At 41.2% G+C, this 144,179-nt stretch overlaps 3 protein-coding genes across 5 annotated transcripts; 1 reads left to right on the top strand and 2 right to left on the bottom strand.

The window, feature by feature from the left end:
• Window positions 1-34,879: 34,879 nt before the first annotated feature.
• On the bottom strand, window positions 34,880-41,723 carry dact2 (dishevelled-binding antagonist of beta-catenin 2). Its single transcript, XM_060925313.1, has 4 exons — window positions 41,240-41,723; window positions 38,178-38,310; window positions 37,736-38,032; window positions 34,880-37,542 (listed from the first exon to the last, which is right to left on the bottom strand). Exons 1-4 carry the CDS (start codon window positions 41,705-41,707, stop codon window positions 35,690-35,692), a joined length of 2,751 nt encoding a protein of 916 aa, XP_060781296.1. The 5' UTR covers window positions 41,708-41,723; the 3' UTR covers window positions 34,880-35,689.
• A 9,213-nt stretch (window positions 41,724-50,936) lies between these two features.
• Window positions 50,937-61,622, bottom strand: eif3s6ip (eukaryotic translation initiation factor 3, subunit 6 interacting protein). 2 transcript variants are annotated; one of them, XM_060925311.1, is made up of 15 exons: window positions 61,484-61,622; window positions 58,969-59,008; window positions 58,532-58,745; window positions 58,270-58,349; window positions 58,049-58,110; window positions 57,880-57,949; window positions 57,717-57,790; window positions 57,273-57,444; window positions 56,725-56,894; window positions 54,971-55,141; window positions 54,718-54,851; window positions 54,405-54,578; window positions 51,796-51,985; window positions 51,604-51,684; window positions 50,937-51,234 (listed from the first exon to the last, which is right to left on the bottom strand). In XM_060925311.1, the coding sequence occupies exons 1-15, from the start codon at window positions 61,508-61,510 to the stop codon at window positions 51,163-51,165; spliced, it is 1,731 nt and encodes a 576-aa protein (XP_060781294.1). In that variant the 5' UTR covers window positions 61,511-61,622; the 3' UTR covers window positions 50,937-51,162. The 2 variants fall into 2 exon arrangements, with proteins under 2 accessions (XP_060781294.1, XP_060781295.1); XM_060925312.1 differs by having other exon boundaries at window positions 56,725-56,879.
• An 8,923-nt stretch (window positions 61,623-70,545) lies between these two features.
• smoc2 (SPARC related modular calcium binding 2) lies at window positions 70,546-127,312 on the top strand. 2 transcript variants are annotated; one of them, XM_060925310.1, is made up of 13 exons: window positions 70,546-70,814; window positions 96,652-96,814; window positions 104,136-104,242; window positions 104,794-104,893; window positions 108,816-108,860; window positions 111,539-111,589; window positions 112,727-112,798; window positions 115,276-115,462; window positions 118,001-118,083; window positions 124,324-124,423; window positions 124,814-125,061; window positions 125,281-125,318; window positions 126,753-127,312. In XM_060925310.1, the coding sequence occupies exons 1-13, from the start codon at window positions 70,728-70,730 to the stop codon at window positions 126,774-126,776; spliced, it is 1,305 nt and encodes a 434-aa protein (XP_060781293.1). In that variant the 5' UTR covers window positions 70,546-70,727; the 3' UTR covers window positions 126,777-127,312. The 2 variants fall into 2 exon arrangements, with proteins under 2 accessions (XP_060781293.1, XP_060781292.1); XM_060925309.1 differs by having other exon boundaries at window positions 111,506-111,589.
• Window positions 127,313-144,179: the final 16,867 nt, after the last annotated feature.

Below are 144,179 nucleotides of genomic sequence, written 5' to 3'. Positions count from 1 at the left end.
GACAATTGTTTTGCATAATCTGACAGCTCATAATGCCGGTCTATGGGCAGCGCCATTGTTCCTGGGTCCAGGCTGCGCGCGCATCCTGGCAACGGTCGGTTTGTTTACAAACATGCGAAGGGGTCTATAGAAGAAGAAGTAGGACGCATGCGCATGTAACGGGTTTATTTTTTCTACTTGCCATTGTGTGTAGTGGTGGGGAAATTCTGTGCTGGCCCTTTAAGAGCGCAGGTAGTTATGGGAACGAGGCGCTGGCCTCTTTCAGTTCGTTTTGGAAATGTAAGCGCCAATGCCAATGGACGTTTGCAGCCCGTCCTCAGCAGTGTATTTGTGTCTCATTTCTTCAGAATAAAAAGACTGGTGAACAACACAACGCAACGTCTGTTACACGCATAAACCCCTTCTTCTATCCAGCGTGAAGTACTCACAGGAACAAACACACAACAACAAGAAGATGGCTGCTACTACGTGAGGAAATCGTGCCTTCTGTGTGTACAAATTAGTTTTATTAGTCTGCATAGTTTTATATAACTTAATTTTCTTATTGTGTGTGAACATTTTGAAAAGCATTTTTATATAATTTATATAACTTTTTATATTGTGTGTGAACATTTTGAAACGCAGTCTTATCCAATAAAAAAAAGAAATTCAAGAAATGGTTCAGTTACTTGTTTATTTAAAAGAAAAGCTGTATACAAAAGTGAATGCAAAAACAATCTGTTGAAGGGTCTTCTGACCCTTTTCCCCTCTGCCTCCATTATAGACCCTTTTCAGTCACGTGACCTTAGTAAACGCGACCACAATTTTGGACATGTAGCGGACTTCGGCTCGAATTGGTTTGAATGCAAGGAAGGTGACAAACGGAGAACATACAAGAAAAAGGAGCGAGATGCAGAAAACACCTTCGCTATCCAGCGACGTAGGGCATTTACAGGGCGAGCAGAGGGAGAGGTATTTTCAAAAATTGAGGTTAGCAGGCTTAGAGAGCGACGTTTATCTGCTTCCGCCTGGATTGTTTACAGACGTACGGAAGTACCCGAAGCCACGAAGACTGCAACAATAATACCTAACACACATTTAAGTATCCGTCGTAAAGACGTGAAACTCGTCGAGTGACGAGTGTGTTCATTGATAAGCTAACACAATCTAAAAGTAGACATACCATCACATTGCCCTGGCGCTGTGTACAGTTTACCTTCTATGGTTTGTGCACTCACTATTTGCCATTACTTTCTCCAACTGTTGTTACAGATTACAGGGAACGGCCTGGATTTAAGAGACAAATACATGTTCCTCTTGTTTTGAACACTTATTTGTAGGCAGTGCTTAATTTGTAAAGTGGGAGGTCCTGGAGCGCAGAGGATGAGCGGCTCCAGTGCGGAAAAAAGAGGGGGAGAGGGGGGCACGGCGCTGCGCTTCTGGGCATGTTTTGTAATAACACTGCAAATTAAGTTCATCTGCAGATATTTTGTGGATGTCGTTTCATGAGAGAAATCACCAACAAGACAGATATCAAAATCAGACATTAACACTAAATAAACTTGCATTTTTTTATTTAATTATTTGTTGTTTTTTTTTGTTACATAGTCAAAAGAGGTGTCGGATCACCGGATCCAGTGTAAATAGCTGCCGGAGCCAACGCCCGAGGTTCCGGAGCGCGCTCCGGCTTGCTCCCCCTCAAATTAAGCGCTGTTTGTAGGACACTGCCTCTGATCTGTCCTACAGTCTACCAACAGCAAAGGAACACAACGCTAGCTAATGTCGTTAGCTAATAGCTACTACAGAAGAACAAAGAGGTTATAATGGGTTATTTTAGCCTATTTGGTTACACACTCGCCACCACAGAATGTTAACAGCAATGTAATGCCTTTCCTGGCTAATTTTATTCGTCTTACCTCCAACAAAGTGGTCACTGCACAAGCGCTGGTATGCCGAGGGCTGCCAATCTTTCCTGTTTATGGCCGCTATCCATCTTCTCCGTCGGTCAGCATCTACCGGGATCCGATAAAATGATAACCCTTGCCTTGTTTGTTGATGGTTACTACATCCAGGTGCACAACAATATAGTGGCATGATGGAAGTCTTGCTGAAAATAAACACTTTCTTTGCTGCCGTTCCTCAATGCTGGCTGTGGTAAACTACTGGTAGTACGTGTCCAAAATGGCGGCCACGTTTGTCGTGATGTCACGTGAAAAGGGTCTATAGTCAGGTAACTCTTGCTTTGTGTGGAAGGCTGTACTTTCTGTTCATCAAAGCAGGTGTAAATTGTCTGTCTGGCAGGTCAGTCAGGTTAATGTGTAAACAATTTAAATTTCTGTTGTTACGAATGATGCGCGTGAGAGTGCTGCTTATTCTAGTCATGTGGTTGTGACGTCATCGTAAACAAATCCGTTCTACTCATCCAGACAACTTCGCAATGGCTCCGTTGCCAGATTTTTTCACTCTCGAACCTGTTCTCAAAAGATTTCGTTTTGGGGCACCCAAAACGCCGGTGCCGTGTGGACGCCAGGCCGAAGCGATAAAAAATTTTATCAGATTCACCTGAATCCGTTGCCGTGTGGACAGGGCCTAATACTGTGGGGTTTTTTGTTTTGTTTTTTTAAAGAATGGATTTCTGAAATTGTTATAAAACCATGCTTTAGGACACAGTGTTGTTTTTGGAGTCCCTTCCCTAGATAACAGGAACCGTCTGGAATGTTAGTGATTCCCACAGGGTACTGGTCACTTCATGTGAAAATCCACAACAAACCAATAAAACCAGCATGGCTCCAGGGATCTCGAAGAAGTATGGAGCACAGTGGAACTGATGAAACAGACACACTCGCACAAAGAGACTATACGTGTGTGTGTGTGTGTGTGTGTGTGTACACTTGTAATGTCACATGGCCTATAAGGTCTTTATTAGAAGTGCTTGAACCAAGAGCTGCTCATAACAATATTTTATTTTTCACCAATGTCAAAGAAAATGTTAATGTTTTTGTTATTAAATATTGTATGCAGTATTATACATAAATCTCGCCAACGGTCATTGGCATTCATTAAGAGATGAAAATAATTATCATCGACTTTTACAACTGATGATGTGTCAGATAGATAAATAAAGAGTATATGTAGGGTTTTTTTTTCTCGTGAGGATCTTATATATGACATACGTCTTAATACTGATGCAGGCAAAACATCGGTCCTGGTATTACTGGACCTCAGTGCAGCTTTTGATACTGTTGATCACAACATACTGCTATATCGACTTGAACACTGGGTTGGATTGACTGGTAAAGTTATCAATTGGTTAAATTCATACTTAAAAGATAGAAGCTTCTTTGTTACCATGGGAAATTGTTCCTCAACGTCAATGTCCTTGACCTGTGGTGTCCCCCAGGGGTCGATTCTTGGACCATTACTATTCAACCTTTATATGCTCCCACTTGGGCAAATTATCAATAACAATTCAATTTTGTATCACTGCTATGCAGATGACACCCAAATTTATTTTGCTTTATCACCTAATGATTATGCCCCCCTTGAATGTCTCTACCAGTGTATCGATCAAATCAACAACTGGATGTCACAAAATTTTCTTCAGCTGAACACAGATAAAACAGAAGTAATTCTATTTGGAAAAAAAGATGAAAGACTCAGGATTACCACTATTCTTGACACAAAAGGGATTAAAACTAAAGAAATGGTTAAAAATCTTGGTGTTTTCATTGACAGCGAGCTAAACTTTGACAGTCACATGAAAGCAATCACTAAAACAGCATTTTATCACCTAAAAAACATTTCCAAACTAAGAGGACTTATGTCAAAAAATTATCTGGAAAAACTTATACATGCCTTCATCTCTAGTAGGGTTGATTACTGCAATGGCCTTTTCACAGGCCTGCCAAAAAAGACCATCAAACGACTTCAGCTGGTTCAAAATGCAGCGGCTAGGGTTCTCACACGAACAAAAAGAACAGAGCACATTACTCCAATTCTAAGGTCCCTTCACTGGCTTCCAGTAAGCTACAGAATTGACTTTAAAGCATTGCTGCTGGTGTACAAATCTCTAAATGGTACAGGGCCCAATTACCTCTCTGATATGTTGCAGCGGCCTAACCCAATCAGATCTACCAGATCGCAACAGAAAAATTTACTATTAAAACCTGTTGTTAAAACAAAGTATGGTGAAGCAGCTTTTAGCTACTATGCAGTGCAGCTATGGAACCAACTGCCAGAGGACATTAAAAATGCTCCTGCTGTTGGCAGCTTCAAATCTAGGTTAAAGACCAAGCTGTTTTCAGATGCTTTCTGTTAAATAATTAATATTGTCTTCTTGGCGGCACGGTGGTGTAGTGGTTAGCGCTGTCGCCTCACAGCAAGAAGGTCCTGGGTTCGAGCCCCGGGGCCGGCGAGGGCCTTTCTGTGTGGAGTTTGCATGTTCTCCCCGTGTCCGCGTGGGTTTCCTCCAGGTGCTCCGGTTTCCCCCACAGTCCAAAGACATGCAGGTTAGGTTAACTGGTGACTCTAATGCCGCTTTTCCACTACAAACGCGGCTGAGCCGTGCCGTGCCGAGTCGAGCTGAGTCGAGCTGAGCGGGGCTGTTGGAGTTGCATTTCGACTACAACCGCGCTGAACCGTGCTGGCTGGAAGTGGGTGGACACATTGGGTGGAGTTAGCGAAAGTGGGTGGACGTCATGTGATGCCGTTAAGCAGCGCAAACAGTGACATCAGTGACAGTGGCGGAACAAGTCAGAGCCGGGCCGGGGGCGGGGCAAATGACCGGGCCCTTTATTAAAGCTTATCATAACATCATTTTAGGCTACAAAATGTCCGCAACTGCGGTGTTTACCAATTTCAACACTACCGGGTGCAACTATGTTATTTAGTACATCAAGTCCTTCAAACGAACATGTAACTCAGAAACAAAAAACATTAGGATACTGTACATGGCTCATAATAAAACATCAATAGCCTATACTGCGCACATTATTTGAAGGGCATACGAATGAGCGCTCAGAGGTTGCAACGCTGACAGGAAGAGTCAGAAATAAAAGGAGGGCGGTGCAAACCTCACTGAATGCACTGTGTTTACCAATTTCAACACTCCGGGGTGCAACTATGTTATTTTGTACATTAAGTCCTTCAAACGAACATGTAACTCAGAAACAAAAAAACATTAGGCGACATACTGTACATGGCTCATAATAAAACATCAATAGCCTACTGCGCGCATTATTTGAAGGGCATACGGCGAGCCTTGCGCTCCGCGAACTCGTCCACGATGCTCTGTATGTCACTGATTCAGTGAGCTTTTAAGCGGTAGTCTCACGACCCGGATAGTAAACAATAAACATGGAGGACATGGAGTCGTTAGTGTTGCTGGTCTCGGTGCTGTGGCTTGTTGTCACCGACAACGCGGACAGATACTGGCAAGAGCGTATAGATGAGGCGAGGCGCATAAGGCTTCAGAAATTCTCGTAATTCGTAATTATTCTTCTTCCGGGTTTGCGGTGTTTACAGATCCCAGCGCGCTCGCGGGGCGTGTGTGGGCATGTGAGGACACTCCTCCTCACCAATCAGTGCACAGGGGAGTGTCTGCTCACGCCCCCAACCTCAGTCGGCACGGTTTGGCTCGCTTCAGCCCCACTCCAAAACGGTGCGAGTTTTAGGGGCTAAGCAGGGCTGAAACGAGCTGAGTCGTGCTGGTTTTTGGTAGTCGAAACGCGAGCCGTGTCGGGCTGAAGTGAGCTGAAGCGAGCTGAAGTGAGCTGAAAAAGGGTAGTGGAAAAGGGCCATAAATTGACCGTAGGTGTGAATGGTTGTCTGTGTCTATGTGTCAGCCCTGTGATGACCTGGCGACTTGTCCAGGGTGTACCCCGCCTTTCGCCCGTAGTCAGCTGGGATAGGCTCCAGCTTGCCTGCGACCCTGTAGAAGGATAAAGCGGCTAGAGATAATGAGATGAGATATTGTCTTCTTTACATGTTTTATAATCTTTACTTTTACAGTCTCTGCATGTTTCAAATTTTACTTAACTTTTATTCTATTTTATTCTGCTGTGTTTTCCCCCTATTTGAACTTCTACTTCATTTTATTATCTTATTTCTACTATTTTTTAATTCTTATTATATTTTTTCCCATTTATTTTATGTAATTTTATTCACTATTGTTTACTGTTTTGCTTTTACTTCTGTAAAGCACATTGAACTGCCACTGTGTATGAAATGTGCTATATAAATAAACTTGCCTTGCCTTGCCTTTCAAGTCAAGAATGCTTTATATTTTTGTCTAAATTTGAATAAAGAACCAAATATTTGGGGGGATTTATAATATTTCAACTTATTTCTTTCAGACAATTTGACAAGTAACTAAAGTTTACCTTTTTTTAATGTACAATTTGAAATTGAAAACATGCCGCAAACATAAAAAGTAGAGTTTAAGATAATTTCTATACATGCAAATATTCAAAATGTTGTTAATTAGGTCATTTTATCACAGGCAGATGGTATCTTTTCCGTAAACAGTGAAATTGCAACAGTTGTTGTGGTCAAGCTTCTTTTCCTTCACAATGTCATGTTTCCTTTGACCTGTGCCCTTTTATCAGCATGGCCATAAATTCTGGACCACTTTAGCATATAAGAGCAGAGATTATATCATGGTAATGTTGGGGGGTAGGGCAGAGGAGATTAAGGGAGATTGGCCTGTGTGTTTTTGTTAAGGCCTATGAAGAAATTCTGGAGACAAGTCTTTTACATGTATCAGCAACATCGAGGGAAGCTCAGTTCTTATCAACCATGAGAAGTATGTGAATTGTGTTTCCCATTCTCTCTCTCTCTCTCTCTCTCTCTCTCTCTCTCAATTTTCTCATTTCACTTTCTCCTCTCTCAGCCCAACTGCTGCTTTATGCTCTACTTTTAAAGCCTCATCCATCAATGTCGCATGCTTCTTGTCAGCACTACACTAATTGCAAAGCCTTACGAGATTTATGACAAGGGTAAAGTATTCAGAAAATTTTATCTTTTTTTTTTTTAGAATTTATGGCTCAGTAATGAAAGGGTGGCACTGAGGAGATAATGACTAAATACAGTATATCTATTCAAACACATACATAGATTTATAGTCCTGATGACACTGTGTACTCTGTTAATAGGTTTCAGATTGAATAAAGGATAAAAATAAAATCCAGTTTCAATAATGCAACAACATAAATAATGAATAAAATACGTCATGTCCCAAAGTTGATTATTTTTCTATAACAGCACGTCTTGAAATGATTATCCAATTTAGAGTTCCATTTAGTGTCTAGAGATAGTCTACAGTTATCACTGCCCATTGATATTATCACTTACATTTCCTCTCCAGCCTTTTTTCTCTTTCATGAAGTTTAGAAGATTTTTTTTTAAAATGCCCCCTGTCATGGTACAGAGAAAGTGGAAATTTCCACCCATGCATAATTGTCAGTAAACCTGCTGAAACTGTCCAAACTACAAACATGGACACCATGGACTACACTCCCCAAAACTCACAGCACTCTCTGTCTCCAGACTATTGAGGTTTTTCACCCACATGACCAAGTCATGTGATGCATCGTTAGGCTGCCATTTTGGACGTCACGGCTCGAATCAGTTTGAATGCGAGGAAGGCGACAAGCGAAAAACATAAAAGAAAAAGGAGCGAGATGCAGAAAACACCTTCACTATCCAGCGACGTAGGGCATTTACAGGGCGAGCAGAGGGAGAGGTATTTTCAAAAATTGAGGTTAGCAGGCTTAGAGAACGACGTTTACCTGCTTCCACCAGGATTGTTCACTGACGTACGGAAGTACACGAAGCCCTCGTCTTTACCTGACTTCGGCCCACATGATCTGTATACCTATGTCGTTAAAAACCCATCGCCATACACAGGTATTGATCTGAAAGCATATAAGAGTTTGGATGCCTTTTGTGTCAGGCTGGGTAACATGCCTACATCAGTGGGTCGTCCCTGGAGCCGGTGGTCGCCATCTTATTACAGCTAAGGTTTGTTCACATTTTCATTTACTTTCGGTCCTCAGGATAAACAAAATGTTATTAAATGTCATTGAAATAACTTTTTAGTCTGTTGAGACATGGCCCATTATAAATTTGCTGTTACCAGGCAATGACCAAGAACTGTATTATTAGGGTCGGTGTCTGTGTTGTAGCAGTGTACTAGCAGCTAGCTGTTAGCACTAGCTAATGTCAACAACAGTAGCTAGTATGTTACTGTAGCAATGTTTACGTTCAGTCATTTGGATGACTGTTAAAACCTTTCAGTCTCAAGTTTTTCCTTTACTGTATTTACTAGTTTACTGTAATTATGATCCGGCAGCTATTTACACCGGATCCAGTGTAAATAGCTGCCGGAGCGCGGTCCAGCTTGCTCCCCCCCAAATTAAGCAGCGCGCTCCGGCTTGCTCCCGGAGCGCGCTGCTTAATTTGAGGGGGAGCAAGCCGGAGCGCGCTCCGGAACCTCAGCCAGAGCACTCCGGGAGCAAGCCGGAGCTTGCTGCTTAATTTGAGGGGGAGCAAGCCGGAGCACGCTCCGGAACCTTGGCCGGAGCACTCCGGGAGCAAGTCGGAGCGCGCTGCTTAATTTGAGGGGGAGCAAGCCGGAGCGCACTCCGGAACCTTGGCCGGAGCACTCCGGGAGCAAGCCGGAGCGCGCTGCTTAATTTGAGGGGGAGCAAGCCGGAGCGCGCTCCGGCAGCTATTTACACTGGATCCGGTGTCTGTAACACATTTTTTTTTTCAAGCTGGTTCTCCCTCTCTGTTTGCAGCGTTAGTATGTAGCTTGACCTTCAAAATGGCGGACACCGGGGCGTCACGTGACCCTGTGACGTCAGGTGAAAAACCTCAGTTGAAGTCAGCTGTCACTCATCATCCTTATTAGTCCCCCTGCCTATATAAACCTCTTTCTCACACTACTCCAATGCGAAGTATTGTTCTGCTCTCATCAGTTCATACCAAGCCTTGTTGTTTCTGGCTGACTCTCGTTATTCTGACTCTTGCTTCTCCCTTTCCAATTTACGCTCTTTGTCTTTCCCCCTTAACATTGTTTACTAATTGCCCAACCCTCACTTGTTCTACGACTCTGATTCTCATCTCACATTTTGGCTCCATCACTGTTTGCTCCTCGTTAGTCTTCTGTGCATACATCTGCAAGTGCCTGCACCGTTATATCAGAATAATCGTACTATGTAATATCACAAATAAACCTTATATTGGTGTATTTTATCTTTATATATAAAGATTTCTTTACACCAGTGGCTGCTGTTCAAGGAAATCTTTTTTTGACCCATCATTTACTGTAAGTGAAAGTCGATCTGATATGGTTTGCATTTTTAATATTTTTTATGTGTTCACGGAGCCAAAAAATACACACGAGTTTGAGAAAGTGAGGGAGCGAGAGACAGACTTTGGAATTTGTTTGTGTTTTAAACACACATGAACTCGGTTGCCATGTTTGTTATTCCAGTCTCAGATCCATTCCATTGCTTTGCATCTCACCAGATGGAAATGTTCAGTGTACCGGCCCTAAATAAACACATTGAGAGAGTAAAATTTCCTTCAGACCATATCCAAGTCACTCATCGCCTGTTGGTACAATCCTTCAGCACTTTTACTTCTGGATTGAGTTACATGGTGGATTCTCAGAGGCTTCATGTGACTGACAATTCAGCTAGAGATTGTCCTCATATATATTTTTGTCTTTTGACTGACACATTTCTCCAGTGTTTCTTTCTAATATCTTCATTTCTCATATTTAAAAATCCCCTAACAAGCCCACCTACTCACTCTCTCTCTCTCTCTCTCTCTCTCTCTCTCTCTCTCTCTCTCTCTCTCTCTCTCTCTGTCTTGTTCTCTCTCGCACTCTCTTTGTCTCTTTCTGTGTCTCCTTCTAATCCTAGACTGTCCTCTCGTTCTCCTTCCATCAGCTGTACTATTTTGTATGAGATATCTAGCCACCACATATGCAAGTCAGGACCTGCCCGAGATTGGAAGAGGGGGCAGGAACTCTGTATTAATGCTTCCTGTGAGACTCATCACTACTAGTCTTCTGACCCCAAGGATTAGGATCCTTTCTAACACAAGAAACAGGCCTACCTCACAGGTTTCTTGATTTAATTGGCTCAAATTTAATTCGATGTTCACTCATTGAGTGCCATTTTTTACAAAGGAGGCTCCTGAAATCACCAAAGATCCCCCTTTTCTACAGACAAAGTGCTGGCTCTCTTTTTCAGGGCTCCAGAGGATGTTTGCAACTCTGGTTGATTGAGAACCATCCAAATGATGTCTTAGCAAGTAAAAGCATTCTAAATATCAGCAAATATGTCTAATATTTCTCATGTCTAATATGTCTAATATTTTACGCCCCAGCACTGTTGAATTCTCGAATCTGACTGGTCAGTGTTGATTAACAGCAGCTCAGACAGTAATTTAAACTACAAGTTTGTTCTTGCGCTTGTTGTACGTTATAGATTCTGTAGTAACAGTAAATACTAAGAATAAACAAATGTTAAAAATGTGTAGTTATTTAACAACATATTGATTTGGTAAAGTATCATGTAAGGAGGTGTTTTATTTAACCTTAAAATGAAAGAGTCTCTTGTGTCAGCACTTTGTAAAAGTCAGCAAGTCTTCCATCATGGGAAAGTCTTCAGGACAGAGGAGTTTATCTTTCCAGTTTCTTGATAACATGACAAACTGCATTTATTTTGGCTTATTAACTTCATGAAGAGAAAACAAGGAATCTGGTAATGGATTGACTGATTATAGCTGCTATAATATCAGTGATAACAGGATATAGCTTGTTTTATTAAGATAAACACTGTTGTGTTTGTGTAGTTCTTTACAATACCTCCCACACTGTTCACAATTTTTAAATCCCAGTCACTAAATTAACTCTAGTTACTTGTTAGAGGAGAGTTCCTGAATGCATCGTATAAACTAGAAGGATAGTCAGAGTGCGCAGACCAGTACCAACGGCAAATGCCATATCTTGCAATATTAGCAAAAGAGAAACTAAATTCATGGAGCCACCCCATGACTCAGATCCACTTCAAAATTTAATGGGATCTTCCTTGGCCCATGCTACACCTTTCCACCAAGTTTTATCGAAATCGGTTTGGTTGGTTTTGCACAATCCTGCTTACAGACAGACAACACAGAAAACATAACCTCCCTGGCAGAGGTAAAAAATAATAACTATGGAGGTTATATTTGCCATTGAGGACATAGTTAATACTCCACAGTCAAATTCTTCATCGTCTATAAACAACACATTTGACTGTTTTGAAAAGATGCACGTTTGTATTGTTTTGAGTGTGGTGCAACCCTACCATTAGCCTTAGTAATGTTGCAGCAGTTCGTAAAATGGTTGTTGCTTCTTCATCCCACTGACTGATGATTGCAAAATGAGTCTTTAAAATTCCCTGCAATGTTTCTGGCTGATGGTATTAATAGTTAAGAAAATAGTTGTCATGACAATGTAATGATGGAAACCCTAAATTCCTGATATCATCAGTTCTGGGTTTGAGAGCAACTAGTTTTAAAAGGTGAGAATCAGATCAACTTGAGGGTTTGTTTGTTTATTTTTGTCTGTTTAGCAGCTTTACAGAAATTTGGATGTACATTTAAATCGCTGAAAAGCAGGTCAGCGGTGACAGTGGCATGAAAAAAACACTTGAGACTACAGTGGTGCTTGAAAGTTTGTGAACCCTTTAGAATTTTCTACATTTCTGCATAAATATGACCTAAAACATCATCAGATTTTCACACAAGTCCTAAAAGTAGATAAAGAGAACCCGGTTAAACAAATCAGACAAAAATATTATACTTGGTCATTTATTTATTGAGGAAAATGATCCAGTATTACATATCTGTGAGTGGCAAAAGTATGTGAACCTTTGCTTTCAGTATCTGGTGTGACCCACTTGTGCAGCAATAACTGCAACTAAATGTTTCCGGTAACTGTTGATCAGTCCTGCACACCGGCTTGGAGGAATTTCTCTGTACAGAACAGCTTCAACTCTGGGATGTTGGTGGGTTTCCTCACATGAACTGCTCACTTCAGGTCCTTCCACAATATTTCAATTGGATTAAGGTCAGGACTTTGACTTGGCCATTCCAAAACATTAACTTTATTCTTCTTGAACCATTCTTTAGTAGAACGACTTGTGTGCTTAGGGTCGTTGTCTTGCTGCATCACCCACCTTCTCTTGAGATTCAGGCCAAGTTTACATTAGACCATATCTGTCTCGTTTTCTTCGCGGATGCACTGTCCGTTTACATTAAAACGCCTGGAAACGCCGGGAAACGGGAATCCGCCAGGGTCCACGTATTCAATCCAAATCGTGTCTGGTCTGGTGCTGTGTAAACATTGAGAATACGCGGATACGCTGTGCTGAGCTCTAGCTGGCGTCGTCATTGGACAACGTCACTGTGACATCCACCTTCCTGATTCGCTGGCGTTGGTCATGTGACGCGACTGCTGAAAAACGGCGCGGACTTCCGGCTTGTATCACCTTTCATTAAAGAGTATAAAAGTATGAAAATACTGCAAATACTGATGCAAATACTGCCCATTGTGTAGTTATGATTGTCTTTAGGCTTGCCATCCTTCCACTTGCAAGTGGTAAGTGACGCGCATGCCCGACATGCACTGAGATCACACACACAGCGGCTCAGTCCCAAATCACTGCTCGTGCGCTATACTCGCGCGCTCTGTGAGCTGTGCAGGGCCAGATTGCGCACCCTCCAGAGGGCACTCGCTGTTCAGGGCGGAGTGATTTGGAGTGCAGGATGCCTGCGGAGCCGAGCGTATCCGTGTATTGGAGTTGCTATGTGCACGCGAATCTTGTATTGGCGTTGCTGTGTGCACACTAATCATTTTAAAAACGTTAATCTGATGATCCGCTGATACGGTCTAATGTAAACCCCACCTCAGTTCATGAACAGATGTCCTGACATTTTCCTTTAGAATTCGCTGGTATAATTCAGAATTCATTGCTCCATCAATGATGGCAAGACATTCTGGCCCAGATGCAGCAAAACAGGCCCCAACCATGATACAACCACCACTATGTTGCACAGATGGGATGAGGTTCTTATGCTGGAATGCAGTGTTTCCCTTTCTCCAAACATAACGCTTCTCATTTAAACCAAAAAGTTCTATTTTGGTCTCATCCGTCCACAAAACATTTTTCCAATAGCCTTCTGGCTTGTCCATGTGAGCTTTAGCAAACTGCAGACAAGCAGCAATGTTCTTTTTGGAGAGCAGTGGCTTTCTCCTTGCAACCCTGCCATGCACACCATTGTTGTTCAGTGTTCTCCTGATGGTGGACTCATGAACATTAACATTAGCCAATGTGAGAGAGGCCTTCAGTTGCTTAGAAGTTACCCTGGGGTCCTTTGTGACCTCGCCAACTATTGGAGTTGGTCTTGGATTGATCTTTGTTGGTCAACCACTCCTGGGGAGGGTAACAATGGTTTTGAATTTCCTTCATTTGTACACAATCTGTCTGTCTGTGGATTGGTGGAGTCCAAACTCTTTATAGATGGTTTTGTAACTTTTTTTTCCAGCCTGATGAGCATCAACAACGCTTTTTCTGAGGTCCTCAGAAATCTCCTTTGTTCGTGCCATGATACACTTCAACAAACATGTGTTGTGAAGATCAAACTTTGATAGATCCCTGTTCTTTAAATAAAACGGGGTGCCCACTCACACCTGATTGTCATCCCATTGATTGAAAACATCTGACTCTAATTTCACCTTCAAATTAACTGCTAATCCTAGAGGTTCATATACTTTTGCCACTCACAGATATGTAATATTGGATCATTTTCCTCAGTAAATAAATGACCAAGTATAATATTTTTGTCTCATTTGTTTAAGTGGGTTCTCTTTATCTACTTTTAGGACTTGTGTGAAAATCTGATGATGTTTGAGGTCATATTTATGCAGAAATATAGAAAATTCTAAAGGGTTCACAAATTTTCAAGCACCACTATACATGAAGAAGAAACACTGAGAGGAACCAGGCTCAAAATGAAACCCATCCTCTTCTAGATGACACCAAATAGTAAGATTGTAATACAATTGTCTCATTTATTGTGGTTCAAAAAAAGTTTGAGATTGGATGCCAATTCTAGAATCAGCACCTTGTATTTGTGTAGACTTTTCTGGACAGAATTGACTCCACTATGACCATTTTCACAGTTTACAGGCTTCAGACTCCATTCTGAAGCTGACTCGACCTTCTTAGATGCCCTAACTGCAATTCAAGTCACTTTATGGCCACATATTAGAGAACATGTGCTCAAATGGAAATTGTGTGATGAAGAAAGGCAGGAAAATGAGATGTCTGATTGGAGTAACTGCGTTGGAAAGATGAAAAGGCATCCCCTGCTGAGACTGAGGGCCATGTTGTTGGTGCAACCTTAAAGTGCTGAAACGTCAATAAACTAAAGGTTGCCCTAGGAAGTGACTGACTTGAAGGTTATAAAAGCCTCAATGAGAGATAGAGAAGTAGTGGATCAGCAACTGCATGGGGAGAATGGCCTAAGCAGAACAATGTGTACAGAAATGCAGTCATTTATAAAGATGGTTTTAAAAGTCATTATTCTGGAATGCATCATTGTGGTTTCTGAATTGCAGCACTGAGACTTAAAAATCCACCAGTTGGATATCCTGTTCAAACATTTAAGGGTGATATCCTGGTGAAATGATTCATCAAACTCCCCCATCCTTCCCAGAAACCTTAATCATCAGCCGTTAACATTTGTCCTGGAAGGATATCCTGGTATAAATCCTCAGGATATCCTGATGATTCTTCCTTTCTGGTTTCTGAAGTTTCTCAAGGAACATCTTTAAACTTTGAACTTTTACTCCCCAGCAGCTCTGACGGATTGTGACGTTCTGGTCATCTGCTCAGCTGTTATCTTACAACCTTTCTGGGTTTTTGATGGAGAGGAAGGACCATCTGTTTCTCAACTCAGCCTTTCATCTGACAAACGTTAGAAACACCTCTTCAATCTCCTCAGACAGTCTCTGTAACTTGCAAAGGGGGGTGAAGATAAAACTGATTTGGGAGCATTCTATAAACCTCAGAAGATTATTATTATTATTATTATTATTATTATTATTATTATTTAGATTTGTCACATATACAGTGTCTTGCAAAAGTATTCATCCCCCTTGGTGTTTGTCCTGTTTTGTCGCATTACAAGCTGTAATTAAAATTAATTTTTGGCGGGTTAGCACCATTTGATTTACACAACATTCCTATCATTTTAAAGGTGAAAATTGTTGTTTTATTGTGACACAAAAAATAATTAAGATGAAAAAACAGAAATCTGGCATGTGCATACAGTAGGTATTCAAAAAAAAAAAGTCAATACTTTGTAGAGCAACCTTTTGCCAACCTTTTGCAATTACAGCTACAAGTCTCTTGGGGTATGTCTCTATTAGGTTAGCACATCTAATCACTGGGATTTTTGCCCATTCCTCAAGGCAAAACTGCTCCAACTCCTTCAAGTTAGATGGGTTGTGTTGGTTGTGTTGCAATCTTCAAGTTATGCTACAGATTCTCAATTGGATTGAGGTCTGGGCTTTGACTAGGCCATTCCAAGACATTTAAATGTTTCCTTTTAAACCACTCCAGTGTATCTTTAACAGTATGCTTAGGATCATTGTCCTGCTGGAATGTGAACCTTTGTCCCAGTCTCAAACCTCTGGCTGACTCAAACAGGTTTTCTTCCAGAATTGCCCTGTATTTAGTGCCATCCATCTTTCCTTCAATCCTGACCAGCTTTCCTGTCCTTGCAGATGAAAACCATCCCCACAGCATGATGCTGCCACCACCATGCTTCACTGTAGGAATGGTGTTCTCAGGGTAATGGGAAGTGTTGGGTTTGAGCCACACATGGAGTTTCCCATGAGGGCCAAAAAGTTAAATTTTAGTCTCATCTGACCAGAGAATCATCTTCCATGTGTTTAGGGAGTCTGTCACATGCTGTTGGGCAAACTCCAAACGTTTTCTTATTTTTTTTTTCTTTAAGCAATGGCTTTTTTCTGGCCACTCTTCCATAAAGCCTCACTCTGTGGAGTGTACGGCTTAAAGTGGTCCTATGGATAGATACTCTCATCTTTGCTGTGGATCTTTGCAGCTCCTTCAGTGTTATCTTTGATGTCTTTGTCACATCTCTGATTAATGTCCTCCTTGCCTGGTATGTGAGTTTTGGTGGGCGCCCTTCTCTTGTTAGGTTTGTAGTGGTGCCATATTCTTTCCATTTTGCTATAATGGATTTAATGGTGCTCTGTTGGATATTCAAAGTTTGGGATATTTTTTTATAACCCAACCCCAATCTATATTTCTCCACAACTTTGTCTCTGACCTGTTTGGAGTGCTCCTTGATTTTCATGTTGCTTGCTTAGTAGTGTTGCAGAGTCAGGGTCCTTCCAGAACAGGTTATTTTATACAGACATCATGTGACAGATCATGTGACACTTTGATTACACACAGGTTCTTAATCAACTAATTATGTGACTTATGAAGTGAATTGGTTGGATCAGCCCTTATTTAGGGGTTTCATATGAAGGGGTGAATACCTATGCATACTCCAGATTTCTGTTTTTTCAACTTAATTATTGTTTGTGTCACAATTAAAAAAAAAAAAACACTTTGCACCTTTAAAATTGTAGGCATGTTGTGTAAATCAAATGGTGCTAACCCCCCAAAATCCATTTTAATTCCATCTTGTAATGCTACAAAACAGGACAAACACTAAGGGGGATGAATACTTTTGCAACACACTGTATAACTACACATAGGTGAGTGGAAAAGGTGCCTTTTGGATTTAGTCAGGAAATGTAACCAATACCAATGATACATTGCTATAAATAAATTCAAAATTCAGAATTACATCATGTTAAATGTTTAATCTCCTGCAGATTGCTTGCAAATTCTTCTTGAGGTATGTTACATCTCTGCAAGCGTCTGACAAATCAGGCATAGAAAACTGTTGATTTTGTCTTGTCCCTATTCATATTTTTTTTTCCAGTTTTTTGAAGATAATTTGTAAAACAAAAGTACCTTTTCCTCTTCTTTCCATTTAAAAATCATGGTGGGCACAAACTTTTGCACTCATCTGGATGACCAGTAGAAGCACAAATTCCTTGGGTTCAGGTATTTTTTCTTTTAGTCAGTTTAATGTGACATTTACTTTTCACATATACCAAAATCAAGTACTGTAAAAGTACAGGTCATATCACTAACTATTACATGATAGGATCTCAGAGACGAGCCACAGATTTAAAAGATTATCTTGGATCCTAATCTTTAATCCTTTGAGATTAACATTGGCATAAGAAATAGCTCAAGCAGGGTGCTTAAGCTATTTCCTGTGGGGTTTGTAATAGGACTGAAAGCAGGTTGAACATCTGCTGACTATTCAGTGCTTCCTGTCCAGCTCAAAGAGCTTTAGGAAACACTTCCTGAACTTCAGACCTGGGTAGAGCTCAACATACCATATGTTGAATGGAACATATGTTCTTTACGGATATACAGGCAAGCAGATGTGTGCAATCACAAGAACTTTTTTACATTCTTAGTGCATCTTTTTTTTTCTTCTGTGCTCAAATCCCATCTTACAGAGAACATTATTAGAATGTTTAGTCAGTTACAGCAGCTCTGACAGTAGTTCCAGCTGCACTGTTTATATTAACGTGGTCCTTCTAGTGCATGTCTAATTGTAGATATGGTGATGATTTCAAGGGGACATTGAGATATTTAGCATTGTTGGAAGGAGTTTCCAGTGTCAGTTCTTTATATCAGCCAGCGGTAAAACATACTATATTTTTCAAATACTGGAGAGTTTTTGGATACTAAAACCTGATAAACCTGTTAATAAACTTCAAGACATCAAGAATAAAGTGGCCGATAAAGAAACAACTATTTATAGCTACTATAACAAAGGATAACAGGAACAAACTTATTTCATGGATGTTCCACAACAAGAAATGTAACAATAAATGAATAAAAAGAATGATGTTCTTTAGTTCACCTAAACATTGGACTCTGGTGCTATTCCAGGGGTTTTATTCTTTATCTATGAAAATGTGCATAATCATTTGTTCAACAACAGCAGGAACATTTTTCAAATATTATCTCAAAAGCAACCAGAAAATATAACCTTCTTTAAACCCAATTATTATCTAGGATAAACCTGAGTCTTTAACTTGTCAGCTGCCTAGGTGTTATTTTTTTACTGGGGAGAAAAAAGCTGCATCAGGTCAAAACAGCTGTGCTTTCATGCTGAATTCATCACCTGGTTCAATGCATGCGATTTCATATCCTTGCCTCCATCTGATTTTCCACCTTGCACCATCTTTGTGATACGCAAGGCTTCAGTTAATCTGTTTGTGTATGCGAGTGCATCTGTGTTTGAGCTGTCTGTGTATTTAGACAACCTGATCACAGCATGGCGTGGTTCTGTGGACAATGTGGTGTAAATAAAGGGTGAAGGAAAGAATTAAGCACCAGCAAACGAAGCAGGACGTACTGAGACGGGTGATGGGCCTTAAGGGCTTCAACATCACTGTCCTACACCAGGGCCGTAGCCAGGATTTTTCAAATACCGAGGTCAAACATGGCTGACAGCACCGAAGCCCCCCGGCACAACTTAAATAAATAAATAAATAAATAAATAAGGATAGATTTGGTGGAGGACACATTTATTTTAACAATTCTAAAACTGTGGCACCATAACTGTGGTGTTTTATCTGACATAAAAGTAGAAAAGTAGTGAACTCTTGAACTGAGTATACATACCTAAAGTACCAGTTACCTAAAGTATTGGCATTATTTACATTGCAGCATACACATGACAGAAAGGGTGTGAACTGCTGAATTGTAAGCTTTAGTATTACACCTTATAATAATAGTGTGAGTGAGTGTGTGTGTGTGTGTGAGAGAGAGCGTGAGAGAGTTTGTGTGTTATTTGTGGGTGTCTGTATGTGTAGAGACATTCTGAGCAGTAATGTAAAGGCATCAGTCTATCTGGCTGTCTTGAATTGAGATCCATTTGCATGCATTCTCTGAAACAGAGTGTTCTCACCATTGCCTGTAATGTAAGTTTGGCTCACAACACATTTACTTTAACAATTCTAAAACTGTGCCATCAGAACTGTGGAGTTTTGTCTGACATAAAAGTCAAAACTGAACTGAGTGTATTGCTCAGCTACCTGAAGTATTGGCATTATTTACATTTCATTATCTTAAATTACATTAGAATGTAGAGCTATTAGTTCTGTGTGAAGACTATGTATTAGAGAGAGTGTGTGAGAGTGTATTATTTGTGTGTGTGTGTGTGTGTGTGTGTGTGTGTGTGTGTGTGTGTGTGTGTGTGTGTGTGTGTGTGTGTGGAAAAGAGTTATGAGAGAAAGAGAGAGAGTGAGTTACTCGAACAAGCCCATTTACTCAGCCCTGCCTTTGACAACGTAGTTTTGAATGTTTCTCGAAATGCTAACTAAAATGTAATAGGCAATGACAATGAAACGTTTCCCCTTGGAAAGTTGGCATGACACCGCTGAACGGTCTGCCACTGCACTGACAATATTTTCTCACCTTCCCTCTTTCTCTTTCTCTGCTCTTCTGTTGGCTGTCCAAACCTTAATTTAGCTTGTTGCAACTTTTTCATTTTGCACTCGGGTAAAGCTATATAATGCTATGTGACTATTAGCCTACGTTAGGTTAGGTAGGCATATGTGATAGAGCGTAGACTACACCCTGCCTGTTTTATCCAAAACCCAACTTCCCTGGCCGACACTAGTATAGACCCTTTTCAGTCACGTGACCTTCGTAAACGCGACCACCATTTTGGACATGTAGCGGACTTCGGCTCGAATTAGTTTGAATGCGAGGAAGGCGACAAACGGAGAACATACAAGAAAAAGGAGCGAGATGCAGAAAACACCTTCGCTATCCAGCGACATAGGGCATTTACAGGGCAAGCAGAGGGAGAAATAACAACAGTAACGACACATTAGCAACGCCGTACAGAAATAACGGTTTATGGCACAGACCCTTTCGGTTCTCGCTCATCTAGCTGCTACAATGACTGCTTAGACTGCAACAATAATACCTAACACACATTTAAGTATCCGTCGTAAAGACGTGAAACTCGTCGAGTGACGAGTGTGTTCACTGATAAGCTGACACAATCTAAAAGTAGACATACCATCACATTGCCCTGGCGCTGTGTACAGTTTACCTTCTATGGCTTGTGCACTCGCTATTTGCCATTACTTTCTCCAACCCAGTGTTACAGATTACAGGGAACGGCCTGGATTTAAGAGACAAATACATGTTCCTCTTGTTTAGAACACTTATTTGTAGGCAGTGCTTAATTTGTAAAGTGGGAGGTCCCAAAGCGCAGAGGATGAGCGGCTCTGGTGCGGAAAAAAAGGGGGCGCGGCGCTGCGCTGCGCTTCTGGGCATGTTTTGTAATAACACTGCAAATTAAGTTCATCTGCAGATATTTTGTGGATGTCGTTTCATGAGAGAAATCACCAACAAGGCAGATATCAAAATCAGACATTAACACTAAATAAACTTGCATTTTTTTATTTAATTATTATTTATTTATTTTTTTGTTACATAGTCAAAAGAGGTGTCGGATCCAGTGTAAATAGCTGCCGGAGCCAACGCCCGAGGTTCCGGAGCGCGCTCCGGCTTGCTCCCCCTCAAATTAAGCGCTGTTTGTAGGACACTGCCTCTGATCTGTCCTACAGTCTACCAACAGCAAAGGAACACAACGCTAGCTAATGTCGTTAGCTAATAGCTACTACAGAAGAACAAAGAGGTTACAATGGGTTATTTTAGCCTATTTGGTTACACACTCGCCGCCACAGAATGTTAACAGCAATGTAATGCCTTTTCTGGCTAATTTTATTTGTCTTACCTCCAACAAAGTGGTCACTACACAAGCGCTGGTATGCCGAGGGCTGCCAATCTGTTAATTTTTTTTAATGGCCGCTATCCATCTTCTCCGTCGGGATCCGATAAAATGATAACCCTTGCCTTGTGTGTTGATGGTTACTACATCCAGGTGCACAACAATATAGTGGCATGATGGAAGTCTTGCTGAAAATAAACACTTTTTTGCTGCCGTTCCTCAATGCTGGCTGTGGTAAACTACTGGTAGTACATGTCCAAAATGGCGGCTGCGTTTGTCGTGACGTCACGTGAAAAGGGTCCATAGGCTACGTCGCGTGATGCTGCGTTAGACACGGCAACAATAAAGATAGAGGCTGAGAGATTTCAGATGGCATTAGACAAATGTGAATTTTATTGGGGGGAAATACAGATGACGTGGATGCGGACGCTGCATTTTACATTGATCACTGCTCGAATTCAGCGTAGTCCAATTTGAAATTTCTGAAAAAAATACAGAGGACATGACCTCAGTGTCCTCAATGGTAGTTACGGGCATGTCCTACACGCAAGGGACCGAAAGTTCATAAAGGACCAAAAAAAATCATGCGAACATTTCCTTTATGAGTTGTTTCTTCTTTTCTTCTTCAAAAGAAGAAAAAGTGAAGCTTATTTTAGAGACCTATTTTAGAGACCTAGCTCCATTCATGAATATTGGGGTTTCACCTGTCTCTATTCACATGTTCAGGAAGCAGAAGGAAGAAGAGTTGCTTCCCTCCCATTCACAAGCTGTCTAATCCTCCATAGAAGCACAATTAGACAGAAAATGCTCTGTAGCTTTGCCTGGTTTCCACCACCCAACTACTGTACTTCTCAAAGCCACCCAAAAACTAGCCATGCACTGGAAAAGGACATGCATTTGCCTGATTTTTCTCAGTCTTTACATTGGCAACAAGTTCACAGTGGTGCACATGCATTTCTGTTGTTGCAATTTGCATTTCATTTCATCACTAGGAACAGCTATTATCCTCTCCATAACCCCTTTTCCCCTTTCCCAGTCTTTACATTATATCTTACAATGTAAACGCTGACTACAGTTTAAGACAAGATGCATGATAAATGCAATCAATCCAAAAACGGCAAACAGTGATTGACGTGACTCAACTTGTCACTTCTACCTGCATTGTCTCATCTTATTGTTGAAAGTTTCAAATATACACAATAATACACATCATTACCCATCACAAAAGGCTGTTGCACAAGAGAAAGCCATCCACTGACGTGTCCCATCACATTCTTTACAACAACGAAAAAGGAAAGTAAGAGGGGGAAAAACACAAAACAAAGCCTTTCAATGAAGTGAGAAGCACTGGAGGTTTGCAAAACCACAATCAACAACAGAAGTGCATTGTCTAAGACGAGTGCACACTGAGCTGAGTTCATCAAGGAAAAGGCCCTGAGATCTTTCTCACCTGTCCTGTTGTGGTTTTATTGTACCCTTTTCTATTGAACCATCTCAAAAAGCTGGATAATGAGGCGCATTTCCACCCCTTGAGTACAGGTGATTTCTACAACGAGGGTGCCATTGGTGTTCCACTGGCAGAGCATTTTAAACAGCAACTTACATGTATGTATCAAATAAATAATTTTTAAAACACTTATTTGAAGAAACAAAACCTCTACAATGTCTAAAAACTATTTTTGCCAAGTACTCTATAACTACACTTTATCTTGAAATGTCAAGTCTATTTGTATAGCGCTTTTAACAATAGACATTGTCGCAAAGCAGCTTTACATTATTTGAATGACTTAAAACATGAGCTAATTTTATCCCTAATCTATCCCCAATGAGCAAGGTGGCAAGGAAAAACTCCCTCAGATGACATGAGGAAGAAACCTCGAGAGGAACCAGACTCAAAAGGGAACCCATCCTCATTTGGGCAACAACAGACAACATGTCTATAACATTAACAGTTTTAACATGAAGTCAGTTTCGTTGATGTTATAACTCTTCATTGATGGAAACTCGAGTGCAAAACTGTTCATGACAACTGCAGTCCTAAAGTTAGCAAGTCAACTGTAGTCCTCAGCCATAAAAGCATTACTGTAAGTGTCCAGAGCGTCTTCCAAGTGTGACTTTCAACTGTCCATATGGGGCCGTCCTCTACAGGAGCATCATCAATAAAATGTTTTTTGCATTAATGTCTGAATCCATTTAACATCTCATGCTTAAAGCATCCTTTTCCATGAGTAATCCGTTATACATTATTTTTTTTAAAAAATGCACATTTTAGTTCCACAATATTCACTCATCCGTATTCCCTAAATGCTTTCACTTCTAATCATGTGTTCAAATGTATGATTGGAATTTCCTGAAGATCATGAGAAGAAGAAAATGAAGTACAGTATTCTCATCTTTTTTTCAATAGTAGTGTTTTGGTTCATCTGAAGAAGAAACCTTTATTCGTCACATGCACACTTCAAGCACAGTGAAATTCATCCTCTGCATTTAACCCATTTGAAGCAATGAACACACACACACACACACACTCAGAGCAGTGGGCAGCCACACCAGAGCGCCCGGGGAGCAGTCAGGGGTCAGGTACCTTGCTCAAGGGCACTCAGCCCAAGGCCGCCCCACGTCAACCTAACTGCATGTCTTTGGATTGTGGGGGAAACTGGAGCACCCGGAGGAAACCCACGCAGACAACATGCAAACTCCACACAGAAAGGCCCTTGCCGGCCGCTGGGTTCAAACCCGGAACCTTCTTGCTGTGAGGCAACCGTGCTAACCACTACACCACCGTACTGCCCTTGTGTTAAGAAAATCCTGTTTTTTTTTTAAAGCACGTCTGTGTAAAAAAGCTTTTCTCATTAGGGTGATGAGGATGTTCTTGGCATCAGGTTAAAGCCATGTCTCCCTTTATGCTCTCTCTACAGACACTCGACACTCCTTTTGGCTCCTTTAGGTTAAAAAAAAGTATGAGCAAATGTCTCCACATTGGTACATTTGGTCCCCATCAAAATATCAAAACAAGCCCCTCCTCACCCCTCATAATAAACTCTAAGAAGAACGTGTACTGAATGTAACAGAGAGAATTAGAGAAAGACACAGACAGAAAGAAGGTGTTGGTGTAGGGGGCATCCCTGTCTGAGCAATAACTCAGTGATTTGTGACACAGCCGAAAGGGCTGCCATTTGGTTGGGGATTACCTCATTCTAAATGGAAACCCTAGAGCTTTTCCAACCTCCCCTGAGCCCTCTCTTCTTTTCATCAAGCCCACCACTGCTTCAATTAGCACCACTGCTGGGTAGCTGCTGTTGTGCTACTTCCTCCTTCCCTTTCTCCTTCTCCCTTCTGACTATATTACATAGAACAAGAATTAGCCTTGAGAAGATGTGGGAAAGACTTTTTTTTTTTTTTTGCAAATGCACTCCTGATCTTTAATTCTGTCTGCATCCTTCCTCTGAAATCCATTTCACCTACAAGCGTGATGTAATGCTGCATTGTGTATGTACTGACTTTTTTTAATGTCACCACCATACTAAAACAACACATTTTGAAGGATTTTATTCCTCTTACACAGTTGCAATTTGTTTAAAATGACAAATTTTAATTTATTAATAATTGACTTGTCATGCTTTTTATTCATTTATAGTTACATTTCATGTTGTGGAACATCCACCAGACAAGTTTCTTGTAATGACGAGTATTATAGCAGATATAAACAGTTGTTCTTTCACCTCAGTTTCTTTTTTCCCCTTTCTTTAAGTTAATAAGATGAAAAATGCTAATTTGTTTTCTTACTGAACGAAACAGTTTGTGCAGAAATGCACTGAGTCCTCTTTCTGGAGACTTTCCCTTGGTGGAAAACATACAAAGAACCAATAATGGAGACTCCGATAAATATTAAATTAACATTTTCTTAAAGAAAGGTTCTTCACATCAATGATTTTTTTTTTTTTTTGGTAAATTTACTTGCTATCCATAATGATCCAAAATTTGAAAGGAAGCTTGATAATTAATCACAATTAACTTGATAAGTAGCATTAGCTCTCATTCTATTTGTATCCAAACAATATGGTGGTGACCCACATTCTATCAACTTAATAGTTCTGAGTCAAAGGCAAAACAGCGCTGTGCATTTTGTCACATCTTCATGAAGAAAATCAGCTGAACAGATGTATCGACTTTAATTTTTGCTGTCTACGTTCACGCTTTTGGGCTTGACATCTGTATTCCTTAGAAATGTTTTTCAGGTTTGTTGCTTGCATGTCTGTGCATGTACTAATAAGAGTCCACTGTCAGTTGGCATTTACACATGTCCTCTCAAGCCCATTTCAGTGTCTATAGGCTATCCACAGATGATTAATATGGGTGGTGCAACCGTTTTGTGTTGTGTTGACAAATTGACAGCATTAAGATGCAGCACTAAACCTGTATTTAATAAGTATGAATGCTCCAAGATATCTCAACAAATTTTCATTATATGTGGCATGTCTTTGCTTATTTGAATACATCCTGTGGCACGGTGGTGTAAGTGGTTAGCATGGTCACTTCACAGCAAGAAGGTTCTGGATTTGAGCCCAGCGGCCAGTGGGGGCCTTTCTGTGTGGAGTTTGCATGTCCCCGTGTCTGCGTGGGTTTCCTCCGGGTGCTCCAGTTTCCCCCACAGTCCAAAGACATGCGGTTAGGTTAATATTGGATGGACTTGGGCTGAGGTGCCCTTGAGTAAGGCACCTAACTCCCAACTGCTCCCCGGGCGCTGTTAGCATGGCTGCCCATTTCACAAGTGTGTGATGAATAAAGTTGTTGTTCTTCTTCTCCAATCCATTCATGTATCAGTATTGCAGATCACATCTGTCACATCTGCCAAGCATCTGCAGAGGTCTCTCTCTCTCTCTCTCTCTCTCTCTCTCTCTCTAATATATATATATATATATATATATATATATATATATATATATATATATATATAATATACAGCACCCCTCGTTAAGATATGTTCTTAGGCTTCTAATAAATTCATTTTTTTAGTAATATAGGACAACAATGCAAAGAAAGAGAAAAATCCAACCTTTAATTCAAGTGCATTTATTCAGTGGGAAAAAAATCCCACATTAAGAAATAATTCTTTTACATGAAATCATGTGTGCCACAATTATTGGCACCCCTGATGTTAATACTTTGTACAACTCCCTTTTGCCAACAAGACAGCACTTAATATTCTCCTATAACATTTCACAAGATGGGAGAATACAGAGAGATGGATATTCGGCCATTCCTCTTTACACAATTTCTCTAAATCATCCAGAGTCCTGGGTCCTCTCCTATGCACTCTCCTCTTCAGCTCATCCCACAGGTTTTCAATTGGGTTGAGGTCTGGGGACTGAGATGGCCATGGGAGGAGCTTGATTTTGTGTCTGGTGAACCATTTTTATGTAGATTTGGCCACATGTTTAGGGTCATTATCTTGCTGAAAGACCCAGTGACGACCCATCTTCAGCTTTTGGGCAGAGGCCAGCAGATTTTGATTTAAAATGTCCTGGGATTTCAAAGAGTTCATGATGCCATGCACCCTAACAAGGTTCCAGTGGCACCTCCAGAAATATTTCATAGGGGTGGCCAGATGGGGACACTTAAAATCTTGGGGTGGCACACCAAAACTAAAAGCCATAATTTCAGGATATCATTATACTGTTGTAGTAAACCAGCCAGTAGAAAACTATCAGAAAGACTTAAGGAAATGCCTACTGATATACTTTGGTTTATTGTGTTATATTTAATGTTACTAATGATCTAATGTGCACAGACTAATAACAGTACAGTTAACATTTTGAGTTCCACAATAATTATGTTTCATTGTGTAATGAATATATAAGGCATAAGGTGTACATTTATTGTAAACAAAACAACTACTGGAGACAGAAACAATAATATATTTGCTTTATTTAACAGGAATTTCCCAACAGGGATCAATAGTCTCTGATTCTGATTAGGCAATACAGTATGCTTCAGAACAGTTTTATTCGCCTGTTGCTGTGGTTTTTGGCAAATACATTCACAAAGTCATCAAGGTTTATGGCCTTAGCCCTTCTTGATTCTACACTAAGCACCCCCAAATTGCTTAAACGCTCATCGGTCATTGTACTTCTCAAGGCAGTTTTGATTAACTTTAGCATAGAAAAACTGCGCTCACAGGATGCAGTGCTCACAGGTAACGCGAGAGCAATTTTGCACAGTTTAAACATCTGATGGAAGACTTACTTATATGACTCCAGAAATGTGGCGAGCTCTATTAATGCCTTTGGTGTTTCCTGACCACTACTTTGCTTCCTCTCAAGAATGCGCTTAAGCTGGGGGATCTCATATTGGAGATCATCAGTACTGCAGTTGTATTATATGTAATATTTTGACTTATTTACTTACTGGTAGTCTTCTCCGTCTTCTCTCTTAACTCCTTTTGAGGTCATTAATTTACCTGTGTAGGTACAAGCAGCGGTCACGCGCACACGCTGAGCCGTTGCTGTAGGAGTGCGCAAAAGCGGCGGGGGGGAGGGGAGGGGCTGCTGTGAGTGAGGGAAGATGATCTTCCCTCACTCACCGAAGATCAAGAGCGTCTTGCCTGGCTGGCTGTGCATTTGGGATGAACTGCATAACTGAGGCTACTACAATCTATACTGGCCAGTGGGGTGGCCAGTAAATTTGTAGGGGTGGCCACAGCCCCCCCCTGGCCACCCCCTGGTGGCGCCACTGCAAGGTTCCCGGGGCCTTTGGAAGCGAAACAGGCCCACAGCATCACCGATCCTCCCCCATACTTCACAGTGGGCATGAGGTGTTTTTCCGCGTACTCATCTTTTGTGATGTATTAGAGTGTTTGTTGCCAAAAAGCTCTATCTTGGTCTCATCTGACCAAAGCACATGGTCCCAGTTGAAGTCTCAGTACTGCTTAGCAAACTCCAGATGTTTACGTTTATGCTTGTAAGTGAGAAAAGGCTTTTTCTGTGCATGCCTCCCAAACAGCTTGTTGGCATGTAGATAGCGCCTGATGGTTGTTATGGAGACTTTGTGACCCCTCTTTGATGCAATTCTCTAACAGTGAGCTTTGGAGAGCTTTTTACTTCTCTTACCATCCTCCTCACTGTGTGTGGTGGCAAGATAAACTTGCATCCTCATCCAGGCTTGTTTGCCACTGTTCCAGTTGTTTTAAACTTCTTGATGATTCCTCTGACTGTAGATATGGGCAGGTGTAAGTGAGTGGCTATTTTCTTGTAGCCATTGCCTGACTTATGAAGGTTGACACACATCTGCCTTACTTGAATGGTGTGTTCTCTTGTCTTTCCCATGTTGAAGAGTGGATAAGAGAAATAGGCCTCTGTGTCACATCATATTTATACCCCAGGGAAACAGGATGTGATGAATTACTAAGTAAAGGTTCCTAGATACTCTGATCAACTTTATAAACTACAGTAGAAATGACAGAAATGCTTCAATTACATTTATTTTCTAGGAATTGTTATGGGTGCCAATAATTGTGGAACGGGTGATTTTATGAAAAATAATTATTTCTTAGTCAGGGATTTAAAAAAAAATCACTTGAGTTAAGGGTTGCATTTTTCTACAACTTTCAGTGTGACATTATGCTTCTGCAATAAAAATTGAATTTATTTTAAGGCTTTTAACACATCTTAACCAGGGGTGCCAATAATTGTGGAGGGCACTCTGTGTGTGTGTGTATATATATATATATATATATATATATATATATATATATATATATATGAGAGAGAGAAGTAGATAGATATAGAAAGGAAACACCTTTCTGTTTTAGCCAGCATTAACTTTTTCACCGGTTTGTGTGCTACAGTAGTTCTTCTGTGGGATTGGACCATATGGGCTAGCCTTCGTGCCCCATGCGAATCAATGAACCTTCGACACCCATGACCCTGTCGCCAGTTAACCGGTTGTCCTTCCTTGGACCACTTTTGGTGGATACTAACCACTGCATACTGGGAACACCCCACAAGATGTGCCATTTTGGAGATGCTCAGACCCAGTCAATCCTTATGCTTGCCCATTTTTCCTGCTTCCAACACATCATCTTCAAGAACTGACTCTTGCTGCCTAATATATCCCACCCCTTGACAGTTGCCAGTGTAACGAGATAATGTTATTCACTTCACCTGTCAGTGGTCATAATGTTATGGCTGATCAGTGTATATCCAACTCAATAATTCCATTCATTACACTGTATTTTGTAATATCATTGTATTTTGGTTTATTTTGAACTGCAGATTTTCATCACATTGGTCAGTACTCACTGAATCAGCTCAAGGAATCATAGAATCATGTAACTGAATCACTCATGTGAACAATGTCTAAAGTCCCTCGAACACCTCTACTCCAGCAGGTCAAAGAAAGCCCAAAGCCAAAATTGCAAGAATAAAAATTCTTATTCTTATGGTTATCCTGAAATATGACCTTATTTTCAGGCTTAAAAATCAGAGGACAAAAAACATAATGGGGTTATTTATAGTAAAATAATCAACTATTATAGTAAAATAATCAACTATGGGGTGGTGTGATGCAGCTCAACAATACTATTACAACCCAAAGTGGATTATTTTCCTTTGGTATGTTAACACCATGTTTTATGTTTTATTCCTCTTATACTCGGTGCAAACCGAGCTTGCTGAGCCACCTACTTTAAAACAACTATCAACTACAACAGAGGCTTGCCGAACATACATCGGACCTTAAACTGAAAAAGGGAACTTTAGATCAACACTGCAAAACCCTCCTAGAGGCTCTCTATGCTTCTGCTAGTGAGACAGTTGGCTTTGCTAAAAGGAATCATCGGGACTGGTTCGATGAGAACAACATCTTCATCACCAACCTTCTCAAGCAAAAACAGGCAGCTTTCCAACAGGTTCTCCAAAATTACACTCCTGCATCCCACCAATGCTACAGAAGAGCAAGAAATTCCTGCCAATGGGAGCTGCGCCGCCTGCAAAATCAGTGGTGGCTGGATCGAGCTCGCGAAATTGAGACCCTTGCTGACAGGCATGATTCTAAAGGTTTCTTTAAGGCAGTGAAACTGATCTCCCAAAGACGCTCGTCTGGTCTTACCCCTATCAACGGCTCTGAGGGCAATAGACTTACTGAAAAGGATACCATACTGGTACGCTGGCAAGAATATTTCTCCACTCTCCTTAACCACCAGGACACAGCAAATCTGTCAGTCCTAGACGACATTCCACAGGAGGAGGTGCAAACCGAGCTTGCTGAGCCACCTACTATGGCAGAAATGGAGAAGGCTTTAAAACAACTATCAAATGACAAAGCCCCTGGTCCAGACGGCATTCCCTGTGAAGTCCTCAAGACTGGCGGGCATCCTCTACTATCTCAACTGCACGAGCTACTTCTGCGTATTTGGCAAGAAGAAAGGGTGCCACAGGAGTTCAAAGACGGTACCATCATCACTCTGTTTAAGAAGAGCTGTCGCTTCATTTGTGGTAATTACAGAGGGATCACTCTACTTTCCATCGTAGGAAAACTCTAAGCCAAACTCATCCTTAACCGGATATGGCCCCATGTCGAACAGTACTACCCAGAGGCACAATGCAGTTTCAGAGCTGGAAGATCCACCAATGACATGATGTTCGCTATGAGACAACTCATCGAAAAATGCTGCGAGCAATATCAGGAACTTCATGTCCTATTTGTAGACCTTGTTAAGGCCTTTGATTCTGTCATTAGATCGCTTATGTGGAAACTCCTGCTCAAGATTGGGATTCCATCAAAAATCGTTAACATCATCGCAAGCTTTCACGAGGGTATGCAAGCTAAGGTGTCTGTGTCAGGAGAGCTTACCGGGGAATTTGGAGTCTCATCCGGCCTCCGTCAAGGTTGTTTTAGCACCTGCCCTATTCATCCTTTTCTTCTTGCACATGCTGAGGAAGGCCCACCAGTCAATGGCATCAACATCCGCCATAAACAAGATGGCAAGCTGTTCAACCTGCATAGACTAAAGACCAAGTCTGCCACAGTATTGCATCTAAGTGATTTCCTATATGCCGACGATGCTGCACTCGTTACCAGCAACCATAGATCTCTGCAAGAGGGTGTAAATGTACTCAACGAGACTTGCAAAGACTTCGGGCTCACAGTTAGCAAGCCAAAAACCGAAGTCATGCATGTGAACTGTGAAGACCCACCTACAACTAAGATCGATGATTCCACTCTGAAGATAGCACAGAAATTTACCTACCTCGGTGGCGATCTAACAGACACTGGTAATCTGGAGCCTGAGATTAAAAAGAGAATCAACAGAGCAGCCAACTCCTTTTGCTCCCTCTCAGCACATTGCTTCAATAGGAAAGGACTATCAATTACCACCAAACTAGTAGTCTATAAGGCCATAATCTTACCAACACTTCTTTATGCCAGCGAGACCTGGACTACACTAGCCCGGCATATGCACTTGTTGGAGTGCTTCCACCAACGCTCACTGTGCCGAATCCTCAGGATCCGATGGTGGCAACATATCACAAATGCAGAAGTGCTAAAGAGAGCCTGTTGCAACTCCACCGAGGCAACCATAAGATCAAACCGTCTGCAATGGCTGGGCCAGATCTGCAGGATGGACAGCATCAGAATTCCAAAGCAGCTCTTGTTCGGGGAGCTAGCCCATGGAAAGCGTTCTCGGGGCAAACCCAAAAAGCGATGGAAAGATTGCGTGAAGGAAGACCTCGACATTTGTAGCTTCCCAGAGGATTGGTACGATCTCTCTGCCGACAGTGACATCTGGCGGCAGTGGGTGCATCATGGCAAAACTGTGATCAATGTGAGACTTAAAGAACGAGCGTCAGCGCGACGCGCCCGCTGCAGGAATAAACAGTCCTGAATATGGCCTCCTATTGTCGCTAGCGACAAGGATGATGATGATGATGAATGTTTTATTCCTCTTATACTGCAGCAATTTGCCAAACAATTACAATGTTTTATCTACTAAAGAATGATGTGATAATTTATCACATCATTCTTTAGTAGATCAAATTTTTAGTGACGTTTCATGATGCAGAATGTCTGTGAATCAACTTATTCCATTATTCCATTGTGTTCTAGCAGTTATAAGCAGTCATTTCTTCACCAGATTCGTTTGTCTTCATCCAAAACACTCTCCAGTGATGGAAGACTTACTGATTATTACAAAGCACTGACACTGAAGACTCCTCCCTTAAAAGTTAAATAAACGTCTCCTTTCAGAAGACGTTGCTAAATTAAACGGGGTTAAAACCAACATTATAGCATTAGATCAAACAATATTCTGTGATACAACACAAATCAAAAGAGGAGTTAAGGTTCAGAGCACATGTTATAATGTTCTGCATGTGAGATGAGCCAGCCACAAGCAAGGTCAAGTCTACTGGCCCTAGCCAAGCTTCAAAGAAACGCAGCTGGATCCTTCCTCCCCTCCTTGCCCTCATTCTCCTTTATTTTTCTCCTCTTGTCCCGACTAGCCTATTTGGTGTTGTTCCTCAGATTCTGTCCATTTCTAATCCCTTTTCTCAACAGGGTCAAGGGTCACTGTAGCCAGACAGGGTGGGTCATGACCGAAACTTCATATGACCAATAAAAACAAGCATGTGACTGTGCGGAGCATGAAAAGCGTCTTTGAAGTCTTGTGCTTGTTGTCGCTGATGCACAAAAGGAGGCTCCATTGTTTTTGGCTTTATTTGAAACCGTAAAATTGGACTGGATAACCATCAGAATTATAATATATAATTATAACTGGCCAAATAAAATTGCACTTAAAAAGAATTTGATTCATGTGTTTCCCAGCATCTGGTTCTGTGGAATTACAAGGACTCATTAGCCGCATATAATAAATTGTTCATATTTCTAAAATGAATTATTTAAAACAAAAATCCCTTTCATAGATTAGGCATCATTGTTGCCTTTCCAAAACATTTCAGCCACCTTCAAACTGACTCATAAATATAAAATAATTCATGAAATCATACATCATTATATCCCACAGCTTTATTTAATTCTTTTTTAAAGCAATTTTAGTATTTACAATGATCCTTTCTGGGTGGGGAGTGGACTTATTGCACTGTCTGTAGCCATGAAGAGAGGATCATGTGAACCTGTAGCTTGTAAGTAAAAGTTGATGAAATTTTGAGACAGTGTGTTACAGACTTCTTAATCCTCTTAAAACCCTGTCTGACAGAGATGAAAAAGGGCCCAAGAGATCATGTGGGCTCCATCTGTATTCGTGTATTTATAGAAAGCGTTCTGATTCGAGTACAGTACTTAAATCCCATTCCAATGTATTAAAAGCACTGTAATTGTGAGCATATTAGTGATTCCCATCCTCCTTATGCTTTTTGTTTTTCTACACACACAGACCGTAACTGACTGAGATGATGTCGGCACTGTTAAAGGTTGCTCTGAATATTCCACTTTTTATAGCTTTCGATAAGTTGGAATCTGTATTCAACAGCTGATTATAGTCAGTTGTATGTTGCTGCCTAATTGATGCCCTAAAAAAGTTACTGAATGTTAATTAAAGTTGCATGAAGTGAAGCTGTATTTCTATTTGAATCAAATGGCAGGAGTGTGTAGATTAAATACATTATCACCGAGAGAGTGCTGTCTAATAACACTGATGCGTTTGAATCATTCATTATACTCAATTTGTGCAGACGTCTTCCCAATTAGACAACAATGCTGTTGCACACATTTTGCAGATAGTGTTCTCTTTGAAACAAGTCACTCGCCCGGGCATGCAGGGTAAGCAGATTTTGTGCCTGGGTGACTAGGTTTTGAACAAGTAAGTTTCAACATCCAGAGAAAGAAAATAAACCCAACTCGGTGACTTTCACAAAAATGCTTAAACCATAGCGTGGATTTCTGAATCCCACCACTACACATTTGCTATTAGCGGAGATGTGATCTGGGTGACAGAAGAATGTGTCTTGCACAATATGTATAAATTGTCACAGATGACAACAGATGACTCACCTATACTATAGACACTCACCAGACTCAAATCCAAATTGTCGCTGATGTGTTTGCCAATAATTAGATGACTTTTTTTCTTGATGTTCTACATCATAGACTATCAAGTACTTGTTCTTTTCCCTTCACCTATATTAACACATTTAACAGCCTCATTCGCTGGCTACATTAGCTAGCACTTTAATAAAAGGGACATGGGACTGAGCAACTCATTAGAGCTTCCACTTCCTTAGTGAGCTTGCTAGTGAATTTATGATTTATCCACCCCTGCTGATACTCTTGTCATTCTGCCAAAGTAAACTTTTACAATGTAGCCTGGTTTGTATGCATTTTGTTTCCCATAGTTGTGCTTCAGTAGTTTTCTAGTAGTGTACTGTAGATAAGGATTGTGCACATGATCATGAAGAGGGCTCTCATCAGTGGTGGATCATATGTGGGTTAACTGTCTGCTTGAGCTGGGTACTATAAATGTAGGGCACTGTTTAATTAAAAAGAAAGAGAGAGATTTTAACTAGCTGCAATTACTATATAAAAAAAATAAAAGCAGGGGGTCAGATGACAAGTGAAATGCCACCATTTCCTCTGAATTCAATAATTCCTCAAATGCCAAGTGTAACTGTGATGCTGCAGGAGAGTGCCAGCAAATCCACAGTTACGCTGGAGTGAATGTGACAGGAAAGAGGCACACCCAAGATGAGCCTTTTTGATTGCTTTCTCTTCACCTTGAACCCCAAAACAAAAGACTGCCTATGGGACATCATGTATTACTAGAGGACGTGGGCAGATGTAATGACTAGACTGCACAATTCTTTCCCTCCCAATGAACAAGAACTTCCAAGTCTGGAGTCATTTCCATATTAAATAGTGTTTATTTTGCAAGGAGATTAAAATACATAGCAAAAATCAGATGTGAAAAAAATAATTACACACAAATGGCTTTTGAGAAACAAAATACAATGCATCTTCTTACTAGTTTACTTTTTTGGTGAATTTGGAAAAAAGAAACAGAATATTAACAATATACATGTTGTAAATATAATTTTAAGAAGAAAGTATGTTTGCTGCTTCATTTTTTGTCTTCAGTGGGTAATAAGAGTAGTCTTTGGTGTATGGGTAGAATCTTAGAAGCAGTTATATCAGCTCATGCATAAACAGCATTTAAACACTTAAAAGTCTAAATAAAAGGTAAATGGGAATTGTCTTATATATGTATGGAGTGGGGGTGGCACGGTGGTGTAGTGGTTAGCGCTGTCACCTCACAGTAAGAAGGTTCGGGTTTGAGCCCTGTGGCCGGTGAGGGCCTTTCTGTGCAGTTTGCATGTTCTCCTCGTGTCCGCGTGGGTTTCCTCCGGGTGCTCCAGTTTCCCCCACAGTCCAAAAGACATGCAGGTTAGGTTAACTGGTGACTCTAAATTGACCGTACGTGTGAATGTGAATGGTTGTCTGTGTCTATGTGTCAGCCCTGTGATGACCTAGCGACTTGTCCAGGGTGTACCCTGCCTTTCACCTGTAGTCAGCTGGGATAGGCTCCAGCTTGCCTGTAGATCCCTGTAGAACAGGATAAAGCGGCTAGAGATAATGAGATGAGATGTATGGAGTGTCTTGCATAAAGATGCATAACATCAGTCTCTTTCCCAAGAACTTGCATGGACACAATGAACTATCCAGTATTTGAACCATCTATGTGACAATACTGTAAACTTCTGACCAGTGGAAGGAAGGTTGAGGACTATACCAGAGTCATGACTTTAAGTGAGGCTGGCTGAAAGCGGCGGATCTTCTTCTTCAGTGCTCTGGATGCTTTTATGCGACATGAAGCTGGTTCAGGATGAAGGTGTTGAACAGAAAGCCCACTAGTTGTGGGACCCACAGTAGCCTCAGCCCACACCAGACCTCCTTCATCCTCATCTTCCTCGTGCAGATCATCTTCATCCACTGATAGGCTGCTGCTTGAGTCAGAACCAGTTTGAGACTCCTGGCTGGACTCACTGTCACCAAATCGGTTGGTGGTGTAGTCACTCAGCTCTCCTTCACTGCTCTCCACAATGGTGGAGTGGAAGAGAGAAGCACACTCGGCAGAGTATTCTGACTCACACTTGGGTAGATAGTGGGTAGACAGAGGAGCAGGGGGGTATTTCAAGTTCAGCTTGCTAAAATAAGAAGAGGACAGAGAGGGCTGGAGTGGACATGGAAGACCACCCCAGTAACCTGAACAAGGTCTCACGCTCAAACTTCGCACCATTCCTGACTTTTGAGAGATTCTGTGAGTAGGTACCTCCCTGGACCTCTGGTATTGGACTGGGGGAGCAAGTGGAAGTTGGATCTCTGAAGCATGGGGCCATTTTTGAGAGCTATTCTTCTTTTGAGATATGTTCTCCAAGTCTGAGAACTGAGCCTTTGGGAGTTTATTGGATTTGGAAGCATGTTTTTGTTGTTGATATGACTGAAGGTGAGAACCACATGGATTACCAGGCCCCAAAAGACTGGACTCTGAGCAAGAATGAAGTTTGGGCTCCATCAGGGGAGCATCGATCCACTCGCTCTCTGCACTAAATTGCTTTGGATTTCTATCTCCACGTGCTTTAGTGCTGCATCCTTTATCCTTTTCATGCCCTCGAGATGACAGATTCAGATGGTGCTTCTTACTTGTCGGTTTCTCATGACCCCTCTTCCTCAGTTTCACTGCTTTTGTCTTCTTGTCTGCCTGATGCACCTTCACCCTCTGAGACCCTGCAGGCACAAACTGGGCACAAACAAACTCAGATTTAACAGTATGAGTACAACCTCCAGCTCTACGTTTATTCTCCTCATTAGGGAAGGTAAAGCTAAGTCTCCTCTCAGGAACCTTTGCAACTGTTGATGCATCCTGAAAGCCATTCCCCTGGTCATACTGATTCCTTGGCTCACTTTCAGCCATTTTCTCTTGACCCATCACTACAGTTGATTTTTGATTTCTTGGACCTTCTGAATTGTGGACAAGACTCATTTGTCTGCATTCTTCCACCCTAATGCTAGTCAGGTTCATTTGCTCTTTGTCAGCAGGTCTTAGTGGCAATTTCTTTCCATCCTTCACAGGATTCTCAGTGGACTGAATTTTTCGCTGGATGATTCCCTGCACTTCGTCATCATTCACTTGCTTCAGTCTGAACCCAAAAAGCCCATGATCCTGAGCAACATTACTTGGAATTGGGCCTTTTCCCACACCCAACTCACTATACAGGCTCATCTTACTTGAGCTGCGTTGGAGCAGTTTGACGATATAACCTTCAGGTTTGGGGTCACTTTGCTCTTGCTTGGGAAGTGTGTCCTTAGAAATTCCCACTTTGGTGTGTTTCTCCTGGGCATCTGTGGCCACAGGCCCTCCCTTATCTCCAATGAGAGAGAAGATAGGGCTCTGGAGGGCTACAGCATGGAGGGGGCTTGGGTAACAGTACACTTCAGTACCATTGCGGGATACAAGGTTGCTCTGATATTTGGGATCCACAGTGGGGTCACTGAACTTACTGGAGAGGGTAATGGAGTTTTTAACATCAACAGGTTTATAGCAGCCAAAACCAGGGTTGATTACTCTGTCAAGATCGCCTGGAAAGACAAAACAAACAAAGACCCAAAAAGTAAGAGTTTAAAAAAAAAAAAAGTCATCTAGCAACCTAAAGGTTCTTTGGTTTGTATCTATGGGGAAATTCTTCAATGGAAGGTTTCCATTTCAGAAAAAAGTTTGACTAAATCCACTTTGGAAATCTACAATGAATAACCATCTAACGTTCATGCTCACCTGTTGAGACTGGCCTTTGTCTGGCTCTCTCAGAACTGATTGAACCTGTGCGTATTCCACTGCTACCCAGACGTACACCTAGGCCTCGTGGAATGTCCGGTTGAGCCGAAGTCTCGTCCGCAGAGCGTCTACGGGAAGCATCAGCTTGCAATTGGGTATTACGGCTGTGGACAGCCGAGAATCCCATGGACTGTGGAAGTAGGCTCGCTTGAGATGAAGTGGAGAGACATTCACTGTAGACAGATGTGCAGGAGTTCGATAGAGAGCCCAAACCACCATCACTGAGCTCAAAAAATCCTAAACGAAGGAAGTATTCATAATTAGACATGCTGAATAAACAAGCATCTCGCATGTTACTTGTTATATGTTGTCATGAATATTTGATGACATGCATGTGAGGGTTAATGAGATAATGTACAAGCTTTCAAGTCTGTCTGCTCACCTGAACTCGGCCGACTGTCGCTCTCCAGGTGTTCAGCAGAAGCTTTACAAGCATCCAGTTTAAGCTCACTGATTTGCTGGTCTAGCTGTTGCAGGTGTGTTTTTAGTCCAACGTCTTGCCTGCGCAGACGGGTCTACAAGTAAAGTATATGCTTGTTAACACAGAGATGACATTTCTTTAAAAATTCAAAACTCAGAACAGCTCCAATTCCAAGTATAGTTATTTAACAGATAATGTACAACACTGCAAATATAAAATCTGTTTGTGTTTCATGTTCAGTCAACATTTTATTCAGGTCTGAGTCATGGTGGTTTTGGACCCCATCCTGGGAATACAGAGTTGGGTGTAGAGTAGGCATACATCCTGAATGGGATGCCAATCCATCACATGCACACAATCACACCTAGAGTTCTACCAGTGTGTTTTTGAGCGGTGGGAGGAAACCAGAGAACCCAGAGGAAACCCATGTAAAACACAAGGAGAACATGGAGAAACTCTGGACAGACAATAACATGATCTCAGGAACGAAATGGAGATACTGTAGTTGTGAGGCAGTTGACCTGTTGTGCCACTGCATCCTTTTTTTTTTTAATTAATTAAATTTATTTTATTAGTTTTAAATGCTCGTGGGGGCGGCACGGTGGTGTAATGGTTAGCGCTGTCACCTCACAGCAAGAAGGTCCGGGTTCGAGCCCCGTGGCCGGCGAGGGCCTTTCTGTGCGGAGTTTGCATGTTCTCCCCGTGTCCTCGTGGGTTTCCTCCGGGTGCTCCGGTTTCCCCCACAGTCCAAAGACATGCAGGTTAGGTTAACTGGTGACTCTAAATTGACCGTACGTGTGAATGTGAATGGTTGTCTGTGTCTATGTGTCAGCCCTGTGATGACCTGGCGACTTGTTCAGGGTGTACCCCGCCTTTCGCCCGTAGTCAGCTGGGATAGGCTCCAGCTTGCCTGCGACCCTGTAGAACAGGATAAAGCGGCTAGAGATAATGAGATGAGATGACGCTGGTGGTGCAAAAAGTGATAAGCAAATATGAATGGTGCACGCGCTTTCTATATACATTTCCAGAGATCAAAGTTGCCATGGAGGGGGGGAGGGGGGCACACTGAGTAAGGCCTTCATATGAAAGCAAATAAAGTTCAATCACGTGTGTGAATATACAAAGTCCTGTACATTTAACTGCTCTACTGACTAAGGAAAGAAAATAAAGAGAAAACAATGGAGGCAGTTTCTTCAAGATATTTAATCAATGACACAGACCTCCTGCTGTTATAAGACATTTAGGGGAAGGAAAGAAGGAAGTAAAAGGAAGAAAAAGGAGGAGTGTAGTTTACCATTAACCATACAAGGACAAGGAATAGCCTGGGGGTTGCAGTGTTGAAAGTTCACTCATCTCTCCCACAGAGAAAAACACAGACCATTGTGTACACTTAAACACAAAGCAATACAAGACCAAGACAAATACCGAACCACAACACTGTATGGAAAAATAACCATCCACCGATGTCTGAATAGAGAGAGGCTTTTTTTATTTTACATATATTTATTAGACACACACTACAACCTGTAAACAAAATATGGGCGATTAACCCAAATTAGATCTAAAACTAGTCCCTAACTGATTAACACATCTAAGCAACACATTTATTTACATCACTATGCCGTGTCATTTACACACAAAAATTGTCTAAATTCAGAGTAATTTTATTCTGAGGACAATACTACCTTCATTGTGCATCAAGAGCTACCTGTTTGTCAACCTGCCACATGCATGACCAACCAGCTTTCCATTTTCTCCACTTGACTTACATGTTAGTTCACTGAGCAGAACTACATCCTCTGGAGGAATTCCACCTAAGGGAGCTAGTGTTCCTCTCCTAGTCAATAGAGTACATGAGTTCACTGAAAGTGCAAATAATTCACCAGAGACAAGCTTTTCAATTTTCTACTCAGTTGCTATTTTTAGCCATCTCTGGCTTTCATCAGGTCATATCCATTCTATAGGAATGCTACATTTGTCCACTTCTATTAGGCTATATGTGGCAATGTGTGTTCAGGGCTGGATCTGCACTAAGAATACAGCACGGGGTCAAACCTGTGTCACCAAACCGAGGTCATTTGGTTCTCTGTGGTCTTTCTAATTAAAGCGGGTTAATGATCAGAGACGGAAACCAACGGCCCCCCCACCTGCCCAGCCAACTCCTTCCTTCCCCCTCCAGCCCTGTCCCTTGGAATGAACCTTAATTTACGGCAATCACCAGCTGCGCAGGAGCATCAATACATGCTCTGGGTTAGGGTCTATAATAAGAAGCGCACAATAGATTTCAATCCTCAGACTTACTGTATTTTTGTCTCATCTTTAAGACACTCCTGTTAACTTTTAATGACAGCTGGTTAATTTGCCTAGATGGAGTACTGTGCAGAAGAATTGCTGTCAAGTAACAAACAGTGCATTCAAATTAATGAAATTAATGTTTCTACATTTAAAAAAAATCTAGACAGAGCAGCAAACAGGAATAAACGAAATAAACAAAATAGGAATAAACGAAAACAATTTAATATTTGGTGTGGTGTTTGTTTTTAAAATTAATTATTGATGTTTTTCCTCACCTTTTGCTCAAAAAAAAGTCTCTAATACAGTTAGAGCAGCTTTATAAGGAAATGAGCTCCAAGCTTTACTGAGCATCTTGCAGAACCAGCCACAGTTCAAGAGACTTTGTCACACTTGTTTCTTATTTTTTTGCAGCAAAATTCATGCAAGCAGCCTTGCATGAATGCTTTTGTCTAAAAAGTGGTCTCTTAAGGAATATGCTGCCTTCTTTACTGACAAAAATTTTTCTGTAACATTTAATTTTGTACTAGGAAACTATTGTTTGGAAAGGTAAAAATGTACAAGTCATAATAGAAATCTAGAACAAAAAAAAAGTTTGCTTTTTTTTTTAAAGGGTGCTCAAATCATGCATATAGGTTTTCATGCCTGTTATAGAGTATTTTATACAGTTCTCCAGGTACTAAGTATATAAATGTATGCTCGTGCTCCACTTTTATTAATGTTTTTCTCACCAGTTGCTGTTTGAGGGCTGTGAGCGTTGCCTCCAGTCGCTGCTGCTCCTCGGCTCTGTTTGTATCCTCGTCACTTTGGCGTAAAGACACATCACTGCCCGCGCGCTCACTCTCCGGCTCCGGGTCCGAGTCCATACGAAGCGCGCGCTGCACCATGTCACCCTGTTTCTCCCGCAAAAGCTGCAGCTCTTGCAACCCGGCAAACGCCGCCCGCAGCCTCTCCGCCACCCTGCCGCGGTCCACGGCTGCAGGTACGACGGCATTTCCGGACACTTCCGATTTTCTGCTCAACATTTTGTTGGCAGAGGTCTTTAAGGCATATCCGGACGTGAGATGACTGATGCTCGGGTCCTGCACGTGAAGCTGACACCAGTCCACTCGCTCTGTCCTGCAAATAAACACTGCACACCGAATACAAGAATACCAATACTCTAGACCACGCCCACAGAAAGGGCGTGACGTCTTCATCTCGTTCAAGCAAAACAACAATCATGACTTAAGTTCTCATGACTTAACATCTCGAGATAATTGTTCTCATAATTCTGAACTTCTATCTCAGAATAATGAGATCTTATCTCATTTAGTATTCCAGAATTATGACTTGCTATATCATAATCATGAAACATGAGAAAATATAATTGATGTATCATATCATAATTATGACTTTCTGTCTCATAATAATGATTTAGTATCTAAGAATTATGACTTGCGATCTCATAACAATGAAATGAGAAGGTATCTCATAATAATGAGATATTAAGTCATCATTTTGAGAACATGTTCTCATTATTCTGACATAAGTCATACTTATGGGTGGCATGGTGGTGTAGTGGTTAGCGCTGTCACCTCACAGCAAGAAGGTCTGGGTTCGAGCCCTGTGGCCAGCGAGGGCCTTTCTGTGCGGAGTTTGCATGTTCTCCCCGTGTCCGCGTGGGTTTCCTTCGGGTGCTCCGGTTTCCCCCACAGTCCAAAGACATGCAGGTTAGGTTAACTGGTGACTCTAAATTGACTTTAGGTGTGAATGTGAGTGTGAATGGTTGTCTGTGTCTATGTGTCAGCCCTGTGATGACCTGGCGACTTGTCCAGGGTGTACCCTGCCTTTCGCCCATAGTCAGCTGGGATAGGCTCCAGCTTGCCTGCGACCCTGTAGAACAGGATAAAGCGGCTAGAGATAATGAGATGAGGAGATGAGAAGTCATACTTATGAAATAATAGCCTATCTCATAATTATGAGATACAAAGTCATAAATAGATGTTTTTATTATGATGACATACTATGTCAAGTTTATTTGTATAGCGCTTTTAACAACACACTGTCACAAAGCAGCTTTACAGAAAATTAAAGACCATGTTACTTCATTTTTTTTCCCAAGTGGTGGAAACGGGCTTCCATAAAACATCTGCCTTATGAAAAAAAAATCTATAATTCAATAATGTAATGAGGTAAAAGGATGTACACTTCACTGAAGTATTTAAATGAAAATAAATATTGTAGCAAAGTTGTCCTCCAAATGTCATGTCTCTGAAACTTGCTCCGTCTCCTAAATTGCTCTAAAAATGTCTTCATGTTAAAAAAAAAAGCTCCCTTGTAAGATTTATAGTTTCACTCTTCCTGATCTAAAGCCTCGGTCACAACCGGCCATACGTGCTCCTACGGCCGGTCTACGTGCAAAAAACGCAAGAAATGCACAGAGGACGCGCGTGAAACGCACGGAGGGCGCGTGTGTGACGTTCTGATTTTCGAGCCGTAGACTGGCCGCAGACCGGCCGCAGAGGTTCTTTGTCATGTCAAACAAACTCTACAGGCGCTTACGTTTTTTTCAGGTTGCAAGACAAACTTACGGCCAATGCGCGTCTTTCTCCAGGAACAAAAAAAACGCAGCGATTTGGGAAATGCCAAAAATCGCACGGCCAAAAAATCGTACGTCCGGTTGTGACCTTGGCTTAAAGTCAACATTATTCTTTCAGGAGTTTCGACAAAAAGTTTACAATGAACAGTTGTGGGGGAAAAAGCAGGGGTAGGCAGGAGACAAGGTGGAAGGGAAGCAAGGCCAAGAACATTGGAGGTGGATGAAAGTTGTTTTATTATGGAGTCGATGGAAAGAGAAATGGTGTTGGTATTGTTTTGAGGGGAGAGTTGGTCAACAGTGTGATTGATGTGAAGAGGATGTCAGATAGAGTGATAGGCATGAAGTTGGAGATTCAAGGAATGGTAATCAATGTTGTATGTGCGTATGCCCCACAGATTGGATGTGAGAATGAAGAGAAAGTGTTTTTCTGGGAAAAGATGGACGAAGTGGTAGAAAGTATACCGAGGGAGGAGTGTGTGCTGATAGGAGCAGATTTCAATGGACATGTTGGCGAGGGAAACAGAGGAGATGAGGACGTAATGGGCAGATATGATGTAAGAGAGAGAAATGTGGAAGGGCAAATGGTGGTTGATTTTTTCAAAGAGGATGAATTTGGCAATAGTCAATAAATACTTCAAGAAGAAAGAGCAGCACAGGGTGACATTTAAGAGTGGAGGAAGATTTACACAGGTGGACTACATACTCTGCAGAAGGGGTAACCTGAAGGAGATTGGAGACTGTAAAGTGATGGCAGGGGAGAGTGTAGCTAGACAACATCGAGTGGTCGTGTGCAGGATGAGCTTGAAAGTGAAAAAGAGGAAGTGTGAAATAATGGAGCCGAAGATTAAGTGGTGGAAACTAAAAGAGGTTGAACATCAGAAGGAGTTTAGCATTGAATGGTAATGGAAGTCTTCCAGAAGATTGGGATACTACTGCTATACTAGTAAGAGAGGCAGCAAGGAAGGTGCTAGGGTGGTCATCGGGAAGGAGGAAGGAAGACAAGGAGACATGGTGGTGGAACAAAGAAGTACAGGAAATTATAAAAGAGAAGAGGCTAGCAAAGAAGAATTGGGACGATCAGGGAGATGAGGAAAGCAGGAGGTTATACAGAGAGACGAGAAAGAAGGCAAAAAGAGTGGTAGCGAAGGCGAAAGCAGATGCATACCAGGAGTTGTATGAAAGACTGGAGACCAAAGAAGGAGAGAAAGACCTGTACAGACTAGCTAGGCAGAGAAACAGGGAAGTGAGGGATGTACAGCAGGTAAGAGTGATGAAAGATGTAAATGGAAATGTGCTGACAAACAAAGAGAGTGTATTAAGAAGGTGGAAAGAGTACTTTGAGGATTTATTAAATGAGGACAATCCAAGAAAGAAAAGGTCAGATTCACTGGAGACAGCAAATCAGTAAGTAGAGTTGGTTAGTAAGGATGAGGTGAGGGCAGCCATGAAAAGAATGAAGACTGGGAAAGCAGTCGGACCAGATGGTATCCCGATTGAGGCTTGGAGATATTTGGGTGAGACGGCTGTGGAGTTCCTAACGAGATTGTTTAATAAGCCCTTAGAGAATGAGAAAATGCCGAATTAATGGAGAGTGTGCTAGTCTCAGTATACAAGAATAAGGGAGATGTACAGAGCTGCAGTAATTACAGAGGGATAAAATTGATGAGCCACACCATGAAGTTATGGGAAAGGGTATTGGAGGTTAGATTGAGAAGAGAGGTAGCAATCTGCGAACAGCAGTACGGGTTTATGCCAAGGAAGAGCACGTCGGATGCAATTTTTGCTTTAAGAATGTTAATGGAGAAGTACAGGGAAGGCCAGAGAAAGCTACATTGTGTGTTTGTAGACCTGGAGAAGGCATACAATAGAGTGCCAAGAGATTGGTATTGTATTACATATATTGTAATATATGTAACACAATTATATTGTACAACCCCGATTCCAAAAAAGTTGGGACAAAGTACAAATTGTAAATAAAAATGGAATGCAATAATTTACAAATCTCAAAAACTGATATTGTATTCACAATAGAACATAGACAACATATCAAATGTCGAAAATGAGACATTTTGAAATTTCATGCCAAATATTGGCTCATTTGAAATTTCATGACAGCAACACATCTCAAAAAAGTTGGGACAGGGGCAATAAGAGGCTGGAAAAGTTAAAGGTACAAAAAAGGAACAGCTGGAGGACCAAACTGCAACTCATTAGGTCAATTGGCAATAGGTCATTAACATGACTGGGTATAAAAAGAGCATCTTGGAGTGGCAGCGGCTCTCAGAAGCAAAGATGGGAAGAGGATCACCAATCCCCTTAATTCTGCGCCGACAAATAGTAGAGCAATATCAGAAAGGAGTTCGACAGTGTAAAATTGCAAAGAGTTTGAACATATCATCATCTACAATGCATAATATCATCAAAAGATTCAGAGAATCTGGAAGAATCTCTGTGCGTAAGGGTCAAGGCCGGAAAACCATACTGGGTGCCCGTGATCTTCGGGCCCTTAGACAGCACTGCATCACATACAGGCATGCTTCTGTATTGGAAATCACAAAATGGGCTCAGGAATATTTCCAGAGAACATTATCTGTGAACACAATTCACCGTGCCATCCGCCGTTGCCAGCTAAAACTCTATAGTTCAAAGAAGAAGCCGTATCTAAACACGATCCAGAAGCGCAGACGTCTTCTCTGGGCCAAGGCTCATTTAAAATGGACTGTGGCAAAGTGGAAAACTGTTCTGTGGTCAGATGAATCAAAATTTGAAGTTCTTTATGGAAATCAGGGACGCCGTGTCATTCGGACTAAAGAGGAGAAGGACGACCCAAGTTGTTATCAGCGCTCAGTTCAGAAGCCTGCATCTCTGATGGTATGGGGTTGCATTAGTGCGTGTGGCATGGGCACCTTACACATCTGGAAAGACACCATCAATGCTGAAAGGTATATCTAGGTTCGAGAGCAACATATGCTCCCATCCAGACGACGTCTCTTTCATGGAAGACCTTGCATTTTCCAACATGACAATGCCAAACCACATACTGCATCATTTACAGCATCATGGCTGTGTAGAAGAAGGGTCCGGGTACTGAACTGGCCAGCCTGCAGTCCAGATCTTTCACCCGTAGAAAACATTTGGCGCATCATAAAACGGAAGATACGACAAAAAAGACCTAAGACAGTTGAGCAACTAGAATCCTACATTAGACAAGAATGGGTTAACATTCCTATCCCTAAACTTGAGCAACTTGTCTCCTCAGTCCCCAGACGTTTACAGACTGTTGTAAAGAGAAAAGGGGATGTCTCACAGTGGGAAACATGGCCTTGTCCCAACTTTTTTGAGATGTGTTGTTGTCATGAAATTTAAAATCACCTAATTTTTCTCTTTAAATGATACATTTTCTCAGTTTAAACATTTGATATGTCATCTATGTTCTATTCTGAATAAAATATGGAATTTTGAAACTTCCACATCATTGCATTCCATTTTTATTTACAATTTGTACTTTGTCCCAACTTTTTTGGAATCGGGGTTGTAATAACTATGGTATTGTATGAGAAAGTGTGGAGTGAATAAGGATATTAGAGTGGTGCAAACACATGTATGAGAACAGTGAAACAGCAGTGAGGTGTGCAGTTGGAACAACTGAATGGTTCAAGGTGAAGGTGGGACTTCATCAAGGATCTGCTTTGAGTCCTTTCTTGTTTGCCATAGTGATGGATAGCTTGATGGACGAAGTGAGGCAAGAGTCACCATGGAACATGATGTTTGCAGATGATGTGATCGTATGTGGTGAAAGTAGAAAGGAGGTTGAGCTGAGTTTGGAGAGATGAAGGTATGCATCGGAACGAAGAAGGAAGGTGAGCAGTAGCAAAACAGAATATATGTGCATCATTCAGAATGGGGATGAAAGTGTGAAGATGCAAGGAATAGACGTAAAGAAAGTTGGTGAATTCAAGTACCTGATGTCAACTGTGCAGGAAAATGGGGGCTGCGATAGTGAAGTGAGCGAGTGCAGGCAGGGTGGAGCAGTTGGAGAAGGATTTCGGGAGTCATTTGTGATAAAGTCCCAGCAAAAGTGAAAGGTAAGATGTATAAGACAGTAATGAGACCAGCTATGATGTATGGATTGGAGATCGTACCCTTAACGAAGAGATAGGAGGCAAAGTTGGAGGTGGCGGAGTTGAGGATGTTAAGGTTTGTGATGGGAGTGACAAGGTTGGACAGGACAAGGAACGAGCACATCAGAGGAACAGCACATGTGGAGAGCTTGGGAATTAAGCTAAGAGATGGTATGGGCACATCCTGAGAAGAGATGCAGAGCATGTTGGAAGGAGAATGTTGAGGATGGAGCTGCCATGCACACGAAAACGAGGAAGGCCAAAGTCCTCTTTACATGGATGTGGTGACAGAGGACATGAAAGTGGCAGGTGTTGTTGAGAAGGATGCGGAAGACAGGGAGCAATGGAGACGAAAGCTCCGCTGAGGTGACTCCTAATCGGGAGCAGCCAAAAGAAGGTGGTGGCTTTGGGTCTAATAATAATAATAATAATAATAATAATAATAGTCTTTAATGCTTTATTATGCAATTAATATAATTGCCTTTTCCAGTTTTTCAAACATTTCTTTCTATCCATTATATGGCCAAAATTATGTGGACACTGCCTCTCACATGCATAGGAGGTTCTTCCCTAAACTGTTCCCACAAAGTTGGAAGAAGGATGCGGAAGACAGGGAGCAATGGAGACCAAAGATCCACTGTGGTGACCCCTAATCGGGAGCAGCCAAAAGAAGGTGGTGGCTTTGGGTCTAATAATAATAATAATAATAATAATAGTCTTCAATGCTTTATTATGCAATTAATATAATTGCCTTTTCCAGTTTTTCAAACATTTCATTCTATCCATTATATGGCCAAAATTATGTGGACACTGCCTCTCACATGCATAGGAGGTTCTTCCCTAAACTGTTCCCACAAAGTTGGAAGAACAGGATTCTCTAAAATGTCTTTGAATGATGTAGCATTAGGCTACAATTTCCCTTCACTGGAACCAAGGGGCCCAAACCTGCTCCAGCATCAATGCCCCTGTGCACAAAGGAAGGTTATAAAGATGTGTTGGATGAAGGTGAGTAGCCTAGGCCCGCCCATCCTAAGTGTGACGCAACACGAGGGCCTGTTGCGAGCTTAGTCTGGCACAGCAAGCTATCTCCAGCTCTTCCAAGCTCCAGAAAAATCGGGAGCCAATCAACTTTGAGCATCTCCAACGGCCCTGGGTAGAGGCGTGTTCAAGGCAGTGACGTAGTAGAACTGCGACCGGAAGCCATAGATTGTTTACAGAATCTATGCCGGAAGCGCTTCATTCACTAGAAACATTACAAACATGGAGCAGCGGCAAGCCTTTGACACAGCGGTAGATGCTGTATTGAAAGCATTCAACGGGAACTGTGGGTGGTAGAAATGGGCAACTGGACTTGCTTGAAGATTCTTGATCTTCAAGCAAGTCCAGTTGCCCATTTCTACCACCCACAGTTTACTATGACCTGGATGATTGAGAATCTTCACAGACATATTCAACAGGAAGTTCTCATTGAAAACGGAGCAAAGAGCAGCCCTGGAGGTATTTATCTTCTTCCTGTTACTCAAGCAGTTTCCGTCGCGTCACATACGTCAGAGGAAAGAGTGATGTAATTGGTTTAAGCTTCGTCACAGCCTTTTCTGGCTTCGACCAGTAGCAAACTGAGGCATTTCAGGGAGGCGGGTCAACCACGCCTTTGGGAAACGGTTGGGCTTAATATCTTTGCCAGACCAAATGCTCACAGAGCTTTGAAGTCACGTTAGCCAGACTAAAAGGTGAGTGTCCTGCACAAAGCCCTAACCTCAACCCTGCTGAACACTTTCAGGATGAATTGGAAGGTTGATTCTGTGCCCCGGTCCTCCTCGCCTAACATCAGTGCCTGACCTCATGGATACTCTTGTGGCTGAATGAACACAAATCCCCAGAGCCATGTCCCAAAATCGAGAAGAAACCTTGAGGAATCTAGAGGAAATTATTCTGATAGCAAAGAGGGGACTAAATCTCAAATGTTCAAAAAGCATATAGGTGTGAGTATCAGGTGTCCACAGACTTCACACCACTATTTATACTCAGTTGGAGCAAACTTGTCCTGTTGGCTCAATAACTTGGTAGCTGATTGATAAACAATTAGAAAGGATGGTAGAAAGGCTACACTTGTGCCTGGTATACTTTCCTTTCCTGATTAAACGTCTTTGCTGCAACATCTGTGTAAAAACATTTCATATTCATTGACACTGTATTGATTCACTAACGCCACGTGTTGTTTTGGTGCGCCATCTAGCGGTAATAGTGAAGAAATTTCAGGGAAAACAATGCAAAATAAACACACACACCAATTAATTTCACCAAAAAAAACAAAACGTTAGCTAAGACTGGCTAAATACAAGCAATTTTATTCCTAACCGCTCACAAGTTAGCTAGAAATTAGCCAGCATGCGAGTATCTTTGACAATTCGAACTAGCTGAATGCTAACAGCAACAGTCGCTAGCATGTGAGAGACTACAGTAAAGCTGTTGCTGTATTGTTACAGCTAGTTTTAGCATTCAACCACTTTGTATCATTAGTTATAATCAGCTTTATTTTTGTTACACAAGTTAGCTGTCACTACATAAAATTATTTGATGCATAGACTAAGTGCATGTTACATGGGTTAAGGTTTAGGAATTGGTATTTCCTTGAGGTTCTGTGAGACGAAGATGCCACCTTATAACTTTTGTATTTTATATATTTTGAAATGTAATAAGTCAGAAGGATTAGGTGAAAGACAAACTTAATTTTTTAAAAATGCTTAAGGACAGAAACAAAATGAATACACATTGACTGTGACGTCCCATCTCAGATTTTCTGTCTACGTGTTATATGAAGTCTACGTTAAATACATAGGATAAAGGTGTGCTATTATAAACTTAAAATGTGTTTGTTGAAATTATGTAGATTCCCTAGCGATTTGGACACTCCAAAAAGTTTATACCCAAATGCCTTTGGAAATCTCATCTGTAATACCATAGTCTTGAACCCAAGAACTCCTGCTATAATCAAACTCTTCTTCACAAGATGAATCTCAAACTGAACATTCTTCCAACACAGTACTGTTTGTCATTTTAGTATGCAGTTGTAAAGCAGTCATGATTTATAATCCCACTTCATCATCTGGCATCACCCAGAAGAGAATGGGCTCCATTCTGAGTCCTGGTTTCTCCCTCATCGCCATCACCTGCGGGAGTTTTTGCTACTGTGACCTCTGGCTTGTTTACGAGTGATCTAAATCTCCATCTGGGTTTCTGTAAACCTGCTTTGTGACAATATCTACTGTTAAAAGTGGTTTGATGTATTTCTGTTTGACACAAATAGATCCATAATGATCATCAAGTGACCTCTAGGGTTCCAAGTGTGGAAGTGGAGATCATGGTATATATCCCTTCATATATAAAACTGGTTCCCAAATCCTCACCAAAGTTACACTGATGTAGAACTCTGGAAATATTTGTGGTTTTTTGGCTAAAAAAAAAAAAGTGCCATTACCTTGAGCACTTTGGGTATTGCAGGCTTTTGCTATTCGCCATCATACAGATACTGTATGGATAATGTCTGGAAATTTCACAAAGTTAAATTAATCCTGGATTGCAGATGAAATGGCAATAACAATTTTGTTTCTGTGAAACTGTTCTAAAACTTTTCAAATTTCTTATGATTGAAGTAAGAACATAAATAAATGAAGGGTAGGACATTTTTTTTTTTTGGGGGGGGACCAGCATATTCACCACATCAACTTTCATTTATTATTTTTTATTTTTGTCCGTCCACAAAAAAAAACTTTAGGATGTCACGTGGCAAACTGGATGCCTGAGGCTGGAAAATATGAAAACTGGTTCGACACCATATTTGCACCTTCTGTGAGAAAAGGTAGGGTTCTTGTCTTTTAGGAAATGCCAAAGGTGGGCTAATGCATCTTCTGCTGAAGCTGCAGTGCAATTAAAAAAAATTCAGAGAGCACTGTTATGATCGTGATGTGGCACTGCTGGAGCCAGAGGTGCCAGATGTGGACATCTTCTTCAGGGTGCGATTCAGCTACAAAAACAAGCATAGAGAAGTGAGTACAACTTGAGTAAATCCTGTTAACTGCAGTTTTGCAATCACGTTATGTTTTTGTGGCAAATCTACAGACATTCATTTACTGTGACTCATTTGTAAACAGATTTTAGATTTCAGCTTGTTTGGGGGTTTTACTGGTTTCAGATCAGACCGGTTTCACTTGGCCACAATATTACTGTTCAAACAAAAATATGAATATCAAAACAGCTTCAGATTAAAACAGAATTGAATGCTTGGGTGCGCAAAGTGAACTTGCAAACTACCCTCCTTTCTCCTGTGACATGTCTAGGCAAGAAGACATGAAACGATTAAATAAAAAATTAAATTAAAATAAAAAATGCTTACTTCCTCAAACTTGTGGATCTGCCGAATAAAGAAGTCTCCATAACGACGGGCCACCTTTGTGTCTGCAATGTGGATCATGTCCTGATAAGAAACAGAAGTGAAAGATATAAACTTTTTCCTGCAGTCAAAACCAATACATTACGGGGGGGTGAACGTTGGCAAGTCTGCTACTGTTTGCACATGTGCACACACCTTGTCGATGAAAAAGTCGACCTCAGAGGCCGACTGGAATTCTCCGTCCAGTGCCGAGATGCCACTGGTCCACACCAGGTTCTTCATCTTGTGCTTGAACACGAGCAGTTGAATGCGGAACTCCTGCTCGGACATGTCCAGAAAACCAGCCAGCTTTGCCACGGGCATGGTGGTATAGAGCTTCAGGAAACTGCAGGCAACAAACAGAAACAGACGATGTGATGAGATACAGCTGCTGAAACACTGCCATAGATAGACACCCATAATATTATTGCTTGTGCGCAACAGCAATTTCAATTTATCACAACTACCCCAAGCGCTCTATTCAGGATGTGAATAATTGGGTACAGTATTTGTTAGATTAAGGCTTTTGGAAAGTAGAAATCACCTGGGCAATGCTTGTAGAAGGCAACTGATTAAAGGAACAGTTCACCGTACTTCCATAATGAAATATGTTCTTCTCTGAATTGAGACGAGCTGATCCGTACCTCTCCGAGCTTTGTGCGACCTCCCAGTCAGTCAGACGCGCTGTTACTCCTGTTAGCAATGTTGCTAGGCTCAGCATGGCCAATGGTATTTTTTGGGGCTGTAGTTAGATGCGACCAAACTCTTCCACGTTTTTCCTGTTTACATAGGTTTATATGACCAGTGACATGAAACAAAGTTCAGTTACACAAATTGAAACGTGGCGATTTTCTATGCTATGGAAAGTCCGCACTATAATGACAGGCGTACTAACACCTTCTGCGCGCTTCGACAGCGCATTGATACCTTCTAGTACGCCTGTCATTATAGTGCGGACTTTCCATAGCATAGAAAATCGTCACGTTTCAATTTGTGTAACTGAACTTTGTTTCATGTCACTGGTCATATAAACCTATGTAAACAGGAAAAACGTGGAAGAGTTTGGTCGCATCTAACTACAGCCCCAAAAAATACCATTGGCCATGCTGAGCCTAGCTACATTGCTAACAGGAGTAACAGCGCGTCTGACTGACTGGGAGGTCGCACAAAGCTCGGAGAGGTACGGATCAGCTCGTCTCAATTCAGAGAAGAACATATTTCATTATGGAAGTACGGTGGACTGTTCCTTTAAATTCATGACTTGAGAGACAAACATGGCAACCATAAAATACCCACGTTTCCCAGGCCAGCATTAAAGTGCATATCCTGGACCAATTTCGTATTTTTTTTTTATATGAAAGTATGTCCCTTTACACACTCATCCAGAAGGGTAATTTTGCACAAGGCCATCTGTCTACAGCAGAAAAAAATAACAAAACGCGTCTGGAAAAATCCCAAGGGAGTCTGAAGCCAGATTCATGACGTCACGTGTGGATCCGCCAGCAGGCTGCGAGAGCTTGCATGGGTTCAGTGCACAGTCTGTGTAGACCAAGTTTAGCAGCTAGCGATTTTGCATTGAAATATGGAATTGTCGCCTGAGCTTCTAAACCCATGGATTCATGCATCAATGCTCATCTATCTATTGTTATATAAATCATATTTTTTCTAATTACTATTATGTATTTATATATTTCTTCATTTAGAAGAGTACTGGCTACTGTAGGAGAAAGATTTCATAAGCTACACACATACAATCGGCTAAGCAGGGTTGTATATACATTTAATGTGTTTGACAGGTCCCAAGATCTCAAGCCCTGACACGCATATCCCTTGATACATGTGAAGTAAGTGTATTATCGCCCAGCGCTTTCGTGTTGTTTACTTTTGTGTGCGTCAATAAATAACATTATCCGTGTACCACACAAACACAGGAACACCTAATTTAGAGTATAGTCTCTTATTTCTTACCCTGGCAACAGTCAATTTGTGAATCACCGATTTTCTTGGTCTTTTTCTTGGCTCTGCTTGGTCCTCGGCTTCCGGGTGCCTCGCATGAAGCGCTCCCATTTCTCTCTCATTGTCCGGTCTTTTGGAAAACAATGAGTACTAATCCCATCAAGATTGGTGTTGCTACACCCTCCTACGATACATCTGTTAACCATTTTAATAATTATGTGATAACGTTGAAGAAATTTGCAGAAAACCACCAGGTCGTTTTCTCATAAACAAACCAGCGCTAACGTAGGATTCAGAGGGAGGTGTCCCGCGTGTGACGTCACGAAAATCAATGTTTGCTGGGAAATCCAAATGCCAAGTTTTTTCAGAGGCAGACGAATTCGCCTCAAATGGCTTGATTTCAACTGAATTTTTCTGGTATTGCACAAGGTAAAAAAAAATTGCACAAAGTGCAAAAATGTGACAGATATTTGACCAAAGTTTAATATAAAATAGGAGAATTACATTGATCTTGCTCCTGAATTTACCCGTGATATGCACTTTAAATTTACTGTTTTGATTTACAAGAATATTTGCATTGGTACATTACCAAAAGCTATTTTTTTTTATTTGGCCAGCTAATATAAGTAATATGCAGAACACACACTATATAATGAACTATACTGGAGACAAAGCCATTTCTCACTAAACACCACCTCATGTTAAGAAAACATGCAGTGATAGAGATCAGATAGTGAGTAATGACGGAGCAAATATATTCTCGAGTACCTTTCTCCTTTCCAGGATATGACATTTCTATTGTGACACACCTACGGATGGTGGAGAGCTGAGCCTGCTGCTGGACTTCCTCCGCAAACACTTTGAGCTGCTGCTGGAATGGTTCTTTATGGTAATTCGGGTGCACGTTGTCGTAATTGGGGACGACAGGCGACAGGAACTTGGGACAGGCGAAGCTGAACAGCTCCTCAAACACCTGCAGGTCTCTGAAATGATCAACACAAAACACTGATCAACGCACTTCGCAACGAATGCTATCCATTTTATAGAAATGTAAATTGTAAAAAGTAAACTGTAGTTTAAAATGTGTGTGTGTGTGTGTGTGTTTGTCTCTCTCTCTCTCACCCCTTCTGCATACGCAGCATCTTGTCTCCATATTTCTCTCGGAGCTGTGTGTGGATGCTCTCGTCGATCCTCATGGGGTACATGGTCAGCGCGATGGCCAGCAGTCCGTGCATCTGCTCATTCTGCTTGTTAATCTGGAAACAAAAATCCAACACACTTTAAACATTACTTACTTCCTAGAACTATTATGACGAACACAAAAACTTATAATATATGAATCTTTATTATATATATCATCATAAAGCATGCTGACCATCTCGTATTTATATGTTGACCTCTGGAACATATTCCTGGTCCTCTGGATGTAGAGTAAGATGTTGGCAAAGACGCGGATCGCATCCTGGTAGCGGCGCATCATCAGATAGGCAAAACCCACATAGTAGTAGGTGGTGATCTGGCACTCAGGTACACGTGAATACATGCTCTGTGTAGAAGAGGAGGAGCTATGAATTTTTAGTTAAATGACATTAAAAAAAAAAAACCACACCAAACAACCACATTCTTCACTAATACAAGTCCAGAAAGTGCCAATGAGTCAACATGAAGTCTTTCTCTGAAATACTGCAAAATGAATCTTGAATGAATCAGAGCCATGTCTCAGCTCTACTGACAGCTTTTCTGTTCAGTCAACAAAACTGCATTTTTTCCCTCCAAATCATATCCAATCAAATTAATTTGTCACATTTAAAAGCTACCCGAAAGGATGACGCAAACTGTTTGTATGCACACAATTATGAGTCTCAAACTGTCTGAATATTTGAGGATTTTAAAAATATATACTTTTAGGGCTGTCGAAGTTAACGCAAATTCTTTTTAACACCACTTAATTTTTTTTGACGTGCGATTAATGCATGCACGTTCTGTCCCCCGTAGTTTGGGAAATCAGGAAGTGATGTAGCATGAGCGAGCAAGTGACAGGCTTGCTCATTGGGGATAAAAATTAGCTCATGTTTAAAGTCTTTAAATTTTCTGTAAAGCTGCTTTGTGACAATGTCTATTTAAAGCGCTATAAAAATAAACCTGACTTGACTTAAAGTGCACTTACATACAGAATCAACTCATGATGTTGTATTCTGACTGTTTACATAAAATGTGTGCATTTTTATAAGCTTCTGATGGTCCAGAGGAGGGAAAAGATGACGTGTTAAGGCCCAGGTGTGTGTGTCTGTCTAAGGCTGCAGGCTGCACACTGAATTTGTTTTCTTCTGAGAAATTGAGTTATGTAAAAGTGTTTATAAATGTGGTTTTTGCTCATGAATGTACTGTTTATTTACCAGTGAGTTTTTGCGTTTTACTGGAAAACATCTTTATGAGCCGCATGGCTTAACAAATGTATTTATTTGGGTTTTGCATTTTAATTTTCTTTATTTAAAGATAGCCACTACTGTTGTCCAGAGTCAACATCACTGAGTTTGTTTAGTTTATTTTATTGTGTAGTTTGAGGCTTGAAGTTAAGGACCGAATGAGAGGAAAATACTATATTGTTTTGTTCACACTGAATTGCGCGAAACCCTCAAAATTATAAACTTAACGCTGCTTTATTTTTTTAACATGCAGTGGGGGAATAAAATACCCACAGAAATAATTTTTGCTGGGTCCAGCCTTATCCTTCCTGACTTGGCCACATATATTTGCATAAAGCAAGAATATTTGTCCACTCCCACTTGCCAAAATCTTGAAAAATATCCCTTTAAGTTACACTCAGAACAAAAAATAAATAAAATAAATGCATTAAAGAAGTGTACAATTAATAAGTTAATTATGGACAATAATGCAATTAATTGCGATTAAATATTTTAATCGAATGACAGCCCTAATATTTTTAACAGATTTACAAAAGCTTTACACTTCTTATTATGAAAAACAAATGGACCCAAATTAGGGATGACTTAAATGTGTACGATAAATGTTATTCAGATATACTATTATTAATATTATGTAAGTCAGCCACCATGTTGTTCTGACCCGATGCACATACTACAGCTGAATCCACATTGAATGACTGACCTTCTTGTTGAGTTCAATGTTCTCCAGAACTTTGATGGCTTGGTAGTAATCCCCCAGCAAGGAGTGCAGCCTCAGCAAGCCCACTAAGCTGAAGTAGCCCAGCATCTTATACAAAGAGTGACGGCCATATTCTCCAGCCACGCTCTCTGGGTCCCCTGGAACACAGTTATCTAGTCCAATGATCAAGTCCAGTCACTGAGATGACTTGTTATGAATTCATTTCAGTTCTATTTGTATAGCACTGTAAATCCAGATGTAAATTTAGATCAATAATGAACAGACTCTAAAAGAGAACCTGTCCACTTCTGGGTGACATCAGAAAGTGAGATTATAAAAAATCCTTACAGTACACATGTGTAAAGTGTGAGGTTGTGAATAAGAGTCCTGGAATGAGAATGGGACAGTCTTTATGATAACAGCATCTGTTCTACAGACTCCAAATAATATTGTTTGTGCCTCTAGCCTACATTATGCTCTATTCACAGTATGACCATTGAGCAGAAGGAATTTCTTGGTGGAATTTGTCCTGACAGCCCTCCCACCCTCACCTCCGCTGGTGTAGACCTCCAGCTGACGGTTGATGTTGCTCTTGTCCACCAGTGAGTGCAGCACGTTCAGCACGCTGTGCACATTCCAGATCTTCGGGTTGTTCCTCAGGAAGTCGATCTCCTCCTCAGACTTCTTGGCTGTCTTGCAGCGGTACTGGCTGAACGACTGGAACTAGTGAAGGTGCAAACATTTATTTATTTGGCATTAATCACAGCATACAATCAATCATTAGATCAAATAATTACTCTAAAGTTGTGAATTATATGAAGTCCATTCAAGCCCAGAAAGCTGGCTTAGTTCTTGTGAAAACACATACTTAATCTGCATTCAAACCAGCAAGAAACAAGTTTGCTCTGAGTCTGAGGCCATGGCCTGTCCAGTTCCGAGACAAGAATTTGCTTGCGAGTCTGACCTTAGTGCAACTCGACTCATTTTTTACTTACTTGGTAGATGAACTCATCGATAATGTCCCAGAGCCACTGATTGGGAAGCTCCAACGGTGCAGGACCATCAGCATCTAATCAATCAATAGAAACCAGAATGAATTCTTTCTTTAAATAATTAATGATCACACACATTTATGAAACATACAAATTTCAGACTTACTGAGAATGTAGTTGAAGAGGTTGCAATAATTGTAATAGGATTCAAATCTCTGATCGAGCGTTGGGCCGCCCTACAAGAACCAAATATTAATAGAAAAATACAATTTGCTCTCCAGGTTCAAAATAAAATCCAGTCCATAAGACAGTACAATGAACTTCAAAGTACTTACGCTGACTTTGGCATAAATGTGTCTGTAGTAAAGCTCCTTATAGAGTATCAGAAAAACAGCATCTGCATTTAGAAAGACGGAAACAGACTGTTCGTTAAATCCATAACCATCAGCTATCAAGTAGCAAAGCCACTGTTGCTCATTTTTAGTGACAATTATTCAGTATGTCTACATCACTATTATTTGGAAAAAAAAAAGCCAAGAAATAATAAATAACCCACCATTTCCAACCAAGGAGGCAATAGCTTCTGCCTCTGGCCATGGAGACGTCTTAAAGAAACGATCGGTCAGCTTATTCCAGCTGTCAATCAAATAAAATGGCAGCGAAATTATTTCCAGAGTCTGTTAAAATGGTGCTAGATACTGAAAAACCAAGTAAAATAAGGAAAGCTAGCTGAAATTAACTGCGAATTCTGTACAATGGAAAGAAAAAAAAAACCAACAAAAAACTGGAAAGCATTTCCAGAAGTTTCTGGGTCCAACCTGTTCTCATAGACATCCTGGATCTCGTAGATTTTCTGCTCGATGCTCTCACTGGAGACGCGGTTGGCCTGCAGCTCGTACACCTTCTGGTCAATCAGGTCAGAGATGGTCTTGTGGAAATACTGCAGGAAGTTCTTGATCACCTCGGGGATGACGTGATACGTCTGCTGGTGTTCGTACTGACGCTCATATGCCAGATCCGCTTTGGGATCACCTGCAGACACAGGAGGATTTCAGATAGTGTTTAATGGTGCTCCAGTCCAATCACTGGAAATCTTTTCCAGGAGCTCTGCAATATTTTCATTTTCATGGAGTTTGTCATCAGGATACATCAACTTTTCAAGGTGGTGGAGAAGCTCCAAGTACAGGCCACATGCAGATATTTTGTTCACAATAACATTTATTACCAGAAGAACAGGTGAAGTTTCGCTACTCACCAGTGTGAAGATCATAGTCACTGTAGCTGTATGGCTCATACTAAGAGAGAGAAAATAATTATTCTTAATTATTATTACTACTACATCATACTGAACAAGACATCCATGTTAATGATTAATTAACAAATACCTAATGTTTTTCCCCCTTCCTCTCTCTCACTCTACACGCTGTTTTGCACTGTTATTGGAGATGCTTTAATCTCATTGTACATGTGTATAGTGACAATAAAGGCATTCTATTCTATGTTAATATTTTTCCAGGTGTAAATTACTTAACAATAAATATGAATACTTTGCTCAGTGTGGAGTTTTTTTTCCCCTTCTAAATAATTTGAGTAATTCCTCAAGAACCGCTTCACACAGAAACTTCATTCAAACTTTGTTGCACAGGTCTGATGTTATTTTCATTTTTCTGCACTTTATACAAGTTAAAGAAAAAACGAGTAAAATTTCCCAAAGAAATGAATGGTGGAATCTTCATGACTAAGGGTGTATTCAGACCAGGATAGTTCACTTGCTTTGGTCCGAACCAAATGTTTTTTTTATTTTTTCATTTTGGTGCGGTTCGCTTTCACACTGTACATTTTAGTAAGCGGACCAAAATCTGTCAACAAAGCCACACGCCCTGAGGTCGTTCAGCTATTGGTCAGAGACGACACGCGCACAAAGCGTTAAGTTCAAAAGTAGTCATGGAGGCTTTCCGTGCTGTTATTCTTTTTAATGTCATCAAAGCTACATGTTTTTTCCAGTTTTTACTGTTTTCACAATTGTGCGATTACTATGCTGTTGTACAAGTAATTTATCAACAACGACTTCAAAGGGCAAGGCGGCTACGGAGGATAGCGCTGATGAGCGCACATCATGTTGTGACAGTTCTGGCTCTTCACGCAAGACGGAAAAGGTATGTGTCGGGATATTCACCTTATCCATCGTAATAGATGAATTTCTTTTTTGCATCGCTAGTACTGCCACTTTTTGAAAGAATGTCCCTGATTTTAATGTAGGTCTGACGGAGTTTCTTCACTTTTAGCCGACATTGTTCTGGGGAGCACGTGAACCCCTTCTCCTTCATTTTCTCACTGAATACAGCAAACACGTCGGCATTTTTGTGTGTTCTCACCAAAAGCTCAGATATGTGGACATCTGCCCATATATCCACAAGGGTACGCGTTTCTTCCTCGGCCCATGTTTGCCCCCTACTCATTTTTTGTACTCTGTAGTCTAGCCTACCACTGGTCTGAATGACTGAACAACTGTTGTAAGGTTCCCTTGACAACCGAAACAGTGTTTGCACTTTGCGGTGGAGTGTCAAGACTCTGTTTCCCAGAATGCTCGACAAACGACGGAAGCTCCCGAGGTACAAAAAAGCAAAACTGTCAGATTAGGTCCGGTCTGCTTTCACACCTCCAAAAGGTCCGCACCAGAGTTCCTTTGGTCCGAACCGAGTCCGACCTTGCAGCTCGGTCTCGGTCCGCTTGTTTGGTCCGGACCAGAGTTCGGTGGTTTGTATTCAGACCAACCCAAAAGGTCCGGACCAAGGGAAATTTGGTTCGTTTAGTCGTTTGGTCCGGACCAAACAACGTAGGTGTGAATACGCCCTAACTTTCTATAACTCAATTCTTTCTCTCTCACTCCTCATCTATCTATATCTATCCAGTTGTCATCAACTGCCCCATCTTTAATTTCTTTTTCTAAATTTTGTATCCACTCTCAATTTTCTTTCTACCTTCATATCTAACGTCTCCTTCTCTTTAATTTCATAATTTTTCACTCACTATTTTTATTTATTTCTCCCTCATGTTTGTCTCTATCAGTTTCCTATTTCTTTGTCTACTCTCTCTCACTCTAATAAATTGGAATTATCACACTATATTGTTTTATTTAATATATTAATGCATTGCCCTCTTTACATTTCTTTTTAAGTTTTATGTAATTGTTTTTTGTAAGCCTAGGCTATCAACCAACCAACCAATCTGTCTTAACTGCTCATTTTATATCAAGGAAAATACTTTAGGTAAATAAACTAACTCTCTCTCTGCCTGCATTTAAATCTTACACTTTCTAATATTTTACTCTGTATTTAATTTGACTTTTTATTTTTAGCTTTACAAATACTAATATTTCCTTGAGGAAATGAAAATCTACTTTCATTATACTTTTTAGCCATCAATGGTTCGTTCTCTCCATATTGCTCACATTATTTATTTTCCCACCCGTATTCCACAACCTCCCGCTTCTTAAAAGCAAGTTTGGTAGCCCTACCATATACGCAGCTCTCTGATTAGTCAGTCATGACTATAAAATGACTAGACCAATCATATTACTGGTACCGCATATTACTAACCAATCCTAGCGCGGAGGCGGGGCTTGTCGGAATATAGGCAGGGAAAAAAACATGACTCTAGCTAAAATGCTATCGTTCTTGAGAGCTAGTGCATTCTACTGGACACATTTATAGTCCTTATGAAATCAAGCAGCGTGTGACCAAAAATATATCTACATAACAAAATCTTACGTCGTCGTCTTCGTTTGGGTAAGACATGATGAAATCCTGGGTGTCTGTCACCGGTTTTAACGCTAACGCATAAATCCGAGGGTTTACAGCGCGAGCATGCACGAACCACCTGCAGTGGGAGAAGGGAAGCGCGGTGAAGATCACTTCCGGTCATGGAGAGGCTGTGTAACACGCAAAGCATTGTGGGATATTGAGTGGTGGATGGTATGCCATGAAGCTTCAAACTGACGCACGTTGACATGCCAGATCTATCTGGTGAGATCAGTGTCAGGAATAAAAGGGGGTGCTGTTATAATAATCAAAGAAAATTAATAGTGACACCATGGTGTGTCTCTAGGAAAAGCAGAGGCAGTGTTACCACCAATAATCTGATTTCCTGGTGGTGACACGAATTCTGCTTTTCATTTTATTCCTCTTGTACAACTGATTTGCCACTGATGACATAGTTTAATTTATTACACGATAATATGTTGTAATTTTTATCTATTTATAGTTGCATGTAATGTTGTGGGACATTCATAAAACAAGTTGGTTCCTCTTATCACTTATGATATAGAAGCTATAAACAGTCATTCCCTCACCAGTCTCTCTCTCACACACAATCATACAAAAAGTCTCAGCTTGACATCTCATCTCATTATCTCTAGCCGCTTTATCCTGTTCTACAGGGTCGCAGGCAAGCTGGAGCCTATCCCAGCTGACTATGGGCGAAAGGCGGGGTACACCCTGGACAAGTCGCCAGGTCATCACAGGGCTGACATATAGACACAGACAACCATTCACACTCACATTCACACCTACAGTCAATTTAGAGTCACCAGTTAACCTAACCTGCATGTCTTTGGACTGTGGGGGAAACCAGAGCACCTGGAGGAAACCCACACAGACAACATGCAAACTCCACACAGAAAGGCCCTTGCCGGCCATGGGGCTCGAACCCAGACCTTCTTGTTGTGAGGCGACAGCGCTAACCACTACACCACCGTGCCGCCCCTCAGCTTGACATATTACTGCGAAACACAAACTCCTTTGTCGTGAAGGCTTTCTGACTGTTACAAAGAGTTGACACTGGAGACTCCCTTTATAAATCTAAAACAAACATCTCCTTCCAGTTAACTTCACCATATCAAACAACTACACATTTTTCTATGTTAAATAACAGCACGATAACACAGTCACCATACAAGTTCCTGTGTAATTTGGTACAATAGAAATGATAGTCTAAAATGTTTCCATAGAAAGGGTACATTCATCTAAACTTGTGATTTGCCTTGAATCTAGGACCAAGTTACTGTTCATCTCATCTCATTATCTCTAGCCGCTTTATCTTTCTACAGGGTCGCAGGCAAGCTGGAGCCTATCCCAGCTGACTACGGACAAAAGGCGGGGTACACCCTGGACAAGTCGCCAGGTCATCACAGGGCTGACACATAGACACAGACAACCATTCACACTCACATTCACACCGACGGTCAATTTAGAGTCACCAGTTAACCTAACCTGCATGTCTTTGGACTGTGGGGGAAACCAGAGCACCTGGAGGAAACCCACACAGACAACATGCAAACTCCACACAGAAAGGCCCTTGCCGGCCATGGGGCTCGAACCCAGACCTTCTTGTTGTGAGGCGACAGCGCTAACCACTACACCACCGTGCCGCCCCTCAGCTTGACATATTACTGCGAAACACAAACTCCTTTGTCGTGAAGGCTTTCTGACTGTTACAAAGAGTTGATACTGGAGACTCCCTTTATAAATCTAAAACAAACATCTCCTTCCAGTTAACTTCACCATATCAAACAACTACACATTTTTCTATGTTAAATAACAGCACGATAACACAGTCACCATACAAGTTCCTGTGTAATTTGGTACAATAGAAATGATAGTCTAAAATGTTTCCATAGAAAGGGTACATTCATCTAAACTTGTGATTTGCCTTGAATCTAGGACCAAGTTACTGTTATAAAAAAAAAAAAATTAACCAACACCTTCTGACCAATTTGAATAAAAAATTCAGCGGTGCTGTGGTCTGAATATTCATAAAACTGTCCATGTTTGAAATTGACTACTTAAGCATCCATGATTGAAGCTGAAAGCTTCGTACCTGGTCCAAAGTAAAATTCATGATGCCATAAACTCTTTGAAGTGTGGTGGTGTGTTGAGCATTCTCATAGCAATATGTATCATTTTGATATCAGATTTAGCTATAAATGAATATGTCATTGAACTATTTAAACATATTTCATATATTTTTGGACCTTTGTCAGCTCACAGCTCCAGGGTCCCTGGGTTTGATCCTGTATCACTTGTTCTCTCCTTGTTTGTGTCTGTTTCTTCTGCGTTCTCCGGTTTCCTCCCACCTTCCAAAAATATGCTGGTGGATTAGTCCTGGAATACTTTCTCTCTCTTTCTCTGTGTGTGTGTTGTGATATCAGCTGTTGCCACCTTGCGCCCAGTGTTCCGAGGATAGCCTCCGGATTTACAACCCTGACCAGGATAAAGTGATTTCTGAAGAGAAATGAATTATTTAACAAACTCATTTATTTGATTCATAAATGAATGATTTATTTTTCTTCAATCATTTAAGGAAGCGAGTTGCGCTTGAGAAACTGTAACACTCAGAGTCTACCAGCAGAAGGGGCCATGTATCCGTGTTTAATTTGACAGTGTCCACCACCATCAACATCATCATCAGCTGCAGCTGAAGGATGCACTTGTTAAAAATGGTTTGTATTGTTATGTTTACATCACATTTACTGAACTAAAGGAAGGAAAGATAAGAACAAAAAGTATAAACCATGTTAAGATCAATTAACAGAGCATTCTTAGAAGCAAGAATGCATTACAGGTTCTTTAGCGGTTCTCTGAATCGCTAACTTTATCAAAATTCATGTTTGTGACCCATATAGGAAACATTCATTGTAGGATTCTGTTCAGAACCATCAGCAACAACTGAAGAACCTTTAAGTGTTCTAGATTTAAACAGAGGTGGACAAAGTACCCAACTTAATTACTTAATTCAAAGTACAGATCCCACTGGTCAAATGTTATTCCGATACAAGCGAAAGTTCTCCAGTCAAATTTTTACTTAAGTTAAAGTACTGAAGTACTTGCTTTTAAAAATACTTAACTATTAAAAGTACATTTTCTATCAACACATTGTTGTATTATTGCCACAACACTTACAATACCTCATGCTGTTACCAAAGACAAAAATTTGAATTCACAAAATGAATGCATGCTGTGCCATCATGGTGGTTTAATGTTAAGCTAGTTAGTCAGTGAAGCTCCACCTGACATGCTAGCAAACGCTTTTCAAACTCAAAATCACATTGGGCAGCTAACGCTACTAGAAAAGAAAGATTTCTACATTCTGTTTATTTGGCAAGATTATGCTAAAACGTATTTCTGAAAGGACTTCAGATAAGTTAACGTTATTCATGTTAGCGTAACTCAGTTTTTACATGCTAACTAACAGTGTCCAAGTTAACTAGCTATGTGTAAACATTAGCCGTGGACAAGGCGATGGCAACTTGGTGGGCAAATCCATAGAAAGTCATTTGACTAACCAGACTGTACAGCTATTGCAATGTTATCGCTAGCTCTAGAAGCACAGACAACTTTGTTGCAAGCTTTCTCTTGGAATAAAACGTTTACAGACCTCAATATGCTTACGCAGGTTGGACTGTGAGTTTTTGTAGGCCGTGATGTGGTTTGTTTTCGGCAAACAAAGCAAACATTTAAAGCAAAACGAATCTTTAATCCTTTCAGAAAACTGAAACGTGGGTTCCAGGTAAAGCCATGGGTGCATACATTCCCCAAAAGTACCACCTCCTTCCATTCTGCCATCAACTGATCGTGTTAAATAAAGCTGCTGAGAAATCACTGAACTTGATTTTATCCAGTCTATGGACGTGACATGACCCTAGTGATTACTGATAGGCTGCCTCAGCCCATGTTTACATTAGACCGTATCAGCGGATCATCAGATTAACGTTTTTAAAACGATTAGTGTGCACACAGCAACACCAATACACGATTTGTGTGCACACAGCAACACCAATACACGGATATGCTCGGCTCCGCAGGCATCCTGCGCTCCAAATCACTCCGCCCTGAACAGCGAGTGCCCTCTGGAGGGTGCGCACTCCGGCCTTGCGCAGCTCACAGAGCACGCGAGTGAAGTGCACAAGCTGTGATTCGGGACTGAGCCGCTGTGTGTGTGATCCCAGCGCATATCACTTACCACTTGCAAGTGGAAAGATGGCAAGCCTAAAGACAATCATAACTACACAATGGGCAGTATTTGCATCAGTATTTGCAGTATTTTCATACTTTTATACTCTTTAATGAAAGGTGATACAAGGCGGAAGTCTGCGCCGTTTTTCAGCAGTCACGTCACATGACCAACACCAGCGAATCAGGAAGGTGGATGTCACAGTGACGTTGTCCAATGACAACGCCAGCTAGAGCTCAGCACAGCGTATCCGCGTATCTCAATGTTTACACAGCACCGGAGCTGACACGATCTGGATTGAATACGTGGACCCTGGCGGATTCCCGTTTCCCGGCGTTTCCAGGCGGTTTAATGTAAACGGACAGTGCATCCGCGAAGAAAACGAGACAGATACGGTCTAATGTAAACTTGGCCTCAGTGTCACCTGCAAAAAAAACCATTCACATTTTAGAAAAGAAAAAAACAACCATTCACTTTCAAAGCTACTTCATAGTAACGAGTAACGAGGACCTTGACAGAAATGTAGTGGAGTAAAAAGTGTGATATTTGTCTTTCAAATGTAGTGAAGTTAAAGTCATGAGTTTCCAAAAAAAATAATACTCAAGTAAAGTACAGATACTCAAAAAGTGTACTTAAGTACAGTACTCAAGTAAATGTACTTTGTTACTGTCCACCTCTGGATTTAAAACTATATCCTCAGTGGGCTGGAAACCGCAGTGCAGCTTTTTTGAACAGTTAAACATTCACATTCACTCACATTCACACCTATGGTCAATTTAGAGTCACCAGTTAACCTAACCTTTTCTGAGAGGGAAACTCAGGGAGACAGAAACTATTCTGTCTACTGTAGATCCTTCAAGAATAGTCAAGTCAATTTATTTGTATAGTACTTTTAACAATAGACATTGTTGCAAAGCAGCGTCACAGAAAAATAAAGATTTTAAACAGATGAATGAATCATCTCATCTCATCTCATTATCTCTAGCCGCTTTATCCTTCTACAGGGTTGCAGGCAAGCTGGAGCCTATCCCAGCTGACTACGGGCGAAAGGCGGGGTACACCCTGGACAAGTCGCCAGGTCATCACAGGGCTGACACATAGACACAGACAACCATTCACACTCACATTCACACCTACGGTCAATTTAGAGTCACCAGTCAACCTAACCTGCATGTCTTTGGACTGTGGGGGAAACTGGAGCACCCGGAGGAAACCCACGCGGACACGGGGAGAACATGCAAACTCCACACAGAAAGGCCCTCGCCGGCCCCGGGGCTCAAACCCAGGACCTTCTTGCTGTGAGGCGACAGCGCTAACCACTACACCACCGTGCCGCCCTGAATGAATCATCTCATCTCATTATCTGTAGCCGCTTTATCCTGTTCTACAGGGTCGCAGGCAAGCTGGAGCCTATCCCAGCTGACTACGGGCGAAAGGCGGGGTACACCCTGGACAAGTCGCCAGGTCATCACAGGGCTGACACATAGACACAGACAACCATTCACACTCACATTCACACCTACGGTCAATTTAGAGTCACCAGTTAACCTAACCTGCATGTCTTTGGACTGTGGGGGAAACCGGAGCACCCGGAGGAAACCCACGCGGACACGGGGAGAACATGCAAACTCCACACAGAAAGGCCCTTGCCGGCCACGGGGATCGAACCCGGACCTTCTTGCTGTGAGGCGACAGCGCTAACCACTACACCTCCGTGCCGCCCTGAATCAATTTACCCCAAATAAATTTATTTATCCCTGATGAGCAAGCCTGAGGTGATGATGGCAAGGAAAAACTCCCTGAGATGACATGAGGAAGAAACCTTGAGAGGACCCAGACTCAAAAGGAAACCCATCCTCATTTGGGTGATAACAGACAACGTGATTATAAATAACTGTGTCCTATGGAGTCACAAAGTACAGTCATGTAACTGGGAAATTCATTAGTTATCAACTGTTCATTGATGGAGACTTGAGTGCAAAACTGTTCATGACAACTGCAGTCCTAAAATTATCATGTCAATTGTAGTCCTCAGCCATCAAAGCAAAGCTGTAAGGCTACATTTACACTAGACCGTATCTGTCTTGTTTTCTTCGCGGATGCACTGTCCGTTTACATTAAACCGCCTGGAAACGCCTGGAAATGGGAATCCGCCAGCGTCCACGTATTCAATCCAGATCGTGTCAGCGCCGGTGCTGTGTAAACATTCAAAATACGCGGATACGCTGTGCTGAGCTCTAGCTGGCGTCTCATTGGACAACGTCACTGTGACATCCACCTTCCTGATTCGCTGGCGTTGGTCATGTGACGCGACTGCTGAAAAACGGCGCAGACTTCCGCCTTGTATCACCTTTCATTAAAGAGTATAAAAGTATGAAAATACTGCAAATACTGATGCAAATACTGCCCATTGTGTAGTTATGATTGTCTTTAGGCTTGCCATCCTTCCACTTGCAAGTAGTAAGTGATATGCGCTGGGATCACACACACAGTGGCTCAATCCCGAATCGTGGCTTGTGCACTTCACTCGCGCGCTCTGTGAGCTGCGCAGGGCCGGAGTGCGCACCCTCCAGAGGGCACTCGCTGTTCAGGGCGGAGTGATTTGGAGCGCAGGATGCCTGCGGAGCCGAGCGTATCCGCGTATTGGCGTTGCTGTGTGCACGGCTAACGGTTTTAGTGTAAACGCGAATCGTTTTAAGAACGTTAATCTGATGATCTGCTGATTCGACGTAATGTAAACGTAGCCTAAGTGTCCAGAGCCATCTTCAAAGTGTATCTTTTGACTGTCCATATGGGACTGTCCTCCACAGGAGTGATATGATGAGACTCCAGCCAGAAGGAGGGCATCAGGTAGATCAGGATGAATAACTGAAGAACACTGACTTTTTTTTTTTTACCATTAAGGTTTTTAGATTTCAACCTTTGTTTGCAAAGAGTACTAATGCTGCTGTAGGCGGCACGGTGGTGTAGTGGATAGCACTGTCGCCTCACAGCAAGAAGGTCCGGGTTCGAGCCCCGTGGCCGGCGAGGGCCTTTCTGTGTGGAGTTTGCATGTTCTCCCCGTGTCCACGTGGGTTTCCTCCGGGTGCTCCGGTTTCCCCCACAGTCCAAAGACATGCAGGTTAGGTTAACTGGTGACTCTAAATTGACCGTAGGTGTGAATGTGAGTGTGAATGGTTGTCTGTGTCTATGTGTCAGCCCTGTGATGACCTGGCGACTTGTCCAGGGTGTACCCTGCCTTTCGCCCGTAGTCAGCTGGGATAGGCTCCAGCTTGCCTGCGACCCTGTAGAACAGGATAAAGCGGCTACAGATAATGAGATGAGATGATATGAGATGAGATGACTAATGCTGCTGCAGCTAATTAGTGTTTGTTGGTGAGGAAAAAAATAAATAAATAAAATAATCCATCCATAACCGCTTATCCTGTGCATGGTCACGGGCAAGCTGGAGCCTATCCCAGCTGGCTATGGGCGAGAGGTGGGGTACACCCTGGACAAGTCGCCAGATCATCACAGGGCTGACACATAGAGACACACAACCATTCACACTCAATTTAGAACCACCAATTAGCCTAACTTGCGTGTCTTTGGACTGTGGGGGAAAACGGAGCACCCGGAGGAAACCCACGCAGACATGGGGAGAACATGCAAACTCCACACAGAAAGGCCCCCATCAGCCACTGGGCTCGAACCCAGAACCTTCTTGCTGTGAGGCAACAGTGCTAACTGCTACACCACTGTGCTGCCCAATAATAATAATAATCTCATCTTATCTCATTATCTCTAGCCGCTTTATCCTGTTCTACAGGGTCGCAGGCAAGCTGGAGCCTATCCCAGCTGACTACAGGCGAAAGGCGGGGTACACCCTGGACAAGTCGCCAGGTCATCACAGGGCTGACACATAGACACAGACATCCATTCACACTCACACCTACGGTCAATTTAGAGTCACCAGTTAACCTAACCTGCATGTCTTTGGACTGTGGGGGAAACCGGAGCACCCGGAGGAAACCCATGCGGACAACATGCAAACTCCACACAGAAAGGCCCTCGCCGGCCACGGGGCTTGAACCCGGACCTTGCTGTGAGGCGACAGCGCTAACCACTACACCACCGTGCCTCCCATAATAATAATAGAATTTAAAAAATGAGTTAATACATTAGAAGAAATCTCATCTCATTATCTGTAGCCGCTTTATCCTGTTCTACAGGGTCGCAGGCAAGCTGGAGCCTATCCCAGCTGACTACGGGCGAAAGGCGGGGTACACCCTGGACAAGTCGCCAGGTCATCACAGGGCTGACACATAGACACAGACAACCATTCACACTCACATTCACACCTACAGTCAATTTAGAGTCACCAGTTAACCTAACCTGCATGTCTTTGGGGGAAACCGGAGCACCCGGAGGAAACCCATATGGACAACATGCAAACTCCGCACAGAAAGGCCCTCGCCGGCCACGGGGCTCGAACCCGGACCTTGCTGTGAGGCGACAGCGCTAACCACTACACCACCGTGCCTCCCATAATAATAATAATAATAGAATTTCAAAAATGAGTTAATACATTAGAAGAAATGTGATATAAAAATAAATTAAATGAAAATTTGACTTCAACAATAAATAGAATAATGGGAAAAGGACAAAAAAGAGGAGTATCAAGTGTTTGCGTTAAGCTACCAGCATCCAAGAGATTTATAAAACCATAACCCCTCCATCCGATAACGACTCTCACAGGGGGAGGAGAGAGAGAGAGAGAGAGAGAGACAGGGAGGGGGGAGAGGGGGGAGTGATCGTATCTAAAGGCAGTGTGCAGTCTCCACTCAGCGCATCTCTCCTCTCAGACTCCTGCTGCGCAAAAGCACTGCGCATTTCTCAAAGCCTGTGAGAAACCAGCTTCACCTGTACTCAGCCTTACAGACAGGAGAACAGCGGATTCTGCTTGTTGCTGCAGGAGCGACATTAAGGAGAAAGTGAACTCTAGGAGAGATTTTGGGGGTCAGGATGCGAGACTCTGTGCTGCTGCTGCTGCTGCTGCTGGTGTTCGGGCTGCTTCAGGAGGCGCGCGCGCAGAAACTCTCCGCGCTCACGGTGAGTCCAGCACGAGCGGGTGGAGAGGATGAGGATGAGGACTTTAGAAGTGGAAAGTGTGATAGTGTCAAGGGAAATTATATTCTTTGAGTTATGTGTCAGAAACCGTGCTGGTGCTGGTTCTGATGATGAGACCTTTGGAGAGTGGAAAGCATACACAGACCACTCAATAAATAAAGCATTGCATGCTACACCGATGAGAGTTAGAGCTTCTGAGGAGGATTTAGCATTCTTGTTTACGATGGTGGTGATGAATTTAAAGACCACGCGTGAAATACAACCAGCACACGTGGTTATGTTTCTACATGTGCAAGTGTTTTTATTTTTCACTTTTTTTTTTTACATCATTCATTCTTAAAAAAGTGCAATCATATAGTTCACATCCTGTCAACATATTCAAATACACTTTCACCTGTGTGTGTGTATATATATATATATATATATATATATATATATATATATATATATATATATATATATACACACACACTACCATTCAAAAGTTTGGGGTCACCCAGACAATTTTGTGTTTTCCATGAAAAGTCACACTTTTATTTACCACCATAAATTGTAAAATGAATAGAAAATATAGTCAAGACATTTTTCTGGCCATTTTGAGCATTTAATCGACCCCACAAATGTGATGCTCCAGAAACTCAATCTGCTCAAAGGAAGGTCAGTTTTATAGCTTCTCTAAAGAGCTAAACTGTTTTCAGCTGTGCTAACATGATTGTACAAGGGTTTTCTAATCATCCATTAGCCTTCTGAGGCAATGAGCAAACACATTGTACCATTAGAACACTGGAGTGATAGTTGCTGGAAATGGGCCTCTATACACCTATGGAGATATTGCACCAAAAACCAGACATTTAGTAGAATTTAGCTAGAATCGTCATTTACCACATTAGCAATGTATAGAGTGTATTTCTGATTAGTTTGAAGTGATCTTCATTGAAAAGAACAGTGCTTTTCTTTCAAAAATAAGGGCATTTCAAAGTGACCCCAAACTTTTGAACAGTAGTATATATATATATATATATATATATATATATATATATATATATATATATATATATATATATATATATATATATAATTCCCAGGGTTGTGGTTTTTCCATAAAGGAATGGTTCTTTGAATAGTTCAGGGTTATTATTTTCATAAAAGTGCATCTTTTGAACCTCATCAGGAAACAGCAAGTTGTTTATGTAGAGAACCTTAAAGAACAACCAAAGAACCTTTAATGGTTCTAGATTTGACTTTAAAGAGATCTGCTGGGAAATGCACTGCTGCGGAAGTTTATAGGGAATGTCTGGATCATGATGCTGAATGTGATGATGAAAATTTTTGAGATAATGTTCTTTATGAACTTTTGCAAGAGATGCATGGAGAAACAAGGAGACCTTTGTTTTCTAAGAAAGCTTGAGCATTCGTGTTGATGATGGTGCTGATGACTTTATGGGGCTGTAAAACTTTGAGAGGTTGATGATGTTGTTGATGATGATGGTTGTGAGGGCAACTCAGAAACACTTTCTATGAAGAGCATACCTAACACAATGCATTGTTTCTGAAAATGCATTATGCTTTATAAGCTATCTTGATACTCCAAAATGTAAATTATGAAAGAATTTGTCAGTGTGTCTACAACTAAACATCGTGCACTAAGCATACTTAGGCTGAATTAAGTGCATTATAAACATTGCTCTATCGACAATTCATAAAGATTATGATCATTTTCATCATCATTATACTGAGGAAAGTGTGATGGTGCAGGAAACTTTATTATGATGTGCACATGGCATGAGCAGCCTCCTCTGATCAACCCTTTTCTTTCCTTTTTCACTTTTCCTCTGTGATTTTCACTCTTCTGATAATTATCCAACCTGTGAAAGTGTAAGCTGAGTTCAGCATCTCTGCCTTAGTGTATTTCATATACTTTGGTTGGGAAGTCGAGTTGCCACATTACATTACAGCTCCGGTTACTGTCTTGGATGGAGTTTCGTACCTTCTCCTGTACGGATTTCCTCCGGGTTCTCAGGTTTCCTCCCACTTCTCAGAAGCATGTACCTAGGTGGATTGGCTAACATAAACTGCCATGAAGTGTGGATGAGTGTGTGTGGTGTTCTGGAATGGACTGACGTCTCGTTCAGGGTGTATTCCCGCCTTACGATCAGTGTTCCCGGGATAGACGTCGGATCCACCATCACCCTGACGAGGACGAAAATGAAATAAAAATTTTGAAAGTTAAATTATGGCGATGTTTCTGATGATAATGAAGCACTCATGCTATGTCCATGCTACATATATACTACATATATGATCATATACCGGTACTAAATCATATACTGATTTATTAATCAGTATATAGTATTAAGTTGCTAGTTGTATTTGATTGGACTGCAGTGGTTATAGCTTCTTCATTTCAAAGTCAAAACACCAAATTTCTCTCTTATTTTTTAACATTGTGGTGACTGATGCGCCTGAGGAAGGCAAGGTTTTTAAATTGTTGACTGCATGTCAGAAACAAAGTACAACACAGCCCATTTTTGCCTACGAAAAGTTTTTTTTGCAGTATATCCAGTCATGAGAGCATGAACGTTTCCTTTCACTGCGAAACATTTCTGAGTGGCTCAGAGTCTCAGAGTCTCGCAGTATTCTCGAGAAATGTTCATTGTGCAACCCCAGCCCAAGCTTATACTTTGGTCAGCTTGTGTTATTGTGAGGACGTTATTTTTAGGCCACAGAATCTGGCATGCACTTTGAGAACTGTTTTACCAGCCAAAATGTTTTGTGTAGGTGCTGAAAGTCAGGTTCGTTCTGAATGTCACTAGCTGGTGAGAAACACAAAAAGCACCTAAAACAAAGTTAAAAAACAAAACAAACAAACAAACAAAAAAAACCCCACATATATCAATCAGTTAAGCCTTTCTTGGTGTAACATGAAACACACTGAATCACAGGTGCACTATCAGTACATATCCTCCTGATGCCAAGACTTGGCACAGCGTGGTGTACCTGTCCACTGCCTGGAACAGTGTGAGATTCACAGTCCTGCCAAATATGTAACAGCTTCTGCGGCCAGCGGTGTGTGTACACACACACACCCAGCCCAGTGACTGCGGGAAGCCGCTCTTCATTACCCCATAGCCACTAGAGACAGGCCTATGGGAGCGAGGAGAAGGAACAGAGCTGGCTTTGACAGAGAAGCTAGTCTGAGCACTTATGGGAAACCAATACTCTGTGTGTGCCAGCAAGGAAATAGCCCACTTTATAATCCATAAATGTTGGTAAGCAGTCAATATTTGTGTCTGTTTGACAGGCTTTGAGATATATGTGCTTTAGTCTGAAAAAAAGCTGTAATTTTTATTTTGGCCTTTAAACATAATCAGCATTAAAAATTTAGCCCACAAAATTGTGTAGATTCCAAGCCAATCTTGGGCTTATCTTTGTTTTCAATCGAGTTCTGGTTCTGTCAGCTCTGTACAAATGTGTGTTGAATGTGCTTCCCAAGCCAATCAAGCAGTTTTAGTGTGGTTTTGCATCTTAGGGGATTTGCAAAGGGGGCATTCCTGGTATTGAGTGTGTCGAACTGGTGCTGATGTGGGTTGTTAGCACCAGGGGCAGAGATACAGTGGCTGTCAATGTCGTCCCCCCCCTTTGCTGGCATCTGCTTCCCTGCTAGTCTGCGCCAGGCCAACTATCCATGAATTGAGGGCCTTTGGCAATTTGGTCTCAAGGGCATCTACAGGATTGCGCATATTTGCTGGGGTAAAAGTACAAATCGACCCGAGAGTCGGATAGGAGAGCAAGAAAATAAACTGCTGAGTTCCTGCAGGTTTTTTGGTACGCACTTTGCACACTTCACAGTCTGTGCCAGGGAAAGCCAATTTCACAGTAATAAAGTAGAATTGGTTTCTTAAGTTGTCCTGATTTAACAGTACAGATCTTCTTACAGGTTGGACTGATGACAGCAGTCTGGAAGAAATATCAACCAAATTGTTTCAAGCCATCCAAGACTCTGATTATGTTCAGAGAAGACATAAAATAGAGAAGACATAAAATACAATGCTGATCACATGACCTCTTTTCAGCGTCAACCAGCTGGCATGTTGGTGCATGTTCATTTACTTTTTACACTCTCTTCATGCTTTCCTTGTCAGGTGTGCATCTTTTGTACATTTTGTTCCTTGTATCCAGTGTGTAGTGTGGTAAACCTTGAAATTATTTAAGGTGATGAGAGAGGGATGGCATATTCTTTAAACAATTGTGAGTTCTTGTATGCAGAAGAGGGTAGATAGCACTTTCCTCTGAGTGTGTTATACTGACGTGTGATGCAGCATAAACACTAGGTTGAAAAGATACAGAGCTTGGCTTCATGTGTCTCAGAGGAAGCTGTCATGTGATTGCAGCGAGCTGAATAGTGGGTGGAAATTGGAAATTTTCAAATGACCAGAAATTGGCAAATGACCAAATTCAGTGGTTTGAGAGTACTAGGAAAAAGGTACAGTTTCATACTCTTTTTTTTCTAAGAATGGTGCCATTTGGGCAGCACAGTGGTGTAGTGGTTAGCACTGTCACCTCACAGCAAAAAGGTTCTGGGTTCGAGCCCAGCAGCCGATGAGGGCCTTTCTGTGTGGAGTTTGCATGTTCTCCCCGTGTCTGTGTGGGTTTCCTCTGGGTGTTCCGGTTTCCCCCACAGTCCAAAGACATGCAGGTTAGGCTAATTGGTGGCTCTAAATTGACCGTAGGTGTGAAAGTGAGTGTGAATGGTTGTTTGTCTCTATGTGTCAGCCCTGCGATGACCTGGTGACTTGTCCAGGGTGTACCCTGCCTCTCACCCATAGTCAGCTGGGATAGGCTCCAGCTTACCAGCGATCCTGCATAGGATAAGCGGTTACGGATAATGGATGGATGGATGGTACCATTTGGCAATTACCTTGCTCATATGATATCAGACCAGGACATCTGCAAAAATATGCATGTGTATGAGCATGTGTATAAATGAGAGTGCAGAGGAATGTGCAGTGTCAGCTGGGGAGCTGTTTGATTTAGGGGTTAGTTCCACCGCTGCTGCCCCCAGCCTCATTATTTGCTGGCCATGCAGAGATGCTTCACAACCAAATGTTAACAAATAACTTTAGGTAGTTAACCACGCTCCCTACTCGCAACCAGGAATGTGGGAGGCAGTGTTGCATTGTGCAGACACACACACTGCATTCTTGCATTCCTGCACACAAATGTACATTCACAATCAGACACTGACTTATCAGACGTTCAGTGTATCTCAGACCTTCAGACCTTCGGTTTCACCAATATCTAGTTGTATATGTCAGAAATAAAACACATGGGAGGGGGGTTTACTTTTTGGAGAAAATAATCAATGACGGGGTGGTGTGTTGCAGCCTGACTCAAAGCCGAGTTACTTTTCAAGTTGTGGAGCAAGTCAATGAAACAAGTTACTTCCTGTTATCACTTAGCAGCTATAAACAGTCGTTCCCTGTGTTCTTTCTCTCTTCTGAGGTTGATAAGTCAAAAAAGTCATGTTATCAAGAAACTGGAAAGGACTGACACTGGAGACCCCTTCCATAGATGCTAAATACTTTAGAAATTATTTGCTTTGCAGCAGCACTACTGTTACACCTATTGTTAAGGTAAATTAATCAATACCTATTGCCAGTGCCATGGTTCTGACCAATCAGAATCGAGAATTAAACCATAGTATGGTTTAAGAAGCAATATCATATTCTGCACATACATGTACATTGTTAGACGAGTGTTGTAGCTGGGATCACACACAGATTTTCATTAAATCTTTCCCTTTCTTCAGACGCAATGACAAAGTGAAGACGTCAGATGATGCACTGTTGTCACATGATCCTTCTCCAAGGTGTTAAACTGGTGTTGATAGCTACCTCTTCATGCTACGAACACTATTTTTGCTGCAGTGTTTCTATACCATCGAAATCCAAGCCCACACGTTTCACCACATTTCCACATTGAACTAATATTTTGTGCAGTGTGACTCAAACTTGGGAAGGAGAAAAACTCTAGTATATTTTTCTAACTTGTAGACAGACATATCAGTGTTATTCTGGTTTGAAAAGTAATTGAGAATGGATTTTTGTTTTGTTTAGTGGGAATAGTCTGCGTGAGACACAGTATGTGGTATTGTTTCAATCACAAGGTTGGTATTTGACAGAGCTTCTAGTTCATGAATGTCTTCTTGGTTTGGATTTGAGCAAATGCTTTCATCCGTGTGGGATTTTTTTTTGTAACCTATTCAAACGACTCGTTCCTTTTGCATATCTCTGATTAAATCTGTGTATGGATAATCCGATTTGTTCAGATAAAAAAAAAAAAAATAGCCTCAATGAGGCTGTAGCTCATACCAGCCAAGACGCTCATAAAATCATAAATATGGTGCCACCATCTTGACAACTTTTATGCACACCCACCTAGGGAACATTGTATGAGAGTTTGATTGAAATCCTGTAGAAGGAGTAGCGATTTTTGTAAATTGTGGATGGACAGTGACGATGGATGACAGTGAACGACGGATGGATGACGGACGATGCGTGATCTCATAAACTCATCCAGCCTGGCCTGTGGGCAGATTAGCTAAAACCCCACACACACATAGAAATGCACTGACACAGAAAACAAAAATATGTCCATTTTTCCGCTCTCTTCTTTATCCTTACATCTTTTCACAGCAATCAACCACTTTTCCCTTTTAATAGCCTGGTTAAAAGCTGTCACTTTCTTCCTTTTCCACCAAGCTGGGGACTAATGAGTTCCCAGCCAATCCCAGGAAGCTTGCAATAGAAGTGCTTCACACATCCATACCAGCCCTGTTGCTTTCCACCAGTGGCCTCCATTGACCCCTCACAGCTGGGGTGTTAGGGGCAAAAAGAGCGGGGCCCAGGGCCCCTCTAGGGCAAAAAGAGGAGGGGTACCCATAACCTCTTGTTCTTACCCAGGCTGTAACACTGCACAATGTGCTCTCTGCTGGAAACTGGCCTCCACAACGCAGCTTTTCAGGCCCACAATGCTTCGCTGTCTTGAGGGGGGTAATAGGATTTGGGGTTTACTATGCTGGTGGGTCCCTGAGAAAGAAACGTATTTAAAAATTGCTTGCATGCAGCTCTGCTCTCCTACATGTCCCTGCAAACTGTCTGTTCATAATTTTCATGTCTATAGCCTAGCTTGGGGATAATTTAGCTTTAAATTGAAAGAACAGGAGAATGAAGAACAAAGCAAGAAGGAATGAAAGGAAACACAGAAGGAAAGGATTAGAAAGGCACTAATTTCATAATAAGTAATTCTTTCCATCTCACTGTACTGGAGAGGACAATACTACATCATTAAGGAAGCAGGAAAAATTGTCAGTTGCTATACATCAATGCTAACTGTATGTGAGTAACGTCTCTGTTACAAACACACATGCACACACCTATGTCTTCATGGGATCTCATTATGAAGCTAAAAACATTCATCAAGATGCGTTACCTCACACTCACTCAGGCATAGAATCAGCCAGATCTATTCAAACATATTGTTTGATGAGTATGAATCACACTGAGACTATAGTGAACCTTCAGTCTTTTCACTTAAACACTCCATTCATCTGCTCTTCCTGTGCGCTTGTTCTCAGTGAATGCATTGTGTTTGTCTTCAGGAAAAAAAAAAAGCCGAACTCTGGTCTTTCAGAGCCGTAAAGCAAACCACAGACGATTTACATTGTACTACCTCTCTTCTTCAGACCAGTTTGGTGTCATCTGTTTGCTATTCTCTTCGTCTGTGGCCCGTCTGTTTGCTGTGATAGCCAGCTTGTCCATGCTGGGAGGGAGCAGCGGTTGTCCATTCGTCCTTTTTTTTTTCCATTTGAGACACTTGCGACCAGCTGTTAAAACTGGAAAATGACAGTGTTTGACAGTCATAGTGGGTGGCTGGAGATTCCCACAGCGCTTGTGAATGGTTTCACGTCGTAGTCTTGGGTTGGACTTTACTGTCCCCTTTTGTTTCCGGATTGGCTCTTTTCAATTGGATGAACTCTGTGGTGGCCAAAATTGTGAGTTTTATTATCGCTGTTTTAAACAACATAGCAGTCGGTCCTGGCTGACATTCCCTCCTCGATCAGCTGTTGATCTGAGATGATGAACTTGAGACACTTCATCATCATGTCCTGTGGCGGCCTGAGAAAATGCTTGACATGGTGAAATTTTGTCATTTTATATGAGATAAAGGACTAAAAACTACAGATTTTGCTGAACTGAAGTATGTTTATTTTTTGCATATATCTTAAAGGCTCAGGTGCATCGTAGACATTTTGATGCTCTGTATCTGATTACAAACTGAATTGTTTCGCCTTATGTTCATTTCAGTATGACATGTAGCTCTACAAAAACTTGACCAAGTCAGTCTTCACACTCACGTGTAGTTAGCAAGGTTTTTGACATCTGTTTTGACCACTGCATTTGTTCCACTGGGTCTTTACACAGTAGAGAGGATGGGTTCCCTTTTGAGTCTGGTTCCTCTCGAGGTTTCTTCCTCATGTCGTCTGAGGGAGTTTTTCCTTGCCACCGTCGCCACAGGCTTGCTCATTGGGGATAGATTAGGGATAAAATTAGCTCATGTTTTAAGTCGTTCAAATTATGGAAAGCTGCTTTGCGACAATGTTTATTGTTAAAAGCGCTATACAAATAAACTTGATTTGATTTGATTTAGAGAGGATATTACACGGTTGTGTGAAAACATGAAGTTTACCTTTGAGTAGTAAATGTATTTTTCAACATGAGAAGATAAACTTCATATCTTTACACCACTGTGTCATGTTCTTTATGGACACATCTACAAAAAATATGCAAGTTAATCACATGAATTTTAATTTTGAACCGGTTCGCCATTTTGACAATGCATGTCTCGTCAGCAGGAAAACACTGGGAGTGATGTCATCGGAGTAAAATATCGGAAATTATTATCAGTGTTTTCCCCAGAAAAAAATTAAAGCCCTAAATTCTGGCATGATAATACACAGACAATTTTAGTACCAATGGCACGAAGCGAAACTAGGGGGGTCCGGGGGCATGCCCCCCCGGAAAATTTTTTGAAAATAGATGCTCTCGGGGGGCGGCACGGTGGTGTAGTGGTTAGTGCTGTTGCCTCACAGCAAGAAGGTCCGGGTTCGAGCCCCGTGGCCGGCGAGGGCCTTTCTGTGCGGTGTTTGCATGTTCTCCCCGTGTCCGCGTGGGTTTCCTCCGGGTGCTCCGGTTTCCCCCACAGTCCAAAGACATGCAGGTTAGGTTAACTGGTGACTCTAAATTGACCGTAGGTGTGAATGTGAGTGTGAATGGTTGTCTGTGTCTATGTGTCAGCCCTGTGATGACCTGGCGACTTGTCCAGGGTGTACCTCGCCTTTCGCCCGTAGTCAGCTGGGATAGGCTCCAGCTTGCCTGCAACCCTGTAGAAGGATAAAGCAGCTAGAGATAATGAAATGAGAATGAGATGCTCTCGGGTGCATTTTCAGGGTCTCTGAGAGGTTTTAGGTACATGATTATAGGATAGATTTTACCATTGTTTCAATGATTTCTGCCCTAAATTGTATTAATGTATACACATTTGAAATTTCACCTTAAAGTTCAACATGCAAGTTAAACTGTTTCATTATAGATTACTTAGGTATATGATAGATTGAAAATCTACGGGGATACCTTAATTATCTATGACCAAGTAGTGTTGTAACAAAAATGTGCATGAAAATATGAACAGTGGTTTGCTTCATCTTATGCAATCCAATGAAGAGAATCGATCATCATGACCTCCTGTTGATCACAAACGTATCTGAACCTCAGAACTGCCACCTTAAAATAAGTTGCTGTATTACTATAACTGTAATGGTTTAGAATGTTTCTGATGCAATTACCATAATATATGTATAACTAAGATACACTGAAAAGAAAAGTAAGGCAACTGCATCTTATAAAGTTTAAATTTTGGCACGTTATTAAATGGACTATATTAAGATTAAAACATATTTAAAGGAAAAGAAAACTTAATTCATATATTTAAGTTTGCAGAAGGATTATGTACTTATAAACACATTCATTAAGAGAATTTGTTAATAAGTGTCAAATGTAGCATGATTTCAAATAATAATGATAAGTATATTTGGCAGTGTCATGTCACTGTGATCCTTTAACCAAAGAATAATCCGGAGCCTTCTTTTGTTAAATGGATCCCAGTGACATCACACTGCCAAAAATGCTTATGATTATTCTTTGAAATTATGCTATATTTGACACATTTGGACAACTTCACTTTGTGAGAGTGTTTATAAGTACATAATCTTTCTGCAAACCCAAACTAATGAATTAAGTTTTCTGCTCCTTTAAAGCAGATTAATTCTCCTTGGCTTTTGCTTGGCCCAATGTTGGGCAACCCTCTCATAGTCCATCTCGCTGTCATCCATGTTGATGTGGATCAAATTGTCCAGCGAGTCTTCTCCTAGCTTATTAAAATCAATCGGCTTTGTCCATCTGGTGGGGGACAACATCAGCAGCCAATGAGATCGCTTATAATGAATCGGAAAATTCTGGGATGTCTGACGTTTTCTTTTGATATTTTTATTGGACGGTTTAAACACGTGATCTTGACATAGCCAACAGATTACAGTTTGTTTACATTATACCATGCGGACATACGGTATTACTTTGACAGAATCAACACAAACATTGGAAAAAAAGACCGCTTTTTTAACACAAATATCAATCAATATGTAAATGGATCTGTTATTTGCTCTCCTATGTATCTAGTTACTTGTGGGTAGGAAATTTAACGTATCGGTATAAATCTAAGCGTATCGGATTTTAACTAAAGCGACTAAGCGTATCAGCAGGCAGAGCAAGCGGATCGGGCCCGATACGCTAAAACGCTTTGGGGAAAAGTGTTCTGAGAGAGTGTATCTGTATAATAATAATAATAATAATAATAGGCGGCACAGTGGTGTAGTGGTTAGCGCTGTCGCCTCACAGCAAAAAGGTCCGGGTTCGAGCCACGTGGCCGGCGAGGGCCTTTCTGTGCGGAGTTTGCATGTTCTCCCCGTGTCCGCGTGGGTTTCCTCCGGGTGCTCCGGTTTCCCCCACAGTCCAAAGACATGCAGGTTAGGTTAACTGGTGACTCTAAATTGACCGTAGGTGTGAATGTGAGTGTGAATGGTTGTCTGTGCCTATGTGTCAGCCCTGTGATGACCTGGCGACTTGTCCAGGGTGTACCCCGCCTTTCGCCTGTAGTCAGCTGGGATAAGCTCCAGCTTGCCTGCGACCCTGTAGAAGGATAAAGCGGCTAGAGATAATGAGATGAGATGAGATAATAATAATAATAATAATGGCTGTCTTTGAGTGGTATATCAGATATATTCCATTCAGCTACTCATCTTCAACTCGTTCAGTATTATGCTAGCTGAATGGAATATATCTAATAGACCACTCAACACCAGCCAATATTATTTAAATATGTCACTCAGATCCGCAAAGTATTTTGGATGAAAAATTTGAGTTTTTCAACATGAGAGGATAAACTTCATATCTTCAAGCCAATGTGATTTTCTTTTTATTATATAGACACACTGACAAACAAGTACCCACATTTATCAAAACAATTCATCGATTTCCTCACGAGTGACATTTGTCACAGTTTTGGTTCTCCATGTCCCGGATGGAGCTTGTATGAAAAATATGAGTGGTGTATTTCCCAACGAAACACTCATGTCCATATAACATATATTTATATATACACTTGAGCTGTCAAGGTGTGTTATAGACAGAAAAACTATTTTTTGCCAAAATTCTGCCACAGCAATATGCATCTGTTCATTCTGGGGTTGGGTTTTTTTCATATTTTTTGTAAATTTATCTCATAATGTGTCTTGAATATATATCCGAAGGCTGCTGGTTTTACAGAAATGTATTTGCAAAAATCACAATATGCCTCACAGCTCCTGCGTCCTGGGTTTTGCCAGTAGTTTGAGTGGCCCTGGGTGTGTTTCCATTGCCTGTAGTGTGTGAATAAGTATGTGAGAAGGTATGCGAGAAGGTATGCATGTGACGTATGCAAAAATATGGTTGTAGCGAGAACAACGTGTGGGTGGAGCACAGAAGACGGCAGGACAGAGATCAGGGTGCAATATACGGCTTTTATTGCCAAACTTTTCAGTCTAACACTCAAAAACCAATACTCGGAGATTCACACACAATCACGCCGTAGTCTCCTCTCGGCAACAACTCCCCTCCGCTCTCACTCTCCCTCCTTAAATAGGGTGCGGTTTACTGGGGAGAACACACACAAAACACAGGTTAATTACACTCAGGTGAAGCGATTCTGCCACTTACCTTCCCCAACTCCGCCCTCCTGTCACAGACCGGCGCTTGACCACGCCCCCGCTGCCACAATGGTATTTAACTTTTACTTTTCTGCTGACATAAAATACATATAGAAATTGAAATCAATATGATATTTTAAGATTATTATTCAGATTTTATTCAGCGGTGCTGAAACTTCCAAAATGTCTCTTATTTTGTCAAGGCCGAGGTCTCTTAACTTCCTGTTAGTGATCATGATTGACTACAGCTGGTAGCTTCTTTGTGCCTTCATAAAAAAGGGTTTGTTTACAGCACTCATTGGATTGACCAACACACAGTAAAATGGAAAAGTCCGAGGAGCTCAGTGCAGCTCAGAGAAAGAGGATCACAGATATACACAACTCCGGAATGTCTCTTGGGGCTATTTCTAAACAACTGCAAATTCCAAGATCAGTCCAAACAACTGTATCCAAGTTATTGTGAGGTGTAGTCACTTTGCCAAGCCACTTTGCTTCAAGAAAACCCAAACTGTCACCCTCAGCTGAAAGGAAATTGGTTTGGATGGTCAGGAACAACCTGGGAACCACCATGGCACAGCCCTGCCATGAACTGGAAGCTGATGGATCACTGTCTACAGTTCAGATCACCGTGGACTGAGAGGCTGTTATCCAAGAAATAACCCCCTGCTCCAAAATTGACACCTTCAAGCTTAACTAAAGTTTGAAGCTGACCACACAGACAAAGAAAAAGCCTTCTGGAGGATAGCTGTATGGTCAGATGAGACAAAGATTGAGTTGTTTGGCCACAATGACCACCATGTACAGAGGGACACTGTACCAGCTGGTGGTGGTAGGATCATCATGCTGTGGGGCTGTTTTGCTGCCAGTAGAACTGGCTCATTACACAAAGTGGATGGGATAATAAAGAAGGAGGACTACCTCAGAATTCTTCAGCATAAACCATCAGAAACTTGAACATGACTTGGGAGTTACAACAGGACAATGAACCCAAACATGCATCAGAGCTGGTTGCGGAGGATAAAGCAGGAAAGCTTAAAACAAGTCCTGACTTCAGCCCTATTGAAAAGATATGGACCGTGCTAATAAGTCAAGTCCATGCCAAGGAAAAAAAAAACAATTTAATTGAACTCTACCAATTCTACCATGAAGAGTCATGAAATCTCCAACCAGAATTCTGCCAGAAGCTTGTTCATGGTAAACAAAAATGTTTGGTCAAGGTGAATCTTGCGAAGAGACTATTTACCCAAATATTAGGTGTGCTGTTTGTATAATTTTGACCCTGTGTTGATTTCAGAAAACCCAAAGAAAATTAAAACTTGTGCACCAAATTCTAGTGTTTTTTTTTAATTAAAGAGGTATGTTGGACAATCATTCTGCCACAGAAAAAGAACAGTTCAAAGAAATTACTGAAAGCCCAAATATTGCCATGACATTCATATCCAAGATGACATTTGTCACTGTATGTAAACTTCTGACCAAACTGTATATATTCTTTATTTTACATGCTGTTTTAAATAGGCCTAATATTTAACATTTAAAAAAAGACTGACAAATTTTCATATTATTGAAATTTCTCTCATTATGATTTCATTAAGCTCATAAGTTTAATGTTGAAAAAAAAACATTTAGGGCCTGATTTCGCAACTCAAGCTGGTGCTTGACAACTCCTTCGAACCTCCTGCCGAGTTCTCTGACAGTGCAGCCGAGAAAGACGGAGTGAACAGGGCACGAGGGCACAGCTGCAGAGAGATAGACGGGGGGAGGAAAAGAAAGGAAGACAGGACGAGTGCAAACGGGGGAGAAGGGTGAGGGGCCTCTGTGACCTCAGACAGTGGGACACTGTCAGTCAGGAGCTGGAAACACACAGACCCCAAACAGCACTCGCAAAAAAAGGAGACACTTTCATGCACGAGTTAATATTCATTCGTTCCGAAATGGATGAAATAAAGCGCAAAAAAAGGGAGTGGGGGGGCAGTGGGGTGATTGAATTGAGAAGAACTATTGTTCTTTTATTGGCTGGTTTATACTTGGATGAAGCGGAAAAACTGAAAGAAAGGACAGAGAGTTCACGCCGGCCACTTATACACATGAAAGAGAAATTAGCAAGGCGTTTTCTTCCCCTCCCTCTAGATTCAGTGGATTTAAACCAGCCTGATCCCATACATTCATCTCACACACACTCAGGATGGTAATACACACACACACTCTTCTGCTCTTCTCTTCCATAAATCCATGTGAGATTTATGATCAGAGATGACAGAAGATCTGATGCCCTTCACTGAAAGGTAACTATTCCCTAAATGCTCTTAGTCTCTTAGTCACCCCTCTGCCAGGTGCAAAGCCCTTTAAACACACTCTCTCTCTCTCTCTCTTTCTCTCTCTCTCTCATCCACACACGCTCATTTGTTCGCTGTCATGTAGAGCTAATTTTCTGGACAGGCAGTAATTCACCCAACAAAGTGTCTGTTTCCTTTCCTCTTTTCTGATATACGACTGAGGTGTGGTCCTGCAGCCTTTGAGGCCTTTGAGGCTCTGAGGCTTTGTGGTGAAGAATTAGTGGTGAAAAGTGAGTCATTTATTTGCAAAAAAAAAAAGAGAGAGATATTGAAAAGCTTGGCTTGTGGTTTTTTTTTTGTTGCCATGTATAATCACAGATCTCTCTTGCATAAACCCCACACCTGTTGACTCAACGGAGCGTGAGCACTTCATGCCCACTCTTGAATATTTTGCATGAAATGTTACACCATGTGTGTGTGTGTATGTGTGTGTGTGTGTGTGAGAGAGAGAGAGAGAGAATAAGAGCAAGACAAATGAGGAATGAAATGAAAGATCTTCAACATTTGGCCACAAATGTCAACAGCAAGGCTTCCCTTTTCATCTCACATATACACAGATATATAAACATGCTTTGTGTGTGTGTGCGTGTATGTGAGGCACTGCACAGGTGTGAGACTGACAGACAGACAAAAGCATCACATGTGACCCTCTTTGAACATATCGTTTTTGCTTCCCAGGCAAGACAAGGCAGGGAATCCATCTGTGAGTGGCAGCGCACACTGTGTGGATGTTGCTTTTATTCAGGATTTGAAAAAGCGATTCACTGCATGAAAGCTCCAACTGGAGCTGGGAGTGAAGACACAACAATCGGGGAACACCTGCAGTTTGACGAGGGCTAAAAAAATTAGTCGTTCCTATTATGAAACCATTAGTGTTGAGCCTTATAGAATGGGGTCTCATTATAGGCATAAAAACACCACACTTGTTGAAAAAAGCAGCAGCAGCAATGATAGCTGTATTTTAACATCAAACATTTCGAGTCTGTAATCAACTGTACATCTGTGCTTGATGTGAGCCAACACTTTAGTTCAAACTAAACAAAAATGACACTTCTGCCATTTCTCCTTTTGTGTAATTTGTACTTTGTACTTTGATTTGGACCACAGGCCTCATTTACCAATCTTTATTAAAGTTGTATGTAAATGGTTGCGTAATCTCATCTCATCTCATCTCATCTCATCTCATCTCATCTCATCTCATCTCATCTCATCTCATCTCATCTCATTATCTCTAGCCGCTTTATCCTGTTCTACAGGGTCGCAGGCAAGCTGGAGCCTATCCCAGCTGACTACGGGTGAAAGGCGGGGTACACCCTGGACAAGTCGCCAGGTCATCACAGGGCTGACACATAGACACAGACAACCATTCACACTCACCTTTTTCTTGTGTAATCTCAAGAAAAAAAAATTCCATAAGATTTACAAAAGTTTTGGAAAAGTTTTGGACTTTCTTCATACTTGCGTGTGTGTGTGTATGTATATTAATGAAATTACCAGGCATGTGGTAATCACAGCACAGCTGATTTGCATTTGGTGACACCCACAAAACTCCATTAAAGACAAAGCTTCCAGCGCGAAAATGACAAAAAAGTTGTTATAAAAAGACTTTGTTACTCAGAGGAAGAAGTGGACAATATTTAGACTGGTGTCTATGCCAGTAAAATATTAAATACATCTTGGATATAAAATTTAATAAAATTAATTATATATATGATGGTGTTCATCCTTCGGGGTTGAAGATGACCATGACCTCAATTTGGTGGGTGGCGGTTGTGGGTCAGGAGGTGACTGATGAGGTTAAAATGAGCTGCTTTGAAGGTATGCCCTTCCGAGGTGACCAATGAGACCAATCTGAGCAGGCACTGCAGTGCAGGTGGTGATACTTCAAGCCTTTCATGCAGCTTGTTTCCTCTGGGCCCCGGTGATACAATACAACACAACTTTATTAATTCTCCCACAGGGTTTTTCAGAATTAATTTTTTACAGTTAGCCTAACCTGCATGTCTTTGGACTGTGGGGGAAGCCGGTGCACCCAGAGGATACCCATGCAGACACAGGGAGAACATGCAAACTCCACACAGAAAGTCCCTCATTGGCCACTGGGCTCGAACCCAGGACCTTCTTGCTGTGAAGCGACAGTGCTAACCACTACACCACCGTGCTGCCCCCATGATGTGCCTCACCTATTGTGGAAGCATAAGCACTAATCAGCGTTGCATTCTTCTTGCCTACAAGTGGGAGTTGAAGTGTCATCAGGCGATCATTGATGCCCTCTGGGAGTTTGGTAAATTTCTGGTCAAAGTGGGACTTTACAGCAAATCCGACACCTGCCTCTGGCTGTTCAGTGCTGCTACGACCACTCCAGAAGAAGGTATAACCACCACTACATTCCATGAGCTGGCCCTTGTCCTCTAGATGTGTTTTGCTGAGGGCAGCTATGTCCACATTGTAGCGAGCTAGTTCCCTGGCAACTAGTGCAGTTCTTCTCTCCGGCCTGTCTGCTTTGATGTTATCCAGTAGAGTGCATGTTCCACATGCCAAGGTTGAGTACCTTCACTATCTTATTTATTTTCTGATTTGTTATATTTCGACCGCTGAGTGGGATCCTTACCAACCATGGTGTGCTGGCCAGGGTGAGGTGAAGCAGACTATGTTTGGGGCACCTTTTCTAGCCCCTTCCTCCATGGAGGTGAGCAGAGCAAATCCTAAACAGGGCTGTTCAGACATCCAGGGGGCTGCTGAACTCCGCTGCTGCTTCTTTCCAGCAGAGAGCAAACCTATGCCCTGGGCCACCTGTGTGCAGATTTGTGACTTCAGCTTCCAGTGTTTCTGCACCTGCTGCCTCGCCACTTGCCCATCGCCACAGGACTTGAATTTGAAGTCATGACTTGCATGTGACTTGGATTAGAGTGAGGGAGAGTTGCGCAGCCGTCAGCCTCACTCTCTCGTCCCGACCTAACTGGGTCCAGGGGCAAGACAGAATCAAGACAGCTGGAGCCAGTTTCGGATCCAGTGGATGGCCAACAATGTTCTACATGTTGCACTGTGCCCTGGTCGCGCCCTGCAAACGCTTTGCTGGGTCCGCCTTCCTGCCTGTTGAACCACCAGGTGGTGGTCTCCTCCGCGCAGTCTGCCAAGTCCAGTCTTCAGTCGTAACCCTGACCATGGGGAGTGAAGGATTGCTAGTGCTTGCTCAAGGCACCACCCCAGGCTAGTAGAGGGAAGGAGATGCCTTCCTACTCCATTGACTCCATTGGCGGTCAAGGACAGCACATGCCCACTGCCCTAATATAACACCTGCTATTTTATGCAGTTATCTAATTAGCCAATCCCTGGACAGCAGCACAATGCATAAAATCATGCCTATACAAGTCAAGAGCTTCAGTTAATGTTCACTTCAAACATCAGGATGGGAAAATTTTTTATCTCTGTGACCTTCACTGTGGCATGGGTGTTGGTGCCAGATGGACTGGTTTGAGTATTCCAGTAACAGTTCTGTGGGTGGAAACAAACGCCTTGTTGATAAGAGAGGTCAGAGGAAAATGGCCAAATTGGTTCAAGCTGCCAGGAAGAATATAGCAACTCATAGTAACTTTTTACAACCGTGGTGAGCAGAAAAGCATCTCAAAATGCAACAGCAGAAGACCACATTGGGTTCCACTCCTACCAGCCACAAACAGGAGTCTTAGTATCAAAACAAGTTCTTATTAAATTGGCCGGTGACTGTATATATATTTAACAGCAAAACAGGCCCTTAAAAGGCCAAAATCTCAAGCGAAATTACAGAAAAGGTCAATTAAATGTAATGTAAATGAGGTGAAAAGAAAATTCTAACACTAACATAAAAAACACAATTCTCAGGTGATCGTGGACACAAAACACATCATGCAGAGAAACTGCCATTTCAAAAATTCAAAAAGGGTGTGTAAGGACCCAGTTCCACAACACTGATAACTACAACTATGACTATACCTATTCCTGAATTTAGTTCCAGTCTGGGTGTAGTGGCACAGTGGTGTAGTGGTTAGCACTATCATCTTACAGCAAGAAGGTCCTGGGTTCGTGGCAAGGGCCTTTCTATGTGCAGTTTGCATGTTCTCCCCATGTCTACGTGGGTTTCCTCCGGGTGCTCCGGTTTCCCCCACAGTCCAAAGACATGCAGGTTAGGCTAATTGGTGGCTCTAAATTGACCGTAGGTGTGAGTGTGAATGGTTGTTTGTCTCTATGTGTCAGCCCTGCGATGACCTGGCGACTTGTTCAGGGTGTACCCTGCCTCTCGCCCGTAGTCAGCTGGGACAGGCTCCAGCTTGCCTGCGACCCTGTAGAACAGGATAAGTGGCTACAGATAACGGATGGATGGATGGATAGTTCCAGTCTGGAGCAGTCACACCACAACTATAATCCTGACTATAACATTGGTTGGTCCTACTGTGGCAGCAGGGGCGTGGTCAAGCGCCGGTCTGTGACAGGGGGGCGGAGCCAGGGAAGGTGAGTGGCAGAATCACTACACCTGATGGTAATTAACCTGTGTTTGTGTGTCTCCCCAGTAACCGCGCCCTATTTAAGGAGGCAGAGGGAGAGCAGAGGAGAGCTCTTCCCGGGACAAGAACACAGCGTGTGTGTGTTTTTACCAGAATAAAGCTATATTGTTACACTGAAAAGCCTGGCAATAAAAGCCTATTTCATACCTGAAGCTTTGTCCTGCCGTCCTCTGTGCTCCACCCACACCTCAGAGAGCTCTACACCTACCACTCAGATAAATAAATGCATTCAACTTAGGAATGGTCATGGAAGTTTTTTCCAAGTCGTAGCACATTATCCCGGGTCATACTGTACGGTATGACTTGGACTTTAAAACAATACATGCACATACTCCAGTGGTTGACAAAATATGGATAGGTCACGGACTGTGGAAATATAATAAAAAAAAGGATACAAAATACCAGAGGGGAACCGTCAGGGCCTTCTAGGCCTTCAGAGAAGGCCCAAACTTATCAGTATTTCAAAAGTTATATTTAATTTCTTTCTTTCTTTCTTTCTTTCTTTCTTTCTTTCTTTCTTTCTTTCTTTCTTTCATAATTTCATTATAATTATTCTCTTCTAATTCTAATTTGGTCTCAATTTCTTTCAAATTTGCTTCAGAAGTGAAAGGGTTACTGTCCTGAAAACATTAAAATCAAGTTATCCAGTGAGATTTTTTTTGTTTGTTGTCTCTAGGCTGAGAAGAGTTTAGAGCTGTTCACTCACTGGTTAGGACTTCATTGCCGGGATAGAAGGCCATGGCAGTGTATGTTTATGTAGAAAGTGACAGATGAATTAACCAATCAGATTTTGATTTATAGTGGGAGGGACCAAAAGTTTATTGCCCTCAGTCTTCTCAAAGTCCAAAGCAAGCTTAATTGTGAGTCAGTGCTGTCAGCGCAGCAGTGAAGTCACCTTCCAGCTGGTGTAGCGTTCATCAGTAGTGTTAGCAAATGCTAATAAAGCGGTCAAGCCAGTGCTATTGAGAGCAAATAGCACAGGCTAATGACCAAGAAACTAAGATTTCTGTCTCCAGACTCTTCTTCCACGCACACTCGCCAGAGTATTTTTCAGTCAGAGTTAAATATTCATTTCCCTCTGTAATTTACCGAGCTACTTTTAAATCAACATCGACAACTACACACAACGGAGCTACCTGGCAGCCTGCCGCTAATCCCTTGCAAAATCCTTTGCCCTGTTGCTTTTTTGGTGTGTCTGGCTAGGTTTTGGCTAAGCTCAAGTCCCAGCTCTAATAGTAATGGTTTGCCACTGCAAAATATGGAGTGGTTACAGATTTTAATACGGATACATCATGGATGCTAATAACTTACGGATTGGTCATGGACATTTCAGTATATTACAGACTGGTTACGGATTTCATACGGATGATGCATCACAGATAAAAAATTAAGAAGTCTAATACAATTAAATGTTTGGACTGCTGAAGCTCATAATTAAAATATCTTACCTGCATTTATATGTTTACTTTATTAATTTACTATTGGTATTTCACAGAAAATCACATATCTGTGAATAAAAGATCCGTGCTTTGTATTATATTTTTTATTTTCCATGAATCCGTATTCCATGGCTTCATGATGCAGCAAAGATGTACAGTGGTGCTTGAAAGTTTGTGAACCCTTTAAAATTTTCTATATTTCTGCATAAATATGACCTAAAACATCATCAGATTTTCACACAAGTCCTAAAAGAAGATAAAGAGAACCCAGCTAAACAAATGAGACAAAAATATTATACTTGGTCTTTTATTTATTGAGGAAAATGATCCAATATTACATATCTGTGAGTGGCAAAAGTATGTGAACCTCTACGATTAGCAGTTAATTTGAAGGTGAAATTAGAATCAGGTGTTTTCAATCAATGGGATGACAATCAGGTGTCAGTGGGCACCCTGTTTTATTTAAAGAACAGGGATCTATCAAAGTCTGATCTTCACAACACATGTTTGTGGAAGTGCATCATGGCACGAACAAAGGAGATTTCTGAGGACCTCAGAAAAAGCATTGTTGATGCTCATCAGGCTGGAAAAGGTTACAAAACCATCTCTAAAGAGTTTGGACTCCACCAATCCACAGTCAGACAGACTGTGTACAAATGGAGGAAATTCAAGACCATTGTTACCCTCCCCAGGAGTGGTCGACCAACAAAGATCACTCCAACAGCAAGGCATGTAATAGTCGGCGAGGTCACAAAGGACCCCAGGGTAACTTCTAAGCAACTGAAGGCCTCTCTCACATTGGATAATGTTCATGTACAGGAGTCCACCATCAGGAGAACACTAAACAACAATGGTGTGCATGGCAGGGTTGTAAGGAGAAAGCCACTGCTCTCCAAAAAGAACATTGCTGCTCATCTGCAGTTTGCTAAAGATCACGTGGACAAGCCAGAAGGCTATTGGAAAAATGTTTTGTGGACGGATGAGACCAAAATAGAACTTTTTGGTTTAAATGAGAAGCGTTATGTTTGGAGAAAGGAAAGCACTGGATTCCAGCATAAGAACCTCATCCCATCATTGAAACATGTTGGTGGTAGTATCGTGGTTTGGGCCTGTTTTGTTGCATCTGGGCCAGGACGGCTTGCCATCATTGATGGAACAATGAAATCTGAATTATACCAGCAAATTCTAAAGGAAAATGTCAGAACATCTGTCCATGAACTGAATCTCAAGAGAAGGTGGGTCATGCAGCAAGACAATGACCCTAAGCACACAAGTTGTTCTACCAAAGAATGGTTAAAGAAGAATAAAGTTAATGTTTTGGAATGGCCAAGTCAAGGTCCTGATCTTAATTCAATGGAAATGTTGTGGAAGGACCTGAAGCGAGCAGTTCATGTGAGGAAACCCACCAACATCCCAGAGTTGAAGCTGTTCTGTACGGAGGAATGGGCTAAAATTCCTCCAAGCCAGTGTGCAGGACTGATCAACAGTTACCGGAAATGTTTAGTTGCAGTTATTGCTGCACAAGGGGGTCACACCAGATACTGAAAGCAAAGGTTCACATACTTTTGCCACTCACAGATATGTAATATTGGATCATTTTCCTCAATAAATAAATGACCAACGATAATATTTTTGTCTCATTTGTTTAACTGGGTTCTCTTTATCTACTTTTAGGACTTGTGTGAAAATCCGATGATGTTTTAGGTCCTATTTATGCAGAAATATAGAAAATTCTAAAGGGTTCACAAACTTTCAAGCACCACTGTACAAAGATGCCCAGGAAAAATAGCACATGCTCAGAAAACATCACATGTAAACAATTACCTGATTGGTCAGATGTTTTATCAGATCAGGTCCAGGCCTGGAAAAATTGCTCCAGAAGCAATCTCACCGATAAACCCAGGCCTGGGCTATATACCTATAGCCCAGGCCTGGGTTTATCGGTGAGATTGCTTCTGGAGCAATCATTATCAGTCTGGTGTGACGACCAACCACATAAACTACAGGGGACCGATTTATTTATAGTTATCGTTATAATTGTAGTTATAGTTAGAGTTATTGGTATTGTGGGACTGGACCTTAAAGGTGTGTAAAGCCCGAGCCTATTCATATCTGTTGTAAAATCTGTTGTCTTTTTCCAGCAAGCTCTGCTCTCATATCATTTTGTTTTAAGTTCACTCCATGTGCCTTTGTTTTGTTTTCAGTGTCGTCTCAGCCCCGTCCTGTCATTGGGTGATTACCTACTGTGTTCACCTGTTCTGTGTTTCAGTTTGGCTATTTCTGCCCTGTTGTTTCGGGTCCTCCTTGTGCATTTATCTCATAAATCCAAGCCTTAGTTTCCCTTGCTTACGATTCTTTTTCTAGTATTTGACCTTTACCTGTATTCCCAAGTCCTGGATTGGATTACCCCCATTTGATGTGTGTGATGCTCTCTGCCTATGTTTTGACCCATACAATAAGCATTGAGTTCATGCACGACCATCGGTGGTGCTGTTGTTCTTGGTTCTAGAAAAGTTCAAAATTATCCACTTGGAAACATATTTTTAGATGTTTTTTTTTTTTGCTTTGAAAGAGAGCAAGCACTTGTGAGCCTTTTACAGTACTCTTGCACCTGTCAACATTTTTATATAATTTATATAAAGCACTGTTTAAAAAAAAAACCCACACGGTGTGCACTTACAACATGCATATAAAAGCGCCGATGTATATATGGCTTTTCGGGTTGTATTCAAACCTGGGTACATTGAGAACACATGGTGAAAAAAGAAGAGTCGTAACATATGTTTAATAAGACAAGTTGGAACACATGCTAAAAACATACAGTATCTGCAAACAATTTTGTCCAACACTGCTGACAATGCAGCGAAAAGACAAACCACAAAAATTTGCATGCCAAACCAGGCCTTACTTGCCTTACTTACTGCCACAATAGATCTCTTTGTCCTTTTGTTCGAACCAACAATGTTTTCAGATATGCTGCCAGCTCAGATTTTCATTTACATTTATTTATTTGGCTGATGGTAAAAGAGCTGGCAGTGATGTAAGCACCACAAAGATGTGTTTCCACTGACTGACCAGAAACAAGTGCAAGATAGTTGTAGGAAGAACAAAGAGAGCCACAACTTTACAATCTATGTACACCAACAGTGCATTCACGTCATAAAGCCACAATAAAGAGTCGCAATATTAATAAGGTCTAGTACATATTGTACATTACGCATATATTAAGTAATAAACAAATACATTTTTCTCTGCTTGACTCACAAATTAAACTATCCCAGTTTTGATATGGAGCAGATTTATAATACATAAAGCAGTTTGTTCATTTATCATCACTGTTTTGAAAGAGTTTTACTTCATGACCTGTGTCTTACCTCTGCTTATGCTTCTTTCTTCTCAAAGGAGGTATATCAGGTGAAAATTCAATCCAAATTGCTTGAAATTGCGCTCATTGAATTCGGAATTGAATGCAGAACAACATACTTTTTACATAATTAAAATATGTTTATCCGTTCTTGAGATATTACAAATCAAAGATTGAAAAAAAAGGCTTAATTTTTAGAAAACTGCCTTAATATTCTGTGTGAGGATCACATCACTCGATTGCGAGTTGGCCTAGTGGTTAGAGTGTCTGCCTCTTGATCGTGAGTTCTACTCATGGTTGGGTCATACCAAAGACCATCATAAAAATGGTACCTTCTGGCAAGGCATGCTGCAATAGAGATGTGAGCGGGGAGACAAACTCTCACGGTTACCAGAGGACTAGTCCCCCACTGTAACCCTCGCTGTGTAATAGGCGAGAGGCCAAGGGCTACAGAAACGGAGATTGGCGCTGCCTGATGCACTATATGGTGTGGGAAGGACTTTAGCCTTAGATCACATGGTCCAAAATGGGCCTCATTAATGAATGAGATCAAATGTTTTTTTCTTAATAACGTTTCTATTTTTCAAGATATTTACATGGAAATTGGCAGGCACATAGATTTCTAAGGAGGGCCTACTAGTGTTTATATAAAATAATATAAAATAAATGATTATTTTGATTAATATTCACAGCTTTCAAGGCTAACCTCGAAAAAACTGTGAGATCCACATCCAATAAACAATTCATATTAATTGAATTGAAATTGACACTCGTGTTTCTGACTTCTGGTTTTTTAAAACATCATTCCGACCACTAAGATCTCAATATTTTTCATCAAAACAACTACTGTTATCTTCTAAAATTGTTATTTATTTACATGAATAGTTTGATTTGAAAAAAAAAATAAGTAGGTAAAGCTATTAAAACTCAATTCAAAGTTTCCTGTGAATCATAACATCAAAACTAGCTGACGGAAAATTTTGCTGAATACTTCATCAGAAACAATGAGAGCGAGAGAACATCCCTATAAAAGTTATCTGATTGATATTCATGAGTAATCCGGTCGGAAACCGATCAGAAGAGAAAGAGCCTGACCGCTTTCCCGTGACTCAAAAAGCATCGGCAGTTTCCCGACATCACGTGAGCAGAGTTTTTACTCTGTTGTACTAACTTCAACCTACCGTTACTCCCAACGTACTGAACAGATCTTAACGAGATACAGTTCTTTGGAAAGCAGAGATTGCAAGCTTTTTTATGATGGTATTCATGACAGAAAATATTCAAGAGTTAAGCAATGACAGATTTGGAAACTTAGATGATCATCTGCATGCACAGTTTTCACAGCACGGCCAGCAAGCATCTGATATGCCTACTCAAAGCCTTCTGCAGATTCACGAATGCAAGTTGTGTCCTGGACTGAACATTCAGAAATGTCTACATTTCTAATAGCTTCTTAATTCTAACTCATTCCAAGCATTTATTCTGTTACTATATATTATTGACTGTTACTGTTACTACATATTATTGTTTTTATTTCCTATTGTGGCTTCACTGTGCTGTTTTAGCTATTTGGGTTTGGGCAGCTTTCCAGTGAAGCTCAGCAAGATCAGATTCAGGTTGTCATCTTTTCTAGTTTGTCTTTCTAAGACAGTTTGGATAATTTGCCAGTCCAAGTGATTTTCTTAAGGGCAGCCTAAGTCACCCTTCAGTGAAATATTGACTGAAAAGTGAAATGAGATAAATTTTTAGGTTTGTAAAACTCTCTGTCGTTTTCTCCGCAGTTCCTTCGAGTTGACCAGGATAAAGAGTGTAACATGGATTGCTCCAGTGCTCAACGCAAGCCTCTGTGTGCATCCGATGGACGAACCTTTGCCTCACGTTGTGAGTTCCAGCGCGCCAAGTGCCGTGACCCCCAGCTGGAAGTTATGCGAGGCTCATGCAAAGGTCAGAGTTCATCAGCCATGCTTGAGTAACATAGACTGTGCAAAGGTGAGAGGAAAGAACATCTCAATTTGCACTTGGAATAAATTGAGATGTTCTTTGTCATGGAATTTTGGATCCTTCTTGCAAGTCTTCTTCAGGGATGAGAATTTTCCGCCGATTGGCGGATTTCTGACTTTTTCAGACCAAAATGATCGTTTTTGAGATCGATGTAAATCCGTTGAGAAATTTTTTTTTGGGGGGGGTATGATTAACGATCTGTGGTCACTTTATAACGCAGACATCCCAAGTCTCCTGCATATTGATAGAAGCGAGCAAGAGTGTGCGCACGCAACATTAAGGTCTGCATCACGCATCTTAGAATATGCGCGCGCGAGGGAGACTGTGTGCGGTGTTGCCAGATACTGCTGACGTTTTCCAGCCCAAAATATTTTCAAAACCCGCCAAAATGCACTTAAAACCACCCAATCTGGCAACACTGCCTGTGTGCCTGTTCATGTAGCGCATGCCAGACAAAGAGCATCTTGATTGGGTTACTCAGCAAAATAAGCCAATCAGCTTTCAGTGTGGGCGGGCTTTTATCTCTTTTCTCGAGGACCGGAGTTTTCAGTTGAGTCAGTGCAGCCTACAGGATCGGCATGGCAGAGAGAGCGCGCGCCCCAAAAAATATATATCAATTACATGTCATATATAAGTGTGTATCTTTTATAAATGGGGTTAGCTTATCTAATGTAGCATGTTGGGGAGACTCATAGTATCATATCTATATTTCTGATGAAATTTTAAGTATGATAGCGTGTATAACTCTCCTACTTATTGCTCATTTCATAGGGGGGGAATTGCTGGCGTGTGCCGCGCGGGAGCGTCTGCCCAAATTTTTTAGGCCGAGATGAACTTATATTTTTTGATTTAAAAAAAATTTCCAATATGTAATGCCCATTGTACATGCCTGTTCTTTAATTCAAAATCACCATCTCGATCTTCAGATTGCCCATATGGTATCTGTATTACATTACCCAGCATCCTGTCCAGATAAAACCTACAGTGGTGCTTGAAAGTTTGTGAACCCGTTAGAATTTTCTATATTTCTGCATATATATGACCTAAAACATCATCAGATTTTCACACAAGTCCTAAAAGTAGATAAAGAGAACCCAGTTAAACAAATGAGACAAAAATATTATACTTGGTCCTTTATTTATTGAGGAAAATGATCCAATATTACATATCTGTGAGTGGCAAAAGTATGTGAACCTCTAGGATTAGCAGTTAATTTGAAGGTGAAATTAGAGTCAGGTGTTTTCAATCAATGGGATGACAATCAGGTGTGAGTGGGCACCCTGTTTTATTTAAAGAACAGGGATCTATCAAAGTCTGATCTTCACAACACATGTTTGTGGAAGTGTATCATGGCACGAACAAAGATTTCTGAGGACCTCAGGAAAAGAGTTGTTGATGCTCATCAGGCTGGAAAAGGTTACAAAACCATCTCTAAAGAGTTTGGACTCCACCAATCCACAGTCAGACAGATTGTGTACAAATGGAGGAAATTCAAGACCATTGTTACCCTCCCCAGGAGCGGTCGACCAACAAAGATCACTCCAAGAGCAAGGCGTGTAATAGTTGGCTAGGTCACAAAGGACCCCAGGGTAACTTCTAAGCAACTGAAGGCCTCTCTCACATTGGCTAATATTATTGTTCATGAGTCCACCATCAAGAGAACACTGAACAACAATGGTGTGCATGGCAGGTTTACAAGGAGAAAGCCACTGCTCTCCAAAAAGAACATTGCTGCTCGTCTGCAGTTTGCTAAAGATCACATGGACAAGCCAGAAGGCTATTGGAAAAATGTTTTGTGGACGGATGAGACCAAAATAGAACTTTTTTGGTTGAAATGAGAAGCGTTATGTTTGGAGAAAGGAAAACACTGCATTCCAGCATAAGAACCTTATCCCATCTGTGAAACATGGTGGTGGTAGTATCATGGTTTGGGCCTGTTTTGTTGCATCTGGGCCAGGACGGCTTGCCATCATTGATGGAACAATGAATTCTGAATTATAGCAGTGAATTCTAAAGGAAAATATCAGGACATCTGTCCATGAACTGAATCTCAAGAGAAGGTGGGTCATGCAGCAAGACAACGACCCTAAGCACACAAGTCATTCTACCAAAGAATGGTTAAAGAATAATAAAGTTAATGTTTTGGAATGGCCAAGTCAAAGTCCTGACCTTAATCCAATGGAAATGTTGTGGAAGGATCTGAAGCGAGCAGTTCATGTGAGGAAACCCACCAACATCCCAGAGTTGAAGCTGTTCTGTATGGAGGAATGGGCTAAAATTCCTCCAAGCCGGTGTGCAGGACTGATCAACAGTTACCGTAAACGTTTAGTTGCAGTTATTGCTGCACAAGGGGGTCACACCAGATACTGAAAGCAAAGGTTCACATATTTTTGCCACTCACAGATATGTAATATTGGATCATTTTCCTCAATAAATAAATGACCAAGTATAATATTTTTGTCTCATTTGTTTAACTGGGTTCTCTTTAGCCACTTTTAGGACTTGTGTGAAAATCTGATGATGTTTTAGGTCATATTTATGCAGAAATATAGAAAATTCTAATGGGTTCACAAACTTTCAAGCACCACTGTGTTAGTACACACAACAGTTGAAAGGGAAGTGATGAGTGATGTTGAATGTTGCCTGCTTAATATGCAAGACCTCCTGCTACCATGATAACGTCAGAAGAAAGCTTAAGAGAATTATATGATAGAACTTTTTTCTGGTTTGCACTTCATTTTAAAGGATTAGAGTATTCAAAGACATGAATAGCAAAAATGCAGAAATATAATACTGTAGAGCTCGTTTATATTAAAAGGTGCATTGATTTTTTGAAATCATCAAATGTGAATTGATTAAAAACAAGTCTCTTGTACCATATTAATCATTTTCACCTGGTAGTCCACCAAGAAGGGGAATTTATTTCCAAATAAATTGCAAATTTTTGCTGATAAAATTAATGGTTTTGGGGTAAAAAAAAAAAGCCAAAAATCATTAGCCCCCTGGGCCCCGCCCCCCCTGGGCCCCGCCCTGGTTTTTTCAGACTTTTAAAATATTTTTCATTCTCATCCCTGCTTCTTGATCTTGAGATTTAAAAAGCAACTTGTCTAAAATGTGATATCGGGATGTAATGGATTGGTTTTCATTCTCCAGCAAGGTCAAAGTATCAAATGAATCACAAACCCCCTTATTGTGTTTGGATCTCCAGGCAAGATTTTGTCAACACCAAAACCATGCTTGTGTCTCTTCTCTCTTCTCAATGACCTCTTTCACTCCTCGATTCTCTTCATGTCTGTCCCTCGATCACTTCCCTCTCCTGCCACCCTGTTTAAGACTGATGGAAACACAGAAGGCGTGGAAAAATGGAGATCATGAACATTGTTTCACCAAGTGTCCCCCAAAATAATCATTCTTTATCATGTTATGACTGTTGTCATGGCTACATGACAGAGCTGTTTCTTTAGAAAGTCATCCAGTCTTGTTGGCGTAAACAGTGCAATTTTATTCATCACTTGGCCTGCATATCTGGATATATTAATAGACATTTAAGTCAGATAACAACATTCATCCAAAGGGAAGAAAATTATGGTAAGCCAGTTTTACAACTGGGAAGGCCCTTTTATAAAATTAAAAAAAAAAAAATCAACGCATTGACAATCACAACATCCTTCAAACTCTCCAAAATATGTGGACAGCCATAAAAATCATATTATGTGGAGCTCCCGTGCTGGGACATTTTAATCTTCCATACCCAGACTGTATGATTCAGGCATCCCATCCGTCACTCTTTCCAGCCCTTTCTCATCCTCCTTGCTGAAGACATTATTTGTGTTTTTTCCATACAGGAAAAAACTGTGCAGCGTCCTTCTTTTCTCCTCATCTTGGTCAACCTTTTCCACTATCCCTCTTTTCATCTATACAGCCATTCATCTGGAATGAGTGCCATGCTTTGACAGAAACAAAACAGAGCATGTTGAATTTCTCAGTGTCTTGTTTCAAGGACTATTTCCTTTAAGCGTATGTCCAAAATGTACACTTTTTCAAGCTACCTTTATTCCATCTCTCTGTTTATCAGATTCTCTCTCTGTCTCCATGTTACATTTTTCCAACCATCCATCCATCTATCCGTCCAGAACTCATGCCTCACTCAGCATGCCTTGTCACTGGGGTGGTACCCTCAAGCGTACACCTTTGATACCTTTAATATGTATCTTTTACTTAAAAAAAGTGCATGGAACGTACCTTTAAACTACACCAAGGTGAGTTCTAGCAAAAATCTAACAGATGAAAGATACACAATCAGCATAATGAAAAATTACATCTGGGTGAGTAGTGGTGTCACTTTTCTCAGTTCCTCATTAGAAGGAAAGGGATCAGGTTGAATTCCAGGAACTTTGCCAAAAGTGAAGTATTTATTTATTGATTTATCAAGGAATGGCTCATCATATTTTTTATCCATGTATAGTTATGTTTAATGCTGTTCCATTCCTCCTTCCACCATACTTACACATACAGTCTGAAACCAAGTTTTTCAAGTTCTCCTTCTTCATTTCTCATCAGTCAGACTCTCTATCTGCTCCTCTGTTTTCATTAACCGACCTCTTGTGCTATCCATCTTTCTCTTTTTCCCCATCTGTCTTTTACTCATTCTTTTGGTCTAGCAGACTGGGCAGAGTGTCCCATGCACGAGGTGCCACCTCACCAGTCTGGGGCACTGGGATTACAGCATTGAGCAGTGGAGAAAGTGAGCGTGTGTCATTGCTGAAATTGAATTCTGAGGCACGCTGGTGGAGCTTCAGTTTGTGGCTTCATGTGTTGCTGCCAACACTAAAAGAGTCCACTCACTCAGTCCAGGGGGAATGTGATGAAGTGTGTGTGCGTGTGTGTGTGTGTGTTTGGAGGGGAAGGGGTGCGTGGGTTCTCTGTTGATGAGTCGAGTGAAAGAAGGCTGTTGTTGCTCTTCCCAGTCACGCATGCATCTCCTACGTCTGTAACCTCTCTCGCACTCTCTCACTTACACACACTTGCACACTTCATTACATACTGAATATCAGTCATCTTTTTTTTCCTAGATTCATATCCATAATTTCCCTAAACTCCAGGAAATAAAAAAAGAAGCTTTTACCACATTCGTGGCACTGGCAAACCGAAAGAATGTATCCGGCTTCTTAAATATCCCTTTTCCCCCTCTTTTGTGTGATTGCTGCAAAATGGATCAGACTAATAGGATTTGCAGAATCTTATTTTACTGTGTCGAGATTTACATGAATGATGAAGTAAACTTGGAGAAGTAGACTTCATGAAGTGATTGTGGGTGCTTGGATTTTCCTTGTGAATCAAGACAATCATATTGATCAAAATGAGTCAAAAATGAATCTGACACATAAGACATTGGTTGTATCTGTCTCTGTATTTTGGTTTAAATTCAAAGTGGGTGTGGCCTAATCCACCCCCTCTCTATTTTTTTTAAATCCTCAATTAGGTCACATTTCTGCCAATTCCTACCCATGAGCCAAGTCTCCCAAGGGCTTCTTCTGAGACACGTGAAACCGTCTTGTCTTTTCAAACTGTTGCTTGTGCAGCTGAACACACTCGGACTCACTGAAACCCACAAATGATGTGAGAGTATCCCACCTCTCTGTGGCTATGGCATGAACAACTCACAATCTCCTAACTAAAGGGCCTACCTGCAACATTTTCTACATCTTTAAATTTAATTGGTTCTATTTCCTAAAATATAAGCAAACTACCATCTTTGGACTGTGGGGGAAACCGGAGCACCCGGAGGAAACCCACGCGGACACGGGGAGAACATGCAAACTCCACACAGAAAGGCCCTCGCCGGCCCCGGGGCTCGAACCCAGGACCTTCTTGCTGTGAGGCGACAGCGCTAACCACTACACCACCGTGCCGCCCTGCAATTTTGTTATAATAAAAAGTTACAATGCACCAAACCAGTATTGAATCAGAACTCTGAGTCCAGGCCAAGCTAACTGAGATGCTCGACTTTGCATAAAAACCAGAAAACCTTCCTATTAAGTATGAAAATTATGGCAGTGCCTTCAAATGGGTGCTAAATCTATTGTATTCCATAAACATTCCATAGACAAACATGAACTCCATCACAATTTAATCAACTTAATCCCCAAACATTTGTCTCAGAATGCTTGTAACCAAATACGAATACAGTATTTGGAGTGAGCAGATAAATTGTTCTCAATATCTATGGAATCAATTTTGTGCCAAAATGTTCATACAATACTTTTGAAATGTCAAACAAAAACGACAAATCAAAATACAAAAAAAGAAAAAAAGTCAATTTTTTTAGACTGGCAAACAAATTATTCGTGTAATCGTGCAAAATATCAGTCTATTACTCTTCAGAAACCTTTTATTTTTGTTCCGCATCTTTCTCAGTTTTGTTTGACGTAACTTATTTTGGTTGCGATTCCAGCTTTCTCGTTTGCGCTCCCTAACTTTTTGCTTGCAGTTTTGGCACAAACTTCATGTGTGGGTGGGCTGTCCAGGAATGCATTCCCATTGGGTAACTTGTGTTTGACTGACAGCTACGCTCAGCCATTCCCCGGAGGCTGTTGCGGCCATTCCCTACTCAGATTTTGGCGGACTGTTTGACGAGTGACCGATCCATTGACGGTAAACAAGGATCGAGTGGACTTCAGTGGCGACTATGATATTGAATTTACACTTTGTTGAATTAATTCAATATCATAGTCGCCACTGAAGTCCACTCGATCCTTGTTTACCGTCAATGGATCGGTCACTCGTCAAACAGTCCGCCAAAATCCGAGTAGGGAATGGCTGAGCGTAGCTGTCAGTCAAACACAAGTTACCCAATGGGAATGCATTCCTGGACAGCCCACCCACACGTGAAGTTTGTGCCAAAACTGTAAGCAAAAAGTCAGGGAGAGCAAACGAGAAAGCTGGAATCGCAACCAAAATAAATTACGTCAAACAAAACTGAGAAAGACGCGAAACAAAAATAAAAGGTTTCTGAAGAGTAATAAACTGATATTTTGCACGATTACACGAATAATTTGTTTGCCAGTCTAAAAAAATTGACTTTTTTTTCTTTTTTTGTATTTTGATTTGTCGTTTTTGTCTGACATTTCAAAAGTATTGTATGAACATTTTGGCACAAAATTGATTCCATAAATATCGAGATATGCAGATACAAACAGGATGGATGCAGATACAAACAGGATGATTTTTCAGTTGATGATATACATCCTTGTTGTTGTTTTAGATACATCGAGGTGTGTGGCTGAGAAGAAGTACACAGAGCAGCAGGCCAAGAAACTTTTCCCGCAGGTGTTTGTTCCTGTGTGTAACCCGGACGGCACGTACAGCGAGGTGAGAGAACTGACAGAATTGAAACTTCATAAGAAACGTTACAAAAAAGTGATGTCAGTAAAACACAATGGTGTATGCTGTTTTCGAAATTGTGAAGAAATTCTGATCAATTTGAATCTGGAATTGAGCAGCTCTGTATAAAAATGGTTCATATTAAAAATAACAGGTTCGTGTAACAGGAATACTCCTGCCAATAATTATATATTGGAATGAGTTTATTAGGGAGTACGCTGGTGTGTGTGTGTGTGTGTGTGTGTTATGGCCTTTTCTTTGTGGTCTGATTTTCAGTTTCATTTTATGTCATAACACTCTGACTACCTCAGATACCATAATAGCTGCATGACTGTGAAAAATGCTGAATGCAACCCTCTTGAGCTTTTGCGTGGCCAAAACTTTCGAAAAGCCAGAAAATGGGTCCAACAATAAGAAAAATGATCTTGTTAGCTTCCGAGTTAACAAGCTCTGCTTTCTCAGCTAAGTCTTGAGCTTTGCATAGACAAAAGTCTCTCTTTCTTTCTTTCTTTCTTTCTTTCTTTCTTTCTTTCTTTCAGGTCCAATGCCACAGCTTTACTGGCTACTGCTGGTGTGTAACACCCAATGGCAGGCCCATCAGTGGCACAGCGGTAGCCAATAAGAAGCCTCGGTGCCAGGGTAAGCCTCATTAGCTTAGTTTTTTAATTGCAAAATGCATTTTTCATCCCACATGAAGGCATATAGGCTAAGTACTGAGGTTTCTGTGGAATTGGATGCTTTAGCTGCAGAAAGGAAAACTCAAATATCCACCTGCCCAGCTGCACTGCGTCAACTGACTTTATATTAATATTTAATTATAAAAAGTTATTGCTCAGTCGTAATAGAGTTGGGCTGATGACTGCCTGGACGTAGTTTATGTGCACTCATATGACCTCTAAACACTCAGCTTTGACAATTTAACATGCCTGAGACAGAGCACTCTGACACATTATGCTAGTTCTGAAGAACTAAAGCCAAGTGAAAATGGCAAATCATTGCCTTTGTTGCAGTAGAACTCAAAGGTCGTCATGTATGTACTGCATGTTCTGTGCTGGCAAAAATGGAAATAACAGCAGGAGGAGCAGGAGTCTGTATTCTTAATCAAAAATAGAAACTGGAAGGCCCAGTATTATGGAAAAAAGGCTGTGTTGCATACATCCTAAATTGCATATTACTATACTAAATAGTCAGAATATTACACCACCTACCATTATCTACTATACTATTTCAACACACTCTTTAAGCCATCATTTATGCAAGGTTTGCAAAAATATGAATGAACTCGATAACACCTGCAAGAAAGTACAAAACATGGTGTATCATGAGCCGAAGTTCTTAAAGGAAAAGTCCTCCCTGAAACACATTAACTATGTTTATAGTGAAATATTTGAGGTGATTTTGGTGCTAATTTGTTTGTTCTTTCTGTATTTTCATTATTTCCATGAGCAGTTCGCAGTTATCTGCCACTCAAATGTCACAGCAGGATATTTGTTACTATTGCAGTTCCGATGCATTGAAAAAAATTCAACAACCTTCTTTTCTCACTCACCATTTTCAGCAAGATTATTCAAAGTATTAAGTGAAATTCAGTGTAGAAGAAGTTTTGACATTGTTGTGAATGCTGGACTCAAAGTTCCAGAATGCAATGCAGTGATGCAGTTGTCCTGAGTTATGGGAGAGGCCTGGCTTAAAGCGCCGCTGCATCACTCTGTTTAGTTAGAGATAGACGGTGATTCTCAATGTCAAGGAAGGATCTTTAACAGCTGCATTTTGAGGATGCCAAGTCATACCACGCCTTTGAATTCTACCAAGGACTAAGTTCTTCATTCATAGAATTTTCAAAGATGTTTGTGGGTCTCTTGAATGTTACTAAAGCACTCACAATCCTACATGCATGCACAAGGTGGGACCTTTTTAATAACGCCTAGCCTCTGAAGTACCGGACTTTGAAGGATCCGTTCTACCAAGGAGGCATCCTTGAGCATCGATTGAGAAACACCCACGAGGGCTAATTGTACAGCATTGTGGTTAATGTAGGAACGCATTAACCAAAGTGAAAATAGACCAACATGTTGCTGAAAGATGTTTACATTAAAAAAGTCAACTTAGCATTTTATTATAAAATAATTCCAATGAAGATAATTTTAATAATAAAGATACAAAAATACAAGCCACTGAGGGTGGATTTTTTTCTTTACTATTACTAATAAGAAAATGGAAAGGCCAAGTAGCAATACAGTTTTTTTTAACCCCAAACCAAAAGGGAAATATGCATGTAGGCAAATACAGTACTGTATGTGCAGATACACAGTCATGTTGTAGTGTTTGAGACCAGTCTTAAGACCACTTTTAGAAGGTTTCAGTCTTGTCTTGGAATCAACCACATTTTTACTCAGTCTTGTCTCAGCCTCAGACATACAGACTCAGGATTTTATTTCAAGACCGGTCAAGACCACAACTGCAGGTATCTCACTAAATGGCCATTGCATTGGCTGATTTATTTGTTAACATCATTACTGTGATTGGATGTAAACCATCCCACTTTAAATGTGACTAATAATATGACTCATTGCTAATTCGAAATTTTCATTACTGTTAATGGCTGTCTCACACACACACACACACACACACACACACACACACCAGGGGCATAGCTAGGATTTTTCAAGGGGGGGGGGTCACACACTGACTGGCAGCCTGAGTACATTATGTAACAAAAAAAAAAAAAATTACCATTGCTAGTTTTAGGTAGCTTAGAAACCGGCTCTTCCACTATTGCTGTTTCTTCCACGGTTTCTTGAGGATGTATTCTAGAAACGGCACACTAAAACTTAGCTTCGAAGCCACAAAATGCAACTTTGATGGAAAAAATATATAATAAATTGCTTACCTCTCTTCACGTCGAAAGACGGAGGAAAGTTACTCGTTTTGACATGGCAAATTATTAACACAAGAGGAAATACTCGTAATTCGCGACTAAAAAGACTGCAGCTACACTGACAGCTTGACCATGCTTTCTAGTGCGATAGTGTTGCGTTTGCACAGAACTGGGTTTTCACGCCCAAACCACAGGAAGTCCATACAAGGTTATAGAAACCCTAATGAAGCTAAGGTGACAATCTAGTTTAAAAAAAAATGTTAGAAAAATTGCAGTGGGCGCTTTTCTAATATTCTTATGCGGCTATTGAAAAAAATGTATGGTCCGACGGGGGTCACAGGCACCCCAGGACACAATGGCCTGGTCCTGACTCAGTCTTGCCCTCCTTTGGACTTGGTCTCAACCCCTCAAAGTCTTGGTCTTGTCTCGGTTTCGATATACTTTGGTCTTGGTAATGACTTTGGTCTCAGTTTAGGTGGTCTTGACTACAACACTAATAGACAGTACAAAATGTAAACAAGATCAATAAATACACTAAGAGAAGAAAAAAAGAAATTTAAAAGTAAAAGAGCAGGATTGCCAAAACATGCCAAATGAATACTATAGATTAAAGAGTACATACTTACACACAACACAACTGAATTCTTCAACAGAAACCGGTGTGAATAATTACAGTACATCTGGTCTTCTGATTGCTGACAGGTTTTGAATCATGTTCACGTGTGTCTTGCAGGAGCCAGTGATTCGCTTTGGTCTTGCAGCCATGAGCCATGTGGGAACGAATACAAACGTCTTGTATCTCTCATTCAACCTGTTAGCATTAAAGGAGCTTCACATTCGAACACAGTTTGAAAAAATATATATATGATCCTCCCGAAGTCTAGCCTCATGCAGCCTGCCAAAACTATCACATAACCAAAGCCACCTGCCTTCCTCTGAGCTGCCTGCGCCGGAACGGATTCAGGCGGGGACTGAGGGTCCCCCGATGACTGCGAGAACAATCTGTGTGCTTAGCTTTATGTCAAGTCAAGTCAAGTTTATTTGTATAGCGCTTTTAACGATAAACATTGTCGCAAAGCAGCTTTACAGAATTTGAACGACTTAAAATATGAGCTAATTTTATCCCTAATCTATCCCCAATGAGCAAGCCTATGGCGACGGTGGCAAGGAAAAACTCCCTCAGACGACATGAGGAAGAAACCTCGAGAGGACCCAGACTCAAAAGGGAACCCATCCTCATTTGGGCAACAACAGACATGACTATAACATTAACAATGATTGTGGCAGCCAATTAGAGATAACTATTTTAATTGCTCATGCAAAGGCTTAATCAATACAACATTGCAGAGCTTTTTGGGGAAAAAACAAACAAACAGCTGTTTGGTTGGAGGAAAAACGCAGGACACTTTCCGACACAGCTCCAGAATGGTGTCATTATGTTGTCCTGTAGTCTTCAATACATGCCTGTATGCCATATAGAGGCTTAGGAAATGATTTGGAAGACGAGCTAATGATTATTTCTGGTTATTAAATGCAACCAGGCCTGGTGTTAATTTCATTGTGCTTTGGTGTGCTGCTTTTTTATGAGCAGAGCTCATTTGACAGATTTGCATCATAATGTAATTCTCTTATTCTTGTATGACATGCTAATGTAAGGATTGTAATGTGTTGACGTGTTTTTAGGCTCCAAGCATGAGAAGGTCACTCCTCGAGAGCCAGGAAAAGCAGGTACATACCTACAGAATGTATGTGTGTATGGAAACGTACATCCTTACACGCATATTGTTTTTGACATTGTGTATGGACAGTATGTACTGTATGCATATATATTTGTTATGCATTATGTATTCACTTTGCCTGACAATCACACTTTACTGTCTTTCTTTCTTACATACTGTATATTGGATCGTACCCTTGCACTTAAGTGTCCACTGTTCAACTTTGTAATGTTCATCATAATGAAAACCAAGACATTTTTACTGGATCTCATTTTACAGCAGACTGAAATAGCAGCATTTCACTCATCTACCTCAGGCTGACTTTTCAGCCACATCACCATTTTTTCCCCTCCAGATTAAGAGCCTTCAGATGTTCTTTACTAAATAAACCAAGTTTCCTTCCAGTCCTTTTCAGAGGCAGAGGTGCCGTCTTGGCCCATTTCACTCTTTCCCTTTTCTGTTTCGGTTTCTTTCCCTCACAGTGGGATTATTAATTTATTTTTGCTGTGGAGTTGTACTTGTACTTTCCTACATGAAATGACACTTATTATACCCAGGAGGGAAATTTGTTTGTTATGGCAGCTTGGATTGAAAATAGAGTCTAGATACTCAGACAAAAAAAAAAAAAATCAGAGCTGAATTCTGCACATGTAGTGAGTATTTGTTGCTGAAATTCAGACCTGAGATATAACTACAGACTTGATCGTTAACCAGAAAGTTCTAAGAGTTACACGCAAAAAGTAAAACAGCCATTACGCTCAATTCTGAAGCACATGCATAACCCAACTCTGAATACGCATAACTTTTCTTGTCTAAATATTGGTGTTACTTTTTAACTTAAGTCACAGTTTCTGAACACAGTCCAACTGTGGTTGGAATACTCAAAATAATATGAATTAGGACAGAGGCATCTAAACTACATCGGACTCTACAGTTATACTGGTATATCGAGTATAGTGGAGTAGTAATTATCTTTTGGATCACTACCACATGACCTCTGCAGATAGGGACTATATAAGATCATGCTAATACATCCAGCCATTGTGCTGGTAAAATGATGCTCAGCTGGCTTTTATGTGAAGCAGAATGAATGCAGAGCAAGCATGAGATGGACACTCATCAAAGAATTCCAGTAAGACCTTCCAGACCAGCAATAATAACACAACAATGGTTCATGGGTCATTTTGCAAGGGTTTGGCAATTCCTTCAATTTCCTTACAGCGGAGGCTTGGTAAAGAGTATTATCCAAGAAGACAAAGAGACAGAGAGAGTGTAACATGCACTCCATGACCAAAGATTGCTTCAGCCGTCTTTCTTGGCCTGGTTGAGGTGACCAACTGTTAGTGTTTCATCATTTGTTGAATATGAAAGACAACATTTGACTCTGTAAGGAATGTAAGGAATAAAACACAATGGTGATAGGAAAATAATCACCGATGGGGTAATGTGCAAAAGTCTTGCAAAGAAATTCTGTTGAGCAAAGATGCTTTCAAAAATAATGAAAGTACATGTTTTGACATTAAAAAATACGTGCAGTAAACTGTAATACGTGAAACAAATTCAATATTTGGTGTGAGACCCTTTGCTTGAAAAGAACAGCAGTATCAAGTACAATGAGTGCAGTTTTATAAGGAAATGAGCTGGAAGTTTTACTGAGCATCTTGTAGAACCAGCCAAAGTTCTTCTGGAGAATTTGACTGTTGCCGCTTCTTCTGCTTCTTCTTCTTCTTCTTCTTCTTCTTGCAGCAAAACCCAGAAGGATTCATTATGTTTTTTTTTTTTGTCTGGAAAGTCGTCTCTTATGCTGCTTTCTTTACTGACATTCAGACATTTTTCTGTAACATTTAATTTTGTGCTGGAAAAATAAAGTTTGGAAAGATAAAATGTTTTTGGACTGACTCGATAATGAAGTCATAAAATATAAACCTCAAACAAAGTTTGTACTAAAAAAAATAGGGTGCCTAAGACTTTTGCACAATATTATAATCTTTTCTTTTTTTTTAGTCAGTTGCTTCAATGGCCTTAAAAACCATTGGGTTATTCTTTTTGCTTCAAATTGTTGGGATGCCAAAGATTTCATTGAGCTCGTAAGGTCAGTGCTGCTCATCACTGTTGTCTATTAAAGACAATACGAAGCATTATGCAATATTATCATGAGTGCTTTCAAACAATAAGAACATTTTTTAACTTATATTAGGGAAGAATGAGGGAATCTTGCTTGAAAAAATATAATTTGCCAAAACTGCATTAGTTTTTAATAATCGATTGAATCAAAAACAGACTTTTGGATCTGAGCCTATGACCTCATCTCACCAGGCATCGACACAGTCCTTGTACTTTAGTGCTTTTACTCAGCCACAGCTTGAGCTCTTTTGTATCATTTTCAAACCTACAGTCCAAAAAATCTGGATCTTGTATCAGCATTCTGTTTGTTACGATGTGTAACTTATGCAAAGTTTTTGTTATGTCTGTACTTGTTTTCGGACAAAACATGATTATAACCACTATTCATTACCCTTCACTTCTTTCTGTTCTCAAGGTCCTGCCTTTCAGTCTTTCCTCCATTCGATCCTCTCCTCTTCTGGCCGGGCCATGTGCAAATAGTATTTAATCTATAACATGCCTTGAATGTCTAGCTTACTCTCGTAATTGTAGTTTCCTTGCAAATCTTTTCCATTCTAAACGCAGATGAGTCTGTCGTTCTCGCTGAGGAGACACAGCCACCGACCGATGAGGAAGGTTTGTGATTAACACTTTTTTGGACACTCTGATTTTCATATTCATAGTATCTGGATTTGTTGAGCTCACACCGGCAGCTACACAGTAATTCCTTTTCAATGAGAGCTGCCAATTTCCAGCAATGCGAACTAGTTATTAATAAGAGACAGAATTTCGCAAAGGGTGGCACGGTGGTGTAGTGGTTAGCGCTGTCGCCTCTCAGCAAGAAGGTCCGGGTTCGAGCCCCGTGGCCGGTGAGGGCCTTTCTGTGCAGAGTTTGCATGTTCTCCCCGTGTCCGCGTGGGTTTCCACCGGGTGCTCCGGTTTCCCCCACAGTCCAAAGACATGCAGGTTAGGTTAACTGGTGACTCTAAATTGGCCGTAGGTGTGTGTGTGAATGGTTGTCTGTGTGTCAGCCCTGTGATGACCTGGCGACTTGTCCAGGGTGTACCCCACCTTTCGCCCGTAGTCAGCTGGGATAGGCTCCAGCTTGCCGGCGACCCTGTAGAACAGGATAAAGCGGCTACAGATAATGAGATGAGATGAGAATTTCGCAGAGTTTAAAGGAGAAGCCAAATGATTTTGCAACCACCAATGGGAAACATTGGTGGTTTTCTCTGTATTTTTTGTTCCTAAGATGCCAGTTGGTGATTCTCACTATACCGTTACAAGCTTGATAGATTTGATTTACCCAAGCTCTGGTGTTTTCGCCATTCTCTTGGCTACTTTAAACCTGTCAAGCAGAAATCACAAAGACCAAAATGTTGTGTTATGCTTATTCTCCAATATAGAATAGAAGTTATACCCATAAATTTCTTTCCAGAATTGTCATTTTTAGTGGGCAGATTTGGTGGTTTCCATACATTTGTAGCTAGCTGTGTTGTTTGAGTGGGTATATTGTACTACACCAATGAAACCATGGCAACTGACAATTAATTAAATTTTTTTGACTTGAGTGTCACTCAATTTTTTGACTTGAGTGCAACTCAGATAATCAGCAATATGAGCATATTGCTGACTATCTGAGTGACACTCAAGTCAAAAAAATTGCTGCCAAGGTGACAGTTTTGTGGAACCACAATTTCAAGCAGTTTTTAGCAAAAAAAAAATGTTCAATACAATAGATTGACTTTAATGTTTTTTGTCATTTTCCCTTAGACATGATCTCACAGTACCCGACTCTATGGACTGAGCAGGTGCGCAGCAGGCAGAACAGAACAAGGACACAATGTGAGTTGAAGTTTCATGTTTCATTCTCATTTCCCTGAGACCTTTCTGTTAACGGTTGTTCTTTTACTTTCCAAATCAATCAGTTCATTTTCTCTCAGGGTTGATTTGTCCAAAAATCTAGTTCTATATCTTACGGATTAAGGGCCCCAACAATCAGATCCAGGGCTGTGAACCTTCAAGTCGTGAGCTCAGACGTGCTAATCTGTGTTTATCTGTTGAGTTCATGCTGCATGCATTTTTAATGTTTGTTTATGGGAAGTGCTGTTTTATTATGTATTTATGGGGAACGTTGATTTTATGTGTGTTGCATCATCGGGCTGTTTTTAAGTTGCTGTTTTCTGGTTACGAATGCATGCAATGTACTTCAGTACTTGTTTGAGTTAAGCTCGTTCCTTTGTCGGATTGATCCATACATCAGTCGCCAAAATTGGCTGCAAAGAATTTACTCATGAAAAAACTTTTACGAAACCGCATCTGGCATTTCTACTGAAAAAGAAAGAACAAAGCATTTATGTCATTGTGTAACCAATCAGCATACAGGTGTGCTGCTAGCCCCACCCGTGAAGCACTATTAGTTCTTGAGCAGGTAGGATAAACCCTGCAGCTGGAACTGTTAGTAATAGAGAAGAGAAGAAAGTACAGCTCCAGTTTTCTGGTGCTTTGTAGAAATCTCCCTAACTGCACTGATTATTGACACCATTATTAAATCTCTTATGTAAAGAAACAATTGACAGATCATTGGCATATATACAGCACATGCACATCCATTCTAAAATAATAGAGCTATAAATAAAAGGTTTTTTTTAATTTGTTTATTTTATGAGCACTAGATTTGCCTTAATTAGTATGCTATGTTATCATGCACAATTTGAACAATAATTCTTCGGATGGCATTTTCCCCTCATTATTAACACCTGTAGGATACAGAATCCAATACAAATCCTAGATACAGTACTGTGCTGACATGTGGATGTAACTGCATAGGAGCAGCAAAGCCTGTATTAAATCCCTTTTGGAAATAAACGACTGCATGCACGAAATCAGAATACGGTTTGATTATGATGTCTGGATGATTTATGATCAATGAAACCCGTGTGAAAGCAGTTTGGACGGTGCTGCATGCGAGGGTGTGCAAATAGTTTGATTGTGACATCTTCATGATTTATGATCAATAAAAAGCCGGCGTGTGGATGGTTTTCATTAGTTAGTTGTTCTGTGGGTAAAGCACTGATTATTTCTTTACCAGCTGTTCCGAGCAGAAATTGGGGGGTGGAATGTGTGTGGGGTATTGTGAAAGAAAGAAAAGATAATAAGGGACAATAGGGCTGAGAAAAGGAAGAAGGGTACGAGCAGATGCTTGCCTCTGTGGTTCATAGTTTCCATGTCCATTTTGGAGTCAAATGTTACAAAGAGATCAGATGCCTGACTATGTCACTATTTGCATTTATTTATTAGTTTTAAATTCATTTATTCTTTTCTGAATGTGTTTAAAACATTACTGGAGAATGGTTTGGTATGGCACGAGGGTCGAGGGTTCTAAAATTCTCAAGAGAGGACAGTCATGATTGAATCCTGATGGAGTAAAATCTAATCTTTCCAAGTCAGAATGCATTCCCCATATGGATCTTTTATTCATTCAGGGTAATATGCATCATGCATTTCAGGGTGTTTTTTTTTCTTTCTCTCTTTGTATGTGTGTGAGTTTGAATTGTATTTGAACTTGAAATGGCTGAGATGTAATGTCTTTTCAAGACTGAAGTGAATTAGAGTGCATGTGCATGAGCATGTGTGTGAATTACATGTAAAATAATAATAATGCTTAGGCACTAAGGGCATGCTTATTCTCTGAGTCTCCAGCCATAATGCCCTCCTGAGCTCCTCTATTCACGATCTACCCTTTCTTTTCCCTTTAAGTCTTCCATCCATTCAATATGTACAGTGACTTGGCGATGTTTTCATCCCTCTTGAACCTTTTTCCACCATGTTTTCTATCATTACGCTTGACCTCTTGACTGTGTCTCTGACTAATCCCTTCTTTACCATGTCACAGACTTTTGGTGGATGGCTTCTTCGAGTCAGGGTTGTGTCAAAGTCTTTCCAAACTCTGATTCACACTTTTCCAGAACTTGTTTTGATCGCTCTTTGATCTTCATGATGCTGTTCTTGAAAAAACTCTGGGGCTGTCCAAGAACAGGTGTATTTATACTGTGATCATGTGATCAGTTGTTTGATTTGGGTCTCACCACATACTGTATAATCTTATAGGTTATTAAAATGTAAGGGAATATGGATGGCAGCAAAGGAATTGGACTAGATGATGATAGATGACAATAAATGTCTCTTTCTGTTCACACAGCTCCATTGAATGTGTATTTCGTTCTCTTCACATTCCTGCTTCCTCAGTTTGTCAAGTAGTTAAAAACACTGTTTGTGTGAAAAGAAATGAAATCTTGATCCACCTGTCGGTTTTCTTGTAGCCTCTTCTTGTGATCAAGAGCAGCAGACAGCGCAAGAGGAGGCGAGGCAACATAAGAACGAGGCTGTGTTCATCCCTGACTGTGCCCAAGGTGGTCTTTATAAGCCAGTCCAGTGTCACCCTTCGACTGGCTACTGCTGGTGTGTTTTAATAGACACAGGACGGCCCATACCTGGCACCTCCACCAGGTGAGTTTAAGAATTGTTTTATTTATAGAGATGACATGAAGAAGAAATCTTAAGAGGAACCAGACTCAAAAGGGAATTCAAGCCAGATAGTGGGATTAGAAATTATTACTCTTCTACAATTATATACTGTAAAGTCAAACAGTAGTATGTGTGTTGAAAGGATGGTCAGTATGAGCATCAGAGTCTTTATGATTATAGCTGCAGTTCTTGGGAACAAGTCTCTACAATGGAGGTGAGACTTGGGAATAAACTCTCTTTATGGTATCCATGTGGAACCATCCACAGCAAAAGAAGGGTCCCTTCTACATCTCACGGTCTTTTCATGTCTCTTAAAGTGCCACTGAACACTGGTGAAATTGGTGTTTCAGAGCTTCCAGGAAAAAAATTCATATCAATTTCATGCTCTCTAGATGGCATATGTTCCACCCCTGGGGGTGGATCTTACCTGACATTAGAAGGTCATGAATATGTTGCTTCCTCTGATTGAGAGAGAATGTGATTCCATCTTTATACACCATCAGAGCCTTTCTAGCAGAAAGAATAAGCAAAAAGCTCTCATTAATCTCTTTGCTGTTCAGTGCCATATCGAATGCTATTGGATATATAGCAACATGCTCAAATCACAGCTAAGAAACCAATTCATGGTGACTTTAAGGCATCTCGATATGAGTTAAACTGTGACAATTTTATACAAAAAGATTTTGGACCTTCTAGTATTCCAACTTTGGATTTCACCCCTTCATAACCTTTCTGCTGCTTTTGATCTTCTGAAACCTCCTTCAGAGACTTCTGGACTTTTAGACAACAGACAGATGACAAATGGTGTATATCCTCTTCAGAAAGCATCACTGATCTGATCCAGATCAGTGATGCTCTGATCCAGATCTGACATTTCCCCGGTGATTTGAAGGAGTACCACCAGGGTCACTGCTTGGGCCAGTTGAGTTTTAATACACATGGATATACTTAGATGATGTTGTACAGACTTGGAATACATTTAAAATAGACCTGACGTGGACACAAAATGTCAACAGCACCAGTACTGGGTTCAAGAAAGCCTTGGGGCCTAAAATTGAAGATTTGGTTTTGCAATGGAAAGCTGGATGTTTTCCACATTACTTTGCAAACATAATTATTTCTTATTGACCTGTAAATGATAAATCTGCTCTTCTTCTTCTGGATGTGCTGCATGTAACTAGAACTTAATCTCATTCATAGCTAGTGCAGCATTTAAGGAGAACTTAATACAAGCCGTGACATGAAGCAACAGGACCTGCATGGACTGTGTTAAGCTGTTTTCCTTTTACAAACTTTTTTTTTCTGTTTATGGATAGGTTTCTGAGTGCCAGAATATTCATTATTGTAACTGTTCTGATCAGTTTCAAGACAAACTTCACATTTAATGAAATGAAATTTAAATTTAAACAGACTGTTGTTTGGCATCCTAAAGAAGCACTTCTTGAGTGTTGAAAGAAGAAACCCCTTTCATGCCTTTAAAAATGGTACATTCCATCTGACCCTATAGTACATCTAATATACTCTCGGGGCAAGGCCCTTTATTCAGCTTATAGTGTGGTCCAGAAATGGGCTATGGTGTCCCTCAGGGTTCTATACTCGGCCAAATCTGATTGAGTCTCAAAATACGAAAAGCAACTAACTTTTAGCTTTGAATAGAATCAGCTACTGGACATTATTACCAATATGCATGAAATGTGCAGCATGGCAATACTATTGGCTACGATTAGGGGTCAGTGCTACTGATTTAGCATCAGAATCGCACTATAAGCCTTACAGGATCTGTTTTCAGTGGAGTATTGTTGCAAATTGCAATGTATTACCTACTGTAGTATCGTGTTAACAAAGCTGAGGGCAGAATGCCAGAATTCACATTAGTGCACCTACAAGGGTCCTCACCTTCTCCTTCTCTCTCTCTCTCTCTCTCTCTCTCTCTCTCTCTCTCTCTCTCTCTGTTCTTGGTCTTACTTGGCCATGTACCCACGCAGTGACTGGAACTTGTTCATTTTCCAAGCCGACTCATGAATACTTCTCTGTATCCCCTTCACTCTTTCACTCTTTTCACCCTCTTCCTCCTTCGTTTCAGTCCTCCTTCCTTGATCCATTTGTTGATCATGCTTTATTTTCTTTTATTGATTTCATGTTTCTGTACTCATAAATATGTGATCAAACACTCCAACTGATCTCATCGGGGTATTTTTATCTTTCCACGTTATCAAACTGCTCCGCTTGCTTTTAGTCTGACATTATGCATTCATCAACCAAGACACCAACAGACCATGACAAGTGGAGACCACTTTCCTCTAGGCCCAAATCACAAATGGAACTGATTTCAGATCAGTAGGTGGCATTTCACAATTTCACTAAACCATAGATTTCGTCTGAGGTTTGTGGTGTTTTGTTATGTGAAAGAAGAGCCGGACCACAGTATTTTCTTTCCAAAATGTTTGGATTTGGATTATTGTTCCTTTATTTATTTATACAAAGAAAACAATTGAGCTTTGTCTGCTTCTCTTGCCACAGATACGAACAGCCAAAATGTGACGGCAATGCGAGAGCACATCCCAACAAACCGAAAGATCTTTACAGGAGCAGACATCTTCAGGGTAAGCGCATGTGTGTTTTTAAAATCTCCAGTGGCCACAGAGCATTGGCTTAGCAATAGTGGTGCTAATTTGCGAATAATACAAAACATTTGCGTTAAAATCCCTCAGCCAGTTCCCCATTACATCATGTTTGTGATATACAAGTATGTAACTGCACTTAAGAGCATCATGTTCTGGAAGGTGGCCCATAATGTGACACAAATCAGAAAATGCAATCGCAAAACAAAACAAGCAAAGAAAAAAAATCTTTGTATTCAGAAGCATGTGAACAAAACACAGCATCAAAACTGAAACCAAAAACATAACCACAATAATAATAATAATAATAATAATAATAATAATAATAATAATAAAATACAACAACAAAGGCAAAAAATTTGAACAGCAGCGCATTTTGGAAACATGACAGCAAAATCTGGTTTCAGATGTTGTGTTTTTGATTCGGTTTTGCTGTTGCCTTCTCTGTTGTTGTAGTTTGGTTTGTTAATGTGTTTTGTACTTAAGCGCCACCGTACTGTCTCAACACAAACTCATGCCTATGCGGGTGTGTGTGTGTGTGTGTGTGTGTGTGTGTGTGAGACAGAGTGTGACTATGTACTTCGTTTTTATTGCAGTTCATGGTGCGATGCCTCCAGTGTGGTTAGTTTTGACAAATTGTTGAATTTATATCAACTCTGTTGAAAAGAAAATAGTACCAGGATACTTATCACCTCATTACACACAGCCATCCAGGTGTGTCTGTTCGGTTGTGTTTTCTCCCGTGGGTGAGTGTGTGTTTTTCACCGCCCTAAAATCCCAGCAACCATGCAGCGAGCAGGTAAAGGTCAATACACTGGATCATGGAGAGAGAAACGATGAGAGATTAGATCATGTTTGAGGCAGGACAAGACAGATGGGTGGATGGATATGGATTAGGGATGAATAGGATGGAAAGAATGCACAAGATGGGTGGATAGAAGAGAGGATAAGAGGGAATGACCGCAGGAAAATAACATAAAACAGACAACTAATTTATGCAGCAGGTCTGACTTTGATTAAGAACATCACAGAAGGTTTTTTTTCTCTTTAAAGAGATGCGAAGTGAAATGTTCACGCCATGACACAAATTCCCTCAATTGCCCACAAAATCCAACTGGCATTTAACATTTCCCAGACGCTAATGGGATTAACTATACCACGGTTAAGTTGGATGAGGAAAAACAGGCTTTTGAAACATGCAGTGTGTGTTTGTGTGTGTGTGTAATCATAACCGCATACATGTGCTCTTCATCAGTGGTGTGAATACTGTGACATTTCAAGTGCTTAGCGAGGTTTAAGGCAAAAGGGCAAAACCAGATAATCGTGCTTATCCTCACTTTTAAACAGGGTCATTAAAATGCCTTTTGTCATCAATTTCAATTTTCACAAATTGTCAATTAAAGTACAATGAAAAAAAATCTGAATTCCTTTACGCCTTCCAGAGCAACCGAGACAAACTTGTGATTGGAAATGTGTTTCCTTGGCCTCGGGTTTCCCTTCTGCGTGCTGTTTGGCTAGTACGCTTTTTCAAACATGGTATTAATACAGAACGTTAATGAACAGAGCTCTCTCTGTTTGCAGGGTGTGCGTGTGAGTTTACTCAGTCGTTTCTCTTGCCAGCAGCTTGTCCACAGGTGCCATGCGAGAGATCTAATGGTCATGGTTGGTTGATTATGGAGCATGAAGGTCTCTGTATGTCGACCAGAATTCCTTGCTCGTTCAAGCATTTGGTTCTTTTCGATCGTTCATTTCTGATCTCAGTTTACATTTCCAAGATGTATTTAAATGTTCTTATTGAATTTTATAGAAAAGTTTTATATATATATATATATATATATATATATATATATATATATATATATATATATATATATATATATGTGTAAAATGTATTGGGTAGAAAATTGTCCATAGCCAGTTTCCTATTTTCTGTGTCCTAATGCCCGTTGTCAGTCAAAGTGAAAGCCAGTATGTCTATGCTGTTCATCATTCTGTACATAAAGACATTCTTACACACACATACATCTAGACAGACACAAAATAGTCCCCCCCCCGGCCTTGATTTAGACAGCATCCTGCCTCATTTGGCTAGAGCGCCTGTTTCGCTGTGATGGTTATAAATGTGCTTCTCACAGCCCAGCATGTGTGCATATATTGCTGAAGGAATGGTGATGAGAGCTTTACGGGGTGAAGAGGGAAAACGGGGGCAGTCGTGTTGAAAGCGCAGCTGTGGTGAGAGGAGGTGTATTTGCCCTCTGCCATCCCTGGAGAGAGAAAGAGCAGACCTAGGGAAGGAGGCTTGGCATTCGCTTCTGACTGCTGGCATGTCCTCGCTCCAGTCATGTTAATGAAATAACACACACGCGCACACACACCCACATACACGCTCCACATGTATATACCATATCTACACTGGATAGATCGAGGGCTGTGTCTAAATCCTTGTCAGCAATAACCTTTGAGGGAGGAAAACTAACAAATGCCTCTCTTATGCTAAGATAAATGGCCAAATTAGAAATATATTAAATAGCAATCATGCACAATGAAGTCTCATTTCCTGTTTCCTGATCTCAATGAGTGTTTCTAAATCCTAGTCCAAAAACAAGAGGTAGGAGAGAGAAAACACAAAAATATGCAGGGCACGGGTTCTCCAGGACCAGGTTTGAGAAATGCTACACTTAAATAGGTGCACCTAGGAACATCACCTCATGTAATTTTATGACCCCAATTCCAAAAAAGTTGGGACACTGAGTAAAACAAATACAAACAGAAAGTGAAGATTTGCAAATCATGGAAACCCTATATTTCATTGAAAGTAGTACAAAGACAATATATCAAATGTTGAAACTGAGAAATTTTATTGTTTTTTTGAAAAATATATGCTCATTTTGAATTCGATATCAGCAACACATTTCAGAAAAGTTGGGACAGGGGCATGTTTACTACTGTGTTGCATCACCTCTACTTTTAACAATACTCTGTAAATGTTTGGGAACTGAGGAGACCAATTGCTGTAGTTTTGAAAGAGAAATGTTGTCCCATTCTTGCCTGATATACAATTTCAGCTGCTCAACAGTTTTTTCATATTCAGAATGAGTGTACATTTCCAAAAAACAATAAAGTTTATCAATTTGAACATTAAATATCTTGTATTTGTATTGGGGTGGCACAGTGGTGTAGTGGTTAGCACTGTCACCTCACAGCAAGAAGGTCCTGGGTTCGAGCCCAGCGGCGAGGGCCTTTCTGTGTGGAGTTTACATGTTCTCCCAGTGTCTGTGTGGGTTTCCTCTGGGTGCTCTGGTTTGCTCTACAGTCCAAAGACATGCAGGTTAGTCTAATTGGTGGCTCTAAATTGACCGTAGGTGTGAATGATTGTTTGTCAGCCCTGCGATGACCTGGCAACTTGTCCAGGGTGTACCCTGCTTCTTGCCCATAGTCAGCTGGGATAGACTCCAGCTTGCCTGCAACCCTGTACAGGATAAGCAGCTACAGATAATGGATGGATGGATGTATTAAATTGAATATAGATTGAAAAGGAATTGCAGTTCATTGCATTCTGTTTTTATTTACACATCGTCCCAACTTTTTTGGAATCGGGGTTGTAAATACCACATACTATATACATATAAACCCCATAAATTTGAACCCAGTTTTTGCGATTTAGTTAATTCTGTGCCTGCAGTCCAACAGGAGGATTAATGAACATTTCACAAGAGATCAGAGCTTTGATATGCTGCTTTTTGAACGAAAAAAAAACCCACTTTCTTTTGAAAATTTATGAGCCAAGGCTCATGGTTGCCAGTACTATAAATCCCTAGTGATTTGAGAGATGGTTTTGATGGTGTAGGAGTGACTAGACGTTTTTTCAAAGGGGAGAAAGAAGAATGCAGCTCTGACTCCTACATGAACAGGTGGGACTTTTTATTGGAACTTGGCCCATAAGAGCCAACTAAAACCCAAGCTTGAGCCCTATAAAATCTTGCAGCATCTCTCAAACAGCAGCGAAACATATGCGGCCTGCGCTCCCCTGGTTTCTTAAGCCATTCTTTGCCATTCTCCGTATCTGTAGATGGGTCTCAGGGTTGTGTGTTTACTGTAGACTCAGCCTCACACACCTGTTGGAGAGGCCTGTACCATGCAATTATCTCTGGGGTAAGAAAATCTGTAGCCGTGGGGACTAGTCATAAACACTCCAGCCATCACACCTCCCCTCCACTGAAAGGGGAGAGAGTGATGGATGTGTAGATGGATATAGAAAAGGACGAAAAGAGGGTAGTTGTGAGGAACAAAAAGGAAAAGCCTGAGGAGAAATCTACCTCTCTACACGCCCTCCTTAAAAGCACCTTTGGCTTACTGAAATGATACAGTCTTCCACTACATTACAATAATTAGGATCATTGCACTTGATGTTTCTTCACCCTGTGGATGAATATCATTGCTGTTTTCTTAAAGTGTTTAGAAATCATGTTAGATGTGGTTGATAAACTTCTGTCAAATCTTTATGAGAAAAAACATAAAAACTATTTATGACCATAAGATTTATTGAAGTGTGATGATCATCAAGCCTTCCCACTTAACATAAAGATTCATTAAATAATAATCTCAATAATGCTGAGCTTGCAAAACTTATTGAAAGGCTCTTTAAAGTGATTTCAGAAAAGAACCATCTTGTTTTTCTGAAGAACTCTTTGAATGATTGATTGATTTTAACATTTTTGCTGGTGCAACAGAGAACTAAAGAAATTAAATAATAATTCCAGCTGTTGGCATGTTGCCATAACATTGCAGCTTCACAGCTCCAGGAAGTCCAGTTTGATCCTCTTCTGGTTTCCTTCCACCTCCCAAAAACAAACCAGTACATAGATTGTCTTGTCTAAGGCCCTGGTCACACTACAGCACACGATGGGTTTGTGAATACTTGGTGATAAAAAAATTGCTAGTATTGCCATCAATCGTGCGATGCACGGCGAACGTTCTCCGAGCTTCGCGAGTTGTTTTTTGGTGTGTCTCCACCTCGTGAGTGGCCAAAAATGTTGTGAAAAATTTCAATGCATGCTTTGGAATTTGGTGGCATTGTCTTCTTTGGCAAACTAAGGGGCAAGTACTTGCAGATGGGTTTCGGAATACTTCCCGAAGCTTGGGGAAGCGTCGCTACCATTTTCATCGATAACTCATCGATAACCCATCGATAATGCATCGCGCGCTGTAGTGTAACCATAGCCTAACTTGCCCCTAGGTAGGAATGCTTGTTGAATGCATTGGATTGGCATCTTATCTAGGGTGCATTCCCACCTCACATCCAGAGTTCCCAAGATAGGCTCTGGATCCATCTCAACCCAAACCAGGATAGGGCGGTTACTGAATGATGAATGAATGAATAAATTAATGAGGTAATTCAGACTATAAAGGTTGCCATTATGTCCAAGCATCTTTGTAAAAGGAAAAGGATTTTTTTAACAGTTGTTGGCCAAAGGCTCTGTATGGAACAACAAATGTTGGTTCCTTGATAGTGCTGCTCTAAATAACCTTTTCTGGTACCTTTATTTGCAAGCGTGAAGGGACCAAACCTGATCATATAGGATCACATAAGGGTTCTTTGCCTTGACCTTCTGGGTAAAACCTTATCTGCTGTACACTTTCTGAAATAAAGGTAGCTTACAGTAAAGCTTTAAAGGTCAAATTATGTACCTTATAGGTGTACTATATTTACATTTCTAGGTAAACAATATATACAAAAGGTACAAAAGATGTACCCTTCATGGCACCCCATAGGCAACAAGGAAAATTACAGTTTGGTGGCATTTATTTCCTATCAGAGATGCTTCCAAGTAGTACCCTTTTCTCGAGGAACATAATTGTCTTGATGTTTACGTGTGTGAAGCAGCTGAATGCATGATTTTCCCAGACACACTAAGCTGTTGTTATCTGTACCTATAAAATCCTCAGCATGATTGACACTTCTTGTCTTGTTATGATGAGGTGGTCTGGGCTTTATTGCCGACTCTAAACCTTTCCACTCTGATTGTGTTTCATTGCTGTTAAAGCTGTCTGTTATTTTTACACCCCTCACACACAGTTTATTGGGCCACCTAAAGTAGCTATGATCTGTATAACTACCATGACATGGAGCTTGTAAAGTTTTTTTTTTATATCTACGGTAATTATGTAATTCATTTGCATTCTTGTTGACAAAGTGGACACTCATATATCTTTGCGTTTTAGGATGTCCTGGAACCAAGAAAACTGAATTTCTGACGAGTGTTTTGGATGCGCTGTCTACAGACATGGTGCACGCAGTTACTGATCCAGCTGCTGCCGGCAGGTAAGCAAACACTTGTGTATTTGATGGGGAAGGGTTTGTATGTGAAACACTTAAAGTGGTATAGTGCTGAGCTTTTTAAAATGGAGTTATGTAACCCAAGGGCTCCTGGGCAGGATATTATGGCACTGCACTACAATACTGGTTCTTGGCTTGAATGGCACCTTCATAGATCCATACAGTCTTGGATTAAAAAATAATATTCCAAGGATGGTTTTGTAGCAATATCCATCACACCACAATCAACCCCAGTTATTGATCAAAACTGTATTTACACCAGCGTTATTTATGCTACACAGATGGACTGCAAAGACCAAAATGTAAGAAATTCAAACTGTTCCATTATTGGCATTGGACATCATTTGTCATAATTATCATTTGTTTTTTGCCCAGAATGCCAGAACCTGACCCTAACCACACTCTAGAAGAGCGGGTGGTGCACTGGTACTTCAGTCAGCTGGACAAGAACTTGAACGGTGACATCGGCAAAAAGGAGATCAAGCCTTTCAGACGCTTGCTGCGCAAGAAATCCAAACCAAAGAAGTGTGTGAAGAAGTTTGTGGAGTACTGCGACATCAGTAATGACAAAGCCCTCTCACTACAGGAGCTGATAGGCTGCCTTGGAGTCACGAAGGAAGAAGGTAGGCAGCCAAACCAAGACGGAAATGCTAAAAGACAAATAGAGAAAAAGTCAGCACAACAGCCGGCTTTCCGAGTGAATCTGACAGATATGACAGATTTCTAAGTGTTTGGTTCCACCAAATAAATGTGTAATTGTGTAATTATACATAATTATAGATTTTCTCAGGACTGTTTGTTGAGTTAATGGTTGTAAAACATTTTCATTGCCTTCTCCTCAGGGGCCAAAACAAGCGAAGGCACAACCTCCAGTAAACTAGTGAGTAAACGGCTGTTTCTGTTTCTGTTCCAGGCTCACTACTGCACTTATTCGGCAACCTTGCAACTTTTCACACAGTAGTCAAGATAGTGTGTGAGAAAAGAAATGAAAAATGATAACAAACAGATTTTTGCACAGAACCTGCACACGAGCTACGAATTAAATCTAACATATACTGCCAGTTAAAGCAGTTTATCTGAGCACTTTAACAGTCTCTTCTCAGATCCTAAACAGAGCCTTAACTTATTTTAATTTATAAACTAAGTGTGTAAACCAGTTAAAACGTGTAAAAGAAGTGTTACTAGTATTAATATGTTTTGCGCTAATTAGCTTTATAAAAATCTTACTGTGAGAAGCTACAGTATCAGCAGCTCCAGACATTTCTCACTCATGTAACTAATACCCTGTGTAAATATGGATGAACATGTGCTTCATATTTTAATATATGGGCAGCACAAATAATCATTTTGAGACTTGAATAGCAAGAAACAGCTAACCAAGTTACCAAAAAAAGAAAGAAAGAAATACTTTATGCAATACACTCACTGGCCACTTTAATAGGAACTTGTTCTTGATTCTAAGACTCCTGTTCTTGGCTGCAGGAGTGGAACCCAATGTGCTCTTCTGCTGTTGCATGCTGAGATGCTTTTCCACTCACCACGGTTGTCAAGAGTTGCTATGAGCTACTATATCCTTCCTGGCAAAAAGTTCGAACCAATATGTCCATTTTCCTCTGACCTCTCTTATCAACAAAGCATTTGTTTCCACCCACAGAACTGTCGCTTACTCACTGTTTTTTGTTTTTCGCACCATTCTGTGTAAACTCTAGAGACTGTTGTGTGTGAAAACCCCAGGAGATCAGCAGTTTCTAAAATACTCAAACCAGTCCATCTGGCTCAAACCAATACCCATGCCACAGAGATCACAATTTTTCCCATTCTGATGTTTGAAGTGAACATTAACTGAAGCTCTTGTATTTGCATGATTTTATACATTGTGCTACTGTCAAAGGATTAGCTGCTTAGATAACTGCATAAAACTGCAGGTGTGTGGGTGTTCCTAATAAAGTGGCCAATGAGTGTATAGTCTCACAACTGCAAATTTGAAAGGATTTGTCAGGATGCAGATACAGCCAAGACATAAATACGTAAAGTTACAGTTAGCTCAGGGTTATGATTTGTCTTTACAACTTCGTTTGTGTGAAATCCAATAAAATTTGACACCGTTTATGTCAAAATTGAGTATTTTATTTTAAACATCCTACTTTGGAATCATAAAAAGTCTAAACACATAACTAACTCATAAAGCTTTCTGAAAACTGCTTATAAAGTTCAGAAAAGGTTGATAGATTATTTACAACTTCATTATGTTTCTTGTAAACACTTTATTCCATGACTTAACGTGCTAAACTTCTCATTTCCTTTCTTTTTGCAGAACATGGTGAAAAAGCAAGGCTGAGATTTTGGCCCCTTTTCTCGCTGCGATCCTGCCCCCACCAAACGGCGATGGACCCCCATAGTATTTGCACTTTGTACTTTAAAAAAAAAAAGAGAGAGAGATGTAAATTCACTTTGTAGAAAGAAGGTATTTAAACAGACTGCTGAACATGTGAATGATGTTAGTTAGCTTTTTTATATGTATTAATGTCCTTACAAAAAATGTTAATACTTTAACACATACAATGTATGTGTCCTTTGTGAGTCTGCATTTCCGAGTTTGTATGAATTGTATTACATGTTGCTTTTTTTTTTTACTCATGTCCTGTTGATGTGTTTCTTGTTGAAATTTTTTGTTTTGTACATGACACCAGATTTACAAATAGCTGGTGAAAGAAAATAATACTTTAGACACTTGTGCTTTGGTTGCGTACTGGCTTTTTTTTTCTTTCTTTTTTTTTTTTACCTACGTATCAAGCCTAAGACAGGCTTTGTCTTGATTAGGAATAATGATCGTATACTTTTTATGTTTTATATCAATACACTGTATATATCGAGTTGTCTGTGAAAAAAAAAAATTTTTTTGGCTCGTAATAAAGATTCTCCTAACTGATTCAACCAGCCAACAGTGTGTTCTGATGATAATACATCATCAACAAAGACATTTTAACATCAGGTCATTGATTGGAAGACCAGGTCAAGGATCAAAGGTCAGGTGTCCCACATATAGAAACATGCGGTTTGTTTGAGAATATGCTCATCGTTGAAGCTGTAAACTCGATTACTCAACTTATTAATGCATTATAGGTGTCTTCATGATTCATCAGCCATTTCAGAGTACTTTAAGTGTTTGTGTGTGTTATTTGGTGCTCTTTCTGACTATAGCGCCACTAGCACTTGAAGCCTAAGGCTTCTTCCTTTTCCTACAACAATTTTACACTTGTTCTTCCACTGGTTCATTGGAAAGTCAGTTTTGCAGAGCTTGAAGTTCTGTGAACCCAAGTGAACTCTACAAAGCTAATATAATGCAAAGGAAGGGAACTTATATTCTTCAGATTAGCCCTGTCCAACCTGCAAGCTGAAATGATCACATACTCGATGATGTGGTTTCCAGCACTGTATGGAACTGATTTATTACTATTTTATGATGCTTCCAAAATCTTATTCATGGGTGCTTTAAATAACACACACATATGCACTATATTCAGGGCCAGCAACTTAAGTCCCAATGCTGCATCAATAATTACACAGAAAAAGTTCCTTGAATTCAGAGATGGGGTACACAGCTGCTTAAATTGATTTTCTGGGCCCTTGCCAATTATGGCATGGATCCAAGATTGCCACATTTAATGGGAGTAAAATTGTCCAAGATGAGGTTTTCCAGCAATTTTCATTTTTAATATATACATTCTTTTATCAGTGGTGTAGTGGTTAGCATTGCTGCCTCACAGCAAGAAGGTCCTGGATTCGAGCCCAGCAGCCAACGGGGCCTTTCTGTGTGGAGTTTGCATTTTCTCCCCATGTCTGCGTGGCCTTCCTCCAGGTGCTCCGGTTTCCCCCACAGTCCAAAGACATGCAGGTTAGGCTAATTGGTAGCTCTAAATGACTGTAGGTTTGAATGTGAGTGTGAATAGTTGTTTGTCTCTATGTGCCAGCCTGGTGATGACCTGGTGACTTGTCCAGGGTGTACACTGCCTCTTGCCCATAGTCAGCTGGGATAGGCTCCAGCTTGCCTGTGACCCTACACAGGATAAGCGGCTATAGATGATGAATGGATGGACATTATTTTATCATGATTTTCCAAAAAATGTCAATGACATCATCGTTACATGATATATAACCACTCAAGATGTCAAACCATCACATCCCATAATCTGTTTATTCACATTTTACTGACTCCCAACTAATTCTATAAGGTAATTTAATTTATCTATTAATTAACCTGATTAATGTTGATGGTAGCCTGTATAACAACAGACATTGTCAGAAAGGAGCTTCAGAAAAATTCAGATGTAGTTTTATTTTCTATTTTCTATAGCTTTCTAGGTTTTTTTTAGCAAAATGTTTAAATTGTGATTGATTCTTTATAAATAACACTAAATCCAAAGAACACAAGCCTAAACCTTTCAACACACTTCAACAATCTGGCTATGGCCTGGAATCCTGTAGCATTTTCCCCCCTCCTTCTCATCATCTTCACTCTTTTGGGAGCCTGTTGACCTGACTGTGACCCTGGTCATCACGCTTGGTGTGCTATTGGTGATCAGCAAAAATGTCCGGGAGCAGTGAGATTAGCCAGAACTAGGCCTGGTCTTGATACCCTGCTGAACATGAAGGGGGAGATTATCCACTGATGGCTCAAAGGCCTGCTAGATTACCCAGTGTGAATGAGAGAGAGAGAGAGAGACTCTTGGAGTATAACCGTTGACGACGAGCCCACCAGCATGGCATGGCACAGACATGGAGTAAAAGAGGAAATCCTAGTACCAGCACTTTTATTTATATACTGAGCCACCAACTATTAAAAGTAACACAGATTATCCAATTACCATCTGTGTCATTTTACAACCCCGATTCCAAAAAAGTTGGGACAAAGTACAAATTGTAAATAAAAACGGAATGCAATAATTTACAAATCTCAAAAACTGTGATATTGTATTCACAATAGAACATAGACAACATATCAAATGTCGAAAGTGAGACATTTTGAAACTTCATGCCAAATATTGGCTCATTTGAAATTTCATGACAGCAACACATCTCAAAAAAGTTGGGACAAGGGCAATAAGAGGCTGGAAAAGTTAAAGGTACAAAAAAGGAACAGCTGGAGGACCAAATAGCAACTCATTAGGTCAATTGGCAATAGGTCATTAACATGACTGGGTATAAAAAGAGCATCTTGGAGTGGCAGCGGCTCTCAGAAGTAAAGATGGGAAGAGGATCACCAATCCCCCTAATTCTGCGCCGACAAATAGTGGAGCAATATCAGAAAGGAGTTCGACAGTGTAAAATTGCAAAGAGTTTGAACATATCATCATCTACAGTGCATAATATTATCAAAAGATTCAGGGAATCTGGAAGAATCTCTGTGCGTAAGGGTCAAGGCCGGAAAACCATACTGGGTGCCCATGATCTTCGGGCCCTTAGACAGCGCTGCATCACATACAGGCATGCTTCTGTATTGGAAATCACAAAATGGGCTCAGGAATATTTCCAGAGAACATTATCTGTGAACACAATTCACCGTGCCATCTGCCGTTGCCAGCTAAAACTCTATAGTTCAAAGAAGAAGCCGTATCTAAACATGATCCAGAAGCGCAGACGTCTTCTCTGGACCAAGACTCATTTAAAATGGACTGTGGCAAAGTGGAAAACTGTTCTGTGGTCAGACGAATCAAAATTTGAAGTTCTTTATGGAAATCAGGGACGCTGTGTCATTCGGGCTAAAGAGGAGAAGGACGACCCAAGTTGTTATCAGCGCTCAGTTCAGAAGCCTGCATCTCTGATGGTATGGGGTTGCATTAGTGCGTGTGGCATGGGCAACTTACACATCTGGAAAGACACCATCAATGCTGAGAGGTATATCCAGGTTCTAGAGCAACATATGCTCCTATCCAGACGACATCTCTTTCTGGGAAGACCTTGCATTTTCCAACATGACAATGCCAAACCACATACTGCAGCAATTACAGCATCATAGCTGCGTAGAAGAAGGGTCCGGGTACTGAACTGGCCAGCCTGCAGTCCAGGTCTTTCACCCATAGAAAACATTTGGCGCATCATAAAACGGAAGATACGACAAAAAAGACCTAAGACAGTTGAGCAACTAGAATCCTACATTAGACAAGAATGGGTTAACATTCCTATCCCTAAACTTGAGCAACTTGTCTCCTCAGTCCCCAGACGTTTACAGACTGTTGTAAAGAGAAAAGGGGATGTCTCACAGTGGTCAACATGGCCTTGTCTCAACTTTTTTGAGATGTGTTGTTGTCATGAAATTTAAAATCACCTAATTTTTCTCTTTAAATGATACATTTTCTCAGTTTAAACATTTGATATGTCATCTATGTTCTATTCTGAATAAAATATGGAATTTTGAAACTTCCACATCATTGCATTCCGTTTTTATTTACAATTTGTACTTTGTCCCAACTTTTTTGGAATCAGGGTTGTAAAAAGTCAGGGAAAGAAAAAACAAATGACTCTGAAACATAATGAAACCAACAAGGTAAGTGGATAATTCCAGGCTGGAGTACTTGTATCCAGTTAGAGGATAGATTCAGGTCATTTTATTTCTAAGTTTATTCAATTGTACACCAACACCGTTTAGGATAAGGATTACAGTTTATGAGATTAAAGACTGTCACGTTTCATGAGCCACTAAAGGATGGTCGATGGTTCTACAGAGTTGTGATTGACCTCCATGGCCAATTAAAAAAAAACCAGAATATATATAAAAGGAACTAATTCACATCTAAGACCAAAAAGATACAGTTAATTCATTCATTTTCTATACCACTTATCATTGGAGCCAATCCCAGCTGACATTGGGCGAGAGGCAGACACAGAGGGCTAACACAGAGAGATAGACAGCCATTCATCATCACGTTTACAGTAGCCAGTTGACCTAATCCACGTCTTTGGACTGTGGGAGGAAACTGGAGCACCCAGAGGAAACCCACACAGGCACGAGGAAAACCTTGTCCATGGGGAAGCCGTGGCCTAATTTTTAGAGAAGCAGCTTTGGGACCAAAGGGTTGCCGGTTCGATTCCCTGGACTAGCAGGAATGGCTGAAGTGCCCTTGAGCAAGGCACCAAACCCCCAACTGCTCCCCAGGCTACTCTGGGTATGTTGTACGTCTGTCTGGATAAAAGCATCTGCTAAATGCCTGTAATGTAATGTAGCAAAGATACATGTGTTTCCCAAAGTATGTCCTTGAACTTGTAAAGAACTTGTAGCATTTTGTATAGTCGCCCACACAAGGAATGATGGTTGTACCTTAAAACCCCAGTTTATTACCTTTTGTTTCCCTGAGAGATTTCAGTGACAATGAACAATGAAGTAAATTTCAATTAAACGAGTCATGGTTAAGAAATCGAGAAAGAGAGATTCACAGGCAGCAGTATATGATTCATTTCTAAGCTCAGGATGAGCATATGTCTGTTTCATTCGGTGAGGGTGGGCAGAAGAAAATGACTGATGAGTAATGAGTCAGCAGACATGCTTATTAGCTGCCTTAAACAGCTCAAATCAGATGCAGCTCCAAGAAAAGGAACAAAACACACAGTAAGCTGGTTGCTTTAAGAAAGAGGACACAAAGTCGCCTATGGGGAAATTCCTCAATATTGTGCCCAAACAATAATCAAGCTCAGTGGAAAACCTGACAATATGCTAAGCATTACTCTAGTGTGTGTATGTGTGTGAGTGTGTGTGTTTGAGTGAGTGAGTATGTGCATCCTTGATAACTTTACCATATGTGTTTCTTATTTATGGTCATACCTGAGCACAGATCAGTGTGATCTCTGACTGTAATCATCAAATTGCAAACTACATTCCCACACAAACTTTTGGCTGATGATGCATCCAGAAGACATGAAGCAGAATCCACTGACTCTTTTCAAAAGTTATCAGCACTTGTGGACATATACAAGGAGTAATGTGGAACATAAAAAACATTGGAATGTCATGGTTATACATCAGGCACAAGACTGAGCCTGAATATTCTGAAGGTTTTAAACGGGAAGAAAGAGAATGATCATTTCGTCATTCGTTTTCTGGAAACACTTTATCCTGGTCAGGGATGCGATGGATCCTAAGACTAGACCACCATGCACACACACCAAATACACAAACTTATTTACATCGAGGGGCAAATTAAGCTAGCCAATACGCCTACTGCCATGTTTTTGGGTCGTGGGGAGAAACCACAAGAAACCCACACGGACACAAAGAGAACAGACACAGGATCAAACCAGAGGCAGCTCAATCCCATGCATTTCTCATGAGTTACAGCTATATACTGAAACTATATAGTGTAATGATTATCAAAATTAATCAACTACTACTGACCAATCAGATTCAAGGATTCAACAGCTCTCTCTCTCTCTCTTCCCCATCCCTATTTAAAGTCCTTGACTCTATCTTCTTAATTGGTTATGTGTGTTATTCGCTATGACCATAATAAATTATTATCAGTCATAAACACTTAAGATTTGTATATTTGAACTTGGGTAAAAATTTACACCAAAACCTGAAACGTCGTTCATCAAGAGATTTGCAGTGTTAAAAAAAACTTCTTGCCAATATGCATACAGTCAGCACATACATTACCTTCTCTCTCTCTCTCTCTCTGACCCTTTTACATACACACATACACACTCTCTTTCTTATACACATATTGCACAGAGATACTATTGATAACGTTCTTTGGGCATGGTGTTTGACATTCCCTGGGCACAGGAGTGTGTGTGTGTGTGTGTGTGTGTGTGTGTGTGTGTGTGTGTGCGTGCGTGCGTGTGTGTTTAATGGGCACTAGCAGTCAGCATTCAGACCCAGCTTTGGCATGCTGTGTGGAGAAATTACTGTCAAACCCATAACCCATTTTAATGGCTGCTGGCTTGCCACGGCTCGATTTACAGCCAACTTGGGAGCAGTGCACCCTGGGTAAACATGGCCAGGAGGACAGCAGGGGCCTGGGGACTCACTGATATATTAACCCTTATGCTCTGATTGGGTCAAAAGTATTTACTTTCAGGAAAGGTCAAGCAATCTAGAAAACAACACTGAATAAAACATAGTTTCATGCAAACACTTTCATAATTTTCAAGTGTTTAGCTCTTTTTTTGTTTTGCTAATACTTTATAATGAGTACCTCATATTTAACAGGTAAACATGCAGCAATTACAAGTAGCTTCTGGTGTATACTTTTCATTATTCAATATTTAAATACATTATGTGTGTAAACTACTAGGCTTGGACAGCAGTAGGCTACTTATGAAGTATGAGTGGGTGATTCCACTGTTGAGTTTCATTTATGTTCTATTGATATTAAATTGAAAAATATGTATGGAATATAAGAGTATGACATTTTAAACAGAGGTAAAAAGCCTTTCACAAAAATCTGTGTGAATGTTTCAGATATATAGCTGAAAGGATTAAATAAACTTTTAAAACTTCAGAACTTGTTATCTGACCGCATTCACCCGTATTAAATATTTGGAATATTCCACAAGTCACATGCTCAACAGCAAGTTACATCATCTAATCCTGAAATTCATGGCAACCAGAGAAGTAAGTTCTCACTTTCTATTTTTTTTCATTAAAAAGTTATTTATTTTCAGTAATACTGTGAAACTGGCTGACTTTGAAGGGGTAAATCTGAAAGTTCAACCCTTTTACCCAAATTCTCACTTGAAGTTAAACTATTAATAATAATAATAATAATAATAATAATAATAATAATAATAATTAGCATGGATACTAGTTAAACACATTTTGTGAATAGTTAATTGCTATGCTTAAAAATGCAGCCAAAATTTAGATTGTTTCATAAGCTGTCAAAATATATTTTCAAAGGTTAAAATGCCTGCTTTTTTTTACATTCAGTGTTGAAAAATGGTTCAGGAAAAATAAAACTTTTAAGAGCTCATTTTAGCTTTGAAGTTTAACTTTTAAAAAATTCTTCCATAATTCTTCAAAAAAACCAAAACCAAAACAAAACTGGTGGCAATGTACTGAACCTCAATCATTATTTAAATAATTATGTGAAAAATCAAACAAAATAGCCACCACATGCTGATCAATTCATCAAAATGGCCACCACATGCCAATCAATTCAAGAAAATTGCCACCACATGCCAATCAGTGGAACAAAATGGCCACCATATGCCAATCAATGGAACAAAATGGCCACCACATGCCAATCAATGTAATCAAAATGACCACTACATGCTAATCAATTCAACAAAATGAATCAGTGGAACCAAATGGCTGTCACATGCCAATCAATGGAACAAAAGGGCCATCAGATAACAATCAATTCAACAAAATGGCCACCAGATGCCAATCAGTGTAACAAAATAGTGTAACAAAAAACATGCCAATCAATTCAACAAAATGTTACCATGTGCCAATCAGTGTAACAAAATGGCCACCACATTCCAATCAGTTCAACAAAATGGCCACCACATGACAATCAGTGTAACAAAATAGCTGCCACATGTCAATCAATTCAACAAAACGGCTGCCACATGCCAATCAGTTCAACAAAATAGCAAGTACATGCCAATCAGTGTAACAAAATGGCTGCCACATACCAATCAATGTAACAAAAGGTCCACCGCATGTCAATCACTGGAACAAAATGACCACCACATGCCAATCACTTCAACAAAATAGCCACCACATGCCAATGAATGTAACAAAATGACCATGGCATGCCAATCAATGGAACAAAAGGTCCACCACATGTCAATCAGTGGAACAAAATTGCTGCCACATGACAATCAATTCAACAAAAGGTCCACCACATGCCAATCAATTCAACAAAATGGCCACCACATGCCAATCAGTGAAACAAAATGGCTGCCACATGCCAATCAATTAAATAAAATGGCCACCACATGCCAATCAATTCAACAAAATGGCCACCACATGCCAAGCATGTAAAAAATCTATAACTCCTGAAAGACTAAATGGATTTGCACAAAACATGAAAGGCATGTTGAGGACTAGATTGAGTCCTTCTGCTAAGGTTGGGGGTGTGACCACCAAAGGGGATGGGATTAAGTTCAAATATTGTTTTCTTCAGGAAGCTTAAGTCTGATTGTGTTCAAATTTTGTGTACTGCATCTTTGTGCTGATCTGTAAGTGAAATTCTGAGGATGACTGGCTTACTTCAAAAACTTTCAGCCGGTATTTCACATGATTAGCAATGAGCTACCATCACTAAATGGATGTTCATCTCTGGTCTGTATTGTTTTGCATGTAATTTGGCAAGAAGTGACGACTGAAAGACTTGTGAAAGGTGCTTGGACCCCACAGATTGTTGCTTTTTGCTATATTATGTACTGTATTATTTATAAATAACTAAAACAATAAAACTGTATGTACTTTTGTTATTTATATTTAAATTACAGTGTATGGCCAAGGATTGCTTTAGAATGTTTTATTGTTTGCATAGGAAATGAGTACTTATTGATTTGTGTCATAAGTACTAAGAGTAAAAACCTGGTGATATGTCACATGTCTATACTTTTTATTTTTGCAACTGTATTGCTATTAAATCTAAAGAGATCATCTGGGTTGGTGAAAATCCATCAGTAAGTAATGAACAGAGCATTTAATCAGGTTAAGAGGTGTGAGGGAGTTCACTGAGGGGCAGGAAGGCAAGTGGGGGTCTTAAGGGTGAGATTTGACTCTTACAAGGCTTCTATTGACTGAGAAAGAGATGGTTCTACGCTTCAGTGCACTTTTAGTGCTGCCTACTCCCCATACTTTACAGTGTAGTACATCAGCTCCTTCTCACACACTCAAGAGTTGTACTATTAGAGAAATCTTGCTTCAACCAAGTTGCAATTGATGGAATTAGCCAAAATAATTCACACATCCAGTAAGGGCCTTGCAAAAAGTTCATTTCATTGTCAACCAAAACGAGAGGTTTTAAATAGATATGGATGTGAAGATTGTGTGAAATTCTTGCAGTTTTTTTTAAATAATCTAGACTGTATTGTCAACACATTTTAAAAAATTGTTAAAACACGTGTTACATTTTAATAATTGAATTGATGAATATATCAGATTTCTCTATTCATACTTTTAAAAAATAACATTGGTCTATTTAACAGTTATTCCACGAAACTGAGTCGGACATGAGCTGATAGCTATAAGCCATGTACAGTGAGACTGAGTGGAATAACTGTTTTATTCTATCCACATTCACTGGATTTTGAGAAACAGAGCATTTTTTTATTTTTTGCAAATTCAATAAATAAACCTTTATATAAAACGTCCGACAAAATCATTTCTGCTTAGAATGTAAACAAACCAGTGAAATGACGGTATCAATTTCTGAAAAATGCTATAATAATAATTCTTGAAAAATAAAAAAAGATACATTCTTAACATCAAATATTTTTATTCCATATTTTGTTGCTGTTTTTTTTTTTGTATTTTTTGGGTTTTGTTTTCAAGTAGAATTTTTACTTTGACCTCGGTTGGTTCAGCAAAACGCGCCGCCATTTTGTTTTTCTCTACTCACGGTATATGAGCTGATATCCTAGTAGTAGAGTAGCCAATCAGAGTGTGTGGTTGCTCATATCCAGTGAATGTGGATAGAATAATCAAGGTTATTGTAGAAAGACCCTGATGTGGGTGCAGCACAGAAGCACGGCAGGCGGTTGTTTCCATCTTAATTATTTCCTTTATTGCTGCTTTTCAGCACACAACTCAGACTCTCTCACAGACACACATGCACACACAGGCTACTAGCAAGCCCTCGGCACCAACCTCCCTTTCTCACTCTCCTTTTATAGGGGGCGGTCACTGGAGGAGACACACAAACACACGTTAACTGACAACAAGTGTAGTGACACAACCACTCACCTTCCCTGACTCCGCCCTCCATTCACAGACTGACACTCAGCCACGCCCCGACTGTCACATACCCTCACCACCCAACTCAGGCCGGGGAGCCATCCAGCCTGAAGCTGACTCCCTCCCACGCCCCTGACGGGACAGGAAGTCCACCACCACCATCTGCAGCCCCGGCCTGTGGACCACCTCAAATTTAAATGGCTGGAGTGCAAGATACCAACGGCTGATCCGCGCATTGGCATCCTTCATGCGGTGGAGCCACTGGAGGGGCGCGTGGTCTGAACAGAGGGTGAAAGGGCGTCCCAGCAGGTAGTACTGGAGGGCGAGGACCACCCACTTGATGGCTAGGCACTCTTTCTCTATCGTGCTGTACCTGCCTTCCCGCATCGACAGCTTCTGGCTAATGTACAGCACAGGATGCTCCTCCCCCTCCACCTTCTGGGACAGAACGGCCCCCAGCCCTCTGTCAGATGCATCTGTCTGTAAAATAAAGGGGAGAGAAAAGTCAGGGGAGTGTAACAGTGCCCCCCACACACAGTGCAGCCTTTACCCTAGAGAAAGCCTGTTGGCATTGCTCCGTCCACTGGACTGGATCTGGTGCTCCCTTTTTAGTGAGATCCGTCAGTGGGCTGGTGACATCTGAATAATTAGGTATGTACCTATGATAGTAGCCAGCCAGCCCCAGGAACTGTCTCACCCCCTTTTTGGTCTTGGACCTCGGGCAAGCCGCAATCGCTGCCGTCTTATTAATTTGGGGACACACCTGCCCATGGCCTAAGTGGAAACCCAGATTCCATACTTCCACCCGCCCAATCGCACATTTCTTTGGGTTAGCTGTGAGACCCACCCGCCTCAGCGACTTTAGGACAGCCCTAAGGTGTTCGAGGTGCCATGGCCAGTCATTGCTGTAGATGATAATATCATCGAGATACACGGCTGTGTAGGTGGTGTGGGGGCAGAGGACCCTGTCCATAAACAGCTGGAACATAACAGGCGCCCCAAACAGCCCAAAAGGAAGTGTGACGAATTGGTGTAAGCCAAACGGTGTGGGAAAGGCCGTTTTCTCTCGGGACAGAGGAGTCAAGGGGATCTACCAATATCCCTTCATTAAATCCAGTGTCAAATAAAAATGAGCAGTGACTAATTGATCAAGCAACTCATCAATGCGAGGCATTGGGTATGCGTCAAATTTAGACACCGCATTGACTTTTCTATAGTCCACACAGAACTGGACTGACCCATCAGTCTTGGGGACCAGGACCACTGGGCTGCTCCAGTCACTGTGGGACTCCTCAATTATGCCCATTTCTAGCATGGCTTCAAGTTCATCCTGGACCACCTTTTTTTGTGTTCGGGCAGGTGGTAAGGGCGGCTGCGCACTACCACCCCTGGGGGCGTCTCAATGTGGTGTTCTATGAGGTGGGTGCAGCCAGGCAGGGGTGAAAACATGTTGGAAAATTCTTTCTGTAACTGGGCTACCTCCATGAGCTGGGTCGGGGAGAGGTGGTCTCCACAGGGGACTGGAGTGGTGGGCGATGTCAATTTCCTTTTTTGAACCTCCGGCCCCAGCTCCGCCTTCTCCGGAATTACTGACACCAACACCAAGGGGACCTCCTCATTCCAACGTTTTAATAGATTGAGGTGGTAAATTTGCAATGCCACACCCCTGTCTGTTCGCCTCACCTCATAGTTGACTTCCCCGACTCACCGTGTGACCTCGAAGGGCCCTTGCCACTTGGCGACCAATTTGGAGCTCGACATGGGCAGTAATACGAGTACTTTGTCTCCCGGTGTGAACTCCCTAAGGTGCGTGCCCCTGTCGTACAGTCGGACTTGACATTCTTGCACCTGCCGCAAATTCTCCTGGGTTAAGTGCGTGTGTGGAGTTTGGCATGCAGGTCGAGAACGTATTGAATTTCATTCTTACTAGGTGAAGGTCCCTCCTCCCAATTTTCACATAGCATGTCCAAAATGCCACGCGGCTTGCGCCCATATAATAATTCAAATGGTGAAAACCCTGTGGAGGCTTGCGGGACCTCTCGTACTGCAAATAACAGGGGCTCGAGCCACTTATCCCAATTACGTGCATCTTCACTTACGAACTTCCGAATTATATTTTTGAGAGTTCCATTAAACCGTTCTACTAAGCCATCTGTTTGTGGGTGATAGACGCTGGTGCAGATAGGCTTAATCCCCAGTAACCCATAAAGCTCGCACAGTGTGCGTGACATGAATGTAGTGCCTTGGTCTGTCAGGATTTCTTTTGGAATCCTGACCCGGGAGATAAAGCAGAAGAGTGCTTCTGCAATACTGCGTGCTGAGATATTGCAAAGAGGCACTGCTTCCAGGTATCGTGTTGCATAGTCCACCAGAACTAAAATAAAGCGATATCCCCATGCTGACTGATCTAATGGCCCGACGAGATCCATCACAATTCTTTCAAAAGGGGCCTCGATTAAAGGGAGAGGGCGCAAAGGCGCTTTTGGAGTGGCCGCGGGATTTACTAATTGGCATTCGTGGCACGCCGCACACCACTGACGGACGTCCCCACGAATCCCTGGCCAATAGAACCGGGCCATTATTCCGGCTAGTGTTTTATCCTGCCCTAAGTGTCCGGCCATGGGATTAAAGTGAGCCGCCTGGAATTTGAATTCCGGGTGGCTCTTTGGAATTAATAACTGCATTATCTTTTCGCCAATTTGAGTGTCCTGCATCACTCGGTATAACCTATCCTTAATAATAGCAAAGTAGGGGAAGGCTGGCATCACATTTGGCTGGAGAATTTGACTATCGATTACTCTCACTTGGTCAAATGCATGCCACAGAGTCCCGTCTCGCGACTGCTGTAACGGGAAATCCCCAAGGGAATCCCCAAGAAAGGGAGGAGGGGTGTGGAGCACTCCTCACTCCATGTACCGCCCTGATGCGGTGCTGACGTAGACAGCTCTGTGACAGCTTCTCCCACCAATGCTACTCCGGGGCTTTCCCCAGACGGATTACTACAGGACCCACTCCTCACTATGTGCATCATTAACTCCTTAAAACCTGGCCAATCAGTCCCCAAAATCAGCGAGTGGGTGAGACGAGGGTTAACCTCCACCTTTACACTATGCTTTTCCCCTCGAAATAGAATGTGGACGGATGCCAAAGGGTAGTCATGAACATCCCTGTGCACACACAACACCTTCACCACTCGTGCTTTCTCCAATGCCTCACCTTGCACCAGGCTTTGGTGGATTGAGGTCTAGTTACAGCTGGAATCCACCAAAGCCTGGTACATATCCCCTTGGACACTTACCGGTATACAATACACTCCGGCCCAATCGAGGGCGGTTTCTGGTGCATCGGGGACCTGGACCACAGCGCCCACCTCCATTGCAGAGCACTGATGTTGGAGATGTCCCGGCTCCCCGCAGCCCCAGCATACCAGCCCAGACTCTCCCTCTGCACCAGTGTTACAGGCATCACTCACCTGGGGGGGAGGAGACACAGACAAGGAAGGGGAAAATGGGAGGACACCACGGGTGTGCCGGGCCAGCTGGGGGGAAGCCAGCCCCTGCCTCTGCTGTGGGGGAATGGGGTGAGGATGGGAAGGAGAGGGAGAGAGAGAATAGAGAGGAGAAGAGGAGACATGCCCTCCTGCCATCAGAACTGCTGCCATGTGGTCCTCTGCCAGCTTGATAGCTTGGTCCAGCAACACCAGGCGATGACACTGGACCCACTCTGCAGTTCCTTCTGAAAGTTGCACAATGAATTGCTCCAGTGTCACCAGGTTGATCACTCCCTTGGCATCGCGGTCGTCTGCCCTCAGCCACCACCGGCAGGCATCCCAGAGTTGTTGCCCAAATGTGAACGGTCGGCTGACCTCCTCCAAATGCAGTGAGCGGAAGTGCTGCCATTGTTGCTCCGGGGAGTGGCCGATGAGCTGGAGTATGGCTCGTCGGAGGTCCATGTACACGAGTCGGCTGTCGGCGGGGAGCTGCAGTGCAGCCAGTTGCGCCTCGCCTGTCAGCAGGGGGAGGAGGCGTGCTGCACGCTGGTTGACCAGCCAACCCCACACCTCCGCTGCTTGCTCAAAGAGTGTGAGGAAGGCTTCCTGGTCATTGTGCAGATCCATCTTCGTTAGGGTGAGGTGGGGAGGGTCCGCTTCGCTGGTGATCATGGGCCCCGCTGACGCAAGCAGGTGCTGAAACGCCTGATGGTCCTCCTGTTGGGCCAGCACCAAGGCTTCGAACCATTGTTCTTGCTCCTTCCAGAGGGTGACCAGTGCTTGGTGCTGGTTCTGCTGGGCTGTGGCGAGGGCATGGATCAAGTCCTTGAACAGTGAGGACTCCATGGGGCTGTTCCCTTCTGCACTCTTCCGGGGTTCAGCACCACTATAGAAAGACCCTGATGTGGGTGGAGCACAGAAGCACAGCAGGCGGTTGTTTGCATCTTAATTATTTCCTTTATTGCTGCTTTTCAGCACACAACTCAGACTCTCTCTCACAGACACACACAGGCTACTAGCAAGCGCTCAGCGCTGACCTCCCCTTCTCAGTCTCCTTTTATAGGGCACAGTCACTGGAGGAGACACACAAACACCTGTTAATTGATAACAGGTGTAGTGACACAACCACTCACCTTCCCTGACTCCACCCTCCATTCACAGACTGACGCTCGGCCACACCCCCGCTGCCACAGTTATGTTACTATACAGTGTGATCACATAGTTTATCATATAGTTTAGTTTATTTGATTCGTCACATAGGTCACATAATTTGTGATGGGGAAGAATACAGGGCGAAGCTCCAGTTGATTTTCAACACCTTTTATTTGGCATAGATTTTTTTACACTGGATGCCCTTCCTGGCACAACTCTCCCCAGTCTTTCCAGGCTTGGGACTGACACTAAGTATGCACTGGCTTGTGCAACCCCAGTGGCTGGGTATTTGTTATTTATGCATTTTTTTTACCTAATCTGCATGTCTTTTTAAAATGTGATCATTTGTAAAAGAGAATATAAGTGAAAACTGAAAAATGCCAAGTAAGAAATAAAACACAATGTGATGTGCTGTTATAGGAAAATAATCAAAGGCAAAAACCCTTAAGACATTTCCATGATGGACAACTTGCACTGACATAGGAGACTCCTTCCAAAAATATTTACATTTCCTTACATAAAATATACATTACCATATCAGTGATTACACATTATGGTTTGATTAACAGCACATTTTTAATTGTTTATTATTTTTGATGCTATCTTTAATTAAGTGGTGCATTGGATGTACAAAACATTGTGAACTAGAAGGGGAGTGCATACGTCCATCAAGCGACATATTATCAACATCAAAATCAAATCACTTGAATCTAGGATAACACTAAAGCTGTCCACCAAATTTCATCCAGATCCATTCACTTCTTTTTGAGTTATGTTGGGAACAGACAAAAAATAAATAAATCCTGGCTCTACATATCCGGATTTGCATGAAAATCTAATCAATTGTTCCTTCTCCCATAGCTCACCTTTCCTCAAAATTATATCAAAATCCTGATCTGGCACAATGCTCCAGACCCCCCCCCCCCCCCCCAAAAAAAAAAAAAAAGTTGGTAGAGATAATTAATTGCAACAAGAGAAACAATAACTGCTAGAGCTATTGTTCTAAAAAATTAATCAACACTTTCTGACCAATTACAGTGGTGCTTGAAAGTTTGTGAATCCTTTAGAATTTTATATATTTCTGCATAAATATGATATAAAGCATCATCAGATTTTCACACAAGTCCTAAAAGTAGATAAAGAGAACCCAGTTAAACAAATGAGACAAAGAATATTATACTTGGTCATTTATTTATTGAGGAAAATGATCCAATATTACATATCTGTGAGTGGCAAAAGTATGTGAACCTTTGCTTTCAGTATCTGGTGTGACCCCCTTGTGCAGCAATAACTGCAACTAAATGTTTCCGCTAACTGTTGATCAGTCCTGCACACCGGCTTGGAGGAATTTTAGCCCATTCCTCCATACAGAACAGCTTCAACTCTGGGATGTTGGTGGGTTGCCTCACATGAACTGCTTGCTTCAGGTCCTTCCACAACATTTCAATTGGATTAAGGTCAGGACTTTGACTTGGCCATTCCAAAACATTAACTTTATTCTTCTTTAACCATTCTTTGGTAGAACGACTTGTGTGCTTAGGGTCGTTGTCTTGCTGCATGACCCACCTTCTCTTGAGATTCAGTTCATGGACAGATGTCCTGACATTTTTCCTTTAGAATTTGCTGGTATAATTCAGAATTCATTGTTCCATCAATGATGGCAAGCCGTCCTGGCCCAGATGCAGCAATGCAGGCCCAAACCATGATACTACCACCACCATGTTTCACAGATGGGATAAGGTTCTTATGCTGGAATGCAGTTTTTTCCTTTCTCCAAATATAACGCTTCTCATTTAAACCAAAAAGTTCTATTTTGGTCTCATCCATCCACAAAACATTTTTCCAATAGCCTTCTGGCTTGTCCACATGATCTTTAGCAAACTGCAGACAAGCAGCAATGTTCTTTTTGGAGAGCAGTGACTTTCTCCTTGCAACCCTGCCATGCACACCATTGTTGTTCAGTGTTCTCCTGGTGGTGGACTCATGAACATTAACATTAGCCAATGTGAGAGAGGCCTTCAATTGCTTAGAAGTTACCCTGGGGTCCTTTGTGACCTCACCAACTATTACACGCCTTGCTCTTGGAGTGATCTTTGTGGGTCAACCACTCCTGGGGAGGGTAACAATGGTCTTGAATTTCCTCCATTTGTACACAATCTGTCTGACTGTGGATTGGTGGAGTCCAAACT

The sequence above is a fragment of the Neoarius graeffei genome, chromosome 7 (assembly GCF_027579695.1).
Source record: "Neoarius graeffei isolate fNeoGra1 chromosome 7, fNeoGra1.pri, whole genome shotgun sequence".
In the NCBI taxonomy this organism is placed as follows: Eukaryota; Metazoa; Chordata; class Actinopteri; order Siluriformes; family Ariidae; genus Neoarius; species Neoarius graeffei.
Note: the sequence above shows the minus strand (reverse complement) of the source record. Positions and strands in the feature narration are given on the sequence as shown.

Bases quoted from the DNA above. Each gene is read 5' to 3' on its own strand.
- dact2 (XM_060925313.1), bottom strand. From the start codon at position 41,707: ATGAAGACGTCACGCCCTTTCTGTGGGCGTGGTCTAGAGTATTGGTAT. The intron at 38,311-41,239 runs GTGAGAAAAACA...CTTTACTTGTAG, and splicing joins CAGCCCTCAAACAGCAACTG to ACCCGTCTGCGCAGGCAAGA. The intron at 38,033-38,177 runs GTGAGCAGACAG...TCCTTCGTTTAG, and splicing joins CGACAGTCGGCCGAGTTCAG to GATTTTTTGAGCTCAGTGAT.
- eif3s6ip (XM_060925311.1), bottom strand. From the start codon at position 61,510: ATGTCTTACCCAAACGAAGACGACGAC. The intron at 58,111-58,269 runs GTGGGTTATTTA...TTCTAAATGCAG, and splicing joins TGCCTCCTTGGTTGGAAATG to ATGCTGTTTTTCTGATACTC. The intron at 51,685-51,795 runs GTGTGTGCACAT...GTTTCTTATCAG, and splicing joins TCGACTTTTTCATCGACAAG to GACATGATCCACATTGCAGA.
- smoc2 (XM_060925309.1), top strand. From the start codon at position 70,728: ATGCGAGACTCTGTGCTGCTGCTGCTGCTGCTGCTGGTGTTCGGGCTG. The intron at 104,894-108,815 runs GTAAGCCTCATT...ACGTGTTTTTAG, and splicing joins TAAGAAGCCTCGGTGCCAGG to GCTCCAAGCATGAGAAGGTC. The intron at 108,861-111,505 runs GTACATACCTAC...TCGTAATTGTAG, and splicing joins TCGAGAGCCAGGAAAAGCAG to TTTCCTTGCAAATCTTTTCC.